Genomic DNA, 142,320 nt, shown 5'->3' with positions numbered 1-142,320 from the left:
CCGAGCCTCTCCGCCGCCCCGCTCGGCTTCGCTCCGCCGCCCCCGGGTGCCGGTAGCGGCAGAGAGTGCTCCTCCGTAATGCCCCGACAACAAAATTTTTTCCCAGTCGGGCTGGTGGGGCCGGGCGCTTCCAGCCGTGTGAGAAACGTTTGGTTCCCCCCAGCGCTGGGAACTGTGCGCACCTAAGTAAACACATTAGTACCTGCCAGAAGGAATTGTATAGAGGACAGCTGAAGAAGGCATTGGCCTCCGCTGGCTCCCGGGGACTCCCAGGAGAGATCAAAGGGACACGAAGGGGATTTTAGCAGCCTTGGGACTGGGAAAAGTTGCTAGTTCCTGCTATTTGAGGAACGTCCCAGCCAGCACATGGTTCAATAATTCAGCCTCCTCCCTCCCTGCCCCCTACACCCATCCGTAGTTCGTCCTCCACAAAAAAGACGGAAACTGTGGAAAAATCGTACGGGGTCCCCAAAGCAACATTGGTCCACGCAGGAATTTTCCAGTGGATGTAGTTGCTGTGTCGCCGCTTGACAGCCTTGACTTCGCGAGCTCAGAGAATGAACTAAGCTTACTGCTGGCTGTCCGCTTCCCTCCCTGGATTGCGGGCGATTTCACCAAGGAAAATAAAGATGTGCAATATAAAAGCCAAAACCAACCAATCGTCACTCCGCCCCACCCCGCCCCCCCAAAAAATCACCAAAACTATCAAGCTAAAAACAAGACTTTAAACGCTCGGTCGCGTCAATTCAGAGGAAAGCGGAGTCAACGCGGCAGCACTACAGACAGACACCCCATTTCCCCCTTCCCCCGCCTTCTCCTCAACGTTCCCGGCCCCGCAGGCACCTCGGGCGGGCGGGGGAGCTTTGCCACGCTGGGCCGGGCACCCCGCACCGCGGGCCAGCGGAGCCCCGCATCCCTGCGCTCCTGAGGGAGCGAGCAGGTGGTTGGTGGCTCCCAGGGGAGCGGAGCAGGTAGACGCGTGGGAGGCTGTGTTGAAAGTGGGATATCCAGCCCGCAGAGGGGAGGAGGGAGAGGCAGGGGCACTTGTATTTGCGTAAAAACTTCGATGACTTTGTGCGTGGTTCTTCCGGAAAAAGATTTCATTAAATCACAAGCCTCTCGTCTTCACCCAGTTATTGCCGTTTGATTTTGTGATTCCAGGGCCCTGTTTGCTTTGGCTGGGGACCTAATTAAAGATTATCGTTATTAATATCTAACACAAACATTTTAATTGCAAACACACTGACGACCTTCACTGGGAAGCCCGGCATGTCAGCTGCAGCCGCGGGGGTCACGGAGAGTCTCTTCGGGAGGTATTTTCACTCTCCTATAGGCAAACTTACTCCAAACAATCGCTCAAGTTACCCTGCTGCTGGAGGAGACGCTGCCCTGGGGGTCCTGCCGGGCAGACCGGCGGCTTTTTGAGGCGAATGCCCGACTGCGGATAAATGTGACAGTCGGCTGCCCGGTGTGGGCACGACACTGAGGCTTTGAGGGGTGGCTCAGCACGGCTCCTGCCCTGATGCAGGCAGCGGGGCCCCGCGAGGCACGAATCGCCGTGTGAACTGTGTGCAGCCCTTCCCGCGAATGCGGCTGGGTTTGAAACAAATTAGGAGGGAAGGCGACGAGCTGCTAGCCCGATCTGAAATCTCTTGCTGGGCAAGTGCCTTTGCTATGGAAGCGAGCTGCGCGGTCTCCCCTCTCGGGAGAGGTCGCAGAGGCGACACGCAGTGCCCCGCGCTCCCCGACGTGCCGCTTTCTAAAGAGTCCGAGGGTTCCCCGGGGCAGCGGGGTTTAATTTGAAAGGAGAAAGAAATGGGGAAACTGTTATATCACTGTGCCCACCACACTGTCCCTCTGCAATTACTCCTTGCCAGGGAGTATCTCACTAGAGAGCAATTAGAGCTAGCACAGAGCAGCGGCATAGAAAGGATGGTAGGAAGGCACGGCCGATTGGAGAACTCTCAGGGCAGGCTCTACCCACAGCTTTCATTTCAGACGGGTACACTAGTGCCCCAGATGGCCAGGAAGGGGGACACCGTCCCGAAACGCTACTGTGACCTTTCAAAAACCAGAAACAAAGAATAAATCAAGGGCTAAAGTTGACGAGGAGACAGCAAGCGGGTAGAGTTGAAGTGTCCTCTGTTTACTTGTGCAGGCTGTCCGGAGAGCCCTGTGTGTGTGCCAGGGGCAGAATGAGCTGTTCCGTGGTGGTCGCCCCTTCTGGGGGTACAATATATTACAAACTGTAACGCTCTGACTGTGAGCAGCTCTGTTCCACTACCCTCAGAGAGGCTGTGTTTTTTTGCATCACTGAGTGAAAGGTTTCATATGCTGTTACCCCCCCCACCCACCCACCTCCAAACACTTTTGGTCCCTTAACTCTTTCCTCCCTGAAGGACCCCATTCCCTTCTCCCTCAGGCTCAAGGAAGTCAAGGGGAGTTAGCTTTCCTGGGAAGAAACTACAGCTCCCTCCAGCCCCAGAAGGAGCGGGCTTCTGTCACAGCCGGTTGCTGCACCATTACTGCAGCAGGCCCGTCATTTTTGCCGCAGACCAGCCCTGCGTTCAAGTCCTCGGTGTTGAGAGGAGAAGGTGAGATGCACCAAACCTCTCCCAGCTCAAGGACCGGGGCAGGAGGTCGGGGGGAGGACAACGGGCGGGGGTATCTTCTTTCATGCCCCGTTTCTAACCTCATCTTCCACGTGCAGGGCAAGGCTGGCGAAACATCTTTGCCTGGCAAGCCACTTGAGCGGCACGGTTGGACATCTTAGGGGAGCAATATTCGCTTTCCAGGGCAACGTGCGTTCTGCAATCAGGGTGAGAAACTGGGCCGCGGAGCGCTGTGGGTGGCCAGAGAGGCAGCGGGTCCTGTCCGTACACCCACCCGTGCTAGCCCGGCTTCCCCGGGAGCCCACGGGAGACAGGTGATTGACACCGCGGGTGCGGCCCTAAAGGGGGAGAGATGCTTCTTAAAAGAGTAAATGAAGGAAAAATCTGTCCCGTGTCCTGCCTCCAGTCACACGGGTCTGCTTCTGCTACATGGTCTGACTCTTCGGGCCTTCATCTTGCTGAAGTCAGTGGCGGGTTTTGACTCCGGGATCGGGTAATTTTATGAAATTAACTATGAAAAAAACACTGTAACACAAAGAGCTTTATTTTACAATCCAAGAAATCCATCTGTTCTTATATACAATATCACATTCCACCATTTAAATATATATGTTTACAAAAGAAAAGACAGTACTGAAATTATTTACAGGAACAAAATGAGGCAGGAACTCTTTAAATATGACTCACACGCAATGCAACCAAGAGCTTCACTCAGACAGGAATGAACTTCCCGGTGAGTCTCAGACAAAGCGGATCACCGGTACACAGGTAAGTATCTTAAATTAAAATTAAAAAAAAAAAAAGGGAAAAAAAAAGAAAAGAAAAGAAAAGGTGGTTTATGCAACACAATTTAAAGAAAACAAAACTCGGGAAAAAAAAATAAGGCAAAGGGGAAGTCTGTCTGGCTCGAGTCAGTGGGAGCCATTTTCTTTGGGGTAGGTGTACCTTGATTCGATCTTAAAAAGGCCCCTGCTTGGGCTTTCCACTGTGTGAATTTGCTTCGTTACTTAGTTTAGAGGAGAGAGGGTGGAGGCTCCATCTCCGTTACATACACTACCACAAAACGAGGTTTATTTCTCCACCGCTTCCTCCGCGCCGGGCAGTTTGGGATCGTCGGAAGAAATACTGTCCACTATTGAAGAGAGGCAGCGAAGGCTGCTGGAGGCCGACGACTCTACAGCGGAGACTCCTGCTCAACGAGAGAAAAGGCATTACAGAGCAGGCCGCTCCTCCTCGCCGGGCCTGCGGCTGGCGGCTCCCGGCTGCCCGAGAGGCCCGGGAAAGGAGGGAGCGTGAGGGCCGGAGCTCTGGGAACGCGGCCGTCGGGGCGAGGGAAGGGGAGGGCGGGCGAGCAAGGCCGGCAGGGCGGGGGAGCGGGGCCCACGGGGTGAGTTACCTTCTTTGGGGCTGATTCCTAGGGCTCGGGAATGGTCAGAAACGCTTTGCCAGTCGGAGCTGCAGGTGCTCAGGAAGTCCGAACTGGGGATCTGCGGCACATAGGCGGGGGCGGGACCGGGGAGACACGGGGAGAGGACGGGTGTTAGCGGAGGGGCCGCGGCTGCCCGGGCCGGGTCGGGCCGGACTGGCGGACTTCTGGAGGCCCGAGGACGGGCAGGATCCCCCAGGAGCGTCTTCCGCGCCCGCCAGCCCTCCCGGCCCCGGCAGAGGCGCCGCCGAAGAGGAGGAGGAGGAGGGAGGGGACGGGCGCTGTCGTGGCGGCGGAGGGGCCAAGCGGCAGTGCTTACATTTCCCTGCTTCGGGCTGAAGCTGAAGGAGTCCCCCCCGATCTCCTGCATTTTCTCCTGCTGATCCAGCCTGTGCAAGAGGTCCTGCAGCCTCTCGATGTAGCTGATGGCGCTCCTCAGGATCTCCACCTTGGGCAGCCTCTGGTTGGGGTTCGCCACAGTCCGCCTTTTCAGAGCCTCGAAGGCTTCGTTGATCTTCTTCAGCCTTCTCCTCTCCCGCAGAGTGGCCGCTTTCCGTCTGTCCGTGGGAGCCGACTTTCTCTTGCAGGTTTTACAAGCCCAGATCAAACACTGGCCAGGGAAGTGAGGGGGTTGTAGTCCCGGGGGTGCCAGCACATGCTCCTCTCCGCTGCTGTCACTGCCGGCCTCTGGCTGCATTTGGTCCCGACATGGAGACAAAGTGCCATCGCTGCCTGGGTATAGCGGGGATCCCTCGGCCATCTCCAGCTGCTGCAGGGCTCCATTCTCCCCGTCCAAGTAGAAGAAATAGGAGCCAGTTTCAAAAAGGTCCATCATGCTGTCCTTGGGCCTCTCTGCCTGCCTGAGTTGGGTGGCAATCTCAAAAACACCCCGAGGAACAACCCAGATGGAATTTAATTAGTGCAGTGACATAAGTACCCCCTGCTTTATATAGGAGCTGCTGAAACCCTATCCTACTTTTAGCTGTCGCGGTGTCTCACCCTCCAAAACTGATTCCAGCCAGTCACCCGCGCGCTGTCCTGCGAACATCTTCCATTTAGAAGGGGAGAGGGGACACGAGAAGTGGGACACAAATTAAAAAAAAACAAAAAACAAACAGACAAAAAAACCCACCCCCAACTTTGCACCCTCCCCCGAAATGCCGTGAGTTCGCGGCGCAGCGAAGGGACGCGCGGCGGGGGACCGGGAGCTGCGTCCCGGCGCGGGGGGCGGCCCCCGCCCCACTTCCGAGCGCTCGGGGGCACGGCCGGAGGACAAAGGCGCGGGGCCGGGCAGGGAGCCCTCCCGCAGCCCACCCCTCACACCCCGGGCGTACGCTCCCTGCCTGGGGCTAAGTATGGGTGTACAGGGGAAGATTTCAAAGGCAGCTATCGTTTTCAAATAGACGGGTTAATATTTTTAGTAGAAGCCCCCGCTATTTCTACCTCCCCCCCTCCCCCCCTCCCCACCCCCGCTGCCTTCCCATTGCAGCATGCCATTCCTGCTGTGACCCAAGCCACTCGGGCCAGCCCAAGGTTGGGAACCAAGCTCGCTGTTCCTCCTCACACGTGGGGAAGGTTGCCAAGGCAGAGCTGCGTTGCGATGATGAGGCACCCACAGATAGTGCACCTCGGCTTAGCCTTTCAGTGTGAACTTTCCCACGTTGCCCATGAGGTGACAAGAATGATTCCAGGTGACTGGGTTACAGTGTGATGGGGCCCTCTGGACAGCCCTTGTCCTTGATGCTGTTTAGGGCAGGCAAAGCCCAGGCATATGGTGTAACTGGAGTTTAATCCCTCGGGCCTGGCAGGATATAGAAAGCCTCCTAGACACAGAGACAGAAATGGAGCTTGTGACCACTCTCTGTTAGCTTATACTGCAGTGTCAATAATGTGTGGACCTGTGTCACATAAAGAAAGAGTATTGGGAAAATGGCCTCTTTGCCTCTTTTCCTGAACTGCCTTGTGTTCTTTAAATACCATGTAATGTAGTTATGCTTATGTAAATACATATATGTGTATATGCATATGTGACCACATCTATATGCCCCCACATGTGCATATGTATGTATATTTCTGTGGATAAATAAGTATATTCCTGTGTGTTTGTGTATATATATATGTGTAAGGTTTTTACAGAAACAAGAATACATGAAGATGCACCTGCAATGGTCTCATAGTTCTCAAACTTAGCTTCAAACTTCGGCTTTTTGAAGACAAGTGTGGTGGTATTGTTCATTTCTCTAAAGCTACAAAGCTACAATGAAATTAATCATTGACTCCACTGTTTCTCCAAAACTGCAAACCCATTGTTTTGAGTACAAAAATCTTTAACACTAGGAGTAGTTGTAGATTTGTTTTCACCACATCGTTGTTGGAGTGGATGTCATTTCTTCTTTAATGAGGCAGAACAATATCCAGTTTTGGATGAGACAGAGAAATTCAGACTGTTCTCAGTGAAACTGATTTTGATACTATTCCACCACTGAGGTTTTTTCCCTTTCAGAAAGGGCAGTCTTGCAGTTAAGGCACTGAACATAAGAAACAGTTTCTCAGTTTGCATGTTTTGCAACTTGCTTTCTGTTTGACCTTTGACCAGTCACTTACTTTTCCTGTGATTTAATTTTCCACCTTTAAAGAGGGATATAATGTTGACCTTTACCCATCCCTTGTGTCTCTGATTTAATTTGCTGACTATCCATGGAAAAGCTACCCCTTTACACGCTTTCGGGTATTACAGGGGTCTTTGTCCCGTACCATTAGTAATGGTAGTAATAAAAAAATACCATTAGCAATGGTAGTAATAAAAAAAAACCCCAAAGCAGCAACAACAAAACCAACCAAACAAAAACAAACAACCCCCCCAAGAAACAAAAAAACCCCCTCAAACTCCAAAGGCCAAAAGTGCTCTGATTGTTTAAATTTTTTTTTTTTCACATTAACTATATTCATTTTTTTTCTTTTATTTGTTTCTTCAATATTACCCTAGGAATGTTTGGAACAAGACAGACAAGATCAGTCTACTTGTAAGGTGCACAAATGAAAATTTAGTTTAAGGGAGAGAGATAATTACCAAATTTTTGTTGTCCTTTCAAGAGCTTTAAGTGGACTCAGCGAGCTGGGAAACCATAAGTATAGGAGCCAGATGCTTCTGCTGCTTTCAACAGATTTTTTTTTTTTTTTTTAACAGGAAACAAAATATATTCTTTCTTTCCAGCACTTAATGACAGAGTAAACAGATTCAGTTCCTCACAGTGATGTGGGCACAGCATAATTAGTCCTTTGTAGGACTAACCGATAGGAGCAAAGATCCTAACAACTGTAAATTAAAAAAAAGAATGAAAATTATCAGTTTACCCATATAAGAAACTTGAATTTTGCTGCATCTCCCACTCCAGCTCCTTGGTTTATGTAACACAGCTAGCAAACAGCCCTAGCACATTGTCATGGGTTGGCACAGTTTTGTTTCTAGTTATAGAGTTTTGTTCCTAGTTATAGAGAAATTTAGAATGTATTTTTGGGTTAGGACCTGGGAAATTGCTTTAGAAAGGACAGGGACCTATCAGAAAGTTAGTTAGAATATTGGCATCTAGTTTGACCACTTAAAATGTCAGTTGTGACTTTGGGAGTACACACATAAAATGCCTTGATTTCCTTTGGCCAGAGAAAAAGAACAAACCTAAGACCACTACATTAAATTTGGCAACTAGAATTTGGCAAATGTAAAACCACTACATTAATTGGTGTTTCTGCCCTGTTTTTAATTTCAAAATTAAAACCATTACACACTTATGAATAAAATATCCTCAGAGATGTTCTCCCTTACAAAACTGAATCAAGTGGAGGATTCAGAGGTTGGTACCGGTCTTTTTCCCCTTCATGCTTTGTATTCCTGATCATGTTAGATATAAGCACAAAAGCATAAAAGGAAATAGCATGTGAATAAGAACAACTGGACATAGAATTGAAAGAAGGATCACTACTGAAATCTGCTTGTAATTTTGGTTGGCTTGGTAGAACCTCACAGGAAAACTTACTCTGAAGCCAGTTCTTTATTCAATTGTTCATGCTTCCATGCTCTACTGAAAATATACTTTCAGCATATTTATACAAGTAAAACTCTGATGTGTTGTATTTGGTCTACAAGGTCTATTATCCTTACCAAAGAAGTATTTCAAAAGTCAGTGAGTTGTAAATTCAGTGAGTGGTCAGGATGACCAAATACAAGATAAATGCACTGCATTTTAAGTCACAGCTGGCCTTCAGGAGTCTGATCTCTCCAAATACACTTTGCCACATACAATTTTTCTGGATAACTGTGGTTGAATAATAAGCCTGAAACTGCCTAGGTTTAAGAGTTTAACCTCTTAAGGTTTAAGCAGAAATTTCGTCCATAACTATTAAAAAGTATTTTGTCAGCTAGGATTCACTTAACACTTTATACCATTCCAAATATCTCTGTTCTCAAGATTCTTCCAGGCACAGGCGCAGTGCATTTTAAATCTTTGATCTCTTCGACACTTCATTGCAGTGGCTGTGGTAATCAGTGAGGATCCATCGTACCCATCCAGGCCACCTGGGTGAAGGCGAAATCTTCAGGCCTAGTTATAGTCCTAACTCATACAGTAACTGATTTGAGAGATAGGTAGATACGTTGGCTATGAGGGTAATGATTCTTATATTGCTTCTTGCCTATTTATGAAGTGCAGGTTACCAGTGTTGGTTCAGCTGTGGGCATACTGGGGCTCTCAGAATTTTTCTGCCCTTTAGAAATGAAAATCTTTCTATTCACACTCTCACTCTCATCTTCTTCCTTTTACACTCATGTTCAAGAGCACCTTTCTTAGCAGAAACTTTCAGTATTTTATTGTTAATACAAGATGTTGCTCTTCTGCCTTTGCCTTTTCAAACAGTTTATATTCTTCTAAACTTGTTTCTGAAATCCCTCTAGCATTTGACTTTATATCTTCTACTGATTGCTATTTCCAACATCCTTTTTATTTTCCCCACAGGGAAAATAACACCTTTTAAAATTGTAGCATTTCTCATCTAATTTCTCAACAGAAAAAAAAAAGAAAAGAAAATGCTCTCCTCATTACTATCTCTAGGCAACCCCTTAGAGTACTGAAAACCTCTTTGCTACTGAAAACCTCTAGGCTCTTGCTCTTGTGTTCTTTGTCAGCTCCAGTTCACACAGGCAGCCTTGCCCAAGTCTGGTAGGTTGTTTAGGTAAGGGTAGGTGACATGTCTAGAAATATGTGTTACTGCCCATGTTTTGTTGTCATATGTAGCCTGTGTAGTAACATAGTTAGGACACCGGTCTAAGCTGTTACAGGGTTAGTTGTCTGTCACTCCTCATGATGTGTGGTAGGGATACTCAGATACTCACCCAGGATGCGTTTACATTCTCATTTCACTTTGTCAGGAATGCCTTTGTCAAGGAAATCTCTGACTAAGCCTGACTTACTGCACTTTCCATTCTCCTTACTGGGTGCTCTCAAGGGTGTGTCATCTGGGTTCTGTTCATGAGAAACTAAGCTGGAAGGCACCCTGAAATGTTAAGGGGATGCTGGGTCTTCAGCACTGCCAGGTTTGACAGATCTGTACCTGGCTCACCTAAATGATCCACTGACATCTGTAGTCACTGTTCTTAGGGTACAACTAGAGAAGTGTGATTTGCTGCTGAAAAAGAATATTACGCCAAGGATTGCAAATAGAGGATTAGAAACTTCATCCCTCCTTTCCCTTCAGAAGGATATTTCAAGCATCTACTTTGTAGGATGTTTGAAATGGCTGACAGATGTGTAAGGGGAGACTTGGCACACCAAAGATTGGTAGTATGTTAAAAAGGATGTATTCCTGAATCTACAAATTACAGATATGTTTGGTAGATGGAGATTAGAGATTTTCCATGAGTTTTTTTCAATGTCTGGGCAGTGGAGGCTCTACGAGGGACTAGCATTTTTTATGCTGACAATTACCTATGGGAAATTTAAGCAAAAAGAACCTTTCTGAAATTCATGGAAGTAATAATTCTAGCAGTAATACCTACTACTGGAACAAAGTGTATGGAGCTTCATGGCTTGTGGCATGTGGCAGCACTTCTTAGCTAAATTTTATTATCTCTTGTTGCCTTAAAATGAATTTCACAAGGGTCTGTAGGGTCTGACCAGCTTTATTTCTTGATTTTAATTTATATATGATGTTAGACTTACCTGACTTTTGTTTACCTAGATTTTTTTTGTTTACTTGGCCCTATTCAAATTCTGCTTGTCCAAGGATTTGATATTATTTGCATATCCAGAATGTCACATGCATTCTCACTGGAGATTTAGGAACTGACTAGAGGAAGTGTATGTACTGTACATGCCAGTGCTTGTACATAAATATGTGACACTAAAGAATTTAAAAGCACATGGTAGCAACCATCCCTCAAATGTGAGTTTTACAAATAGAGTCGTGAACAGTGTGCTCTGGAGCTGGGGACCCAGAAAGGCAGAGACCTGGAAAAGAAAACTTTGTATAAATTTACGGTCTTTGTAGGGGAAGATTTAAAAATTCTTATTCACAGAGGTCTTGACTGTATAGCTGTTCCAAATTATTGCTGTTTGCCTTTGATTGGATATGGACTTTGTGTTCATATCAGTTACAGTCCTGTTAGTATCTGAGCGGTGCAACCTTGCTAACTAAACAGACCTCTTCAGTTCAATATGGTAAGATAGGGTTTCACTGCAGCTCTCATGTTGGCCAGTTATGAGACACAGTTCTAAATGGCAGATGCTTTAATGACTGTGTCAGGGTCTGCAGTGACAGATAGTCACCACTGCACAAACACATTTATTTTACTACAAGATGTTTTCCTGGGGAGGAGGGAGTGCCTATCAGAAACTGGAGGCCCATTGCACTGTTGCTGGTTGGGACAAGCATTTTCCATAGTTCTATCCACAAGCAGGGATTTCTTGAAGGAAGAAAGGGAGTAATAATGACAGATGTCTTCTACTTGTGATTAGGCAAAACTCAGGGAACACGAAATGTGGCATAAGTAAACAACACATCACCTGTTGTGCAATCACTTGTTATCACGTTTTTGTGGTTGTGTGCAAGGCTATTTTTACAGTATATGCTGATTGGTCTGTTTACACTACAGACTGTTGGAAGTGTAAAATGCATTTTCGCACCATGTTGTTTCCAAACATGATGACTGTGACATCTAAACGTAATCTCAGCCCAAAGGGCAATAGTCAAACCATAATTTTGCAAGTGCAAGGAAGAAAAGTGTATGTGAAGAGCAAGTTTCTGCATCCAGCACAGGCTGATCACATCCCTTATGTCTATGTACAGACTGTGGAAAAATGACAGCTTACTGTTCTAGGCCTCTCTCAGGGGATTTTTGCAGAGCCACAGACCTTCATGAAAACTGGTATGACAGTGGCTTGGAAGTAGAAGCTGTGGAAATGAACTGAGGGGAATGAATGCAGAAAACTCCCTCCTTAGCAATTACAGGGATTGTTTAAACCAGCAAATCACAAAACCATTAAATGATTATGCCAAATTATTCACTTTCAAAAAGAAAATAGCTGCTGTTTTTGGAAAATATAAGCTACTGGGATGAAGTTATCTGGAAAGAAATTTGCACTGTATTAAATAGCAGTAATGACCTTGAATATTGTATCCTGTTGTTAAAGAAACTTGTTGCACAGCTGCAAAACTGTTTTAGGCTGTGAAGGTCACTCAGTTATTCATCTGTGTGACATGCTTATATACAAGGTTGGTTACCTGTGGTCTGCCCCTTCAAGAAATACAGAGCTCTGTACTGTACTCTTTTGCCTCTGTATTCTGTTTGTCTCATAATTTCACTTAATAATTTCTGCATGTTTATTTACTAAGATTTCATTTGCTTTGGTATTCCTGAAGGCTCAAACACATGTTATTTAAAGTACACTGGAATCTAGATGTTTTAACGTAGTTTCTTGAATGTGCCATGGGTATGTGACACAAAGGAAAATCTGCAAATTTATTTTTTTGAGATTTTTGAAATGAGTAAATGGCTCTGATGATTACTTCTGTACCATGTTAAAACACCCTGCTAATGTTCCAAAATCCAAAGCAATCAAATGGTCCCTCCTAAAAGAGAACGTGACATTTCTCAAGGTATGGAAAGAACCTTGGCTGAGCTGATACCCTTTCTTCCCCATGCAGTTCATCTGGCACGCATAAAGACAAATGAAAGTGGGATAGTATTCAGTGATTCTATATGACAAAATGGGTCTTATCCTTCTCAATCTAGTCAGATTAAAAAAAAAAAAATTGCTAAAAACTTGAATTTATTTTTCCCTGGACTGCTCTGGACAACATTTCAGAGATACTGCATAGACTAAAAGATTGCCAGATGCCCTCTTGGCCTGCAAAAAATCATACAAAATAAGGCTTCACCTGAATTGATGTAAGCATGTGGATCTTTAGAGAAAGTGTGTTGATTGTGGTTTTTGGGGAATTTATTTGAAAATTAAACACTGAAGAAAAGTTTAGAACAAGAAAGATAATCTATTCTGATTAGATAAACAACCCTTGAAAAAGTTATCTTAGATCTGTGTTTTGAAACTGGTAATTGACAACTTATGTCTATGCTTAGACTCAGAGAAAATAGTGAGAAAAAAAAAATTTGTGAAGTTTAAACCAGCTGGCTTATAACAGAATCTGTCAACATATAGTGTTATTATTTGTGAACAACAATCCTGTATTAGAGCAACTTGATAGAGGTGTTTGCCTGGAAGTGTCGGCTTTACAGTTATTACTTTGAAGTACTATTGGCTACTCTAATAACTAAGAAATAGAATCTGCTTAAATTATTGTGCACTAGCATTTCCTAAATAAACTCCACATGACCATTAATAAAATAAGTCTATTTTAATAGGTCCATACATAGTTACCTAGTCATGCTCTGTTCAATGGGAGCTGCTGAGTGCTTTGGACTTCTAAGAAGCCCACAGTATAAATGAGATGAGATTCTATCTTTTATCTCTTTTAATCTGTGAAATCCATCCTGCACAATATACAACCCTCAAGGACATTGTGGCAAAGAAACTGACATTATGAGGGGCCTTAGAGACACTTTTTCTACAGTTTTGTTCAAGGAAATAACTTTTTATTAGTACAAGAGAATTAGAAATCAGTATCCAAGGTTTCAATGTCATTAATGAAGAATTACCAAGAAAGTCTGCAAATGAATTAATAAATAGTTAATTAATTAAAATTTTTTTGGAGAAGCGAGCCCCCCTGAAGGTTCTAGATCTCTAGGATTGCTCCATTTAGATCCAAAAGCTGTGTCAATTTACAGAAAGACTTTATATATATATATATATATATATATATAGTCTTTATCCAGGCGATTCTAGGCCTGAGTATTTCATGGAATAAGGAGTTATTAAATGATCACACAAATGACCATCTTTACAAAGTGTATTATTCCTATACTGGCTGAAAAGTAGTATGTGAGCACACTCAAGCAGCATCAATGCCTCATGGCTGTTGATATTTAGCTGTCTTTCCAGGCAGAGGATGTATCTTTGCTGAAGTTGATTTTATACAGGCAACTGCAAGAGTTTATAAACAATAAAGAATCTGCAGAGGCTTGGATTATCACCTCTCACTGTGGAGCTTTCTCAGTCAAGCATCTCAAATTTGACAAGTCCATGGTCCCAGGAATTTTGTGACACTTCACATAAAGTATTTTCCAGATTTCCAGCTGTTTTGTACTGTATTTATGTCCTGATTTAGTGTATAGTGAACTTGCTTAGCCTTTTTTTTTTTTTTTTTTTTTTTTTTTTGGAAGGTCTAAGCTGTTTGTGAAATCATGTATCTGAAGTAAGAGGAGAAAATACGAGACTAGAAAAAACAGTGTCACTTTCTTGAGACATATGGTATTCTCTGACAGAAGATAAATATGTGCTCACAATGTCCCTGAATAGAAAGTCAGACAAGAATTTTACAATCAGTAGAGAAACTGCTTGATGTGATCAGATAATTCTCTTTTTCCTGACCAACGTGAACTATGTTTTTATTAGAAATAAAAAAGAAATTATAGCTGAATTTTTATTTCTGAAAAAAGTCACTGAGTCATCTTAGTTATAGCACATTCAAGAACTGTGCGCATGCACAGAACAGCAGTCATGTCTGTGACTCAAACTGATGCATATAGAGAGTTGTAAGTGAGACTAATGTTAGTCAAACTTCTTGATGTGATTTTTCCAATTCCCCAAAAATTCTAAGTCATGATCTAGAATGGTCTTACCAACTGTACCAGGTTCTTGGAAGGAATTAGCTTTCTGATTGTGAGAACTCTTGGTTTTAAGTTATTTCAATCAAAAATACCTGGAGCAGAAATGTGAATTCTTTGTGATTTGTTTGCAACTGATAACAGAATTTATTTTTATTTGAAGAGTCCAAGTTAGACCAACAGCTTTTGCACTTGAGCTATCAGGGCACACTGCTGATCCCAGCAAACAGTCGTGTTGAACTATGGTGAAGACAAGAAATGCATAACAGATATTTCAGAAAGAGATTGCATGATAAGACTTGTCAAGTTCTCATCGCATATCACTTCTTGACCAGCTTACTACCATTGGTTCAGCAAGGTGGCAATCCTAGGTCAGATCTTCATGAACTTAACTCTGCTGTACCTGAGGAAATGCAGTACTAGGAAGAACAGATTGGATTAATCTCAGCCATCCTTACATTCCTTTTTGCCATGAGAATACAAGATAGCAACTATTGACCTGAACAACACACCAGCCACGTATAGTCTGTGTTCATCATCCACATACTTGCTAATGGACACAGTGAGCCTACAGAAATAATTAATGGATAAGTGTGACTCTTCCAACTTTCTGTGTTAAAGAGCACATATTTGCCTACTTCTGTTAGTATCTGTTTACAGGCATGTTGCCCATCAATTTATCTAATCCCTTTCTGAACATCCCAAAAGTGTCTCACCTCCCAAAGTATTTTTTGCAATTACTTACATCTGATAGGGCTTGCAGGATCAAGTCCCAAAGGACAAGCCAGTGACAGGAAATCTAGATAGATAATCCTTCTTGGACTAACCATGAGAAGGGTCTCAGAGCTGCCAAGAGACATGAGGGAGTGCATAGGTTAGCACATGCCAATTAGCACTAATGCCGTCAAGGGCCTGAAAACACATGGGATTTATGTGCCTGTGCCCCAATCTGAGTGCCTAAATTCACGTGCATTTTCAGGCCTTGCTGCTGCAAGACCTTACAGATGTCTGGAAAGGTATATGTGCTGCATTTTTCATCAGTAAATTTCCAGAGATATCTAAACATAATCTGGATGTATGCAGAAATCACTCACTGCTGGCCAGGCAGAGCAGCTAGAGGCATTATTTTTCATGTGCTGACATATTGACAGGACCTAGAACAGATGGAGTCGGAACACACTTTCTAGATTGAACCGCAAACACAGCTTAGCCAAGGGCATTTTATGTGGCGGTTCAGGACTTGTCATTCTATATGAGACTGTAACTGCCTCTTAGTGAAGCCACAAGATAAATGGCCATCTTGACATACCAAGGCCCTGAGTAACCTGATCAAACTTTGAAGTTGGACCTGGGTTAGATGACCTCCACAGGTCCTTTCCAGTCTAAATTACTCTAATGTTCTGTTCTAAAGTTGAGGAAGAGCAGTTGTAAACAACACAGGAAAAAAAAGTTGGGAAAGAAAGGATAGCATGTTACAAGAGACTCAGAAAGCAAGGGACAAATCAAGAAATCAATATCAAAACTCATAAAAATTAAAAAGAAATTTCTGTTATGGTTTGCAATACCAAGAGAAGAAAGTGGACCTAAACAAAGAGAAAGCCATTAACAGATGATGCTGTGTTTAATGTCTCTGTCAATTCAAAATGCAATTAAAAAATGAAATGCAATTTTCAGGTTAACAAAATTATTAGCATTAATAACAAAAGTAGAAAAAGTCAGGTCAGGACAAAAAAACCAAGAGGTAAAATTATTAGATTAACTTACATGGAAAAACTGATTTGGCCTCAGTGTAATTAGAGAATTGCCTGAAATTACCTTTGCCATTTTCTGATGTCTTTGAGAACAACTGGTGAATGAGTGAGCTTGCAGAGGAGTAGAGATGGGCAAATGTGAAGCAGAAACAGAAGGAATGGGACTTGTAGATGAGGAGTTCAACCTAAGTTTCTGTGAAAATACTGGAAAAATATACAATATTTGTGTACACCTGTAAGAATACAAAGGGGTGAATAATGCCGACATGGAGTAGTTTTGTTCCTGTTAAAAAATCCTCAAGACTAAGCTGTGACAAATCAATTTTTTTTCCCTGCCATGATAGGTGCTATGGAATAAGCAGAAATACGGAAGAATATAAGGAGAATAAGCAGAAAACCATTTACTTGTTTTAAATTAAGTTTTTTCTACATTTTCACATGCCATTTTCATATGAACACTATGGAAATGAAGATTATAAAATGAAACTCATATGTTTTTTCAGCTCCTTGCAAACTCATCAAAGCAGAACTCTTAAATGAGGGATTTCCCAGAGTTCTGCTCTAGGAATTTTGGTTTTAATTAATAACTCATCTGGTTGAATTGAAAATATGCTCATCAAGTTTGCAGATATCACAGATACATCTTGAATTATCACCTTTTGGAGGACTTGTGTAGATTTCAGATTGTTAATGACCTCAATTTAATGAGGACAAGAACACAAATGAGCACTTCAGGGAGGCAGATCACTGCAGAAAAAGAAGCTGAGTACCTAGCTAGGTGGTAATTCAACAGAAGAAGGAAACTGATAGTTACAGTAAGATGAACATATATCATGCTGTTCAGAAAAGAACCCCACACATCCCACTAGGACATATAAACAGGTCAGAGGCACAGGAGCTAGTCCTTTCCTCCTGTTCCAGGCTGGGAAGACTTAGGTGCAATTCCAGGTCCATTTTCAGGGTCTGCATTGCATCTCAAAACTGATACAGCTGGTACAACTATCGAAAGCACAGAATGGGAAGACAAAATTCTAACAAGAATGATGAGGTGCTTGGAAACGTTGTGTAAATGTTGAACGAATGTGGTGATAAATGGAATAGAAAAGTCAAGGGAAAGTACTGGCAGTGATCAAGAAAACAGTAAATACTGCTGCAAAAAGGAGCAGAGTAAACTGATGCTGGTGTTTATGTGGATGGAAACAAATAAATGCAATTAGTTATAGCAAGGCAAATTTATGTCAGTGTCCTGATAGAAAGAAAAACCCAGATAGCTTGGCTGCAGAGAAGCAGCAAACCAACTTCTGCTAGAAGTGATGTTGCCTTCAAACAAAATATGCAGACTATGCGACAATGAGTTTCCTTCCCCCCACCCTGCCCCCCTTCCCCCAACATGAGATATGTTATGGTTGTTCCTTATTATGAAGAATTCTACTTTTGGGGGGGATTACTGAGGAGCATTAAAGGTAGAAGAAGAAAAGCGGTCAAAGTATCAATGCTCTTGCAAGGAGGGAGAAGATCCAGCCAAGATCTGTAATTTTTTTAATTAATGTGCTTCAGGTTTTGAAAAGCTGCCTTCCACATTTTATGTAAGAGCCTGCCCCCCTCAGAGTACATCCCTTTCTGAAGGAATAGCTGAATATTGTTGAAAATGGCACTGCTGGGATAAGACAGATAATGCATGTGTGATTCCCTGGTGTGACGGACGCTTCCCTGAGATGTGATAAACAAGAATAAACAGTTCCCTGTTATGAATCAAGAAGGAGATGAAAGTAAAACAGTGTATTATTTGAGTGCTTAAAATAAAAGCCTAGTGGTTTACTTCTGAATATTTTTTAGAAGGGGAAATCAGAAGTGGCAATTCCAGTTGAATTAGCTAACAATTTTTACCTACATCATCAGTCCTTGTTTTTTTCCGAAGTCTTGTTCATAATTTCTGAGAACACCTTTCTTAGGTTGCTAGTTTTCTATGTGCTTTGAGAGTGAGCACTTACCTGTCAGCTAAGGATTCTGCCCAAGAGTTAAGCACTGTAACATTTAAATTAAATTCTCTAACACAGCCCAACTCCTTTTTTATGTAATTGCTCCTTTCTTAATACTTTTCTTTTTGACCTTCAGACAAAACAAACAAACAAACAAACAAACCAACAAAAAACACAAAAAACAAAACCAAAAACAAACAAACCAACAAACCAACAAACCAACCAACCAAAAAACCCACAAAACACACACACACACACACAAAAAAACCCCAAAACAAACAAACAAACAAAAACAAACAAAAAAACCAAACCAAAACAAAAAAACCCCACCAAACCAAAAAAACCTCCATGGAATATGAAGCAGATTGTAATCTACTTGGTCTGTATTCTGAAAACTTCCTGTTCCCAAGAGCCACCAGTGTTTCTGGTACACAAAGAAGCAGGAAAAAAGCACTCATTTGGAAAGGCTGGAATGTAGGAGGTTGCTTTGGTTGTCCTGTGAGCTCACTGCTTCATTGTAGAACATGACTGGGCTGAGTGCCTGGGCTATTCTGATGCTGTTGGCCTCAACAGCTTCCCCTGACTCACTTCCTCCCAAAGGCAGGGTTTGGATTACCCAGCAATACCAGCAGACCCTGACTGCCAGTCATATGCTATGTCTTTGGCATGGAACTCTGTTTGAATTGTGTGTGACCTAGGTGCAGCACAAGGGAAGCCTCTGCTGAAATACAGAGCCTAAAATTATTCTTGCCGTCCTTCTCCAGAAAGAACTGTACATAATTCTTCTACAGTATGTACTGAATTGATTTCCTAAATGTGATTGAAAATATCCTGTACAGATTACAAAGACTTGTTTTAAAATAGAAATTGTAATAGAAAACCTCATTTAATTTGATTTGTATTCTCTTAGAAATGACACCATAAAGTCATGCTCACAGATTTACATATTTGAAAGATTAACTATTTAGCCAAGTTCATCAAAACCTTGAACTCTGACTTTTATTTGGAATTTCTTTCTCAGGAAAAAGCAAAACACATCATATGATGCTGGATATAAATGGAATCTAGTATTTCTGTATTTAATTAATACAGTATTCTTTTCTCCTAAGCATTTTAGTACACATATTTCAAGCACATCATTCAATGTACTTTTGCTAAGTACAAGGTTCTTTTCATACGGATATTGGCTCAATTAACATGGTTTTTTTCAAGCTCATGTCTAAGTTTTAAATCCTTCTGGAACTGACATCAGCTGTCCATTTTGACACTTTTTGTTAGTTTTACCTCAATGGAAACTTTCTCCCTCTTTCAGCTGTTGGAGAAATTTTGTTTCATAAAGTCTACTTAAAGACGCTGCTGAATATTCTTCCTGGGTTTGGATAACCAGATGATATGACAGCCCAAAATTTATTTTTAAAATCAGAAACAATTTCTTCTGTAGATCCAAGACTTAATGGTCACAAAACAAGCTAGTCACACCTGACATGACTGATTTACATGTGCTTTTAGTTTCAAGAGCTTGAGTAGCTGCTTGTGCATGCATACATAATAAAGGATGTGTGGATGTGATATATTGTAACAATGATCACAGGCTAGAAAAAGTGATCTTCAGTTAATTCTTGTAATTTTTGTCATTTTTCTAGTATTCCAGACACAGAGCTGGGAGACTTTTTCCCAAAGACTGAAAGAAGATGCCTTGGTTGACAACTACCTGCTGTACTCCTGAAGTGCTGATTTGGAATCTTTCCAGAAAGATGAAGTCAGTTCTATGCAAAATCTCTTAGCTAATGCCTTTCATCTTGAGAGCCACTGCCTATCACAGGCAAGACAAGAGACCTGAAGGGATGATGAAAGCTAAGCGAAGCACAAACACTGTTGCAGTGATGCCATCCATAGTGACTCTTGACAATCTTCTGGCCATTGTTTTGGTTTGGGATGCAGAAGGAATTTATTACTTTAACGGTGTTTTTAGATGTGACAAAAGGTGTACAAAGACATTTTGGGAGAAAATGGTTTGCCTCAGAGCTTTCAAATACAAATACACAGGACACATAAGTGTTAGGAAAAAGTTTTGATGGGTATTTTTTATACAGAAATTAAGGGATCTTTTTCAGACTTGCAAAGTCTATGAAAACTTAGAACTAAGAAAATATTTTCTCCCACATTAGCAGGGGACCATCTTCCTCTGACTGCCAGCTGGCACTGGAAGTGATGCCAGGGATCCCTTTTGGTTTCAGAGAGGGTACACCAGTATGCAGGAGGGGAATGTTTGTCTCGTTAATTTTTGACAGAATTAATATAGCTGATGCATTAATCATCATTAACCAGCAACCTGGATATGTTCCCAAAACCTGCTTAGGAGTGCCTGGATAGGATAATAGAAACTGGAAGGGCAAAAAGAATGGGAAAATCAAGAAGTGATTAATGTATCTGCTTTCATGAGCATTCAGTCACACTCTTGGTGTACAGGATGTTTAGTAGATAGTGTTCTTACAATACTGGCCACATCACAGGCTGTAGGTGTATTTTTAAAGAATTAATCTGGCCATTATTATAGAACACTTTTTATCAAAAAATATTCCTAGTGGCTGTTTTATCAGGACAGCTCACTATTTTCCTAAGAAAACATGTAACTATTTAAAAGTCATATCTCCAAATCCCCACTTTGAAAGAGAACATATACATATATATAAAGGGTAGAAAAGTGTCAAAATGTAAATGCACTTTAATTGCAAACCATGAAGAAGACAGTAAGTCTTTATAAATTAAAAGCACTATTAACACCTGTTAAACAAGAGGTTTGCTTCTTGGTGTCCTAAGCAGCCAAGATGGGTTGCTGACAATGATGACAATGACCTGAATTTTCCTGTTTATCCTTAGCAGAGAAAGGTTGAGATTAAATTCCTACATGTAAACGTCAAGCAGCTTTGAGAACATTTTCTGGACTCCCTAAATGGGACTGTGCATTGTCAGATCTTGCTCTCAAAGGGAGTAGGATTACATGCTGGGCAGCCACACTCCTTGACCAGGCCTGGAGTGCAGTATTGTGAAAGTGCAGATCAGTAAAGAATTCTGTCCACAATATGCAAGCCCAGATTCACACTGTGTATATTGTCTCTGTAATACTGACTGAGAATTAGGAGAATTCTGTGAGAAAAATAGTTAGATGGAGCTATTTTGAATCCAAACAGAAGGCATATGAAAAGGCACAGTTCTGTAACAGCTTTATGCTGGACTCTGAGAAAGGGATTACAAATACAGGAATCAAATTAAAAGTGAATGAATGTTATTTTGTGAATGAATATTATTCCCAACTGGTGAGCACATGCAGATAGCAGACTGAGGGGCAGAGAGGGACTTACAGGTTTAATCAGTTTTATGCTTGTGCCTCCATGAGTGGAAGAAAATCTTCCTTGTCTATATATTGTCAGTCCATGTTCTACACTTGTGGTGTCAAAATATTTGTTTCGGTAGTTACAATTACTGAAAGAATTGACTAAAAGGAGTCTTTTGGTTCTTAGCACTAAGTTGAATCACAAAGGATGTTACCAGCTGTCATAATAGGTGTTACCTGCATATGTGTTTTCCAGGTAAACCAGGGATACTTTATGGCAAAGCTTATTTAAGTTCATTCCTGCATGGATGGCAGGAGCTCCCTGCACCACGCATTACTCAGCTCAAAGGTTGTTATATTATCCCAAGTATGCTCTATGTGTTCCAGGACACACCTCCTTCTCAGCAGGCTTCACAGAATGCAACTGTGAATGCTACAGCTTTAGCTGCATATTAGGTTTCTAGTATCCAAGTATTCTTTTTATATCATTCAGAACTTCAACTCCTCCAAAATATTTTGGGAACATCCTTGTAGAACTTCCCCCAGCTCTCACAGTATTGACTGTAAAGTGTACTAGAATGGTTTGTTCATGATCACAGCGGATAGCTGGGTGCAGCTGTCATCCTACAAAAAGATCACCCTGGTAACACAAATCAACAAGCACAGTAAGATGATCCAAATATATCTGAAACCTTCTAAATGTTGTCTTTCAACTGAAATCCAGACTCGCAAGCTGCCTGATTATGTGGGATCTATGAAATGTGTCATACACTGTTACTCGGTGAAAAGCCATTGATTTTCAGTTTTGTTTACGCAGAATCTGGGAAAGGACCTACATGATAAGGGAGCTGTGAGAAGAAACAATTAAAATAAGTAAATAGTTCAGCATTGTTTGGGAAAACTTATTGAGAAAAGAAAATCTCCATGTTAAATATCAAACACTATTCTGCTTTATTCAGTTCACACTGAACAATGACCAACACTAAAATTTATACCAGAATTTATTATAGCAATAAGGGGAACTTCTGGATAGGAAGTCAGCTTACCCTTACAATTCTCTACAGAGCTGATGCTGCAAAGCTGCAGCTACTAGTAACATAGCTGAACTCTGGGACCACAGAAATAGCTTTGCACTTGCCTGGTAATCATAGCCACAGGGAGGACAGAGCAGAAAATGTATTGAACGGGAGTCAGAGCAAAAATGCGGCTGATATCCCATGATGTCATCTGGAAATCAACTCATAGGAAAGAGGCAGAGAGAAGGTTTGCAGTAAGACCTCTACACATCTGCAGATCATGCCTACAGTATTGGAATTCAGATGACCTATATTACTGTTTGCAATTCCTTCTAATACAGTCACATACAGATAAGATGCACAACATTAGAAGAGAACATGGAGTGCCATGTTGGGAGGACTTGGTTGTTTTTGACACCATACATAAAGTGGTGACACAACAGTCACAGAGAAATGGTTGAAACAGGGCATCACCTTTCAGCGCATTTTCTCTGACTCATTTCCTTAAAATCAAAACCAGCAGACATGTTCAGTGCTATGTGTCAATGGTTTCCAGCTACAGTTTACTGTATTCAGTGCATTGCAGATTTTGCAGCACTGAATGGGCACATAACTTAGTTATAAAACAACCCTGAATTCATTATTACCATGTGAATATCCTCTAAACCAGGGCCTGATTAAATATTTTTTGTATGTCTTAAAAGAAAAAAATATTTTGTATTTATTTTTCCTGTATATTTCTACAGACAGACAATGAACTTGTGTTATGCTTAACACATATGTAACTCCCTGAAAGAGGTATACTTCTCAAATTTTATTTTAACCTGCTGTCAAAACATTTTCAGTTCACAGACTTCATAGGTCTTTGTATCCTGAATCTCAGCAATTTCATATCCACATCTAGGTCCTTTTCAATTTCTGTATGCAACCAAGAAAGCTCCCTGTTGTGCTACCTTAGTATGAAATATGATCGACTCATTCTTCTTTGCTGCTTTTTCTTAGCAACTGCTTACAATCATACTCTGTATTGCAGCAATATATAGATGGTCCTACACAGATTAATTCACATCATTAAAATTTCACATAATGTTAAGAAATTTAATTATTGAATAGTTCTATATATCCCATAAAATCACAATTGAACTCACAAGTATTTTTATCAATTCTTTTAACAGCATAAGAAGTGCCTTAAACTCAACACGAACTTAATGTTCTGCTGTCTTTCTGTTACCTTTGTGAACAGAACAAGTCAGTATTTAAGTGTACCGACAGTAGTCTCTCAAAAGGATGTCCAGCAGTACTGGCTATAAATATATATATATAAATACTGCTTCTTCTTTGTGTGGAGATATATCAATCTCTAGAAATTTCCCAGATAATTTAATACAATGTGACCTAATTTCAATAATCCTGTAGAATTTCTGAATTTTTATCCAATTTTTATTCATTCAATTTCTAATTTTGGCAGAGTGCTCTCTTGCTATATTAGTAGTGGCAAGAATTTGTAGAAAATTGAGTGGTGACATTAAACATTAATGGATGGGTCGCTTCAGACATATAAATATATTCTTAAAATACCAGTTGGATAAATTCTGCTTGACTCTAGCTCTGCAGTGCTGTCAGAAGCACCACCATAGGTGTAATTTCATAACGGAAGGAGGGATGGAAGACAAGAGATTATGTGTAAAGTCCTCCTTCATCACAAAATTGAGGTCTGGAGGAATTTCTTGATACATGAATGCTCCCCTATCCCTCTAAAGCATTGGCAGACACACAGGAAAGTTCAAACTATTGCTGTGTTCGTACTGAAAACCAGTACTTGGAGAGAACTGCTTGGAGGTATTCTTTCCCTGATCACATACCTTATGAGTTGTGGCCAGTTTATGCTTAATATTGTCTTTTACCCTGGAGACAATACAAAATGTGTCAAGGTGACATATATCAGATTGCTTATGTCAAACTGTATAGTAAAATACTTGAATTACTTTTCATAGAGAAAAGGGAGTCACATTTTCTGGTCTCTTACTAAGTTACCAGGCAAGCAGGTTACTGACTGCAGTGTAACCTGCAGTGTAACCATAAGCAGGTTCCCTAAAGGATTGTATAGAATCTTCACCATGGAGTATTTTATAAAAGCCAGAGAACACTTAAGCATGTTTAGAACTTCTGGAATTCATCTCTAAATCACATAAGGCTTAGCTTTTTCCTCCAGATATTCTACCATTGTGGATACAGGACTATACAAGATTATGACTCTGTAATGTCAATTTATCACAGTGCTCCCTGTACTGCTACCAAGTACAACTACAAGAAAAACAACAACAACAACAACAACAACAAACCACACCAAAAAAAACGCCACCTCTAAGTCCCTATAAGCAATTTGTCAGAATATTTTAAATTGCATTTATAATAAATGAAGAACACATGCTTCATAGGAACCAAATGAAACTAGAGCTGTACTGAATGCTTTGCAAGAAACTTGAACAGCTGTGGACATCACCTCTCTCTCCCCCTACCAAGCTTTAAAAGGCATTGTTTTCTTTTTAGCCTAACAGGTGATGTTTACAATACCATTGATCTTCCTAAAAGACAGATTGCCCAAATATCTCTGTAGACCACTTCTACCTCCTTAAATGTTGTCTTTTGATTTTCATTTTAAGTATTTGGCACTTTCTACAAAATTACAAAGGGTCTTCAATGTACCATCCTTGCCAGTTCCTAAAACCACCATCATTTAGTTCTGTTACCTTTGGCATAGCATTTTCTGTCTGGAAGCTACAGTGAAGAAATGGAAATTTTTGTTCATTGGTTATTCTGTTCAAAATGTGCACACACAAACACATACTTCAAGGTTCTAAAGAGTTTTGTCTGACTTTCCTTGATAGCTCAACAAGACAGCTTGTATTTCTTCTGTCTAAACACAATATAAGATGGCAGTTCAAAAGTCTCTTTGCTATTATGTTCTGCATCTAGATTAAGGCCACAGCTTCACTGTTATTCAGAATGATGATAGATTTCTTTACCTGAGAAAAGCTTAGCAACCCCTCGACCCAGTAGTATTAATTGAATACTGTCACTTCCATGTAAGACCAGGGCACACAGTTTCATTATCTCTCTAGTCTTCCTACTCTACTAATTCTTGCTTTTCTTCTCAGATACAAACTTCCTGCTTCTCTCATTCCTGTTTCAGAGCTATTTCCAATAATCATCATCATCATCATCATCAATGTCATCATCAGGAGTGGAAGACGTTTTCTTTTATTAAACCTTTAGATGTTAGCTCCCATAATTTTCAGTGTCTGCAGTGATTTGTCAAACCTCAGGAAGATGCAAAAACTTTTTAACTTGAGAAGTGTGTTATAAAATACACTGGTATTAAATTTTGAGCAACCTTTCAAAATGCTGAAGAATGTTATATTCAAGAAAGGTAAATGAATCCTAAACATTATATTACATAAGTAAATCTAGCATTTATTATAAAAGATAATAGATTTATAGTTTTACTTCACTTACTTTACTTACTGCTTGAAAAAGTAGCGGGAATGTAAAACACTTTTTTCTGCACAGAACATATGGAATCATCATTATGTATTTAAAAAAATCCCAACCTGCTGATTATAAAATAGTTTAAATAGCCCCAAGCGTCCCTGAAGAGCTACTGTGTGCCGTGTAAAAGCTGAATAATCCTCCCCATGTCAGAAGGTGACTGTTCAGCTGTTCAGGATCATGAGCTGATGTACTACCACTTGTTAAAAAAATATTCAAAACATAGGAACATACACTTAGGTGAAGATCATTGTGATGGTCTTGGAATTAATCTGCAAGAACTGACAACATTGAAGCCAATCTATCAAGAATGAGTAAAGAAAGCTTTGCTTTTACTTAAAACCAAAACACGCAGAACACAGCAAATTCACACCAAAATGCGTTCAATGGAAATATGACTTTTTTACCTCCTATTTGGCTCATTTTTCTTTTACAAAGACAGTTTGGAAAAAAGGAATGCATTCATGTACACTTTAAATACATTCTGAATGCGCTATTTATATAACACCAGAAGTGCAGTCCGTGCAAAAGTACTCCAAACCATTATTGCACGGTGTTCTGAATAAAATACTTTGACTTCTTCATGAAGGCACATTGATAGAAGAAAAGATGTCTCAACCATCTGTGTTTCCTTTAATCAGCAAAGTAGGGGAATTCACTTTGGCCCCTGTGCTTAGAAAAATATGGTATTGATTTTCAAAATCGTCTTTTCTGTAATATTTACTCCTAGTATTTACATTGTTGTTTCTTCCCATTCAAGCTCCACATCACCTGCAGAAGAAACAGATACATTAAATTAACTTGCCTAGTAAACAAATAGTAACTAATGGCAGATAACTGCTTTTCACTGAATTTAAAAAATCTTGCATGGAAAAAAGTGGGGAAAGCTTGAGCAATGACCATTACTGTGAGGGGGAATAAAGAGCAGTAAAAGGCTAGATACTTATATTTTTTGAAGCAAAACATGCATGTCAAAAGACATTTGTTTTTCTGCTTCTTATTCTGGACAAGTTATTGCACCTGCTGTGAAAAAATAATTTTGACACAGTCTGTATCCCTTACCTTCCATGGTATCCAGGGAGTCCATCTTTTGCAGTGCTGAATAATTTACAAAACATAAAGGCTGACTACTTCCCTTGGCTGTCAACAGATCCAATACGCATTGATGTAAAAATATATATTGTGCCTGTAAGGTGTGAATTTAAAGATGCTTGATTAGAAGAAAAATGTAATACCAAAAACCCCTTTTCCTTTTACTATAATACCTAGAAAATCTCAAAGTAACTGCAGTTTAACTCAACAATCTCAGTACTTTGGTGACCAAATCATATATGCCTGATCTGATTTCAATTATTATGAAATATAATGCTTTAAATTTGTCAGAACATAATAATCCTTATGAACAGTAAGATATATGAAATTAGAATAACCATTACTGAGACTAATAGGCTACTCCACAATTTTGTTTGTTTGTTCTATGAAAATGAATGTTTGTTCTATGAAAAAACATTTTGCCATGAGATGCAGACTGAAGAAACTGAACCACATGAATGTCATATCTAGGTAAGAAAACTTTTCTCTTTCTATCATAGAGAAAACCAGTAGGGTGCACTCAAATGCAGAAGTTCAAATAAATCTAAACCTATATGTTCTAGGAGCTACATCAGTGCTAGGAGCAAATTAACCCAGTATTTTGAGAGATATTTCTCTAGCTGTAGCCTCAATGATAGCAGAATGATAGCAGCAATGATAGCAGAAACAGTGGGCAGCTAAAGTTAATTTGACACTTTCAAGGACATCAAGTCTGAAAAGAGGAAAACAAAATAAGGCAATGTAAGAATGAAATAAAGGAATTAAAACAGATAGAAATATAATAAATGAATCAAGCATATATTTACATAGGAAAGATATTGAATATGCAGATGCAGAAAATAAACCAGGTACATTCTGATTGGAAGAGACCTCATGAGACCAGCTGGTGGGTCAGCTAGAACATGTTGCCCAGGATGTTTTTGAGATGGATTTGGAATATCTACACCAAAATCATACTCTCACCCTTGATTTTTGCACAGGTAAAAATATTTATGTAATTTTTTGGCTCAATAATTGCTCTGAGCTGTGTATCAAGTGTTTCAGATGTATGAGAGAAATTTTCTTACATGGATAAATTTTACTGTCACAGCTCCAGAACTCCAGGTAATTAAAGCAGCTTTTTATAGGCCCTCTAAAGCCTGCAGGTCTAAGAACAATCAGCTTTTATTTATTTTACTCATAGATCTTACAGACGATTTGCCTGAGGACTTTCTATACTGAGTTCTGGAAAGGAATTGATCCTCTCTTTTATATCTTCTGTGCTAATCACATAAAATCTGATTAATAGGCAACTCAACAGTATTTTATAACAGAACTCTCAGAATAGCTTGACTTTTGAATCCACCATAAAACTTTACAAGATTGATGATCCAACTTTTAGTCTTGCAAATATGATCTAGAAATGACCTGGATGAAGAACAGGCTATCTCAGAATTTTGCAGCTAGCATACAGATGGATACTTGATTTGTTAGGAAATCTGAACTCTGACACCAACATCTTGTATTGCATTTTGGCACAGCTTTTCCCAACCCCTGCCAAAACATTCAAATTAAGAGATACATAAAAATTATGCATATTTTAAAAACATACAGTGATATTATCAAATGTCTCACTGTTTTGAAGATTTTATTTTAGGAGTACTCCCATTAAATTGCCTTCCAGTTTTTGATTTATTTCTAGATGATTCTTCTTCTAATCAAAAATGTAAAAACAAGAAAAAAAGTATTCCCAGAATTCATCATCACAAGAAAGTACTGGTGATTATTTAGCTGCATCAAGACTTTAAAAGGAAAAAATTAGAGCACATGGTATCCAGACTGCACCTTACAAGGTCCATCATGTCAGAACATCACCAGAAAGTCCCATAAAACCTTCTGAAGAAGGGTTAAGTGCTTTGTGACACACTTTTTACATATTCTGATGTGATACGGAATAGCAGAATTTCATTCCAAATGGAGCAAGTCTCCTTACATTAAAATCAATTTAAATCCATCAGTCATGTGGAAGTTCATCCTGAAACTACTTGTCCATATTGAGAAGTTGCTAAGTCATGCTGTAGACTCAAAGGCTTCAGGCTGCCCTGGGTTAGACATGGGTTAGATATGGCCTGCAGGAGACTTAGGCCAAAAGCCTTATCCAAATAAAGCTGATTTCCATTGCACTGGGCATTTAGGATCAGCTTTAAATTCTTCTATTATTCCTTTGCATATACTAAGAATTCCAGATAGAGCAAAAGGAAGTCTTCCTCACCAGGAGGTCATCACTGATTTATATCCACACAAAATAAGTCTGCAAGAAATGTACTTTTTTAGACCCAAAACCCACTATTGATTTTGAACAGTTTGAAATCTGTGATTAAATCCATCCATATGTACTATTTTATTGGAAGCAACTGAAAAAGAATCAAGGAATCAATAATGAGTTCAAAGGTAAATGAGGATTTTAAAGTTTGGTGCACTATGCCACATATGCATACACACACACACACACAAAAATACACTTAAATAGTAAATAAAGTCAAATAAAGTAGTGAATGAGTAAATCCATTTTTATTCTTACAATTTTTCTGCACCCAAAACTTGAAATAAAGTTTCTTAAAGACTAAGAAATTATTATTTAAGTTTAAAAATAAATAGCACTCTTTTCAGCACTTGTCAAGGCTTTTCTGGCTAAGTGTACTTAAGTGGAAACAGACAACATATTTCCACAATGCTTGAAATAAATAAAAGCAGGGTTTAGTAGAAAATGTGTTATACAGCTGATTGTTAGGAGCTTTCTAGCCTTGTTTGGTAGATCACATGAAGAGATGACTAATTTTTCAACAAGAAGGGAACAGAATAGATAAATCTTACCAGATTTTGTACCATACACATTCTTTCACTTCTTAGCTCAGCTACAAGTCCATAGATATCCACAAAATCATGGTCATTTACATGCTGCGTTAAATGGTCAAGTGCAATATAAACACCTGTTCTTCCAACACCAGCACTGCAAACATGATAAACAAGATAAAATAAAGCTTTTATGTTAATAATATCAGCATTTTCTTAGAATATTCTGGATAAATTGTCTAATGTGAAAAGAAAAACCTTTGAAGCAAAACCTAAATCTTTTTTTCAGTATTAACGTCTTGTGAATACCTTTCTGAATTGAATCAAGTGGAATCTGGCTTTGAGCCATTTTCTAATTTTGATTTTACATTTTCGGTTTTTGATTTCTCATTTTCTCAGATAAATGAGATATTACTCATTTATATGTTCATATGACCCAAACCTGTTTGAGTGGAAAAAAAGATCCTATAGCTTTTCTGTGAGCTTCCTAAAGCTCATTAATTGAGAGGAAAACAAATCAAAAGATTTTGTGAAAATTCACTGGGATTCCATGATACTTTTAGTATTTGAGACAAAACAACATGGCATCTAGCAAAAAAATATATGGAAATACTTTTAAAAGGAGGAAGAGTGTGCAAGATGTGCTGGTAGGTAGTGGTTTATTTCAAGGTATTAAAATGAGTAGGATAATTTCCAAATGACTATCAGACTTCTCTGCATTTGGTGTAAAAAATGCAGGGTATATCACTGCAGATAATCAAGTGATATGTAGCAGAACTCTTGAGCTTGCAATATCTAACGAGCAATAAGTAATGAATGAGTTTTCTGGATATGAGAATACACAGTAATGCTTTATAACCATCAGGAATTTGAGCACAGGTGGAGTATTAGGCCCACACTGCCCCCTTTACACATCTTGCTTCTGAAAAAATATTGGGTTCCTTGCAGAGTCCCCACAGAATAGGTGTCCTGAAAACATGAAGACCATGGTGTTCTCTCCTATCATAGTCTCTCTGGCCCTTGCAGTAGAGGGAAATGTTCGTCACAGACAACAATATAAAATAAGGTTTTACTACCCTTTGTGGGTGGCACTGATAGGATGCTGAGGACTAATGAAAAGAACTCCTATGCATGATAAAGTGATTTGGGAAAAGCTTTGTAGCATCAAAGCCATCTTTTGTTGCCACTTATTTCCAGACTCACACCAAGTGAGAATGAGGCAAAGACTCAGTAGAAGATCTATGAGTTCAGATCCCTTTTATGAAGCAAGCCCACTCATTCAGTGGGAGCATTGACCTGCACAAAAAATGCAAACACACTCATTGGTTTCCTTAAGACTTAGGCCTTCCCACACACTTACTCTTTGAAATAGAAGTTTAAAGGTATTAATGAAATCAGTGGAAACTATGACAGCTGAACACCTCTAACCACCAGACCCTGTATTTAAGAGCCTAAATATAGGTTTTAGTTGTTTACAGGCATTCAAGTTTGAAATTTGGCCTATGCAAGCCCTTATTTCCATTTGTCATTCTCTGTGGCTTCAAACAGTTTCTTCTTTATAGTATGTGACATGTACATTTTAAATACATTTTTTAATACTTGCTTCTTAAGAAGAGCTATAATTATAATAGAAGTAATTTAAACCAACACATGTCATTTGCTATTCAACTTCCTATGATTAGGGAGAAAAATGGAGAAAAAATCCAGCAGTACTTTATGGTAATTGCTGGAGCAATTATTTCCCTGACATCACCTCAATGGATTTCTATAAATGGAAGAACAGTCATTGGCATTTTACCTTCTAGAAAGAAGAAGGACTTCTAGAGAAACCTTCATCACGGTCCATACTAGAACCATATCTGTGCATTCAGTCTTCGTGGTTGTTCTTCTGGTAACTTCCCTGTGCATTACTATGATGGTTTGGTGAATATGCCTACCTGCAATGAACCACCACTGGTGTGTTATCATGTACTCGACTTGCACGGATAAGTTTTACAAAATGGATAATTGGTGCAGTAGTTTCAGGGACTCCATGTTCTGGCCAAGAAGTAAAGTTACACTGCCGCACCATCATGCAGTCTCCATGCTGAAAAAATACATAATAATGCAGTTTTTATAGAAGAGATGCTACAGAAGATTCAGTAAGGTACATGTAACCTTCTCTGTAATTTCTTGTAAAAAATAAATTTATACTAGCATAATAATTATAAGATTACTGGCATGAAGGGATAATTTGTTGTGCAAAGAAATTCTGGCAAGTTTTTTGAGGGATGGCATCAAGTCCATTTTTCAGGAAATATTAATGACGTCAGTGGTCACTCTTCATTTGACTTTAGTCATTATATCTGTAATTGCTAGATTGCAGGCTGAAGGTTCTATGGCTCATTTGGAGGTTTAGTGAGCTGGGATGACATTTTTTTTTTTCAGGAAAAGGTTACCACTCTAAGACTGATCCAACGTAGTAAAAGCAAACACATATACACTGCCAAACACAGATGTATTTTCTTTCATGCTCTCTCAATCAGAGCAGCAGCAACAGTTACCTCAAAAAAGAGGTTTTGATCTGATACCCATATTACTTTTGAAGGATGTAAAAATGAAAGAACAGGATCATGCCAAAAGCCTGTCTACATCAATATGCTGTTTCCAACAGTGCTCAAGAAAAAAAATGTTAGGGAACATTATAAAACATGACAACAATGAATCTCTAGTTCCCTACAATATCCTTTCCATTCTTAATGGTTTGTGGCTTGTGAACTGTCTCAGTGAGACACAGTAAATAGAAATATAACAGCACTCATCAGTATTTTCTTCTACTAATTTATGCAGGTTTTTTGAATCCCTGTAAGTTTTTAGCATTCATGATATCCTTTAGCAAGGAGTACCAGAGTTTAATAAGCTGTTGTGTGATGAACTAGTTTCTATTTTTTTAAATCTCTTTTGAACCAATCACTTAGTTTTTTCATATTGCAAGAAATATTGAACAAGGGTGAACAATTATGTGTAGCAACTACTTTGTAGTTGTATGATTTTTTTAAAACAGATAAACATACAAATGGAAGAGAAATTACTTTATATGCAGAATGGCAATGATTTTGAGTTATTTGCTTCACATATGCTTTTTAATCTTCACTGGAAGATCATCAAGCATCCACCCACTTGTGAATGTACTTACAATCTTAAAACCAGCAATACAGCACATTTAATGACATGCTTATAAAGGGCATAGCTTCTTGTGCAGGGTAGTTCAGCTACAGTAAATGGCTCATCCAGTCAATTAAGATTATCTTCTTTTCAGCCTCGCCCTCATTAACACAAGTGACTTGGCATTTTGCTGGCAGTCATTTTTATTCTAAATAGTCCTTTTCCCAGTCTTGTTTCTCTGTGTCCTATTTTTAGCTGAAAAAAAGGTCTATCTTCTCTCAGTCATTTTTAAATGTTCAGTTTCTCTCCACTGTGTGCACAACATATCCCTATGGAGTGACAACTGAGAGCAGCTCCTACCTGCTGTCTGCCCTTTGTCACATGCCACTCAGGATGGTAATACCTGCATTAGGACAACCAAGTTCAGCTCCTAAGGTGTGGCTGCACTACATACAACACAGATCAATGCTGGGAGTGCAAAAGAAAGCTGACTTAATTTCGGGTCTTTTTTCCCAGATTGCTTTTTGAGCACATGACACTATACTGGGTTATAATTTTTCCAAAGCATTGGAAAGTAGTTGTGGGTCATAACAAAGGTGAAGATGTCTGCTACATCGCTACTCCCCCTTCCCAGCATAAAGAGTAGGAGTAATACTGATGATTTTCATTTATGTTGGGTGAATCTCCTGGGGGTGGAGGCCAATGGCTGGTGGTACAATGCAAAACAGCTGCACCAGAGAATCTTGCCCTTTAATCTGAGAGGGATACATTCAAAGGGATTTGTCTGATCCCAGAATGGTTAGGATTACTTCTTCCTAGAACAGACACCAAGGTGCCCAACTAGAAACCTCATCTCCCACCAGACCAGAAGTTCAGTAACCTTAGTAAGCTTTTCATAGCATGTTGCACAAATATCTGAGCTCATTGTGAGAGAAATTCTCAGGACATAAAACATGAGTGAAAATAAAACACAAGACAACCAGGCAGTATGACGCATATGCACTAAAAGTTTAAAAGAATAATATCGAGGGAGTAGTTGGGTGGGATACAGCATATCTGATGTTCTTTGGGGTGTTAGATAATTCTTTTTTATCAACCTCCAACACTGACTTACCCTTTCAATTTTTAGATCTCTGATGGTCCAGTCTATTTGAGTATCTTCCATCAATTTAGTAATCACTATATCCCCAAACACAGTCACTGGTTTATTATCTTCTGGCCAGTACTGATGACATCTTATCTGCAGGGAGATGATTACTAATTAGTTAACAATTATCATGTTATAATCTTGACAGAAACTACATACAAAATTTCCAGTTATATCAAATGCTTTCAGTTGGTTCACTGGTAACTTACACGTCCTTTTTCAAAACATTGTGTGAGCATCACAAGTGTTTTAGTTCTTGTCTCCCACACCATTCTCCAGAAATCACCCACTGTTCCTGGTAATGGTCCCTGAGTTGCAATAAACTCGTTTGGACATAAATAACCCTAGGAAAGAGAAAATGTTTAATATATAATGGTTGGCAAGGAAACAAAAGAGTTTTCCTGTGACTCATAGTTGTGCATGCATCTGCCATGCCTAAGGCTAAAACTTGGTCAGGCATACTAAGCGAATTGGCATATGCCTGGATAGTCACTGCATGGCAGGCTGCCTTGGAAAACTAGGAAAGAAATGTTTTATTTTTTGTAGTACAGTTATGAACCAATACTCTACTAATGGGAAGTGCCATGGTAATGGAAACGCATTTAGCAGAGATATTACAGGGGTATCAGGTCATCAATTCCCATTTAAAAGTATCCAAGCCTTAGTATTATACTTACTGCAGACCCAGCCAGAGGCCACCAAGAACTAATCAAGAGCTGGCCAACAAAGTAGAATTAAATAATGCTAAGGAGCAGTGGAGCCAGGGAAACAACTAAAGAGCAGTCTGAGAGCCAGTGCAAGCAATACACACACTAATGACCTTGTTCTTTGGCAATTGTCTGGGATCTGTTGTAACATGGAGCTGAAGCTTACTGAAATAAATGGTCTCTGATGAAAGGTCTTCAAGAAAGCTACTGAATGTGTTGACTTATATTTTAGTGTTGGCTTCTGCTCTTTGGTTAATTTATAAATTGGTTTAAAACTTCGGAAGAAGGAAGTTTATTGAAAAAATCTACAGATGCTGAGGGCATGGTTTCACATGGATCTGGTTCCTCCTAGAAAAGAAGTATACCTACAGGAACTATTATGTACTACAGAAAGTCTAAAATAACAATAGCAATAATAGCAATAAATTTATGCCATAGAACTAGTGGTTTATAATATCACAGTGTTGTGCTTATTGCTCAGGACAACTGACACAGTGGTTTATAGCAGTACCAAACCTTCTTGTTGGAATTATAGCCCTATAATTCACAGCTGCCTGTGTACTTACTCCATCTATAATATAAAGAACAGGTGGCAGTGAGAAACCATGTTAATCCTCCTTAGTTTAAGAGTGAGGTGAGAAACTATAATTCAGGGATTCAAAGCTCACAGTCCAGTTACTGACTTGGTTTAACCAATGAAAGTCAAAGTATCAGCAGAGTTCCCATTTGTTAAAACTGTGCACAAGTCTTCTCTTTTCCTTTCTCTACAAGTGTGCATATGTGAATAGGCCTAGGTAATTAGGTATGTGAATACACATACATATTGTATGTTTACAGCTATATGCATTTATGTATTGATACATCAACAAACATGGAAAGTGAGAGCATGTAAAGGGCAAAACTTTAGCCTTGAGAAACTATAACACTGGAATTGTCTATTCACGGATGAATGATCATCCAAAATGTATGCACACAAGCGAAATCTCAGCAGGGAACACTCCCTAGCTGGCTTTTGCTGCAGCTTTGTTGAAGTTGCTCCCTGCCTAAGACCTGGCCTGTCAGTAACAGGAAAGGTAAAGGACAGACCATGTTCCAAGATGCCTCTGCTTTTCTTCTCAATCATTCTGTGTATAGTTCCAGCATCAGGTGGCATGGTTCTTCCTATCTGCTAACTCTCAGAACAAAGACATAATGGCCTGCCTAAGACCTGGCCTGTCAGTAACAGGAAAGGTAAAGGACAGACCATGTTCCAAGATGCCTCTGCTTTTCTTCTCAATCATTCTGTGTATAGTTCCAGCATCAGGTGGCATGGTTCTTCCTATCTGCTAACTCTCAGAACAAAGACATAATGGCCTGCCTAAGACCTGGCCTGTCAGTAACAGGAAAGGTAAAGGACAGACCATGTTCCAAGATGCCTCTGCTTTTCTTCTCAATCATTCTGTGTATAGTTCCAGCATCAGGTGGCATGGTTCTTCCTATCTGCTAACTCTCAGAACAAAGACATAATGGGAATAAATACCATATGCTAATAAGAAAGGAAGATCCTCTCAGCTCTACTGCTTATTCTCTGTAATGTCTCTTAGATACCTGCAAATACCTATTTCTACTTTCCTTTGTGTCATCTCTTTTGACTACACTCTCCATATATTGCTGCGTTCGAAAAGTATTCAATGTTAATCAACCCTTGACCCCACGTAAGATCACCAGCCACTGATAGAAGAGATTAGATGCATAACTATAATTTATACTTTGAGCTTCAACAGGACAAAAATGAGATTAAAATATAGATGAAGAATTTACTGAGCACACAATAAGAAAATGGGAGAGTCTGTGAAGAAAGATGAGGATGAAAAATAAAGCATTACTTTCTTCTTCAAGAAGCCTACTTTCATTTTTCTCCATCATAACTTTCAAAAAATAATAAGGAGCATGTCAAAACTATTGGCCATTTCTATGAAAGTTTTTGGTTCAGTTATCTTTGCATTGTCCTTGCAAAGGACATATACAACAACTTTAAATCCTGAATCAAATAACCCCTGTCTAAACAACTGACCTCAGTGGGAGTTCCACTATTGCCTTTTATGATAATGGTATGAGATAATTTATAAAAAGCAACTTGCTGGACACAGTTTTGATTATTACTGGAAATCATTGCTTAGCAATGAAAATGGGATATGTATATTTTTAACATGTCATGTTTAGTGCCACAGGGGTCACTTGAACAATATCATGGCAATAGTGGCTGTAGTGAATGAAAGAAAAATTAGAACCCTGTTTTTGTTGCGAGTTATCTTTTTACTCTCTTACCAAAAAACAAATACGGTAAAAATTTGAGAGACTTTCTACTTACAGACACATAGCTGGCATTAATGTAGTCAGATCCAGGAATACCAGCATCAGGCATCAGCTTTACTCTGTTGTTATTATCTATCACGGAAGTAAAGTCTAGTTAACGAAAAGATTCGTTCAAAAACCATAAAACATGTAAAAAGTGTTCCTGGAGTGCTAAGAAATCAAAAATACTGTTATTAACAGTAACAATATTTGACAGAGTAGAACAATAATTACAAAGGTAATTTAACCTTTTTTCAATTACTGTGTGGTCTTTCTTCAATGTTCCAGACATGCAATGACAATACATAATACTTTTTCATTTAAATGGTGAATGAGCTGAAACCTCCAATTTGATGTATATGTGGCAGTATTCTGTATCTAAAAGGAGCCTGCATACTACAAGCCATGCTGCTCTAGCACAAAAACTTCTTTGTGAATCAGAGGGCAGGGATCTGATAGTTTTTTCTACATACTTGCTGCCCAGGTCATTGAGCCAGATTCTGGCACTTTTCTATAGTTTTACTTTTTTTACATAAGGTTAAGTCATTATTTAAAAAAAAAAAAAAAAAAAAAAAAAAAAGTTTGGGTTTCAGATTTGGTCCCATAGTACATATGCAGAGATTACAAAAACCAAGAAACATATCTTGTGTGTAATACCAGAATTTTGGTGTTTGGTCCTCAGCTTTGTAAAGAACATTAGAATAAAAAGTTAAATATTTATGAATGTTTTATTGTCTGTCATGAAGATAAATTTTTAGTGATCCTAACTTAGAATATGTCTTGAACAAGGCAGTAGATTGCAGGAACAGCTGCTCTAAAAAGTTAATAGCACAGACTGTAGCATTATTAACCAAGGAATGCCATGCACTCCATCTCACATCACAGCTAATGCCTAAAATAATAATGACATTTCTTGTCTTATTAACTGAAAAATGAAGCAGTGTTGAGTATAGAGAGACAGACTCCTGTCTCCTGTGATAATATCTAGCCTGGGCTTATAAGTTATCATACAGTTGTTCTGATCTTCTGTGGAACCTTTGTAGCACATATACACATACAAGAAAGCATATCCAGACTCCTGACATAGCTGAATGCACAAACATGTGGATTTTATATGTTTAAAATTTGCTTCTTACTAGAAAGGGGGGGGGGGGGGGGGGGGGGGGAAACAATGAGGAAGAATTTTAAAGAGTTTGCTACATGGCTTGAATTACAAAGCTAAGAAACTATTGAGGCTACGGTTTCTTGCACCTGCATCTTAAAGCTTGTGAGAGCAAGTTGAAAGCTACTTGCAAATAAAACTGGGTCTTTAAAAAAAGCCACAAACTGAAGACGGATTACTTGACAGAAAATTATTTCATAATGTGGACATGATTGTACTGCTATTTCAAAGACAGAACAAACAAAAATACACTTGCATTCCAAATATTTGTTACACTATTGAAAGTAAAGAGCAAAATGGAGGACTTAGTCAGTAAACACACATACACGGCTTTATGTTTGGGAAACGATTCTTAGACCTGTTCCAAGGCAGATCAGCATCCGTTGAAGCAAGGTCTTCAAGAAACTTGGGAAGTTCCTGCAGAGGAATAAATGTTTATTGGAAAAGTTTTCCACTTGAATTTAAAATATGACACAATCATCCAGCAGGAGAAAAAATTCTACAGTTCTGCCACAGTGCATTTCTAAGAACAGCTGGAAGTATTACAGAGCTTCCCACCTCACTGTCAACCCCAGTTTCACCAGCAGTGTCAGATGCAGCACTGCAGACAATGCTGTCAACTAGAACAATTTAACTTAACTTGAACTTTCACCTTTAAAAGCCTGGATAAAGTCAGTCTATCACCTTTTGTAGTTTTCTGTTTTATTTCATTAAGTCACATGCTTGGTTACCATGCCCTACTGACTCAGATTTAGTCTTGAATAATGCCTTTTCCTGACTCCTGTAGCTTGGGAGAGTTTGTGGTACTGCATGAGAACTGAAGAGAATTTAACTCAGTTGAGACAACTGGCAATTAGTTATTGTTCATGGGACTGATTGTGAAAGGGGTGGGAAAAGTTATTTTGGGTTGTACTGCAGTTTCATAACTGGCCATTAGTTCTGTTACTGGAGGACAGAGATGGATAAATCATTCACGCTGAAAAACTTATATGATGGGGATGTTCATGTGCATAAACAGGTATATTTTACAAAGTTGATTAAAATAGTGGAAACAACTTCAGGACTTGTTAATGGAGAAAATGTGTTAAAGTGATGACCTTGCTGTGAAGAGAATAAAAGACAAAGAATATCCAGAATTCTAAACACATTGTTAAATTCAACAGAATTTTGCTTCATTTGACAAACGTTATACACAAGTCTGGTTTTTATACCTATCTATCTAGGATAACAGTTAGGAGGTCTACCTATTGCTTAGAATGAGCAGGATACAAAATTTTGCTGTTTGTGCAGAGTAATCCCTTCAAATTTGTCTTTTAATGTTAGCAGTTACTGTCTGCATGGGCTACTTCCTAAAGTTGGGCAGATAGCCTTACTATCAGGCTCAATATTAATTATGCCCTTTTACCCAGGTATTTGAGACCGTCTGTCTTTTATTAATAAAATTTAATGGGAATCTCCTAGGAAATAAATAAATAAAAAAAAAAAAAAATTTTTAATAAATAAATAAATAAATGAGAGGGGTAATGAAAAATGGAAAAATAGGACTATTTTATTACAGTGATCTTCTTTCATTGTTAATTCAAATATTTTGTCAGCCTTGTGTGTAGAACAGTGTTAAAGGTGGAGATGTTAAAATTCCTCTCATTCAGAAAGTTGAAACTCCCACAAAGTTTCTGTCATTAAATATTTTCATGAAGGAAGGACATACACAAAATATCTATTTTGAATTTGGCAAGTGTTTTGGGCCACAGAATCCCATATCACGTGGACTTTAGCTTGCCTCATTTGCCTCACTCTCCTCTGAGTTTTAGCTTGCCAGTTAACTACTGTAGAAGAAGCACCACTATACAGCACTTTGTAGTAGTGGAGAAATAGAGAAACAGACCTTGTTATTTTCATAAAGGTGCTTCCATAGCTGAACAAGTGCTCAAGAGCCCCAGAACAATTCTCTGCATTAGTAGGGACTTCAGTCTTATCTATTATTTTCAGTTTTGGGGAAAGACTATTTGGGTTCCCAGACTCAATAACAACTTGTCACAGAAACCATGTTTCTTTGAAAATTCATAAAAATTTGGAATAAAAAATTTGCATTTTGTTTACTGTAGTACTTTTGTGACAATGGTGACACTTTGAAGGATTTTTTTTATTCATGAGCAGAGCTTATCATAAAACAAGTATTATACATGTATTTCTGTTTCAGTAATTTGCCAGTTACTAGAAAATCAGAAGTTCTCAAAAGGATTGAGAGATGCAGGAATCAGCTGGAAAGCTGTAAGTTTGAATAGCGGTGAGGTGACTTTGGCTCCCTGAGGTTTCTTTAGACTCATCTTTTCTGCCAGGAAATGGATCCAGGTCCATTCTGAGGTCCAGATTCCCTTCTTATCACATATACACAGAGGCCATGTTCGTATGTGAACCGAGATTGACTCTTTTAGATGTCCTGGCACTGCAGTTTGGTCAGCCAAGCAAATTAGATGGAACCAGGAATGTCCATGGATTACAAAAGTGAAATGGAAAGACTCACATTTATGCTGGAAAACTCCAAATCATATTTGTTGTCAACAAACTGCCTATTGTAAATTATCCCCAGACTACTTTTCCAATCAAAGCATATCTTGCAATTGTCCAGGAAGATTGCTAGTCCAAATCCAACACAAGGAATATACTAGCTGTTTTTTAGTGTAAATTATCATATTCTCACATTCTGTTCCCAGTAAACTTGAATTTACTCATCCAGAGACAGACTGAGAGCCCAAGCAAACTCAGCACTATGTTTTTCATAGAACCACAGAACTATTTGAGTTGGAAGGGACATCGGCATTATCTAGTCCAACCCCATGTTGCCATGGGCAGGGACACCTTCCACCCTCAAAGCCCCATCCAAGCTGGCCTTGGACACTTCTAGGGATAGGGCATTTACAGCTTCTATGGGCAACCTGTTCCAGTATTTCACCACTTAGTTATGTGCTTCAGATATGGGCTTACATCATGTTCAAGAGTTTATATCTTGAGCTGATCTTTCCTACACATGTTGCAGGACCCTCAAGTAATTTATGTAAGTTAGAATTATGCATGTGGATAAAAACAATGCAGATCGTGAGGTCTGCTTGCTTATTGGGTGCATTGCCTGTTCCCAAGCATTGTCATTACCAATGTAATTTCAAGTGCACTGTCAATCCTATTGTTTATCTGTTAAGACATGCTGCAAATAATACAGATACACTTGGATTGAGGGACTGATCTTACCTTGAAATTCTGCCTGCCCTTGAACAAGTAATCTGGAAAGATATCACTACACTCTGAAACATGGAAGTTGAAGCTCATAGAGAAAAAAGACTGAAAACCTAAATGACACAAAAATCTGTCTATTACAGTCTGACTATATAAATGATTAAAAGGAGACTTCAGCTTCTTGTATTTCTCTAAATTTTAAGTAGTTTGCAAAGATTTTGGTTTGATAAAACACTGTTAAGATTCAAGACATTACAATGCTTTAAGGCTTGGCCAGTCTGGGCTACACTTAAAGAAAGTAGTACTAGAGACTTTCTACTAATGAATGTTAATATGTGAATTTGCTAGTAAAACTTTTCATCCGTTCAGTCGTGCATAATTTAACTATAATTATTCTTGCTCAAGTGAAATAACTCTTCTGGTTTTAGGAAAAATTATTCTTGCTTTATTGCTCTGAGAATTTTGTGGTGCTTCTTATTATTAATTCCAGGCCAATTTTACCTAATTAGCATAACAAAAAAACCTGTAGGAAATACCATTAATCTTTATACACTTTTGTTAGTGTTCCCTTGGAAGCTGAAATATTATAATCTAGCAGAAGGAAAGCCAGTTGTAAAGTCTTCCTTTTTGTTAATCTAGCTGTAAATTATTCATGGTAAATTTATAAATCCAAAGTAATAAAATCACTGGACAGTGACAAATTATTTTTGGCAAATGACTTTATGTGTTAAGAAAGATAATGATGATAAAGATTCTGAAATAACAAGAAGTTATTGTTGAGAAAAAAATATGATAGCCATAAAATATTACTTAATGAAAATAGTGAAAACTTTGAGATTTAAATTTGAAACTATACATCCATTATATTATCTGTAATGTATATTTTGAGAATTAGGCTCTTTTCAGAAAGAAAGACAGGCTTGTTGGGTTCATGTGCTCGTGTAAGGAAATGGAAGCTATTCACATGGAAGCTATTCTCAAGAGCATGAGAAATATGACTTATTACTTGTAGAGGAACAAAATCCAAAGTACTATGTGCAAACCTTTGATTTTCTGCACCAAAATCTATGAAAGAAAAACATTTCTGAGTTTCACAGCAGTATGACTGAGGACTGAAAATTTTACAGAATGAACATTAACTCTGCTTTTGTAGTCATTATCAGGAAAATAAACATCAGGAAAACAAACATATTTATAGTAGTTAAATATACCTGTGTATATGTTAGAAACTGAATAACTTGTTCTTAGGTAATCTACATATGCAACACTAGATATATAAAAACATAAATATGGTGGTCTTGAAAGGTTGGAGACTAAAGAAGGTCATCTTTGGTTGACACTAAGGTGAATAATTCTGACCAGGTTGAAGTATAGGGTGCAGAATCCAAATCAGTGTACTGTTACTTTTTAAACAATCAACCTGGTAATTGGGTATTGATTATCAAGGCCAGAGTCTGTCATGGCCTTGCCTACTTAAAATGGACATGAAATATGACACACGAAACGACTGAAGGTCTTGTGATGTTGTGACAACTGCTAGCAACATACTGAAAATTCTTCCTGAAACTTTAGGTTGTTGTTTGTGCAAAGCTCTTCAACATGTTGTAGAAAGGATTTCTTGCTTATTGGCCTGAAAGTAAAGACATAAGAATTAGAAACCCATAGGGAATATCTTTGCCATTCTTGTTATTTTCCTGTAGTTTATTAATAAACAGTATTTTCCAGTTCAATGGAAACATACTTATAGACAGAAAATTATAAGTTGTTTACAGCATGCTTATTTGATTTCTTTTCAATCACTTAAAATAGAAACGTTTTACTCCTTTGTTGTTCCCCCTCACAAAATTTTAAATGTTGCTAGTGTTAGCAGTGCTGTAGGCTATGATTTTTATAGACAACAGCATTTCAAGGCAAAGTTTTGACATTAAAGTAAATTTGTAAACTTATTATTGCATTACTATTAAGGTACATAATACTTCTTTGTCAGACAGAAAACATTTTACACATTGCAAGGTTTTAGACGTATAGAATATTGCAGTGACCTCATTCTCATAATGACATGGTTTTTAAATCCTGAGGAGTTTAAATAACCCTGTATTACTTCCCAAGCTAAAACACAGACATGCAGGCTTCACCCCAGAGAGACAGAAAGCATTTCTCCAGTTACCATGCAATTCGTCATGCTTTTATGATTTATACGCAGCTTGAAGTTTTTTCTAATAAACATAGAGTAGGGAACCACACATTGAGACTCAGTGATGAACACAACATAAAAATCTTTAATAAACTTACTTGATGGATTTTCTATAACTAAGTAACCTGAAATAGAGATTTTTGTTAAATGTAGCAAGCTGAGAGTTAACCAATATTGTCCATTTTAATAGGGTCTAGATTAAATACCATGTACCTAAAAATTGTTTTCCCTTATGGATTCAAATTCAGATACCTTGGGTTATTGTCTTTATTAGTTTTTATCTCAGGTATCGGCAGATATGAAAAATATAGTTACAGTTTCTATAATTTTCTTTAGAACTCCTTACAGCGCTCTGGGCTCACATGGCCCTGGGAAGCCCATACTTGCTGCACACCGCTGCGTACACACTGACAGGCTTCATTTTGCATTCTTTACACAACATCATTCTTCTAAATGCCATTTCAGAGGATCAGAGGATATGATAAACCTGACTGAATACAGACACCTATTTCTTAGTCACTCTAGATTTTTTTTATAATCAATGAGAAGTAGGTGTAAGTTAATCTCATTTGAAGCAGATATCTAAAATGAGTCACAGATGAATCACGATACTGGTGTGCCTCCACAGAAACCAAAGCTGTGGTTGTTTTTCTAAAGATTTTAAAAATTAGTGTCCTGGTTTTATCTTCTTTTTTCACATGTTCATGGCTGTTTCTATATATGTCAATTTTAAAAACTGTGATACATATTAAATTTTTAACTGGATCTCACAGCAGGTTTCATGAAGTTAGTACATGAGCATCTATACTCAGGTGACTTTCAGAAAGTCTTGAAACTTGGTCACAATTGCCTCTGAATGGATTTAGAAACCAAATTTTGAGCACTCAGACTCAGAAAGCTTATCTAAAGGACCAAGTAAAGAATTTGTAATAATTTGGTTTAAAAGATAACCTGCTCCTTCAAAAAACTTTTAAGTACTTCTTTTATGTGTCTATTCCTCCAAATATACATTCTTACAGAAAATATTACAAAAAGTATTCTATAATACAAATTTCTACTCTATTGCTGTCATAATTTTAGTAGAAAAGGAAAAATTGCCTTAAAATAGTTGCCTTAATAAATTATTCTTAATTATTTAAATTTGAGATAAAATGTGAGATTAATACAGCTGTTGAATAATTCATTATGAAGCATCAGAGAAGTTAATTTCAAAGCTACTAAGGATGCCTTTGTGGTACATACTTTTCAGAACAGTTATCCTAAAACAAAGCAAGCTAGCTATGAAAGCCTCACTGGATCAGTCTCACTGGAATTAAAAGTACTCACAGAAATAAAGGTGCTTACTAAGGACAAGTGAAGGACAGCTTCAGAGTGAGAAAGAAGGCAATAAGATAAGAAAGCATGCCACTCTATTTATCCAGAATGTTTAGACATGTAGCTTATACTTATTCTGTCTCATAAGTTGTTTCCACTATGTGGCAGATGAAACTACCTTCTAGTAATTGGCAACATTATAGAACTAAAGTTTCCTAACAAAAAAGGATTAATAGCTGTACCAAAGTACTGCATACAAATATATATTTGTCTTTGACTAGAACAGAAACTTTTTTGTAGGCTTTTTTCTTTTTTTTTTCAGGTCAAAATTATAAAGCAGACTTTGAATGGAAGTTACATTTATTTTATTGAATTCATCTATCTTCACCATAGGACAACAGAAAAAAGTTATGTCCCAGTTGACATTTCAGTAATTTTTCAAATACTCTCCTCTCAAATTTTTTAGCAATGAGGAGCTTACTGCACATAATTTGTAGTAAGAAAATGCAATTTGATCATTAGGGAATAAAAATTAATTCTGTGCTGTACATAAGCAATCCAGGTAGGCCATTTAATGTTTCAGTGCTGAAGATACATGGATCCAATAGTATAAGGTTTTTCTTAACAAGCAAGGCATCTGTGGTTTGACACTATAACCTATCTATAGGAATTTAAGTGATTTTTAGAACTGAACTGTCACACTTTTGTTAGCAGCAAGTGCACATAGCAGTGGCTTGGCAGCTCAGAAAATAAAATGATTTACTTTAAAGTGCTTATTAAAAAGTTAATGACTAACTTGTCTAACTGTGGCAAAGGTTTTGGCTTTGTTGTGAAAGGATCTTCAGAAGGGATGAATTTTTTTTCTCAATAAAGACTTCCAGCAATTCTCAGTTTCAGTGTCCTTAGGCTTAAAAAATAGGTTTTTTCTATGTCTCTTGACTTGGAATGCATAGTAATATCTTACAGTATTTTGTCAATGAACAAATACTCATCTATCTGTAATCTTGTCCCACACATTTCCCAGTGTTTTGTATATAACTTCAAAATATAAATAGCACTAGATCTTGATAAGCACAATTTAAAAGCAAGCCATGGAGTCGAAAAATTCCCTATTTCAGCTGGACCATTTCAGATTCCCACTTGTCTGACTTTCAAATGAGGAAAGAAAAACATTCTTTAAGATAAAGAATGCCTTATAGCCTTAAATCTGATTTTCTTTTAAAACAGTGTATTGTTTCATGTGTGGGTTTTTTTTGAAGACTATCAAAAATCTGGATCCCACTCAGATTACTTACGATAGAGCTAGAAAGAAGCCATTTATTTGTGTTGGCAGTGATAACTGAAGACATATTGTCACAGAGACTCAGCTTTCTCTCTGGGTCAATCATCTGAAATCCACAGGGAATTAAAACTTTGTCCAACCAGAAAACTACAGAAATTACTACATAGGCAAAAGGCTTAACTCATAAGCACCACTGACACTTCCTAGAACCAACAGAGGAACTAATTTTTAACAAGTTAATTGAGAGCAATATTGAGCTTAAGCCTTCCTACATATTAAAGGCCTAAGGAAAGAGAACACATAGTAATTTCTTCCATTTTAGCAGGATATATACATTCATAAACCTTTTTCTCCAGAATACAAACTTCAGGAAGTCTATTTTTGACAGCTGATTACTAAAGGGAAATTTGTTGAAGAAAAAGGCAAGGCCTCTCTCTACTCGAAGGAAGACAGGTCTGTCTACACAAAGAAAATATCAGGCTGATCTATAGAAATAAATGTGTGTGCAAAATTGTTACCTCAAATACAGACACCCACTCAATGCATAGTGTATAGGAAAGATAAGATCAGACTTTCTTGACAAGTTGTCTCAGAGTGAAACAAAGGGCTCAAACAATCAACCACAAGGTTCAGCTTCTCAAGGAAAGACTGGAAACAAGACAGGGATCTAAATGGCTTTTCTATTCTTGCTGTGGAAATCACTGCAAAAATAGGGTGGCAGAGAAGTTACTTCCTAAGTAATCACCTGGAACAGGGAAGAGTTACTAGTATCTCACCAAACCTGGTGCACACTGAAAATTTAGGGACAGAATCTATTCACAGAAGATTAATGTCTGCTTTGAAGAGTGACTTGGCAAACTGTGGACCTGTTGTAAATAAGGCAAGTAATGAGAGCATCCAGTATATGTATATTGTGTGCTTAAAGAAACAATGTTTAATCCAATTTTGATTGGTGGACTATATATGTTTTGAACAAGGTTGTTTTCTACTGCTCACACCATCTCCACCATCATGGAATGCAGTGTATGTCCCAAACATTCAAAATTAGCATTTTGTTTTCATAAATAAGATCTAATTTTCCCCTAAATTCAGCAGGACTTAATTCCCAGCATGCCCTCTGAAGTGACATTCAATGCTTATAAAGACTTGTTGAGAGTGTGTATATGTACTAGCTAGTATTAGCAATTTTAGCCACTAAAGTTATTAATAGGGTTTTTTTTAATGATTTTTATTATGTTAAAAGTCTACTACTGGAAATGGAAAAATTTCCCTTTAATTTCCTGGTTTAAAAAAAAAAAAAAAAAAAAAAAAAGAGTGTTACCCACTAAAAAGGTTTCAAAATTGTCAAAATGGAATGCTTGGTGTTTTTAAATCTCTCTTTTTTTACTCAAACTGACTTTTGTAGGGCAAAACACTTAATATTAAAGAAGTTTTAAAATGTGTGAAATATAATGTTTTGATTAACCTATACTGAACGTTTGCTGAGTTTCAAGTTGTTGAATTTTTGATCTCAGAATGATGAAAAGTATTTCCAGTCATATTCATATGTTAGAGTCCAGGGCATGCCTTTGGTTGCCCTGGAGAGTCAGAAACCTGGGCAGGGGTGTCTGGGACCCCAGCCCAGAGCTCAGAGAGACACTGGCTTTGATCTCAGTCCATGGGAAAAACTTCCTTCACTGCGAGAGGGTTTACAGGCCACAAGAGTGTGAAAAATAGTCGTTTAGCTTATCACAGGGTGAAAAAACAGTATATTTAGGTTTCTAGCATTGAAGTGAATGGGGGCAAGATGGAGAATTTGGGGCATTGTCTCCTCCTTCTTCCCTCACTCCATTTCAGCAGTGACATGGGCACAAAGTAATTCAAGAAGATTGGGTCAGAATAGAGACCTGTTTAGTATTAGGGATAGACATTGGTAAGAAATGGTAAATAAGAAATACGTAGCAATTAGTATAAAAGATAAGAACAGCCCTGGGACAGGAGGAGTCATGAGAAGTCCAGGCAGCTGCAAAGATCTATTTGGACTGAGAAAACTGTAAGATAAGAAACAATAAACAAAGTATGCAACCTTGAAAAATCTAAACGTGAAGACTCCGTCTCTTTCATCGGTTTGGCACAGAGCTGTGCAAGAGGGCAAAGGACTCTAAAACCACCTGAATCTCGGGGAAAAGCCCTGACATTCATACAGAATAGAAATTTTTTTCTAATTTATTGTTTTTCTCATGAGATATCAGCTGCAAAAATTTTCTGGGAACATGAGCCAAGATCATAAGCTGCAATCCACTAAGTATGAGAGAATGTCTGAAGTGACAATGGATGAGAGACAGGCAAGAAGGATCTCATGGAGCAGGCTAGAGCGTTTTGTTTCTGTGGATGAACTCTGTCAGCTGCAAGCGTGTGCCTTTATTGATTTATAGTAGCTAAATAATATAATGTTAGAGTAGTGACAAAACCCCCTGTTTTTCAAAATACCCCCTTCAAATGAGTGCTGAATGGGATGATTAGTAGGTAGAGGGAATAAATCTATATTGTTCTGTTTTCACCTAGGATTTTCACACAAACTCCCCACTGCCCTTTCAGGGTAGGAAACTGGACAAGATTTCAGTTGATTTACTGCTATCCAAACAGTACAAATATGCCAGTCTGTTAAAGGAATCTGCCCATCTCTGCCCTCTAACATACACTTGGAAGATGCCACAAACTCAACACAGCAAGCATTGCAAACACAGCTGAGATAGCTGCCTAAATGCAGCCAATATAGGTTGTGCAGATGCAGTGATGCCCATTCTGAATGCATGGGAAATTTGTGAAGGTTAGACTGTAGTCATCAACATTAAATACTATAATAAAACACGCTAATATGTCACTTCTTTAGCCACAGATCATGAGAATTATAGGGTCAACACAAGAACTGGGACTGTGATTGACTTCAGCATAGCTGCTCCCCAGTGGCAACAGGTACAAAAGTTCTTTCATGGTGCAACTGTGGAAGTCTTAAAACAGGAAACAAAAACATTTTAGTCATTAGGTTTTGCTCTAAGCTGCCTTGATACACATTGCCATGCTTCTGCCAGCTCCCTGGTATAACTCATCATTACCAGGAAGGATTAACTGTATTAAAGACAGCACTGGAGACACCTAAAATGTCCCTTTTGGCCATTGACTTTACCAGAACAGAATATTACACATAATGAATGACTCTTTGAGGCTCAAAAAAAAAAAAAAAAAAGTCTAAATAAACTAAAAAATTCTGAACAGATAAAGGACATCCTGCCCCTCATTACTATATGTGTGTTATCTAGGAGAGTACCTCAGGACATTTTCTATCTTCCAGATGAAAAGATGTAATGAATCCTGTCCTGAGGAGCTCTCAATTAGTGTCTGCACTTCAACAGTTTGTCATAACATTCAACAAAGCACCTGGGCAAGGGGCCTGCTGTAGTTTCAGTGCCACTACGGTTTGAAAAATAATAATCCAAAATTTTAAATGCTGCGTCCTGTACCTTACAATGACAGAAGCAGAAAGTCTTTGCTTTTGGCCATTAAAGATCAGTTGGAAGGAGGGAAGAGAAAAATACAGATGGAAGGACATGAAAATTGCAAACCAAAACATGAGACTGACTCATTAAAACAACAATGATGTAACTTAAACTGCTGAAGCACTTTTCAGTAAAGGTCTTGCTGTGCATAAATAACATAAAGTGTACATAAGTATGAAATAGTATAGTTTTCAATTGCCCTTTAGAGTTTGAGACTGTAAAAATTAAAATACACACGATTTAGACAGAAAAGCGGCAGAATGATACCTATAAACCAACAAAGGATTTGACTGTACAGATATGTTGCTGAGATTGTAGGGGCAAAGTATGAAACAGTGAAAATACAAGACAGTTGAGGAAAAAAAATTAAATATATGTATATATCCTAACTTCCAAAGGAAAGAAACAGCATGTTTCTTATGTCACATTTGCACTACCTTTGTTTCAAGGATAGGTTGTATATATCAGGGCTATATTGCCATAATGTGTTATAATTCCCATTTAAAAATGACTCTGATTTATTTCAAAATAGCTGTGGAACTTCTTTAACTCAACATTAGGGACTAAAATATACATAATTTCATGATGAAAAATACCATTGTTTATCATTAGAATATCAGCAAGGATTGACATTTCATTTTGATTAACTATGTCATTCAATATATTATGATAACACACAGGTTAAGAGAACAAAATGGAAAACACACCATGTTGCATCAATAATACAAAAAAACTTACTGGATGACAAAAATCTCCTTGCGTCTAAAGAAAAATGAAGAGTATCTGGAAGTAAAATCCATTAACACTTTAGTACATAAACAATATTAGTACTATTCTTATTCAGCTAACAATGTGGAAACTAGGTAATTTTGAAAATCCATCAAGATCATTTGTCTGAGGCACAGTTACCATAGTGCATTGGCAATGGTTCTGCCTTCAGAGGATGCTTTGCACTGTTATTAGCAGGTATTAAATTTGGCTATCCGAACAAGTGCCCACACAGCACATACCCCAGCCATTACCTCAATGAGTTCCAGATGATTCCCAGTATGTTTTCTCATCTGTTACCAGCAGCCATTCTTGTGTGCTCTATTTTGAACAGGTTTGTACATGCAATCAACTTACTCTGTACCACACACAGACATACACAAAAACCCCAGGTCAACAACTACAACCTTTCATCTTCCAGCTATTCCTCGTCTACAACAGTAGGATATTTGGCTACTAGGGCAAGACTATTTTAGACTTTTCATCTTTAAGGAGCCTGCCTACCACAGTGTTTCATCTATGACATAGCAGGGAAAATACAGGCAGGTGAAGAATGTTCACCAAATATTTCTAACACAACTGGATGTCACATATTATTGATAATCACCATTATATTTATTTGTTGAATAATATCAATATTTCTGGCAGTCAAAAATCAGTTCTTCTTCTGATAAATATATATGACAAGATTTCTTGTCAGATACAAGATATTAATTGCTGCATGCACCTTAAATGAGTAGATGTTTGGATAGCCAGTGTGATGAGCTCCACAGAAATCCAGATATTATGCCAATCCCTTAAAAAAAAAAAAAAGCTTTCAAAATGTCAATTGAACAATGACAGATTTGTACTTGAGCTAGTTGATTTCTTCTTGAATTAGTTGGGACTTTGAGGAGTCTGGATTTTTCAGAAAGCTTGCGTAAGTTTGCAGCCTACACAAAATATTGGGCCATTAAGAAACTTCAGAAATTCTGCATGTTTAAAATAGGTAGCCCTTCTTTGGCTAATACAATTAAACAGTAATTTGCACTTAGATTTCTATCTTGTTGTAAAAAGAGTTAAGATTAAGTGATTTTCTAAAAGCTAGTGAGAAGTGTCTTGGGGATGGAGGTCATTCTTTGAAAAAGGCTGTCAGTGACCTGTGTAAATAAGAACAGCACAAACACTTCCAAACAAGCAAAGGTCAGAAAGGGGTCATGGCTACAGACCCTTTGGACTACTGTTTTGCCTAAGGAGTTCGCTTACCGTGTAAATCTCTCATCCTTCAACTCCAGGTCTGCCACTGTGACCAGCTGATCCAGTTTGAATTTTGTGTCAATAATTTCAGCATCTCGTGGGGAGTATGTGCCTCCCTCCTTTTGCTTTTGCCGAATTCTAAATGGAAAATAATAGTGAAAGATACACATGCAAAAGATTTAAGGACACATATGTCAATACTTTGATCTGACATGCTGAAACTGAAAAATGGTTGCCAGGAATCCTTCCTTGGCCTTTATCCTTGTCTCCCTTCTAACAGTGTAATTTAGTGTTGGGGATTAGATTCCTTCCTTTTTGTCTTAAAGAATTTTTCCCCATAAGTTAGTAGGAAACAAAGCGCTGATACTCAGAGGGTACTTGACTAACACAAAAAGACATGGCCAGGAGGGAGACCATCACACGAAGTTTGGGGGAGGGAAAAGGACAGGGCTGGGGGGAGCTGGGTTTTATTTTTCCTGCTCTGGGCATTAGAGAGGCATGGTTGGGCTGCTGCTTGCTCCGTGAGGAGTCCACTGTTAACGGAGGGTTCAGTCCTGGGAATTCTACCACCATCCATCATCTGTTCGTGTGCCCAGGAATTTGGAGCTCCTCGCCTGCCCTGCTGGAGCTGGGCCAGCCCTGCCCAGCCGTCACAGCTTCTTCAGCACTGCTCACTTTGACGAGACACCCCCCTGCCTGCTGGGGACCCTCGCTGTTCCAGCCATCAGCCCGGGAGTTTTCTACCGTTCCAGGCTGGTGCTCTCGGGGTCCCAAGGGATCAGACTGCCACGGGCTCTGTAAAACAAAGCCCCTCAAGGTTCCTGGTTCTGTTTATTATTAATGCTGTAGTTGTTGTTGTTTGTTTGTCTTGTTATACTTACTAGTAAAGAACTGTCATTCCTTTCCCCATAGCTCTGACTGAAAAGCCTCTTTAATCTTCTAAATTATAATAACTTGGAGGGAAGGGATTGGAATTCCCCATTCCTAGAGAGGCCCCACCCCTCCCTAGCAGATACCTATCTTTCAAACCAAGACAGTCAAATACTGAATTTATGTTGTCTAAAATTCAGAAGGAAGGATCTACATGCTGTATTCTTCTAGTTTTCCTACAAAAATTCTTTGGTAATGCCTGAATAATGCAGCTGAGTAAGAGCAGAACTGATTAACGAGCCGACGACCATCATGTGCACAGTACACAGCCTGATTCTTTACATGGATGTTTTGTTCACTATTTGAATTAAAACTCTATCTGTGTTCCCCATGTGAGACCTCAATGTATTTAACTAATACATTTATTAGGAAGAGAGAAAATAGAATTGAGAGTATTTACTTCATACCCACCTGTAGATAGCATTAGCCATCATGATAACTACAACCACCTGACACTCTGATCTGTCAATAGAGAAGTGGCTCTGAAAGGTTAAGAAAGGCTATTCCTCTAATTTACCCTCTGGAGAAGTTGGGTTTTCTTCATCTATGGAGGTTACACTCACTAGACTAAATTCTTTGTGAGTTTCTCCCTAAAGTTCTACTTTAAAAAAAAAAAAAAAAAAAAAACACCGAAAATCAAGACATTTTGAAATTACAGATTAGTTACATTTATAGGACTATTTCAACTTTTCTTAAACATGCTATGGCTAGGATATATAAATCTCACCTCGCAAAAGCATATACTGCAGCCACCAAAAGAACAACTGAAAGTATACACACAGTAACGGCAGGGACAACTTCCACAGATCTTCCTGTCAGTCCTGCAACAGAAAGTGGAAAGCTAATATAACATAGATTTTTCAGAATTTTTAGATTTCTGACAGCATGAAAGTAGGGAATAATGAAAGACAGATCCTTTTAGACTTTGTGTAACTGCACCCATTTCATGTTTGTTGAGGAGCTTCAGTGATAAAATATAACAAAACCAGAAACAGTGTATGCAAGGGCTCTTAAGCATTGATCATCTGTCCAGTACATAATTATAATACAGCTATATGTCCAGGTGTCACCTGGTGTTTCTCAGTTTTACCTGCTAAACAGATTAAGGTCAATCTATACTGCAGTAACATCAGTCTGAACACTCACCTTTGTTCAGCTTCTGCTTCAGTCTCTGTGCGGGACTGCCTGAGTTCCTCAGGTAGAAAAGGAAGAGCACAACTCTAAAGCAATGAGACTTGCAGCTGCCACTCACAGACACAAAGTAAAACACACTATTTTAAAGGTATTCTAAGGTTGCTGAAAGAACTGAACTAGTGATAAGATCTGAACTTTCTGGATTAATCTGCCTCACTGACCATTAACTCATGCTCCTGGTTTATGTGAGAATTGGTGACATTGTTAGGAATAACCACCAGTATGTCAAAAGTAATCATAAAGGCCTCTATGGTAGAAAAGTAAAGGTGTTGGTATTTTAATCAGTCCTTCCAGGTGAGAATAAAAGCTCAGTCTGAAACTGAAACTATTTAGGTTAGTCGTTTCTAGGCCTCTTTTTGAACTTGTATAATGCTAAATTTCTGGGAGTAATTTAAAGTATTTCCCACCCTTCCTGTAATCCTGTACCTAAAACAAAACTCACCCTCTTTTTCCTCTTAGGCAACAGTGAAAATAAGTAAAACAAGTGAATACTACTGCTGGTATTGTTCCCTTTTGTTGATATTCACTTGCTGATCCACTGTAGAAAAACTTAGCTCCTGTTTAGCCTCAAGGAGATGGAGAAAATGTACTGCTTCCTGCCATATGAAACTATTCCCCAGACAAGGGACAATATCATCTCAAGGACACACTGGGAAACATCATTGCCTAGGCTTTGTGATTTTCAGATTTGAGAGTACACTGCAGATGATCTGGACTGACATCCACAGTCCAGATGTGATTAAAATTCAAAATGATCCTGATTTACCTGAAATCACCTTAAAACAGTGGAGTGAAATTTTGTAAGAACAAGTACATGGTTCTGCATGTAGACAGAAATAATCACCTACAATAATACAGCACAGGAAACAGTAGGCTAGATAGAAATTTATCAGAAGAAAGCGTGAAATTATTGTAGACTGACATCAACATGAATAGGCAATATCAGGCCTGTATGAAGTGACAGACAACAGAATTCAGTATAGTTTGAAAAACCACCTGAAACAATCCTTCCACTCCATTACTAAAATTTTAGATGAAACACTGGACATTACAAGGTAAGAAAAAACTTAATCTTAGGTAAAGAAAATAGAATAGAATAGCAAGTACAGACAAAAATGTTTTGATGAGAAAATGAATGAAAAAGTTCCTGCCACTCACTTTTCACTGTGATAGGGCAAAAGTATTAGCAATGTGAAAGAACAGAAGAATACCCAAAGAAACCTCTACAAAAGTTCTATCTATTTTGCACTGAACAGTGAAGTGAGTTAAAATGCACCATTACTGTTAATCCAAAAGATGCAGATATTATTAAACAAAACAGTGCTGGTAGAATGCCCATCAAGAATTAAAAAAAAAAAAAAAAAAAAAACACCACACCAAAAACAAAAACAAAAAAAAAAAAAAACACAACACAACAACAACAACAACAAACACACAACATTTTCTCATGCTTCTTTACAACGGGGCAGGACTAAACGTATCTCTGTAGACATGTCTATAGAGATAATCATGGGCATGGGAAAGGAGACAAAATAGAGAATAACATGATGTATAATTCTGAAGTGCTGCTCTCAGTACATGATGATTACAGACTGCAATAATAAAATACCATAAGGACCATTTCTATTGAAAAACAGTGTCAGGAAACCCCATTTTGATTATTTCCTGTCTCATCAGCTTTATATTTAACATGGAAAAGGTATAGTTACACAGGACTACCAGTTGCCCCACGGTGATTTATGGAACTAGCCATCTGAGTTCACAAAAAGGTTACAAGTTGCCTGTCTTGGTTTTGAAAGAGTTGTCTGCCAAGGAAAGCTAGAGCCTCCCTTGAAATAGAGAGTGTAAACACCTTTCCCTCCAAATTATTATAATTTTGCAATTAGGGGCTTTCAGGCAAAGATATGGGAATAGGAGTAACAGTTCTTTACTAGGAATATTTAAAGAAAAAAAATTACAAATGTTCTAGTAAAAAAAAAAAACAACACAACAAAACAAAAAACAAACAAACAACCCCAAACCAAACAAACAAAACAACAACAAGAAGCAAGTTCCTGATGCTCAGGGCAGCGATTACAATGACATCACACATGATCATTTGTGCGGTGAAGGTGATTTATCTAGTGTGAATGAGCAAATTCAGTTGTTATCCAAGTCAGTTTTAGATAAGATCTGTAATGCTGCAGAAAAGACTTTTTATCAGATTCCATCACCTGAGATAAAGACCAGTGATGTTAACATTAAACAGTTTCCTTCAGAGAATTTCTTGCAGTTTGTGGACTGTCTGAGAAGTCAAGTGGAAAGACAAGTGCAAGACCCCATGGTACAGGCAGAATTGATTAAGGAGATGGCTCAGAGGAATGCTAATGAGACTTGTCGTAGAATCATTCTTAGCCTTCCCCTTGACCCATCGCCTAGTCTCGCACAGATGATAGAAGCCTGTTCCAGGAGAGCAGAACTTTTCAGTGCACCTGAAAGGAATCCAGGACTGACACACCCAAAGCCTGTGGCAGATGCAGCACCAGGAGCAAGGAGGCAACCGATGTCATCAGACCAGCTGCAGCACATCATCTGCCACCGCTGCAAAAGGCCAGGACACTTCACCAAGGCCTGCCCAGAAAACCAGAAACGCAAGTCAAAAAATCAAAAAAACTGAATTCACAGCGCGGCCCAGATTTTATCCCCTTGACGCGCCAAGAAAGAAATTTACAAGGCCATACCGTGGCAAATGTGTCTCTCTTAACAAAAAAGGTGGAGGGCAGGTCGCAGGGTGTGGGGGTACAGAAAAATAAAAATGTCAAATGTTCAACTAACAAGGTATGCCAGCCACGAGGCCGATACAGGCTTGTAACTACCAAAGGTTTTCATTTCAGATCTACTGATTGGACAGTAATTACAGTGGACCTGCAAAACATTTTACAGGACATGAAGGTTAACCACATGGAACCGAACAGTGAGTATTTTGTTATTGGAGACACAGCACACACACCCTTGGAGGTTGAGGTAGCTCCCATGACCGTTAAGGGAAAGATAACAGGCCTCATGCTGTTGGCACGCTGCATACACCCACCATTCTACCTGGTAGAGGGTCAAGTTCTTGCCCAGGCCATTCCTGTTCCGGCTGAGGTCCTAGCGGATGGAAAATCACCAGAAGTCTACTGGGCGGAGGTGGTGGGGGAGAACAAACCTTCTCTGGCATGTAATTTAGCCCGTGGGTCAGACCACCTCCATGTGGAGGGGGTGCTCGACTCTGATGCAGACGTTACCTTTATACCTGAGAGCATGTGGCCATCACATTGGGAGTTGCAACCTGTGGCAGGCAAACTTCAGGGCATAGGAGGAATCACAATGGCAAAAATCTCAAAAAACAGTGCAAATTGAGGGACCTGATGAGAAATTGGCAAATGTCTGTCCATTCGTTGCTGAATATAAGGCTCCCTTATGGGGGAGAGACACCATGTCACAGTGGGGAGTCCAACTGGTCATTCCTAAGACACCCCAGGATTTTTGAAAATAGCCACTGTGGAGCACCCTACCCACAAACTAAAGTGGTTGGACAATAACCCAAGATGGGTAGCACAGTGGCCATTGAGTAAAGAGAAGCTCAAGGCGCTTGAGGAGCTTGTGGACGAGCAGGAGGCTCAAGGTCACCTAGAAGAGACAACAAGCGCCTGGAATTTCCCAGTCTTTGTAATAAAGAAACCGGGAAAGGACAAGTGGAGGTTACTCCATGACCTCCGAGAAATAAACAAAATTATAGAGGACATGGGACCATTCCAACCAGGGATGCCTTCTCCAACAATGCTCCCTCGAGAATGGCAATTGGCTGTTTTAGATATCAAAGATTGTTTCTTCCAAATTCCTCTACACCCAGAAGATGCCCCATGGTTTGCACTCTCGGTTCCTACCATTAATCGAGAAGCCCCAATGAAGAGATATCGCTGGAAAGTACTTCCCCAAGGTCTGAAATCTAGTCCTTTCATATGCCCACAGTACGTAGCCTCATTACTGTCATCGGTACGTGCCAAGAGAAAGGATGCCATCATCCTTCACTACATAGATGATCTACTCGTGTGTGCCCCCAATGACTCTATACTCCAACACACGCTTGACCTAGCGGTTAAGGTTTTAACCTCTGCTGGATTTCAATTGCAGGAAGATAAAGTTCAAAGGATGCCACCTGGGAAGTACCTGGGTCTACAAATAGCTGCAAGGACCATTGTTCCGCAGAAATTGGAAATTGAGTGTAATCCCAAAACCTTAACAGATCTCCACTCCTTGTGTGGGTCTTTGAATTGGGTAAGACCTTGGCTAGGCCTCACAAATGAAGATTTAGACCCTCTCTTCAATTTATTGAAGGGGGAGAAGGAGCTGGTTTCTCCCAGGGAACTCACCCCAGAGGCAAAGACATCAATCGAGAAGGTACAGAAAGCCTTATCAGAAAGGCAGGCTCATCAATGTGAGCCAAACATACCTTTCCAATTCATTGTTCTAGGAAAACTGCCACATTTGCATGGTTTGATTTTTCAATGGATCGAGGGGCAGAGAGATTCACTCTTGATCATAGAGTGGGTCTTCCTCTCTCACCAAAGATCCAAGATCATCACTGAGCCACAAGAGTTGATAGCTCAACTGATTCGGAAGGCAAGGGTGAGATTGTGTGAACTGGCTGGTTGTGACTTTACATGTATTCATGTAAATGGATGGTCAAACTTTCTAAGGAGGGAAGGAACTCTCCCAAGAGATTGACCAAAGAGATGTTTGAGCATTTGCTCCAGAGCAATGCTGGTCTCCAATTGTCTCTGGACAGCTACAGGGGACAAATATCAGTCCATGCCCCGTCTCACAAGTTGCTCAATGAGGAATTCCACCTCATTCCTCTTGAGTAGAGGAGTCGGAGACCACTCAAGGCTCTCACAGTGTTCACGGACACATCTGGGGCTTCCCACAAGTCGGTGATGACTTGGAGAAATCCTCAGACAGCGTTGGGAAGCTGATGTGGAGTTTGTGGAGGGATCCCCCTAAGTGGCTGAACTAGCTGCAGTGGTAAGAGCCTTTGAGAAGTTCTTGGAACCAATTAATTTGGTAACAGACTCTGCTTACGTGGCAGGGGTAGTGTCCAGAGTGGAGCAGGCTGTGCTCAAAGAAATTGACAATGAACATCTCTTCAGATTGCTTTCAAAGCTAATTTATTTAATTTCTCATCGAGAACATCCGTTCTATGTGATGCATGTAAGATCACACACTGATTTGCCAGGTGAAATTGCAGAGGGGAATCATCAGGCAAATTCCCTTGCTGCACCTGTTGAAAATGCATGTCTCCCTGATATCTTCCAACAGGCAAAGCTGAGTCACCAACAATACCATCAGAATGTACCAGGCCTGATCCGTCAGTTCCAGCTAACACGGAGCCAGGCTCGAGCCATTGTGGCCACCTGTCCCAACTGCCAGGTCCAAGCGAAGCCATCGATGGGTATGGGAGTTAACCCCCAGGGCCTTGGCAGTTGTGAGGTATGGCAGACAGACATCACGCACATTCCTAGTTCTGGACGCCTCAAATATGTTCATGTAAGCATTGTCACACATTCAGGTGCAGTGTACGCCTCTGCCCATGCAGGGGAAAAGACTGAACATGCCAAGAAACACCTAGTGCAAGCTTTTTCAGTGTTGGGGATTCCAAAAGAAATCAAAACTGGTAACGGCCCAGCGTACACGTCCAAGGGATTTCTGGAGTTTGTCCAGCAGTGGGGAGTGGAACATAAAACTGGCATCCCTCACTCCCCCACAGGTCAAGCTGTGGTTGAGCGAGCACATCAGACGCTCAAACAGGTCCTGGCTAGACAGAGTAGTACAACTGTGTGGATGTCTCCACATGAGAAACTCTGCAAAGCCATGTTTACCATCAATTTTCTGAACTGTTCATTTGAAAACATGAGTCCACCAGTGGTACGCCATTTTAACAGGGGCAATCAGTTCAAATTGTCTCAGCGTCCACCAGTCATGATTAGGGATCCAGAAACTTGGGAAACCAAAGGTCCCTGTGAGCTCGTGACCTGGGGTCGTGGCTATGTGTGCATGGCCACTCCCTCAGGCCCTCAGTGGATTCCCCAGAAGTGGGTGAAACCTTTTGTCCCTAAAAATCCAGCTCCAGCCGAAGGGGGTAAGAGGCAAGTAGCCGTTGCCTCCAAAAGAAGACACCGCCGGTTGGAGGAGAAAGAATCTTCCTAGATGTGGACTCCTTCCGGCAGAAACAGAAACTTTTAACATGTTTTAAAAATGTTTGTTTTTCCTTTTAGAGAAAGCCTACCTCACACTCAACCCTGTGATGAACCCCATACAAGTTGTCATCTTGTTGTTGCTGAACAGTCTGGCAGCTGCATGGATCATCCCTCAGCCATGTCAAAATGTCTGGGTGACACTGGCACAGACACTTCCGCAGGAAAACATATATTTGTCCACTGCATCAACAGAGAATCCTATGTCCACCTGTCTGGTAGGAATTCCATTATGGGCAGGAATTCTGTCTTGGCTTTTAGGAGGGCCATGTACCATAGGGCAGTTGTCCGTATTGACACACAACCAAACTTTAATTGGTGAATGGACTCACAAAAACAAATCGGCAAACAAAATTCAAAAGAGAAGTGCTGACCAATTGGATCCAAATTGTAATTCAGAAATTTTTCATTGGGCCAAGTCAAAAAGAGTCGCTGTGTCCCCGTTCCTTCCGTGGGTCGCAGCAGCCAAAGCTCTAGGTGAATTGGGCCATCTAGAGTGCTGAGTAGTCAAACAGGCAAATTTAACATCTACCACCATCAGCTCTCTCCTAGAAGATGAGGAAATTACCAGACAGGCCACTCTCCAGAACCGTGCTGCTATAGATTATCTCTTGTTACATCATGGACATGAATGCCAGGAATTTGAGGGACTATGTTGCCTAAACTTGACCTCGAAAGCTCCAAACATCCATGCTGCCCTTCGAAGCATGAACAGCTTGATCGGACAAGTGAAGCAAGAATCTGAGGATTGGATCAAAGAACTGTTCAAAGGCTGGGGACTTATAGGGTGGTGGACTTCTATAGTTAAAACCATTTTGTTATTTCTTGTTATTCTTTTCCTTGTAACAATAGCGTTTGGGATCCTACGCTGTTTGATTTTCAAGGCTATCAATAGTCTCATACCTTCTACCTCAGAAGTCAACCACATAGAGTTGGCAAACCTAAAGCAGGTTGACTCCCCCACCAATTGTAATTGGTGGGAAAACCCACATTCCGTGTAACCTAATGTTCTTCTTCTAATGTTCTTAAACAAAAAAGGGGGAGATGTTGTGTTCCTCTGAGGAATGGTTTTTCCCCTCATAATCCCCCTGAAGCCTGTGCTATGTAGTTTAACCCTTTTTCCCTATCATACCTACTCCTGACCCTGCTCAGGGCCAATACCTTTCCTTGGCCCAAAACTTGATATACCCCTGTTTCTTCCTGGTTCGCTCTCTCTGTCCTTGGCCTCCTGGAGCATCACATAGAGAATAAAGCTTGGACGGAAGCTGGGGGTGAGAGCCACTCTTTTGAAATCTTTATTCTGTCTCTCTGGAAATGTATTTCCCTAAACCCCCTGAATAACTGAGCTAGTGAGAGCCGGGGGGTGGCTAGAGGGAAGTATAGTTTCAAGACCAGACAAAAGTATACTGTAGTCTAGCCTTAAAAAGCCAAGCTTGATGTTAAAGTTTAGCACAGAAGGCATTGGATGGGGTGAGGAGACATGGATGTCTGAGGAATTTATCCCTGTTTTGTATTTTCTGTATTACATTTTATTCAGCATACAAGCAGATCTTGCTTATTTACTGTGTACAAGGTAGAAAATATCACAAGCTTTCAGTAACAATACATAAAGAAATTAATTACATTACCTGCCTGCCACTAATTAATGCAGATTTTTCTGTTAGAAAAGAGAAAGAGAAAGGAGAAAATTCCAGAGGCCTAGATACAGTTGGATTAATTTCCAGTATTTTTTTCCCTGATTAGACCCACTATATTTCCCTTACCGGGGAAAATATTTGCTTCATTTGCTAAAACCTTTAAAAGTCAGAACATATAAAGACAACTTTTACGTTGCACATTCCATAGCATTTTGGGCTGGAGAAATAGTACCAGATCCTTTCAGAATATTCAGGTAGTGAATTAGCATTTCAGGGTCTTCAGTATCAGATCATGTAACACATTCCTAAAATGGATTAGATAAATAAGGGAGCTCATATCACAGAAGACGAATGCCACATGAAAAATATGTGCCCACTAAAATTCTTCTGGGTACTCATCCAGTTGTCTTGATATCCATTTTCAGAAAGTCAGGGCTAACACTTAGCTGAGTAAGTTTTTGACTTACAAATATATTAAAAGAACTTACAGATCTTATTACAATCTGCTACAAGAGATGTTATTTCCAATTTCGGGGGTATATCAACATGGCCATGAAGGATTTATGTTTGATTTCAGACCAAATAATTGCTGGCCTATTGGCCAGTGACTTTAGAACCAGATGGATTCTATTAGGCAGTATTAATTTATTAATTCGTATGGAGCTTTTTCTATAACTAAAGGATGAAGGGGCTAAAGGGTCATGCCCTCAGATGACCTGCCATTAAGCTCACTGGAACAGAATGATTTAGGTTAGGAAAGGCTTCTAAGATCACCAAGTCCTACTGCTAACCCAGCACTGCCAAGGCCACCACTAAATCCTGTCCCTAAGTGCCACATCTTTTAAGTGCCACCCCTACATATCTACACATCTTTTAAATACCTCTAGGGATGGTGACTACCACTTTCCTGGTCAGCCTGTTCAAATGCTTAACACTTTTTCTGTGAAGAAATGTTTCCTTATATCTGGCCTAAACCTCCCCTGTCACCACATTTCCCCTTGTCCTATTGATTGCTACCTGGGAGAAGAGACTGACACCTATCTTGCCACAACCCTCTTTCAGGTAGAGAGTGATAAGATCTTTCCTGAGCTTCCTTTTCTCTAGCCTAAATGACCCCCGCCTCCTCAGTTGCTCCTCACAGGAGTTGTGCTCCAGATCCTTCATAAGCTCCATTGCCTTTCCCTGAACACCCTCCAGCACCTCAATGTTTTTGTACTGAGGGACTCAGAACTAGACTCAGCACTCAAGGTGTGGCCTCACCAGTGCCAAGTACAAGGGAGCAATCCCTGTCCTGATCCTCCTGGCCACACTATTGCTGATCCAGGCCAGGATGCCACTGGCCTTTTTGGCCACCTGGGCACACGCTGGCTCATGTTCGACTGCTGTTGACAAGGACCCACAGATCCTTTATCCCTTGGGCATCATTCCAGCCACTATGTCCCCAGCACTGCCTGGGGTTGTTGCGACCGAAGTGCAGGACCCAGCACTTGGCCTTACTGAACCTCATCCAGTTGGCCTCAGCCCATTGATCCAGCCTGCCCAGATCCCTCTGCAGAGGCTTCCTGCCCTCCAGCAGATCAGCACTCCTGCTGAACTTGGTGTTATCTGCAAACTGCCTGGGCTTGTCCTAGATCCTCTCAGCCAGGTCATCAACAGGGGCATTAAACAAGACTGGCCAAATACTGAGCCCTGGGGAACTCTACTAGGGACCAGCTGCCAGCTGGATGGAACTCCATCTGGCCACCACTCTTTGGGCCCAGCTCCCCAGCCAATTTGTCATGCAGCCAAGAGTGTCCAGTATTAGTTCTACATCCAACACAAAAGGAAATGGCACAAACAGAATAGCTACTGGCAGTTTGCCAAACAAGATGAACTATCCTGGCAACATTTTGACTGGTATAATTAAATCTCTGCTAACAAACTTTATCAATACCACTTCTTCATTTAACAGTCCAGGCTGACATAGAATCTCTTGACAACCTCAGAAGGACATACATGACAGTGGATATATTTCTTCAGCCATTCTAGTTAAGCTACATCCAACAAACAGGGATTATTGACTTCATGAAAACCACTGAACTGAAAAGAAACATTGGATTGTGTAGACTCTTTAGAAATTGAGAAATACTTTAGTAAATTACAGTCTTACCCAATGTTTCAATGGGGTCGGAATAGTCAGAATCTGTAAACTGTCCTTTAATGTTAGTTGCTCTGAACTTAAATCTGTGAAAGAAAACCAGGAAAACTAATGAAATAAAGTTTATGTACATTTTCTTAAATATGGTTTCACTTACAAACTAAAAATGTTTAGTATAACATAATTTAAAATCATTATTCACCTGTAAAAGTGACATTATGACAGACATCAGGAACTCAGCATCAAATCTTAAAATGTATAGAAAACCCTGAAGTGAATTACTTATCTTGAATTTGGATTTATTTAATTCAAGAACTCAATAAGCATCTTTTTCTTGAAAAATATTGTAAAAAAATTATCTCCCATATCTATGCTCAGCCAAAATAAAAAATTACATACATATGATGGCCAGTTCAATCTCCTCCTTTTCTAATTCAACTATATGTTTTGAGTGTTTGCATAATTCCATATCGCACTTTAATCTTTCTCTTGGATAAACATGGAGACAAATGTACTTACAGGTACTGCTTTCTTGGTCTCAGTGGGCCATTACATATCTTGTCTTGACTGCCTGGTATCAGACATGTAGTATCAGCACCTATGACATATGTCTCCTCTTTCCCACTCAGATCTTCTTTTCCTTCTATGCATGGTGGGTTTGGAAAGCCTTCATTTGTAAAATATGGCCTTGGTCTGTTGAAGTAGGCATCATACCACTTGGTAACATTCCCATCATGCTGAGCTATTGTCAAGAAAGTAATATATATATTTTACATACTAACAAGACTGCAATTAAAGAAGATACCTAGAATTTTTATTTTTTTTTAAGAGCTTAGCATGCTATTGGTGCAATTTACACAAATAAGTCTGTAACTGAATTTGCACTTAAACCTAAATTTCCTTACTATGCGCACTATCCATGTTTTATTAACTCTGAGTAAGCCATCTAAATCACATCTAGAAAATGTGTGGGGCAATTTCACACAGCAGTTCTGCCTGTAGAATATATTACTTGCACAAGACACTTGACTTCAAAACTGAGCATGGCTAGCTAGCAAATCCAGTAAAAATGCTTTAGTCTGAATGCAATAAGAATTGTTTCATAAATTAAATTACTAGATTTCCATATGTGCATGGTACCCAGCAGCTCATGAGAAAAATCTTCACAATGTTACTCAGCATGGTATGTACATTTCAGTTCAAGAGAATCATCACAGCAATAGCTATGAAATAAATGTCGTTAGGATTGGTGCTAAAATGCAAAATTCGGCAAAAGGTGAGACACTTAAGGTGAGTTCACTTAATGTGCATACTTTACTTCTATACTTTTAAACCAAGTAAAATAAGGTATTTAAATACCTGGAGTTTGTCCTTCTTAGATAAAGTAAGCCTGAACAGATGATGTCTTATCATAAAACTCCCACTCACACTGGTAAGCAATTACTCAAAAGGTTTCACAGAGCTGTTCATATGAGTAAATATTCATCAGCCCATACAAGAGGTCTCATTCTTACCCAGAGTCTACAGAAGGGATTTATATAACTCCTGCTGCCCCCGTAATGAAATTGAAATATCAACTGCACGTGGCTGCATTCTTTTATGGGCAACACTAAATGCCTTGCCAAACCCCCAAAGTTTCTTTATTTTTACTCACAAGTGTCAAATGTTGGAGAGTTTTCCAAGGAAACAGAAAATAAAGATCTATAGTGATAAAATTAGGGATGGAATAATATTGGTGGCTTCAAGCAGCATGGAGGACACTTCACTAGAAAGCATTCCCAGAATCCAGTACTCAGCCCACAGGTATTGTGTGCCCTTAGGGCTGTTGCTACAGCAGAAGTGACTTTGATGTCTGTCTTCTAAAATTAAATTACCAAAACCCAAGAAAACCAAAATGAAAAAGACAAACAGCCTGAACCTGAAAACAGTTTTCAAGGGAACTTGTTAAATTCTACCTCCAGCTTCCACAACAAGAACTTGTATCTTCTTGATAGGGCCATGATCATCACTGTAATAACATATTGGCATTCTGATTGTAATTGTTGTAGCTGTGACGAGTAATGCTCCATTGGCATCATAAACTGGTGCTGGTTTCTTTTTGGGCCTTGGCGGTTCTGTTTTTAAGCAAAGATACACCACAGAGTTCTGTTTTACAATATTTTCACTGCAGATACATTGTTCCGGGACAACTTAATTTTTTACTTATTGTCTTAAGCCTCCAAAAACTATATTCTGATAAATGCCTATGTATATAATTTTCAATTAAAAGAAAAAAAACAAAACAAAACAATTAAAAGAGTGAGTTTTAATTTTTCAATTAATATCAATTGATGACTTTGTTTATTACAACAACTGTGATACTGCAAACTTAGCTATTCCTACGTCATATTTGAAGCTGTTTGCTAATGGTGACTAAAACAGTGAACTTGATTTGATTATTTCAGTGAGTTTGCATATGCTTTACAGTATTATTTTGACACAAATAGCAAATGATCAGCAAAATGAAACACTACAATTCAAGAATAATAATATAATATAATATAATATAATATAATATAATATAATATAATATAATATAATATAATATAATATAATATAATATAATATAATATAATATTATATTATATTATATTATATTATATTATATTATATTATATATATTATATATGATATTATATTATATTTATATTATATTATATTATATTATGCAGCCTCTAAATAGTAGCTCAAGGCACACAGCTGTGTACTCACAGGTGGAACAGCAATTTCTTCAGAATTTATAGACATTTCAGATACAGTGTATTTTACGGGACATACCTTTAATATCCATGGTTATTTTCAATTGAATTTTTGGCCCTGCACCAGCACCATTAATTGCATATACCTTAAAAAAAACCAAAGATTTCTTTTAATGAGTATTGTAATAGCTTCATATTGGCCAGTTCTGGATATGTCTGCAGCAACAATGAATGCCAAAACTCTCCTTCTGTCATTCACAGCAGGCCAGAACTTACTTTATATTGCTTTGAAATCCCAGGTGTGGTAACATTTCATTGCTTACAATGTAGGTCTTAAAAAAGGAGTAAGCAAACTCACTTAAAGAATGATCTTTCCTCCTCTCATGTCCCAGTCCCTGACTATTTGAAAGTACTTCATGTACATACTTTTAGGAAGCTCCCCTTGCAGAACTGGACCTTTCATGTCCAGTGAGCAATGCCAGTACTGGAATTAAGAGAGAAATTTAGTCTTGTGCTTGTGACTATGTGTCACAAACTGCTTTACTAAGCACATGAACTGGTCATCCAGACTAGTGATACATTCTGCTACCACTCATTCTATCCTGTTCATTGATCCCCTTGTTCCTCAGACTTGCCTTTCTTTGCACCCCAGCTAACATTCTTGGCATGAAAATCTCATATTCAGCCAAAGTTTCAAACTAATCTCACACTTATATCAATGAAAAAAAGTACCCTCCCCCCCTCCAAAATCTATCAGTTCTTACGCTGACATTATAGGTATGTCCGCCTTTTAGTCCTTCTATCATGGCAGTGACTGACTGATCTTTTTTTTCAATGACACTCAGGTTGTGGATCTGGATGGCAGCAGGGTCATCCTCCTTGTAAACCATAGCTTGATACACTTGAATATTTCCGTTTGGTTCAGATGGTGGCACAAATGTTACTTGGAATTTTGTTACTTCATCTGGTATCTTCTGAAAAGTTATGTTGTTAGGCGGGTCTTCAGGCACTGAAATAAATGTTTCAATGACCCACTTAATCAGTTTACTACTGCTACTACTAAAGTAAATCCTGAAAAATTAAAATCATATTTTTTGTACCTTGGTATTTTTTCACTGATATTTTCTGGTTTTTATTAAAAATTCTCAAATACTTATTGCATATGCTAATAGTCATGAACACAATAAAAAGGCAATTATCTACTGAAATCCTTTTCTTAATGATGGGACTGAATGCTACAAACTTTTAAAACAATGATTGGATAACACTCAGTAGTCTCTACTCAGAATTTTTTTTCTGTTTATCTATTCAAAAAGCCTAAAAGCATCATTATATCTATACACATCTGGGGTAGACAAATCCTTGCACAGGTTGACAAGCAAGAAGCAAGAGCCAGTGAATATTCCTTTCTGAAAACAGCAGAGTATTCCTCTGTTAACAGCAAGCTCCCTCCCAACATATAAACCAGCCACTGTGCTCCTAAGAGTCTCTGTTTATCACAACTAAATCTTCAAGAAAATTTTTCCACTAGCTGATGCCCAGACACAAGCACAATATGCATTTTTCCTGGAGGCAGTTTCTTGTCAAACACTGATTCCAGTAGCTTATTCTCAAGACAGCAAAGGTATAAATCATTTTCCCAATGCCCCTATCTGAAAGAAAAGGCTGTGACATTCTTTCCAGGCAGCTAAATATTTATTGCTCTACCCGAGCAGACAAGTGTATATCATGACCTCTAAACAGTGAAATAAAATGACGGAAGGTTAAACACATTCCCTTAGCCAAGGATTTAGATGCAGTTGTCCTATTTTCTGGGGTTTTTTAATACCATACCATAACAAATGCTTACTGAGGCTTCTCTGTAGTAAGTCTGTGTCAACTGGTCCTAACTAAGCTGTAAGCTAAGCTGTACATACCAGATGAAACAAGATGAGATGGAAAAAAATAACTGTTCCTCTCTAAAACTGGTGCACCTCCCAATATATCACATATTCACATAAGGAAAAGGGCTACCAGAAAAGGCACCATGGGATGCTGTCTGTCTCAGAATAGACCCAGCTACTATATAGTTTAATCTTTTTCCACAGCAAAAGAGCATATCATCTTCCAGGGATAGAAATAAGTAATGAAATCCTTAGAATTTAACATATTTAAAGAATTGAAGATAGATATATAGATATATATTTATATAGATATATAGATACATAGATATATATATCATATCAGTAGGAACCTTGGATTTTCATACATCAAAGGAAAGATAAATGATAAATAAAGCCACTGTGTAGTACATTTGAATCTGACATTAACCTGAGTATGTAACTAAAAAAGCTGTTCTGCAGCAGACCTCACTAGAGATAAGGTAATTATGCTTTATACATAGGTGATAATTAGTTTGAATGAAAAAGAACTTTAATACCCCTTAAGAAAATATTCTTAATGTTTTGCTTGTTTGTTTAAACAATGGGAAACAATTCAAACCCAGCAAAGACAGTAGACAGAGCATAACCATGATCTATGTATGTAAAGTTAGGACTGTATCTTCCCCATGTACATATTTATATTTTTGTACTGTTTATAGTTTTCTAAGCAAATGTGAATCCTATCTACTTTTCTGTAATGTCTCATCTACTTTTGTCACCTTACTATCTAGCTCATTCTCCAGGTGGAACTGCTGACTCAAGCGGTTTCCTATGGGCCTTCACTAGCAACTTCCTCCCACTGAGAATAGATAGATAATGTCTTTAAGTCTGCACAGATACTATTTATAAAGCTAGAATTCACTTCACTTAAATTTTTAAGTTTAAATTTTGCACCAAAACCAAGGATGTTCTTTAGAGTTTTCAGTAGTCTCTTAACAGGTTCCTCCGCAAGGGAGTCATACCTGCCTAAGACAGATATCTCATATATACATGATAATATATTGATAGATCCTCTCTCTTCATTGGCTATAGAAGTAATCTAGTTGACTGTGTTCCACATATCCAAATTTTATATGGACCAAGGAAGCATCCCAGCATAACTAAAGATAAGTCTTAGTATTTATAACCATCCCTTTTTTGTTGTTTGACACCTTTTTAATTATTAAAGAAAAAGCATTGTGAGGACAAATCTGTATTAAAAGCCCAGTTTGTGTTCAAAGTCCTCATGTATTTGTCAAATTAAAGAAAAACTATGAATTTTGATCTGTATAAAGTAGAAAAAAATTACAAACCTGCTTCAAAAGTGGAGACAATTACTGGGGAACTAGCCTTGCCTTCTAGCAGTGCAGCATTAACATCCCCCGTGAAGACAATGATCACTACAGAATACCTCGTAAATGCTTTCAAACAAGAAATTTCTAAGACCTTAACCTCCTCATTTGTCTTCAAAAACTGAGCTTTATAGTTGTCATTATCCACCTGTAAAAAAATAGTAAAATAAAAAGAAGTTGTTACAAGGCTTGAAACAGTAAAAGCAGGAAATTGTTATTTGGACACCTTATTTGACTTTTATTCTTCCACTCTCCTAATGAGTTTTATAGAAGGATTCACAAGAAGCCTCTGGGTTCCAAGAGTATAAAACTGTGCTGGAGAATACACTCCCATCTAACCCATGTGTTGCCTTCTGGCACTTCTTGTAGTATGTGGACAAGGAAATGGGCTCTTTGGAGGGTGCTGTCTCACACCAAGCAAATGTGAAACAATTTGGAGACACTGGGCCAGGGCAATGATAGTGACCTGAAATAGGCATCAAACTAGGCAAAGATCCAGAAGATGAACAGCTATATAGTGGAAGATCATTTGGAATACAATTAGGAAGTTGGGCAGCAATATATAATGTTGATACAACAGCAGAAAGTTCAATTCTTCTTTGGATATATTAATAGAAGCACTTTTTTTTCTCAGAGAGTTGGGAAGGATTAAATCTCCTACCAAGAAAGCTGGAAAGCTTTAAGGTTCAGTTGAAAAAAGGGAGGATTATAGGAGACCTAGTAATAACTTTAAAATATGAAAAAGGATGTTAATAAATTGAAAATAACCCACTGTTTATGGTGTTCACAAAAATACAAATAGAAATTTTACTTATGAAAAATCAGCTAGAATTAAAAATTGTACAATCTGCAATGATATATCTAAAAATGTAACTAAAACCATGACTAATGATTTAGTAATAAACTAAAATAATCTTTTGAGGGTTGCTGAGCAATTTTTAGCATTGGATATTATATGAAAAAGATCATGAATAATTTTGGAGTAATACTTTAGGTACACCTGTTTCTGTGTTAGAGCAGGCTGTGGGTTAGATTACATTGTGGATACCTCTCATCCTTACATCTCAAATAATCTGTAGTTCCGTAGACTAGTGTTAGACTTTATATCCAGTTGATAACTTCTAATGGTAGCTTCAAAAGCAAGATAAAGGAAAAAATGGGTGCTTTTCCAGTGTTTCATCAAGTATTTACAAAATTGAATGCAGGTATATTCCCACTTCTTCAGTTAATAATGTTTTTATTATTGTTTCTTCAGTGTGTAATTTGAAAAGAAAATTAGGTAGCTGTACAGTAGTTTTCCTACTGAACAAAATCTGTATTAAATGCAGCTGATAAAACATTAGAATAGCTCAAGCATACCATTTACTTGACAGATAGGCATATATCCACATGGAGAATTAAGCTGAACTAAACTTTCTGATGAATTAAACAGACATTCATTTCCTGGGATGACCATTAAGAACTGAAACATTTTCTTTTTTCTGACTATCAACAATCTTGCATATAAATATTTATTCAACAGCTCAAGTAAAATCCCAGCTCTACATTATTAAATGTATTTCTATTCTTCATGAAGTTTAATGGTTAAGTTCCATTTTCCTTACCCATTTCCAGAAATATTTTATTCAGAAGTACTTCTAATTATAGTAGACAGTAAGATTAATTAAAACATGACTTGGAGGAAAAATAATGGAGTAATTTTTAGCTTTTCTGATCCTTAAAACTGCTAGGCACATCTGAGTAATTTCAAGCAGAGTCCTGATACATTCAGTTATGAACACTAATTATTAACTTTTAGTATATAATAGAGGAGAAACCTGAATTATTGTGCTCCATGATGCTATTTTTATAAATATTTAAAGATACTCAGTTGAGAATAAAAATGAGTAAAGTTATACATACTGGAAGTTTGTGGAATTTGGAGTCTTCATAAAAATTCCCCACTGGGACAATAAAATATATACTAAAAATGTCACTGAAAAAGATTGTGACCTCTATTGGTTTTTAAGAAGGAATAGGTTTGTCTACTAAAGTTCTACAGAACTGGCACCTGTAGTTACTGATCATTAGACAGACAACTTCTAATTACAAGGAATCCATAAACAGAAGGCTTGTTATCTGAAATATACTTGGAAAAACAAACCTAAGCAAAACAAAACAAACAAAACAACAAAACAAAACAAAAAACACTCACTGTAAAAACAAAACTGGTCCTCCAAACTGAAGATTTGAAACAATTTTTTTAAGTTCCTTTCAAATACTGGCAAGTTCACCTGGAACATTCCATAGATCATCTTCCTTCAGGAGTTTTATTATAACTTATATTGATATTATTGATATAATATTTTCAAAGTGTAGATTAAGATTACATAATTTATAATTTTGAAATTATCAGACAGAGAGGAAATTGTTTCAATGAAAATTGATAAAATATTAAACCCCAAAAAATCAAGCTTTGAAAACTGAATTTCTAAGTTTTATATAAACCATGAAATATTTTCCTGCTGATGCACTAAAATGCTGTTTAGTCAAAAATGACAGGATGTTTTCACAAGGAATAAGTCTTCTTTAATTTTATTAGAGAGAAAATAAGACTTGCTGTGTAGCTTTTAGTGACCTACTCATTGGTCCAAGCAATCAACCCTGTAAATCCTGCCCTTCTCGTACATCCTTCATCCTGCCATCCTACTGCTGCAGTAAGCATATTCAGAACTGAGCAGATTTCACTCTACGTGTTGTTCAGTGAACTTAGGGAAAGAGAAAATTAAAGGACTACACATTATTCTCTCTTGTAACTTTTCTGAGCAGCCTAAAAATACTTGGAATTTTTTTACTGATCTCAATAGACATTTTGATTGCAGAAATAGCATTAATATATTATGTAATTATTATGACAGATTCAGAAAAATTAAATATGCACACTTACTTTCTTCTCAGAAAACTTTCTGTTTAAAGGCCTCAAGTAGTTTGAAGCAGACTTTGATTTTTTTCCTACTATCTACCAGACTGATTCAAAATTTTTGAAACTGCAAACAGCAACTTTTCCTAGGTAGCATCTAGTAAAGTACTTCCTATTTTCAATTATAGCCCTATCTGTATAATTCCTGGCAGAACATGGAACCTATATCCTACTTCTCATGCTCTTGAACTCAGAAAGATGCCTATATTGCCACAATAATGGAGTTTATTAGTGATGGTTTTAAGGAGTTTTGTAAGTGCAATAGAGGATGAAAAGAGAAAAGCCACTAGAGTTTTTCTCTTATGTCAGCTTTTTTGGTTATAAAGATCAAGGAGAAAGCAGTGTTATTACTGTGCTACCAAAATACAGCTAATCTGATGGACAGAGCGCCAAGTGCAAAGAGGGAAACCTAGTTTTACTTTAAAGTTTGCCCTCTGGTGCCATGTAACTTTGTACAAGTCATTTCCTTTTGCTAGGTTTTCCACTTTAGTTTGTAAAATCACTGTGATGAACTTTCCCTTCCTTTGAAGAAGAAAAAATCATTATGGTTAAAAAGAGGTCCACTTCTACAAAGCTCAATTACTGTTTTCCTGAGTACATTTGTAGATACTTTTTTTTTTTCCCTCCAAGACCTCTTATTAGTACATGCTTTTTAATATGAAGCAATTAATTTATCTGCCATTGATAAACTAGTAAATGCTCAATTAAACATTACGTGGAATTTATGTGGAAATAGACACAATTATATGGTTTTCAATCCAGCTATGTCTGTCCTACAATTTCTATAAGAATATCTGCTGTGGTATTGATATCCCCAAGCATCTGTATAACCACTAGGAGTAAAACAGAGTTGCCTTACCGAGGTGACATCTATGAGGTAGCTCATTGGTCCTGTAATGATGGTAGGTTCACTCCAGCTGACATTAATACTGTGAGGAGATGTAGCCAACACAGTCACATTTTCTGGAGGACCATCTGGAGCTGTAGAAAAAAAAATGTGTATGTAAATCATGGTGAAGGAACTGCACAAAAAATAAACCAGGATAATTTTAATGGCCAGTAGAGATTTGAAAATAAAACTTTGTCACACAATTAAGATTACATGCTGCTTGAATAACTATATATATATATATATTTTTTCATATGTAAGTCACTCCATGTGATTTAGATATACACCTTTCATTGCAACCACAATTTTTCAAGAGTATGGACTGCCTACAACTTCATCTTAAATTGATTATAGGATTATTTAATTACAAGTTCTTTATGACATGACACAAGCAAAATATATGCAAATATTTATGCAAATAGACAAGCATAATATATTTGTTTATTCCAAATAAATCATTCAAAGAACAAGAAATTGTGAAAAGACATATTCTGCCTTCTAGAAAAAATTTCCAGCAGTATCAGAAAATACAAGTAGAAATAATTTTATACATTTCCTTTCAATTTATTCGTTACATGTTGAGAAACTACAGAAAACCCAAACAAAAGAACTGGTAGGAATTGAAAGAGGGCAAGAACGTTCATGTTAAGAAATGAGATTTCCCTAAAATTTCCATTTGCTGAGGTGATATGTGAATTTACCTTGTTACTTCCTTTTAATGAATAAGAAATTAATGAAATCATAATAATAAATCATCAATTCTCAGTAAATGGTATTATTTTTTTCATAATAAGCATTTAAATTTTGGGAAAATAAAATTTGGAGTAGAATGACAACAGATTTGTAGATAATCACAGAACTTGGCTCCAGGGTGCCACTACTACTACAAAACAACTGTAGTAAGTATCACTGAACAGCCTGTTAAAAAACAACATATTTGTACGTATTTCCAGAACATGACTTCATGATGCCTTCTTTTCAATCTACCACAAAAAATATACAAATCAGTTAACAATGTATTATAAAAAATTACTAAGTCTACCTATGATAATCAGGAGATGCAGTCTCTTTTCTCAAACAAGATTAACACATGAATATGTAGTTTGCCACCAATAATCATTAAGTAAGAGGGCTAAATGAGGAAAAAATTGGAGGGTATACAAGGCTACTTAGTTCTTCAGGAAGAACACAGGGTAGGAAAAGAAGTATGTAGCTGCTGCAGTTATGCATTAAAAATTAATGAGGAAAATAATAAAATTTTGCACTATGGAGGTGAAAATTTGGCAGCATCATTGCAGAATAAAACAGAAATGATTGGGATTATATAAGGTGCTATGATGAGTTTAGGGTGTTTGATACAGGAATTAGATTCCTGTGCTGGTATTAGCAGGAATATGCAAGACTTTATAGGCAGGATCAAATTCAACCATTGGAAGCAGTCCCCAAAAATATTGAATAGCATGGAACAACTGAGGAGTGTAACTGAATGAACTCTGAGTGCACAAGGGCTGATAAAAGAGGAGAGCACTCAGAGAAAGCTGGCTGTCAAGTGGGAAGCTACAACAGATAAAATACAAAGGCAACAAAGTTCCCTGAAAATTAGAATAGGCACAAATTTTATTTTTCAGGTAATGCATGTCAGGCTTGTTACAAAACAGTATATTTCAGTGTAAACAAGGTTTCCAGTAACTGTGGCAGTGATATTTACTGACTTTACTGCAAAGTGAAATTTCTGAAGAACAGTATAAAATTATATATGTATAGCTTCTTGAGCCTTTGTTTTCAAGCCAACTAAGTTTCCAAAGACCAATTTTCCTTTTTTTTTTCTTTTTTTTTTTTTTTTAATAGAAATAATGGACTCTTCAGTTATGCATTAGATGGTGTGAAATAATTTTAAAGCATAATCTAATATACAAATTATCCAGTCTGCAGTTACTCACACAGTTAATTTCTACATGCAGTTTAAACTTGATGTATTTGTAGATATTTGCAAGAAAATTCTGATTGAGTATGCTATATTTAAGTTACTTATCTAAAGTATGTCTAAACATTAATACCTGGTTTATTTTAATCACGAAAAGTAAAATTTCAGACATTAACCAAATCATACTGAAATGTAGGAATATTTTCTGAAATAACATGTATAATTGGAGACAAAACCACAAAATGAAAGTTATTTGATGTCTCATGTCTTACAAAAAACCATCTCTTTTAAAACTGTGTTTGATTCAGCGGATAGCTGCGGCATTCTGATTTAGGTTTGTGAAATGAATCTGGTGAATATGAAGCTATGATATCACTACCCTCTTTCTCTTATAAATCACAGCAATTTACTCTGGAGAAACGACCTAGTCTTATTCTCTCATTCCCCCATAATCCAATCACTTCCTCTCATAGGCACTTTTCTCCTGTTTTTCACTATAATGCATTTTCTGTAACTAATAACCATCATTTCCTGATTATCATGCTTCTATCCTTGCACAGGAATGTGGGTCTTATGGAGGTCAGGGTCATCTTTCCCATCCATTTGCGTCCTGATGCTAAGGCAGCAGTTAAGTGAGTTAGTTTGAAGATAAGTCAGGGTAGCCCATCATTTAGCATAATCCTGAAAAATAAGACTGAATACTCCAGTTTTCTAACAGAAATTCATGCTTGCCAGTTTGGTTAGGATCAGCTTCTTTTTCCCTTTCCCAGCAAAAATTAAGTGTGTGCTTCACACACACTTAATTTAAATTTTTAATCATCTAGGTAATCTTTATGTAATTTTAAACAGTTACATCTTATATTAGCCCATCATTATTTTCATGTATTTACTTTTGGAAACTTCACAAACAAAGAAAAACAAGTTCTCCCAGACAAAGCTTTACAGAAAAAAGAACACATAACTAGACATGAAATCTCATTACTTTTCATCACACAGAAACGTTTCTTTACTAGTACCAAGAAACTGGGTATCAGCAGGGATTGGGAAAGAAGGCACTGAAAAGAGAAGCATAACCCTCTGCCCCATGCTTCTATGTCTTACCATTCATGGGACATTAGAACATCTGGGATTTTTCTTTGTACCCCAGTATATCCTGGCATTAGGAGACTTGGCAGTTTACCGAAATGCACTACATTGTGTAACTATATGAGATCCAAAGTGAGGTCAGTGATCTCACTGTCATTCATTTTCCAACTAATACTGACCCTCCACGATTATTTTTCTGTCAGAAAACCTAGTTCAGAAGTCTCAGCCAATCTTATTCTCCTCATAAATTTAATAGTGAAACTTGTGGTAAGTGCAGGTGTGAGGGAACAAAGTTTCCATAGCTATGTAAAACATTTCTTGCCCTTTCCCTTATTGTGACACAACACTGTGATCTGTGCTGGTAACTTTATAAATCTAAGTATTGATGAAAGTATTTAATTTTGTAGAATAGATGTGGCTCTTGGGCAATCAATTAGCTAAGTAATAATGGTGCCATCACACTACTTTATGAGAGAGTAAGACAATTCCTGTGAGAATAATCTGCAAGAGAAGGCTGAATAGTTACCTGTGTGATGTGAGAACTGGGCTGTACTAACAATCCATATTATTTTCACGGAGTAACTCTATAATCACTCTCAGTACAGAATACTGCCACAATTTTTGTTTGAAACTTGCAAATGAGTTAAAGAATCTTGAAAATAATTCCTATAGCCTTACATTTGTCTTCATAATGAACAACTGAAATAAACAGCTAAGATCCTCACCTTGTTCACTGGATAGTCAGAATTGTTAGGTATTTCTACTTTAGCACAACAATCAAAGCCTCAGAACTTGTGAAAAACATTTAGGATTTCTTTTTGTGTCATTTTGCTGCTCTTGAAGTTTCTTCTCTTTATATTCTGGGCAATGAGTCTAACAGTTTTCACTTTAAATGCTCCTCCTGAATATGATAATAAATAACCTCCTGAATATAATATTTTAATACTTTCTTTAGGCTTGAGGGAAACACAAATTTCTGAGAATCCAATGAATTATAAATAAAAAAGATCCTTTGACTATTATTTTGCAACAAAGGTTACTTAAACTTGGGTAGAAGCAATGTCTTAGAGAGGCCATTCTTGAAAATCAAGTGAAATAGCACCTAACGTCTTCCCTCAAATGCGTAAACGCAGTTCCCATTGATTTTATGGGTTAAGTACTCTGGGTATTTTACATAGCAGCTAAGCACTCTTAAGCCCTAACAGACCATGTATATTGGCTGTGTATCAGCAGGCTAATCCAGAGGATGCCTAGCCCTGTCCATGGGGGCAAGGAGAGGGAGATCAACACCTGCTTCCTGCACATACTTTGCAAGGCTGGTCAGAGTACCGAATCTGCTTGGAGCATTCTGAATTTCTCTTTCCTTATACAGGCTGTAGCCTTTGCAAAAGAAAGACCAGAACTGAGGGGGGTTTAACAATAATTCTAAAAACTAGGCTTTAAAAAGTATGAGGTACCTAGAAACCTGGCCTTGCTAAAGATCAGCCTCTGCACATGGAGGCTTCCAGCACTGCTGAAGCATGACAGAGCTGCCAGCTGGCTACCCAGATGCATCTGTCACCTTTCTCTTTTTATTCCTCCTCAGCTGATTGCCATTACCCCAGGAAAAAGATCAGTGTTCAGACATGACATTTGGAATAATGCCCATTCTTCCTCGACTCCACAGCAGTGTGTTTTATAGGCAGCTTGTCTCCTGATGTGTCACCGGTTTAAGTCACAGATACAGGTCAGCAAACCTCAGCCCTTGGCTGGAAGAACTGGTGGAACTTTCATAACTTCACACCGCACCACGTTTAAACTATCCAATAGAACACACAGAGGAAGGACCTGCCTGCTGAGAATGACACTGAATTGGCATAGAAAGGGCTTGTGCAGTCTATTGAGATATTTGTACTTTTAACTACCATCTTCTCAGTGGGTTTGGATAGTAAACTAGTTCTCTCTTAATCCAAATCATCACTGTCCAAAGAGGACATTGCATCCTAACTGTATGCAATTATATGTGTTTTCATTATCTGCTTCCCCATCCATTAAATCCTAACTATTTTAAACTCAGCAACATTTTTTTGAAAAGTATTTGCATACATCAGCAACTGAGTTCTATCAATTTAATAGTAAGAAATCTCCCCAAAGTTTCTGTCTCAAGAGTTACAAAACTTCTGTTGTTTATTTTCTGCTCCATCTGCATTTTTTTTTTCTTCTCTTTAATTTAAAAAGTTGCATTGATTTACAGGCAAAACTTCCCCATAAGAGTCACTGCACAAAGAAAGTAAGTGCACATGAGAATGACTCTGCAGTTGGTTCCAGCACTTCTCAATCCAAAGGACTACTTCTGAGCTTTATAAAAAATCAGGCTGTTATGATGTTTACTACCACAGTCTCCAAACCTCCTGTGTTCACATCATTCACATCATGATTATAAAAACATGAGTGGGACTAGGTGAACATCTGGACTATTGAGTAGTCCTTGGTACACAGCTGTTTAAGTAATTGGTAGCGCTATTGTTATTACTCTGTAAGGGGAAATGATTAAAAGAGCTGTGATTAAGTCAGGCAACTCATGGTGATTCTCAGTTGTTCTACAGAAGCTATTGGCGAGATCTCAGATATTCTCTATCCTAGGATGGCTGCAAACTGATAGGGAAGGCCATATATCCCCATGACAACTGCCTAAATAATTTATGTTTCATGTTCCCTTCTCTCAAATATTTAGTGGTGACTTATTATTTATGACAACTACCTCTTCTCTTACTTGGAAACTTAAGTCCTTGGCTGAGGCATGTGGGTTCTATATGTCATGGCAATCCTCTACATGTTACATGGCTACTCTGATTAGTAAACTCTGCAGGTGGATATGGCTTTGGAAAGAAATCTTAATTCCTCTGAAACAATTGCTTAAATTCCATTGCCAAAAACATATAACAGAATTTCAGGAAAGTTTTACAGTGTTAATGAACAAATTTTTAATCAAAGAATTAAAAAAAAAACTTTCTTCATTGGCACACCCCAAAGGTGAAACTGTATTGAAAAATGGCAGACCAACTCACACAAGCAAAACTTCAGACTTACCAAGTCTACACATGTAGTATGGCTGAGGATTGAAATCGTTATTGGGTAACCAGTAAATATAAAAGAGTATACAAAATACATTGAAATATCAATCAGTGTTAGGTATGTATACCTACCACACAATTTGTATAATATTACATATATATCTATCTATATCTATATCTATATCTATATCTATATCTATAAATAAAAAATAGGTCAAGAGTTGCTATAAATCCTTATTGACTTCATCAGTATTGTAGGTCTATGAAGAAATAATTTCTACCAAGAGTTCTTGCTTGTTTAGATGAACATCATATTGTTATAGCATTATGAGACACGGCAGACATCCTTACTTACAGCCAGGAAGGGTTTGAGTTGAAATCCAAGGTGAAGAACTGCCATAACCAATATTCGTACTGGCAGCAATGGCAAATCTGTACCATCTGTATTTTTTCAGTCCATACACTGTGTCTTCTATCCAGTCATCCATGAAATTTGCATATAAATACTGATTCATCTCATATTCAATACATTCCATAGCTTCCCAGTCATTGCAGTGGATGGATTGTAGCTGTGTGGTAATCTTGTAGTTTTGAAAGTAGCCAAAGATAGATTTTGGTGATCTCCAATGTAAGGTCACACTTGTTGATTGCACATTGGAAAAAACAATATCCCTGGGAGCACTAGGAACTACAGATAAAAATACTTGTAAGATACCTTAATTTGAATGAAAAGTGATTGCAACAATATTACTTTTATCCACTGTCAAAAAAATACTTTAATAAGCATATCTAAAGACCAAGATTCAACTTCATGTGTTTAATAAGCAATATTTCCAATGACCTAAAAAACACTGTACATATTTAGGTGGCATATACTTACTATAGTTTTTGAAATTAAGAAAAATTCTTTCAGATATGGCATGTAGGACCAGCTTTGAGAGGTGTGATGTTTCTATTGCTACCTTTTGGGGCTATATCTCAACTAATGGAGGGACTATTACAATAAGTTATTTTTGGCCTACCCATGGTATCTTTTACTGTGGGTTCTAACTGGGATTATTCACCTCTCATTTAGAAATATTCATGTGTCTCCCTCTTTCTTTCTTATATGAAATCCTCAAACAAGACATCGAGGTAAGTTTTGTAAGTCTCCTGTTTCACCTTCTGAATGAAAACTATCAATACACACACTATGTTTGCCCAGCGTTATAGAAGAACATTTAGAGAATTTAGCTTTACAAGAACATTTAGAGAAAGAGCTGAATAAAATATAAAAAATAAACTTCCCAAAAACTTTGCTTCCATTTACTTATATGCAGGTTATATTCATGTCCATGAGACAGAAGCAGTGCTATATGTACATATATATAGATGTACACACATTTACTCTGTCTATATTGAGTCAGCAGTGTACTCCCAGATTTCACAGACTAGTTGCAACATATGGTTTTGTGCTATATTATATAATCATAGAGAAAGCTAATATTATCTCTAAGACTCTGTAAGATAATACTAATACTCTCTATGGCAAAAACTGTGCAGAAAAATCAGCTCAGAAATCGTTGTGTGCACATAGCTTTAATTAATGCTTTGGAGTCTTTGGGGGAAGAGGTATCACTGGTAAAAGAAAAACACATGATACATCCTCAAACTGAAACTGAAGAAGTCCCAAGGCGTACATAAAGAAGAAAAGGATCCCAGACCAATGTTACTGGGGAAGAAAGAGAAAACACTGCTTTCTCTTTTCTTTCAGCCTCATGGGAATATCTGATCTTTGCTTTCGTCTGCAACAATTTGTTTATTAAAAACATCACAATAAAATAAGCTGAAACTTCTCCACTCCTCCATGGATGTTTAACAAGAAATACAAATTCTGAATCAGACAAAGCTGTGTTGATGGAAAGGTTGAGAAATTAAAATTCTTTCAAATGAACCCAAAGCATGTGGAGTCTGCAGGAGAGAAGAAGAACCACAGGCCTTCCCCTGTTCTTCCACTGAGCTCTCACGCACAAGTACACAACATCACGGTATGGAAGAGCCCCAAAGGCTTCCATCTTGCTACACTCTAACCAGACACAGAACAAGAGCAAACTATATTAAAAAAAAAAAACCATTTCTAAAGACAGCTTTCATCATTATACTCCAAGCTATCACAATTAAGGTTGTTTTTCTCTGTTGCTATTAGGATGAAAATAAGTACAGAAAGTAGTAAAGAACCTCAAAACACACAGTACCATTCTTGATTGCTCAGATTTGGAGACATAATACTTAGTTTATCCACTTACAGAACTGCAATATTTTCATAAAAACTCTATAAACTCTATTAACTATTTGTGTAAATTACAAGAAATGTCCTAGTTTGACTACTAGCTTATGGGAAATACAGGCAAAGAAATGCCACATGGTTAGTAGAAAATACCTGAATTTTTCCTCCATAAATCTTCTACTCTGTTAATATCTGTTAATATACTGCAAAGTATGAATTCTTACAAACTCAAATATGATAATGATAAAATGTGAGCTAGAATAGAACACTAACTAGTGTGCTATAGTCCAATACAGAAACTAGGGTTTGCCATAAAGCAGATAGCAACTGGTTAGATGCTGGCTGTTAGTAGGAAGGTAGAAATATATACCTTCACTTGCTCAAAAGTGCAGCTGGTTGAGCCCTGGCTGGCACAACTGCAGTCTGTGCACCTAAAACAAGGCAAGAGGCTGGTCACAGAGAGAGGAAGAGCAGTGCCCGTGGTCTAGACACCATGATTGCCTTTCTTTCTTAAGCAGAGTACCTTGTTGCCTTATTTTCAACATGTATGATGACATCAAAAATAATTGAGAGTTGGCAACTTTGCACTAAAGAAGAAGAAGACACTTGGCTTTCATAGAACTAGAAATTATTTCAGGCAAAATGATGGCAAACCTGATTTGTGTACCCTCCCACAGACTTATAAAATTCTAATAAATCCAGCTTCCATGAGCTTTCTATTGTATTTGGACAGACAAACTCACTGCAAGTGGGGGAAGAATGGAAGGTGGCAAAATGATGTTTCTCTTTCTGTCCTTTTTCCCACTGACTGCTGAGGGAGCCCATACACATTATCTTCATAAGGCTGAAGGTAACATCTGTGATTAGCCCAGTGAGTAACACTACATGAAAACCACCATTTTTAAAGATAAACTTGTAGATATCCTGATAGCAGACAATCAGACCAGCATTTCTTCTTTCATACAAAAGCTTTGATAACTATTTTTGTTGTCATTTTTCCAGTTTATGAAGATCCATATAAACAAAATATTTTGAACCTAGAAAATCAAGGGTCAGTCAGGAGAATTCACAGTAAAATTTTCTCTGTCATTGCCTAGACTTTTAAATTGAGTCAGGGCCTTGAACGTTAGTCACTTTAAAATCAAGCTAATTTTGTCTCCTTCCTTACATAGAAAAATCAGATATAAATGTAATCATTTATTAGAACAAATGAAAAGATGTGTCCTGAAACTGGAGTAGATCAAAGAGGTTTGGTCCTAGAGCCACGGTGAAGAGCAGTGACACCCAGTGGCACAGTATCTCTTGGACTTGGTGATTGTGTTCAGAGACTATTTCAAGAGGGCTATGCTATTGGGTTACAGATACAAAGCATGGAGAATCAGATTTCCATTCCTCAGGAATGACTAAAATTCCCCCAACTTTTTCTGTCCACAGATGGTACTGATTTGAACAAATCATTCCATGCTTCCTAAAGTAATAATGCAGCTTGTCTAAATTTTCTAAACTTGATTTAACTATGATGAAGTGATCACTGTTCACACTAAAAATTATGGAAGCCAGAAACTCTATATTTTTCAATTATTATTTCAGGTTACATTGGAACTGTATAAAGACTTGTTATCGAGTTTTATACACTGACAATTTGATATGTACCTAATGAGAATTGTATTATTAATCCAAATTTCAAGAAAGGTGAAAGAAAGAAAGGCCTGAAAGGAAGGCCTGAAAAACGTCATGATTGTGGTATTGTAAGACACTAATTGCAGAGGACTGTGCTCTGATTAGTTAGTGGGAATTCTCGTCCTAATCCCAAGTTTAAATTTCCCAAGAATCATACGTACAGTCCCTTAAGTCTCATCACATATCTCACAGTCGTTCCCTATTGTGTTATGTTTGCTTTAATTTAACTATCTCTGGGAGTAGAGAGTTCTTCTAAGTCTGAAACATTTGGTGCAATGCACTCTACCTATTTTTCCATTTAATAGCTTCTAATTCAACTTCTGAAATCCAGTCAGGGAACTGGCAGAGAGGCTAACCATGAAATGCTCTTGAATTCAGTTTCTGAACTGGAAGAGGAATGAGATATTTTCAGGTTCACCTATCATTCTTTATATGATGCCTAAATTTCAATGAAAAGTAACTGTTATCAGATCACATAGGATTTTAAGCTCCTAAAACCTATTTAAATGGCTGAGCTCTCACTGAAGTTGACAGAAAGTTAAACACCTAAATAGAAGTTAGTCTGGCAGATCTTGGCCCTATGCTTGTTTGGCTACAATGCTAATCAGCCCTTCCAAAGCTGGATAACATAAATAAAAGAAAATTCTCGGTAGAAAAAGGACTAATACAGTGCAAAGACTTGTATCAAGCTGAAATTGGCCTGTAGAACTGGTTTATACTACCAAAAACACTCGTTAGGAAAAACCTTATTCACAATGCAAAGATAACCTAAGGGCAACAAAGGACACACAAAATTACAGAGAAAAGAGAAATTATGGCTTTCTGTGGAGACTTTTGTGGAAAGCAACAACTACAGCTGCACAGGCCGTGAACAGAAGATGGTAATATGATATGGCATAGTTCCTAACAAAGTTAATAAAAAAAAGTCTTCCTACAGAACAGCTGCTTGTAGCTGGAGTTTGGATTAAAAGAACCGCGGCAGCCTAGAAGTCTGTTGGGTGGTATTAAGAGCATCAGTAGGAGGAAAGTGGAGAACAAAGTAGAACCGATAGCAGTGGGCACACACCAAAAAAAGTCTTCAGAAAATAGAAATAACTGAAAAGAAAATAAATATTCTGTATTGATTATCTCTATTAAATTTTGAAAGCCTAGTTACGCAAATGAGTTCCATGGGTTAAGCTGATAACCATGGTCATGTTAGTTGAGTATAGAAAGCTAACTTCAGGAGGACTCAACATGATATAAAGTCCTGCCCAGTATGAATAAGTACATCATGAATAGGACCAAAATTATTTTGCTAACATAAAAATGTAAAAAACTGTAGACTATTTTTCCCATGACTTGAGACTGACATTATCAGACATGCTTTAAAGGAAATTGCACAATTGAGAGCATGTCTTAAAAGAGCCTCTCAGTCCTAGCACATTAGAAAACTCAGTCTCTAACGGTGGGATCTAAGTACTGAAAAATCAAATCATGCAAATCTAGAGAAATGCACTTCTTTAAGCTAAAAACAGAAGTAGTGAAAAGCTGTCTGTACTCAAGTCTTAAATGTTCAGCTCTCCATTAAATTAAAACACTATCTGCTTTTCAGTAAATACTGTATTTGACCTGTAGATGCCATCCATGTCAGATTTGTACATGTATGTTGCCACCATTTCTTATATAATGCAGAGTTGACCTAGTCTCTACGAAAAAGATAAAAATTTCTTTTTCCTATACTTTATGAATCTATTTTTATCAACTTTCTTGTAAAAAATAACACCAGTACGATTTCATTGGCAGCAATAAAGTGATACTGCATTTTCCTAGTGAAGATTTGCCATCAACCTCAAAGCCATTTACTTAAATTTGGACCAAACAACTAATCAGAAGATGTAAAGAAATCCATATTACATAAAGAAAATTAGATCTGGGAAAAATATTAGTCATCTTGAAAAGAAGTGTTTCAAATATTCTTATTCCTAACTCAGCAGGCAATTTTTGGATGATTTTACTTTAATGCAGTTTTGAAATAAGAACTTGCAGCAGGGATTGAACATGTGAAACACACAGCCCTTTTCTGCACAGGGGACACTGAAGCTCTGCCATTTCCAATACAGTGGCTCTGCAACAAGCTGATTCCTCAGGATAACTAAGGCAGCACATCTGCATTACACATCTTACTTGAAGCCCTAAGAACCACTTGGGGGCATGGGTTTAAATATTCTTCCAGTGCATCATGGTCATCTGTCATTTTTGTCACTACTTAATGAGGAAAACCATGTAACTCCAGCTCAGAGCTGTCATGAACTGCCAGTTCCTGAGAAAAGGATTTATGTTGAAGGAAACAGTATTTCCTTGGATGTGAAGATGGCTTTAAACTCTTGCTATGTTTTGTGTTTCTCAAAGGTCTTGATTAAAAAAAAGCCCACATTTTCCAGTGGAAGCCTCCATACTGGAGATACAAATTCAGAACCTTAAAAGTGTTCCTTGTGCAGAGAGTAACAACGTTTTGTGCACAGGTAACAAAAGATGATTCTAATTTGCCACCTCCACACCAAAAGAGCTGAGAAACCTTCCCATTACCAATTCCTTGAGGCATTATTCTTTATTCACAAGTAATACTTTTATGCATGGCTACAAGCTATTAATGGCCTGGAAAATGAAGCCCAGATAAAAAGTAAAAATGTTTCTTGGACAAATTTCTAGCCATATTTCTTTTAAATGTACGATATGAATGAATCTCTGTTTAGCAGAAAATAAATGATAAGGACTGTCACCAGAGCGCAGTGGGGGCCTCAGCCTCTTCTAAGACTGTGTTCAGGCATATCAGGTACGACTAGCAGTAATGAGGAGAAGTAGGGGAATTACTCTGTGTGTCTTAATACTGCAATCAATATGATTAATATTCTCAGAAAACAATGAAAAATCTATTAAAAAATCTAAATAAAAAAATAAAACAGAAGCAGTTTTCTTTTTATTATTCATGCTTTGGATACCCCCAAGTGGCCTTTTAATTATTCTATTTTTATTGCAAACTGAATGACTGTTACACTTGTGCCAGATTTGTGAGTTAACTGAATATTCACAGCTTTAGTGTGACTTTTGGGGAAGTTTCCTACTATTTCATGGCTGTCTCTTGCTTCTAAAAATTCACTTAATCTTAATGAAATTTCATTTTAGTATGTTAATTATCTTGAAAATAATCCAAAGATATCTATTTGGTCATAAAATCCTATTTACGCATGTGTATGTATACTATATTATCTTTCATATCCTTATAATGTATTTAATCACCAACTAATACTACCCGCTACAAGCTGACAGATTTTATAACACACCGCAGCCTGGCAGAGGTGGTTTACCATGACAATGGAGCTAGATTAGACACAAAACACTACTAATCTCCTCATAAATTTAAGCTTCATGATTCATGTTTAATTGTACCCAGATAGGAACAAATTTACCTCAAAAAAGGCAAATAATCTTGCCAAGAATTTAAAGGTCAAATGCTATGCAGTGAGATACTGAGCCAAATTCGATTTCACTTTATGTCAGAAATAAATGCTTTGCAAGTGACTCAGTGCTGGCTACATATTCTGTGACTAATCTTAGACCACCATAAATAAGAAGCTGAGAAAAGCTATAAAACTGTTTCCATTCCCATCCATGAATCTCCAATTCCCAGTATCCAGTCACTGCAAAACAATTCATGCAAACATACAGCTAAGGAAATGTCCTAATAATAACTAGTTTGTTGTAAATATGACTAAGCAACGACGAAACAAGAAAGGGTCAATGCAGAGTTTGTGGCAAAAAAAGTAATTGTGTTGTAGTATAAATCCTTAACTTAGGGAAACTCCCAGTGATAAGACACATAGAGCAAATGTTAGAAAACAAAGACTGGTTTGGGGTTTTCTTCCCTGCTAGCACAACACTTTATAACATGGACCATAAGACACTACCAGTCACTCCCTAGGGCCAGGCTCAATCCACAGCTAAGCCTTTCCTCAAGGACTAACTAATAGCCAATCTCAAATTTCTCAGAAATCCCAACAATTAACTTTCCTCAGGTGTCACCCTTCTTTAACATTTCTAGAAACCTTTCCCCCATCCTCCAAGATGAGAAGCACCTGGGAAGTCTGCTGTTCTCTGTTACCAGAGGGTAACATGCCTCCAATGCAACTATCTCCAAGTTTGAACTCCATCCCCAGGTTCAGTCTTGCTCTAGCTCTGAGGCTTGGCTGTTCTGCAGCCATGATGTAAAAGAAAGCTTTGAGTATTCTGACTGCATTTGAGAAATGTCTGGAAATGCAGGAGCACATTCATCTATGTTGAGCACAGCAGCTCAGCTCACTACATTATTGCCAGCCGACACTGTAAAGTGTTGTGTATGCTTGTGTCTAATACTTAAACAATGCCTTTGCCTTTTCAAAATTGGATTTTGAGCCCCACTGATGAAGAGAAGTTTCTGAGCAAACAAGAGGACAGACGACAGTCTTAAATTGCCATGGTTCTGGACAGAAGGAGACCAGCAGGGATCACAGGCAGCATTTGTAAGGGAACTGTTGATGAGGAAGCTAATTTAGACAGAAAATTTTCATCAGAAAGATGTGTGAATGTGCCACATCATAGTTTAAATAACAGATGTGACCAGGCTTTAGTGGGATAGACTGTATCATGAGGAGGGGCAGTCATCAAAGTACAACCCTGGCTATTTCCACAGTGTCGGCCAAAATACACCAGCAAGGGGCTTGTCCTTTGGGAGCTCATCCTTTTGATCTGGAACCACAGCAGCAGTACTTCAGCTGGCAACACAGACGTGGTCTAGATCCATCCAGACATGCACATCCACAAATCTAATTTTAAGAAGTGTGGAAATCAAAGCTTGTAGTGGGAGATCAAGGCTTTATGGCCAGGAGTGATCCAGTGGAGGTCCATGTCACACAGGAAGCTAGTAACAGGAAGTCTAAGAGTAAGGGTAAATCTAATCTCTTCCAAGCTCAAGTCTGCATAGCCGAGCTGCTCCCCTCCATTTGTCATTCTGAAACAAAACCTTGCTGCTGACACAGATTCTTGTGTTTATTATTTGACAGATCTGAGAAAATTCACTCTTTTCGTTGAAGTATATATGAGAATGAACACTGCAACTCATCTTTTAAGTTATTAAAAACCTTAGTAATAAAGAATTACAAAAGCTAGGTTTGATTTCTAAGCCTCATGGGGTACAGTTGTGCTCCTGAATCCCAGCCCTGTGTTTTCTAATTATTCAGCTTTTCTGAAATAGAGACCTCCTCAACTCCAGTGCATAAGTTGATGTCACTTAACAGAACACAAAACAAAGAGCTAAATGCTGTAATTTCTCATGTAATTTAGTAGAAAAGTGGAATTTTATGTGGATGTTTCTTGCTTAGCATAATTTTTTTATTTTTATATTTAACTATCACCAAAGAAAAAAGTCCTAAGAAATAGTTGCAAGAGTAAAAATCATCCCTGACTGGAGGACTGAAATAGGTCTTTGCTTCCTGGATTCAGATATGAGCTCCTCTCCACTTTCAATTTAGAAGATAGGTACATAGCTATTCACATAGAACTAACTCTATTTATACAGAATATCATCTCCATGTTTCATATGTCAAGTGAAAGCACTGTGAAGACTAGGTGAAGTGTGAAGTGTGTGTGTGGAGAGAAAATGGAAGACAGACTTTGGGTAACAATTTTTCATTTCAGTGCCAGAAAACCTGACTCTGTTTTTCTTTGGATTTAGCTCACGATTTTCTTTCTTTTTTAAAAAAATCCTATTCATGAAAAGTTACTACAAGTTTGCTTGTAGAGGCTAAATTCTTCTCAAATTGCTGAATTCTGAACAGCTTTACTGTCAATGAACTCATACCACTTTCAGTTATTAAAACCAAAACAACAAAAATTTTGCTCTCATAATTTTTTTCAGTCTCAAATATGCTAAATACACTAGGAACAAGACAGATATTATAAGACAAAAAAAATAGGTGATCATAAATTAATAAAATAACTATTCAAACTCACATAGAAAAATGTGTTCTCGCTGTGCTTTTAAAAATGGCAATTTATTCTCATCACTAGGTGTGTTCTAAAACAGGAGAAAGAGGAAGCCCTGTTTCTCTTCATTCACTATTAGCAAGTAATTTAAACAACAGAATTATTTAACTGCCTGTATTGAAGCAATTTTTTCATGTCTGCTTGTTTCATAGTCATAATTTAAATTACACAAAAAAAAATTAACTTGATAATTATTTACCTTTTTCTGGAAGGGTAGTGGCATTGCATATCTGTTCTTCACCATCACCAGCAGATGTTGCAGCTTTTATTTTAATTTGGTAAGTAACATTGGAAAGCAGATTTCTAAAAGTATGCAGTGTATCATAAGATGAAAAATTTGTACAATTTCCTTCAACTGCTATGACATAATGTGTAATTACACCATTGGCTGAAGCAGGAGGGTCCCACTGCACTAGGATTGATTGCCAACTCGTTGCAATACAACGAATGTTCTGTACAGCATCTGGCACTTAAAGGATACACAAGAACCAAAGATTAACATGCACACACAATTAAAATAGTAATCACAAAACAGTATCACTAGAAAAACAGACCCAATGTTCATAGAAATAGTCAAACACTGCAGTGTCAAATTAATAAAATAAAAATATTGAATGAACAAAAATATAATTTAATAATTAGATTGTTAATTTCCAACTACTATGAATGTGACTGATGTTAGTACTTGAGAGAGAGAAGGCCATCTGTCCGACTTCTTCCTAATTGTGTGCTTCAGTTTTGTTTTCCCAAAAAACTCTTTTGCTTGCACTTTCCCCATGTTTTTTTTAAACACAGTGTACCATAACATATACAATATACATTACCCATATACCTACTCCGTACACACAGCAAAAACACTAACAGTAGAAGTTCCTTATTTATCTGTTTCCTTATTTATCTGTCAGCCTTATTTCTTTCAGACACAATATCACATTTATCTGTACAGAAATCACTGGGCAGGTTTCAGAGCTGTCATATCAATTCTTTTAACTTACTGTTCCCCTTTTATTTGCTGGTCACAGCAGAAGAAATTTTTTAAATTTTTTAAATCATAAAATATTAATGAAGGTAGAAAATATAATCATGTTGAAAATAGAGCAATTGTTTATGAACAATTGGTTAAAGAGAACTGAAGAAAGTACCACAAGTAGCTCTTGAGGAGGACCACCTTCAGCTGCAGGGGTCCAACAGCCAAACTGAACCAGCCCAGTGATGATCCAGATTTCTGACGGTGTTGTAACCCTTTGGTACAATAAACAGCAAAACTTTTTCCCAGAACCTCTGTCTTACAGGTTCTGGAAAGAATCTTTCACTGGAAATGTGATCTTAGCAAACCTATGGTCATCATATGGGATCTTTATATTTTGGGATCTGCTCTCCCTTGCTAGCCTGGGAGCACCCTAACCCATGTTTGTCACCTGGCACTGGCAGCTCTTACAGAGCCTGGGGCTTGCTCTGACCTGGCAAAGGAGCTACAGTTGTGCACAAGAGACAGTTTCACAAACCCACAGGCTCTCTTTAGTGAATGTTAAATATCTCACTTTTAGTGCCTAACTTACTTTCTAAAATGAAGTATTAAAAAAGAAGTTAAAATTTTCTATTTGTCTAATATAATTTTCAGTTCATTTACCAATCTTTTGTCCAGCTGCTTTTGATACTGCTAATGTTTCAGTTATTTTCACAGGGATCTGAATTACTGCTTTGATCTGCAAAGACTGATACCTAACTAATTTTCCTCCCTTTATCTGTGTTGCTATTAAAAGATTTATAGTAGCCATATAAGCCTCTCATTTCAGATGAGGACATTTTTAATTGTACATTTCGGAAATCAGACTTCAAACCCAGTCTACAGCAGGAATGTGAATCGGTGCTACACAGGCAAGAGACAATGCGATAGTGTTAGGGTATGTTTTCTTTGGAGAGAAGAGGAAGACTTTTGTTCAGTCATACAAGGAAAATAAATATAAATATATTTAAAACTGTCAGAACTGAAGCTTAGAAAAAGTCATATCTAACCTGATTCCATTGTTGTAAATTGGACAGCATTACTGAATTGATTGCCATTCCCAAGTTTGGTAAATGCAGAGACACTGATCAAATAGGGGCTGTATGGTTCTAATCCAACAAGGTTTGTCTCATGGTTTGAACCTGAAATGTTCTTAAGGAAGGAAATATTATTAGTACACAATTAATCTCGAGAAGCATTGAGGCCTTCCCCTCAATTACTGAAATGAACAGAAGATTTACAGCCATAGTTTTGCCTCTTCCACTCTGAGTAGCTTTCAGTCAAATACTGAAAACTATTTCCAGCTTCACATCCACCCCCTCACCTTCTACTTCCTTACACACCTCTGCAGTGGAAGAGGTCAGGGCTTCTACATAGATAGAGAAGGAGTTTAAAGGAAAGAAAAACAAAACAAAACAAAACAAAACAAAAAGCCACCCTCAGCTCAATTCCTTGGATCTGTTTTTCCCAGACCATGCGAGGCAAAGTTGTTTAAATGCTGAGAAGATTATAATAACAGCAGGGAAAGAACTGAATCTCAGAAAAAAATTCTGGTAAACATCTTGTGGGATCCAAGTTATCAGAGAATTATGGTACCTAGATACAGTATTCCTATATACATTTCTTTCTCTGCCTTGCTGACACAACCTAAATCTAATTTCTTGCACATAAAACACTACAAAACATGAAGAAATGTAGGGCATAGCTGCTACATTCAGGTGCTTCAGCCAGTTTCTGTATTCCGATTTAGTTTGAGACTGCCTCAGATGGACAGATCTTTGGTGGCTTCTAATTATACCCAAGGAACGTGTTTCCAAAGGTAGCTGGCTGTAGAATTCACAGTTCATCTTCCATATGTGCATTGTGGCTTTTCAAGTATTATGGAAGAAACTGGGATGATGCCAGCACTTCCTTCCACAATGGGGAATAACAGCAGACCTCACTGCAGCAATGTCTTTTCCTGTAGCTTTTACAAGCATCTCAGATGAACAGGGTTCACCCTATAGTTTCTAAGCTTGAGATGCAATCCTGATATCAGCTTGCTGCCTTCACAGTTCATGGAGAATTCCTTGAGGCCACCCAAGCAATCAGATTTAAGCCTTGATCAAATTTTGTATATCATAAAATTAGATTCATAGAATGGTTTGGGTTGGAAGGGACCTTGAAGATCATCCAGTTCCAACCCCCATACTGTGAGCAGAGAATTTTCCATCAGACCAGGTTACTCAGAGCTCCACCCAATCTGGCCCTGAACATTTATACAGCATCTATTTCAGTTACAATTTACTCAGTTCTTATTCTGCTTTTCTTTGGTTTTGTTTTTTTTTTTTGTTTGTTTTTTTTGTTTGTTTGTTTGTTTTTTTTAAACAAAGACCATTAAACTCTGAATATTTTTTATTATTATTTTTTCAGACAATTAGGAAATGCTGCCTTTTTGAATCTTTAAAGTCCATGGGTACTAAATAAATAAACAAAGGTAGCCACAAAGCAAGTAACTTTTGTCATTTTCTGACATCAAACTTACACTAAAATACAAATTAAGATTAATAAATCTCACAGTTAATGAAACATTAGAAACACAAAGCAAATTAAAATCTATAATTTTTTCCTGTTTAATTTGAAAAATTGAATTACAGGTGTGGTGGGAAGGAAAATAAACTGTCTTAGCAAATAGGAGCTTATAGGAGCTTCTAAACTCTAGGAGCATAATAGACATTTAAAATACTTGCCCTTTTTTTTTTTTTTTTTTTTTTTTTTTTCCCCTAAAGCATGGAAAAGATTTTGAAAGATTATACACTCTTAATTATAAACATACCCAAAAAAATAGCTTTTCAGTGTTGTTTTGATAAATCTTAAAATTATATCTCATAATAACACCATTTGACTGGGGACTTGGATTCCATTTCAGCCACACAGAATCTGCGGTGTAGTTGATAATGGTCAAATCCTGGGGTGGAGCTAATGGCACTGCAAAAGAGAAATGCTATTGAGGTCCAAATCACAAATAATCCAGGCAATACAATACACTTCAGACATGCAGGAGAACATAGGTGCTTCTGTTAACATTTGTGTCTGAACTCAAGCTAATAGTACTTCATTGCTATTTCAATCTTGTTTCTTTTTCTTTGACATGAAACAAATTCCATTAATCCAGAATACATGTTTAGTCAGCAAGGGATCTTCTTGGAGATCTAACAAATCTATTAATCACTTAAATATCCCTCCTGTCAGAACTAAAACATTTAACAGAAGTCATATTACATATATAGCTGGAATGTGATATATTTTGCTTCCTACACCATACATGGAGCACAAGTCATCATATATTTAGAAGATGTGTAATTTACCATGCAGGGAGAGGAGGTCCATGTAAAATTGAACTGTGTGAATATGTCAGAAATATTTCCATGTTTTATTATTTTCCAATTACGTGTGGGGATGAAGAGAAAGGTACTGTTGCTTGCTTCAAAATCCCTGACACTTTGCAAACCATAACACATTCCAAAGGCAAAAGATATTTTTTCATGGAATTCTTTTTGTAATCCTGTGCAGAATGTGACCTCCTCTTGCACACTGTGGCAGGAGGAGGAGCATTCAGGAAACACTTGCCTTGCAATGCTTCCTTTTGCTGAAAGCTCTTCACTCACAGACAAATGGAAAATAAATCCTTCATATCAACAGGTCTGATGCTCAGATCTAAGATGGATGCAGTAACACAGGGGTGATATTTTGAAGTTGGTTACAACTGAATTTGCTCACCTGACTCATCTGTGTAGAACTGAAGCACAGCAGATGGACCGGGTCCTTTTGTTGTTCTGGCAGCTATATAAATGCTGTACAATGTGAATGGCAGAAGGTCTTCCAAAATGATAAAATTATTGGTGGTAGAGAATGAGTTATTCATTTCTGGCCCAAATAGATTTAAATCATAAAGTATTATAATACCATTTGGCTTAACAGGAGGGTCCCATGAAAGCATAACTGAGGTAGTTGAGAGATTTGAAAATGTTTTGATTACAGGTGCTGATTCTGGGACTATATGAAGAAATAAGAAAGAGAAAAACAAGGATAATCTCAGAAAAATATGAGTTACAATGAAAAAATATATTTTGCGGTCTTTGAAATGTGTAGCAGTTGTTTGTGTAACTGTGTAACAAAAACACTTTAAGTGAAACAAGAAAAATAAACACTTTTTTTTTTTTCTTTAAGAAAGTTATTTGGGATTTTTTTATACATTTCCTTGGGAATTAATAAAATATCTTGATCTTACCATCTTCATCAGTTCTTATATGAAGACTTAGAGCATGATGTTCAGAAGATCCTTTATCAGTGGCTGGTGTGATTTTCAGAAGGTAATCAGTATATTTTTCCAGATCGTCAAAAATTATGCTTGTGTTGTAAGTAAGGAAAGATAATATCTTACTGGTTCCCAGTTGCATTAAACTTAGAGAAACATGAAAGAAGACTAAGCCATTTGGCTGTGATGGTGGAAGCCAGCTTACATTTACAGAAGATGAGGAAATGTTTTGATAGACCACATTTTCAACAAAACCTTCTGGGACTATGAGAGATAATAAGAAAAAAATTAAATGCATGGGTTACAGTAATAAAACATCCAAACCCCAACCAGAAATAACTGTTCAAAATACTATAAGTCTGAAAATGTCAGTTGTATTAATTTTTACAACTTTTAAAAATAATTTGTGTTTCAATATCAAAAGCAAAATAGTTGAGGGCATATATAAATAATTATTTTTGTTAAATTTGTTTAGGAAAAGAGTCTTAATGAAAGCTTAAGACAGTAATTTTATTGCTTGTATCCACAGAGGCTTGTGCTCTATGTTCTTAGTACTTCAAAAACTCAGATCAAAATGCCTTCCTTGCAAAGATAAATATTGCAGCTTTGTAAACCACACTTAATGGTATTTTTTAACTTTGCCATCATAACAGTAAAATAATTTTTAAGTTAGAGAATATTAAATAAATATTTAATAAAAGCACTGATATACAATGAGCACCAAAAAAGTTATTAACTTACTATCCTGATCTGTATACACCTCTATTTTTTCACTGGTTTTGTTTCCATCTCCAAATGCCGTGCTTGCAGTTATCCACAAAGTATAATGGCTGTATTTTGCCAAGTCATCCAGCACTATAAACGGAGACACACTGACGTTGCTGTCATTACCATAATTTGTGAAATTCTAAAGAGAGAGAAAAAAGAAAAGGTTACCACTTAAAATGTTTTTTATTCATTGATTTCTCTTTCTAGTTCCCCATCTAGCCATCACCACCACCACCAGCAGACATGATTTTTGTACTCAGATGCCATAAATTTATACTTTTACTCCTAATGAGTACCGAATTTTTCTAAAATACTCAATTGTATGATGCCTGTTGTTACTCCTTGTAAGTACTACAGAGTACATAAATGGCTTCTTCTGTTGTTTGTAATTGTTGAATGACAATTCAGGGATTAAAACTGTAATATTGTAGTGTGTTTATCTATGCTTCATCAAGAAAATGACAAAAAAGCGCAACATCTGCTACTTGCTCATAGATTACATGAATCACACACGACTTGGCCCATTATTGTTAACTAAATCAAAGGACTTCTCTCTCTTTAATCTGTTTTTATGAGACTGGATTTTGAACTTAAAACTTTCAGTGGTGGAGATCTCACTGCCCCACTTGATAAACTGTTCCTTTTGCTAGTTGTCCCTTGCAACAACACCATGCCATTATCTCTAAGAAAGTGTCTGTAGTGAGTGGACCGTGTTAAACTGAAGGCATCAACTGAACTTTTTTCCTTTTTGAGGTTACTTGCTAATGAAAGGATAGCAGCAGAACCTAGTCCCACTGTCTTTTGAACTATATTTAAAAAGTCATTAATACTGTGACTACAGCAATAAGTTAGTGCTTCAGATCAGCACCTCTAAGGAGGCTATTCCTGTTTAGAATCAACCATTTTGGAAGATGAAAAGAAAAACTATAAAGCATATTATTTATGTAAGTTCAGCTATACCACATAAGTGAATGTGTTGCATCATCCGCAGCTTTACAGGAACCTGACTTAGATGATCCAAAACAGTTTGGTTCATGGTTTGAAAATTGTTGAGACATTATTTAGCCCATAAGTATATCAACTCAAGCATTGGGTAGGAACTCAAATCTTCACGGCTGATTCAAAGAGACAGTAGCATTTCTCTCTGGCAGCCACATTGCCCCAGTGAGCGGATGGCATGGGCACCATTTCTAAGGACCAAAGAAGTCCTAATTTTTCTACATAGCAATATTTTCAGGATGATCTGGATTTTGCCCAACTCTCTGATGAATTCCAGCTATTTGGCCTGTGCCCTATTTTTGATGTTAGATCAAATCCACATCCTTCACTTCTTTAAAATCCAAGTTAGCTTTCAAGGAAGTGTTTTTCTGAAAAAGAGAGGCTGTGAGAGCAAACTTATTAAAGCAGGAGAAAGGCAGCAGAAATATTTGGGTATTAAAATTTAGAAATACCACATATTAGCACAGGCATACTGAAAAATGGATTATATTTCTCATGAGGAAAGTTCCTACTGAAGAAGTCACATATCACTGAAGTGGTATTCTCTATCACACAGTTGAGTCAGTACTGTTAAAATGGATAGTTCAGTATCTAGATGCCTGTCACCAATACATATCAATTTATATACCTAATGCAACAGTTCACCAATTTTTTTGTCTCAGCAAAATATTTTTATTTTTGCAGAAAAAACAATAGGTGACACGCTCATTCATTTCCCTAAGATTTTTATACTTGTATCTGAAGACCTAGTTTTGCCTGCAATCACCTGGTACTGACATAAATAAGTAAACAGGTTTTTTGGCAATGAAAACTTAAGCCTTCGTTTTGAATGCAGAAAAGAAGCTGCACAAATTGTGAGAATAATTTTTTTATATCCACTCTTATTAACTGACTAGAAGCACACTGTTAGTTTTGCCCAATAGAATAGGTTAAGTCAACATCAGTCAAAATATAAAAAAATTCCACCTTAATATATTACTATCTTCTAGAAATAGTTTGGATTTCATACTAGATTCATACTTAACTTAAAAAGGGCTGGAAAGAGCTTTGTGTTACATTTGGTAAGTTGACTAAATTCAAAGGTTTTTAATTAAATTTTCTGATACTTAAGTAGAGTGTGACATAAAATGTCATTTGGTCCAGAAGAAGCATTCTAATACCCTATTGCTGTTACTTTTATTGTTAGCAATAATTTATAACATCTAATAATCAGATTTTGTTTTAAATAAGACCTTAAATAATTACCTGAATTTTCAAGGTAAAAATGTCAAGGCTACCACATCAAATTTTGATCCTAGATTTAATGGGAGCTTATTGGTATGAACAGCTGAAAATTCTACTCTTAGTTTAAAAAGACCTTTACAATTTTGCCAGCTGTCTGGCAGTTAAGGACTCAGTGAACCAACATGAATATTATTAACAGGGTTTTGGTAGGTCAACAAAAGCTATTTAAGAGGTTGTTCCTTTACTAGGAACTAGTAGAAGAAGGAGCCCAAGGAGTGAAGATACCTGAAACTACGGATATGACAAAGTATTAGGAAAAAAAAAAAGAAACACATAATTAGGAGTAACAGTGAGGAAGAAGAACTGTGTGGGTACAAACTGAGAAAAGTTGAAACTTGTACTAATTGTACCCTGGGGATAGGAAAGTATAGGAAGTTTTACAATTAACTGTGACTGCGGATGGAAGCAAACAGCTTAGGATCTTTGGCTACAGCTGAAGAAATTCTTACTTCTATCCCTTTCTTCATCCAAACATGAAAGAAGTTTTGACATAGCAAAGTATCAGATTATTAAAAGCAGCTAAGTGTAAGCAATACACTCAAGCCATGAAAGTGTCAGCAGAAACTAGTATCTTCTTCAGTTCAGGAAGTAGCAGATACATCCAGTGGCATAAAGCTGTAATTAGCTGTATATGGAAAACACAGTGGTGCTCTTCTTCATTGTTAACCTCTTACCCCTGTTGTGTTTTCTTCTTTAGGTTCATTGTATTGTATTCTTGTTTTGAGTCAGACGATCACATACTTGACTCTGGGATTCCGGTGAGAATGGTGACACAGTGAGGGCTAATCCAAACCATCCTTCAAGGAGCGTAACATTCACTGTTCCAGTGAAAACCTAAGTGATTTCCTTTTTGTCTCCTGTATCATTCTGAGACCACCTTTTAAAAATTTGCAGTGTATTGTAAGGACTAGAGCTACTTTGGTCATACTGCTGAAAGAAAATATTTGATTATTAAGTAACACAGCACATTGTTTGCATCCCTTGTCTGGATCCCAAGGGTGGACCAAGTTGAATTTCAGTCTGAACTGTGTCCAGTCAAATTCATTTTGCGTGGTTTGAGGTAGAGGTTGGATGATTTGGGGTTGGCTATTCAGAAGGATCATAGGCATTTTTTCAGTCCTTGCTGCTGGTTCCCCTGTCTGGTTTGTCAGAGCAGGACAGTTTTAATCTGTACTGAAATTCCTACACTGGGGAAATTTATTGAAGCATATATTTATGTTTGTAATTTGGACCTTTCCCACTTTCTTGCTAACCAAAACACAAGTATATAGAGACTGAATAACAGAGTTCATTCAAGTCAATGATATCTATCATAGATTAATATTTAGCCATGAGACAATTACTTCAATAGAGACTTTGATTTATTTCCTTGATAGGACTGAGAATATGGGCAGTATGATTGCTTCAACACCAGACAAGGCATCGTGGAGCAAAACTTGCAAAGTTGATATTGCAGACAGTGAAAGCTTGAATTGTAGGAGCCCAGCAGTGCCATAGAGAAGTGATGGAAAGAAGAAGTACAGTGTCATGTTATCTGTGAAGGAAGAACTGTTTGTCAGCATACATGTCATATTTTTACTGCACTGGGACAGGGTATATACACGAAGAAATAGCATTTTCCCTAGACCTATGACAGCACCTAGACTATTGCAGGTGATGGTTTCTTCTAGTTAGCTACCAGTCATTCCTCCCTCTCTGACACATTTTCTTTTACAACTGTCAGCATCCCCATAGAGACAGCCCACTCATCTACCAAAATCCTTAAATCTAATCCCCATCACTAAATATTTCCTTCTGCTATTCTGGTCTTGAACCTTAGGTCTGAGCATCCCAGGCCTTCTGACTGGACAGCTGCAGTGTTATTTTTCATGTAGACCAGTAAAGCAAAGAAACTATACATTATTTTTCTGACTGATGAGGGTACATAAATTTTCCGTTTTTGACGGAAAATTCAAGTTTCTGCATCATGTCAAGGAGTAAACCGTATCATTTATCTCAGGTCTTTTTTAATTTTTGGGCATTTTTTTCCCTAAACAAAATTCTTCACTCCATAGCTACTAACTTCCTAGTTTTAACATATTAATAGTCAGTGGTTTATATTAATTAGTTTTTAATATGCCTGAGCATTTTGAGAATGTGTAAGAAGTGAGAAATTGAGACAACAGTATAGCACCAGTTTTAGTATGACTTTCGTATCTATTTCAGATCATGAGAGTCGTGGGAGATGTTAATTTGCTTGCTATTCTTCAGTAGTGGTGTTTATTCAGGCATCTAGAAGACATGCTTTAAGGTTGAACCTCTGGCATGGTGTCCTGACAAAGAAGCAGAGGAAAGACTGATATAGACTGTGTTGGCCACAACATGAAAATGTGAAATGTAAAAAGATCACCCACTTTTTCAATTCTCCTGTACAATTTCTCACACTGAAAATACAGTTTGGTTAAACATAACCGGAATAGTGACCTCAACGCAGAGTATTTTAACTGAGAATTCTTTCTTTTCATACATATCTAATACAAAGCTAGCAACAGACCCTACAATTACATGGTTATACTTCTAAGTTACAGATAGTTGTAAGCTATATGTATGCATACTCATGCAGCTTACAACTGTCTGCATATATCATATATATATATATATATATATACATAGTCATATATCAGGCTGACTTTCACACATTAATTTCTCTGTTGTAAAAAGAGTAATATAAAATATCTGACATAAATGAGTTGGCTTTTTTTCATGTGTTTGAAATCTGTCTTACATCCACAGGAATGCCGAGGTACAGAATGGGAGTGCATTGTAGATATGGTAGTTGCCATGCTACACAGTGAGCAGACAGGATGTGAAGGGCAGAAGGAGTTAAAGGGAGCAGACAGATTAAGATTTGGCCATGATTTGAGAGATTAATGTTCATATCCCATGGGCAGGAAGAGACAGATGCAACAGCAGCTGAAACCTATCTCAGCGGAGGGATGGGATAAAAATCAAAGTCAAAAGGATGAAAATAATAGTTTCTACACACAGAGGTAGAAGTACTGTCAGGACTTTTCTCCTGACAACACATAATATGCAAAAGCAGCATTAACTTCCACTTATGCAACCATCCTTTCCTGGCCTGACTATATCACACGATAATAAAACTGGACCCTCACCTTGCTGGGCCAATGCTACTGTGCTCCATCTTCCCTATCTTCCTCCTTTATTTCCAGAATACTGGACACATCCTGGGTGGATTTTATCTCTCAGTGTGTCAGCTTCATCTTACTCATTCATCTCAGAGTTCCACCTTCCTAAAGGCCGGAATAGTCCAAGTCCATAGTTCTCTAAAATTGATGTCCTTCATAGGATGGGCTAGTTCAGGTGATGTGCTGATGTAAAGGTTTGTCCAGAGATTTAAGATTTAAGAAAAAAGCTGTTGCTGTAGCAGTGTGTGCAAACAGAGTCTATGTTCTGAACTGTAGCCCTGATTTTAGTCTCATCAGAATGTGAATTCATGGCATAGTCCTGCTTGCACCTGAAACTATGCAGAGCCCAGCAACTAGTACCTTCACAGAAGTCAGAGAAGTGTATACACTGAAGTATGTCACTCACATATATTTGTAACTTTTGTAAATATTTTTTCTAGTTATCCTCAAAAATGTGCATACCTCACCCTAGATATATCTCGATCATAAATTTATGCAAATTTTTTTTCCATACATGATTTTCTAAATGAATTTATATTTCATGTTTTTCTTCCTTATGTATAAATCTTGTGACCAAAAACCTGTAAAGGAAGCTTATTTCTCTTATTATATTTCTGTACCATAAGATATTCACAGAAAGTATAACAGAAAGACTATATACAATCAATAAGTGTAGTGCATATTTAAGAATGAAAGCAGCAACAGCAAAAAAAAAACCTTAATGAAAATGTATCACCATTTTTTAAATAAGATTTTATGTCTTTTAAGCTTTAACTGCAGAATATGAATATCTTTGCTTCCATATATTAAACAGTAATTTCCTTTCAAGAATAAGAAAAATATTAAAAGAAAGCGCATTCCCTACTTTCAGATTACTTTCATATTTTCAATATGGTACAAATGTGTATTAAAAAGTAAAACCAGAACCAGAAATTTATTCACATTGATAGATTAGATTAAAAGAAACAGACTTGAGGGTGTGCCATTCATAGTGGGTCTTGAGTCTATCTACTACATATGTTAAGTGCGTGTATATATGTATATGTATATGTGTGTGTATATATATATAAGGTGTATGTGTGTATGAATATATATATATATATGCATGTACATATAAATCTTGCATAATGGAATATTAAACAAAATCCATTGGCTTTAATGCTTAATTATATGAATGCTCAGTGAGATGCACAACGTAACATACATGATTACAAGACGTGCTTCTGTCTTTGTAAGTTTAAAAACTACATCATGATAAAAGAAATATGAAAAACCAATAAGTAATGATAACTATAAAACTGATTTAATCTTCAAGTAAGTATTAGAACATTTCTACAAAAGAATATAAAAATAAACTTACCTGTATGAATATTCCTGAATTGTTTTTGAAGTAAACGGAGTAGTACAGTATATTTCCATTAGGCTTTTGAGGAGGAGACCAGAATAGCATTATTGATGTGGAAGTGAGGTTTCTGTATGTAACATCTTTCGGTGGATCACTTGGTGCTGGAAAAATGTTAAGTTATAGCATATCTAAAGTTTCTGTACCTCAAGGTTTTGTACTTTTTCATACCCAAGGAACATCCACTGTAGTATATTTTGCAACACCTTATGGCAAGTTAAATGTATTTCTGATTATGGCATAGAAAATGCTTCACAAAATAATGAAATAAAACTGTATATGTAAAAATTAATTTTTAAAACACTTTTTAAACCATATTTGTAATTAGCTGCATTTACCTGCAAATAGTTTTTTTACAGAATTTGTTCTCTACTTACTGCTTTGTGCACATAGAAAATCTAATTTGCTGAAATGGAAGTTGACTGATTTAGGTGTCTATACTCCAAATATAGTTAGTAGGGGAAAAAAACCATTTGTTTCACAAAAACTAAATGTAAAGCCTTTTTCTCTCTGATTATAAACAGAATTTAGGCTCCCAACTCATGTAGGTAAACCAGATACTTAATCTTAGACAATGATAATTTCTCTTTTTACCTCATTTATATTAAATGTGCAGGAAGACCTCTGTAAGGCTCCTTCCATTAGTCTAACCTTCTATTTTATAAAGAATAGCAGCATATAGTTTTTCCCAGAAGTAAAGTGATGTAGGAGAGTTAAATTCCAATTCCTTAAGTTAGCTTAGGAGAATTTAAATCCATATTTCTCACCATCCAAGGAAGTGCTCTACAGAGCATTCAGTAGAGTACTGAACACTGTGATTTATGTATCTCTCTTGCTTTGTGCTGCTCTAGCTTGTGTAAAACATTAAAATATTAACTGGAGGGGGAACCTCAGGACCAGATCCTTAAAGTCTGTCCCTCTAAAGTCAATTCATATCTCCATACCAGCTTCCATAGCAACTGTGAATGTCTACAACCTGATGATATAGACATACTTTGGAGGGATGGTTCAGATAGATGCTCCTCCTGCCAATGGGTGTGCATTGGGGAATTGTTTATATCTATGCACAGTGATTCTGAAGTATGTCTGCAACATATCTATTTTGGAATAGATTATAGCAATGGAAAACCAGGAAAAAAATTAAACTGAATATCTTTCAAAGCACGGTATATATAGTATGATCATATAAAAGTCACTTTCCATGTTGGAAGGATAAAATAATTAAAACAGAATAAACAAATAAATGTACACTTACACAGTTCATTTTTAAAATTAAAAATATTTCATACTTGAGAGGGATACTCTAAGAAGTATTTTCCTTATCAGAATTTGTGTCACAGATGCTTAAAATAAGGATCTATCAGAACATATTACAAAAATAATTTGTTCCAAAGTTTAGAATTAAATTACTTGTAACTTATCTGTCCTGAAGAGAAATTCATTTTTTTTCTCAGCAAATTAATAGAAATACCTATTATAATTTTATAGAACCATAGATACAGGTATACACAAAGATAGAGCCTCACAGACAGGTCGAATATCTCTTCTTTATAAGTCAAATGCCACTTCTGCTTCAGTGTCTTTATTAACTTAAATGAGGCTGACAAAATTTTAAGCCTGAATGACAATAAAGGTTCATACTGTATATAAGCTTACCTCCTTCAGAAGTTCTGAATGTTATAATATCACTTTTTATGTTGCCATCTCCAAATCTTGTACTTGCTGTTAGGTAAGCACTATACTCATAGTTAAATTCTAGGTCTGTGAATTCCAGTGATGTTTCTGTTACATTTACACACCTCTTTAACATTTCATTCCTAAAGAAAAAGCATTTTATTAATTCTATATACACACCATTTCTCTCTATATCTATAATTGTGGCATGTGTTGCAAAAATGAAAAATGCAATATCATGTTAAATACAAGTAGTTTAAAGGTTTTAAAAGAGGCTAGGATAACTTTTTGTCTTTTATGTTGAAAAGCTAACTTTTGTAGTGTGGCATTACAGTAGGGCTCTCCATTTTGTTTCTAAAAAAAAATAACAGCTCAAAACCCCACAGAAATATGCTTGCAAATTACATCAACAAAGACAATGGTTATATGAAATATTAAGGAGGAGTATTTCTATCCGTTAACGGCTTTCAAATGGTTATGTGGTACCCTTGGGAAGGACACAGTAGGGCATAACTAAACTGTCTCCCTGGACAGGAATAGCCAAATATAAAAATATTATGGCAGGGAGAATGCCCTACTGTGACTCTGTGAAATTGGTCAGAAGGCTGAAGTTATAAATGGAATAATAGAAGATGATATGGAACAGGAATTAACTGGTGCTGAGTTAATTCTGGTGGAATGTAGCAGAGGATCAGAATGGAACTCCAGTCAGGTCAAAACCCGCCTAGAAAGACTGTAAGATGTAACATTAATAAAATGCTGGTATTAGCATAGGTATGAAATGATTATCAGAAAGTAAAATAAGGTACAGAACTAACTAACTTGAATTCAAGAAGTCATATCTTTCTTGTAAAGTTAACATAATCTTTTAAGAAAAAATAGCAGGAAAATAAAAACCTAACATTCTATTCCTTCAGAGATTTTTGTATGAGTAGGTGTCCTGTGCCTCTTATAGGATTTCATATAGAGACAATAATTTCATAAGTAAACCCAAATATCTTGCTCCAGGAGTCACTGTGAAGCTCTTCACAAATGATAATGTGTTCTAATACTAATAAAAAAGAAAAAAGTAATTCAAAATTACTAGATCTTCATCCTTTCATAACTGAATGACTGTCCCATTAGCAAAGATCACCATCTAATATATCTGAAATAAGGTTACATTAACAAACAACTGGAATGAGAATATGTATGAGAGTGAAAAAAAAAAATCCTCCCTAACCCTCAGATTTTGAGTGGAATGTCACTTGACATGGGAAACACTCTTGGTAACACATAAAGTTAATATTTATATTTTTCCCAAACTTCTGACATTTTTAATAGTCAGTAAAATTTACAAGACATTGCAGCTGCAGTTATCAAACTCTATACAAAGAAAGACATTTTTTCCTGGATCTTTGCCCAAGGTATTCTTAGTATGGAAATACGTATCTGGTTATAATTTAAGTAAGAAGAAAACCCACAGCTTAGTGTTGTGAACATTTCTACTCTGTGTAACTACATTCTTACATCTAAGTTGCCAAAAAAACATTTCCACAACCGGGCACAGAAAGAAAGACAAAAGCGTGAGGTATTTCAAGGGAAGTTGATTTTCGGTTTAGAAACAAAAGAAATTGCAATAAAAATAAGAAAATACAGATCAAAGTGAGTGCAGCCTTCACAGACAGTGAGAAAGTACTTAGCAGAATAAGTTAAGCCAAGAAGCTTTACTGAAGAAAAATAATATAAGATTTTAAACACATTTTTCAAAAATGTAGACAACACAGATTCTAAGAAATCACATAATTCCACTTGACAAAGACAGGTGCTATATTTTCTTTAAAAATTGTACCTCAAAATAGACCTAGTCAAGCATTATCTCACTAAAAATTTGCAGATAATGCCAAAAAACAATAGCTACATACAAGTTCAGCAATTTTGTCAATTGCACATTTAATATGCTAAAATTACATTTAGAGAGTATAAGTTTTTAGACTTAAGGAAGGAAGGAAGTTGTTTTACTACCTGCTAGCACTCAAAACCACCTTATCCTTTGACAAATTCCATTAAATATAACTGAAAACATTACAAATATCATCCTTTCTATTCTATTGATTGTGGATTCTTGTTCGAAACCAGCTAAAGAAGGGTTACCAAATTCTCCCTAACTGTTGCAAAATATGTAAGTGAAGTGAAGTAACATTTATTTAACAACTGTGGTAACCTTCTTCTTTCTGCTTTATTGAGAAGCACTGGGATTAAGTCTCTTCCAAAATATACTGAATACCTCCCAAGAGCAGCAACTATATGGCACAACAATTTGCCTTTTCAAATAGATTTGATGAAACTGTATAGACAACTCTTTTAAATACTTAAAATTACTCTCCTTCCTGTACACCCCTCCCTCCCTGACAAGGAAGGATTGACCACTTTGAAGGCAAATGGAGTTTTTCTCCAATGTCCTTGCCTTAGCATGATACCTAAAGCCTCTCTAAATTTATGTATGGCACAGTAAGGACAGACAAGACAGGACCAAGAGAATATGGGGCAAGGTTTACAGCAAGAAGTTGTGTGGTTGCTTAATTGCAATATTTAGAAAGATGGATCATTTACAATTTTTTTTAAAAATAATTCTGGCTAAATCTTTTCTCACAATGACCAAAGCAGTAAGTTATAAAGAAATGCAAGGATGAAAATTTGCATAACCTCAAGTCTTTGAACACAGCGTGCGTCAAAACCATAGCCCTTATCATGAAGTAGCTCTTCCCTAGCTTGAGGACAGTCATTCCTAGTAGAGTAGACTAACAAGACAGATCCAGCTTTTCTAGAAAGAAGAACTTGCTCCTCTTCACTTTATCATCAACTTAGCTAGAAATTACAGTTTAAAAAAAAAAAAAATCAGTAGTGACTGTGGCCAAGCCTTACCCCCAAAATGTCAAATAACAATAAAATAATGTAAGCTAAAGAGTAATATGTCCATAACAACTGAGAATTTTCACAAGTGGTTCACAGCTTATGCACTTTAGTATTTGCTTCCTGCACTTTAGTAGTGGCAATAAAATGGCAAAGCATAAATGGAAATTAAAAGTGATCAATAGAAACTGTTTTCACTTCCAGCAGAAGTTATAGATCTTTGAAGAGATGCCACATCATTAGAGCAAATTATATTTGGCAAGGAATAGAACAGAATCTGCAAGTTTTAAAGTGACAAAACTCCTTTGTAAAGGTGAAAAAATATCACAGGAGGATGTCAGGGGGGAAAAAAACTAATAAAGGTTAGATAGAAAAAACTAGAACACAATAAACAAAAATATCTGCTAAAAATACTTGTTTGCTTTGAATGTAATAAATACAAAATATAACAGTAGACAACTCATAGCACATACAAAAACTGAATACAGCTCTTACACACTGTCTACAAAAGGAGGCAATATTTCTCTATTTTAAGCCTATTTCAAATCTCCTTGACAATTCAGCATGGGTTTGTGCCCTGCCTTGCAGCAGGCCTAATCAGCATATAATGAAAAGAGGCACCATGCTCTAGTTTAAATCTGAATTGACTTACTATAGCATAACCATTGGAAAAAATGTTGAAAATGCTTACAAAATATTGAAATTGTTCCCCTAATTTTTGACTACTCTGAGTTTGCATATAAAAAAGTCCAGTATTTTAAGTGCTGGATGAATATTTGTTTTCCCAAAAAATGTAATCAACATACTGTGTAACAAAAGCTAACATTCCTGATAGGTTACAGATTAACATTTATCCTCAGAACTACTTCCAGAAAAATCTTACCAGACGTAAACTGTGTAATAGAGGATAATTCCATTTGGCTCCAGCGGAGGTTTCCATGACAACTTCACAGTGACACCCAACAACTGTTTTACAGAGAGGGCTAGTGGGGGAGAACTTGGAGCTATAAAATGAGAGAACAGGACACAACATCTTGCTAAACAGCTAAGATCGGTGCGGTATGTAGCATCCTTAAATAGGCTTTGAATTATTTGTGATAGAAAGTTAACCTTGTACCACACTGGTACACTATTCATCAGCTAATGTTAAGACACAGCTTCTTTTCCTTTTTCTGACAGATGATAAAAGAAGATTTTGCACGGTGGTGTTAGAACATCTGTTTCTGTGATTCAATGGAAAAAATACTTCATGAGAAAACAGAGCAATGGGTAGGTCACAGTGATTCACCTACTGCCCAAGTACATTGCTATATTTTTTTTCCCCCTTTTAATAAAAGCAACAGCTTTATAGATAGGAACACATGTAAAATACAGCATAATCGTTCCCCTGAGGTAAAAAAAAGTGCTGTAAAAAATTATACAAAGCACCAAAAGGTGGAAAAGAGTATAAGCATGGCATTGAGATATGATAAAATTGTGGGATACTAGACAGCGGTAAAATCTATTTCCTCCATCAAATAAGGACCACGTTCACACATTTAACATGTCACAAGGGCAAATGAAAAGATAGATATTCACTGAGATCCTTAAAATTTATTTTAAGATAAACCCTAGATGACACCACATCCAGACTCTGTAGGGAAACATTGTAAATAAATGAAAATGTTATACCATGTTTGATTTTGTTCTATGGTTCTTATTAATTTTGCTGAGGAAAAATAACTAATGTATGCATAAATAGTAGTGCTTTATTATCAGCATGTTATTGAGAAATGAATCTTTATCTGCATCTTGATTCATGGACCTATGTATCACTATGAAACAATATTAGAATTAAATTTGTTTTTCTCAAATTAAACCAAAGAGCATCATGCACTAAAAATTCAGGTCATAGCTGTAGTCATGCATGAAAATTGAGCATAACTGTTAGCAAATTTATGAAACATTTGGTCTGAACCTTGGAACACTGTGTTCCTGTGGATATGGAACATATGGTATATTATAAATATTGTTGTCTTTCACTTCTTGTTCCTTTCAGTATCTTGAAAGTTGGCATAAAGGTTTTATAACTATTTATATTATAGAGAAAACGATTTTATATTTTTCATGAACAAAGGTTCACTGAACTCAGTGACTGTATTTACCAGTGAAAAATGTTCACAGCTGTATTTTGTGTTTTATTATCCGCAGTGGCTATACAATAAAAGATCTGTCATACAGTGAACGTTGTCTTTTTGATATATCTAGTTCATGCTACAATTCTTATTCAGAGAATGTTTAGGGTTTTTTGCTAAAGAATAGAAACTGTACTGCTCTAAATAAAAATACTCTCTGCTAAAAGATGGATTCATCCAATCTAGCTCTTTTCAGTCTGCTCCAGAAGCATAACTCTTGGGCAAAAATTTTTACTGACAGTGTGGGTAGTGAGATGGTTGTGTCAATGCCGCTTTAGATAGGTTCCCAGAGATTTCCTCCTGAAGCAAATGAGAGGAACAGACGCAGCTTTTTCCAAAATGTGACTCACAGTACCTAAGTTAAGATTTTTGCTGGTTTTTTTTTTTTTCCAGGATTCCCCTGCAGAATCTAGAGAAGTGACCAATGATAATTTTGCGCAACAACATTGTGTACTGAAAGGACAACTCTAATTGTTCTACCCTCAGGCTGCCCACACCCCAGCTGAATTTGGAAATCCAGTGCAACAGATAAGGGACTTTGGACATTTTCATAATATCAATAATTTCATGTCTGTCTATGTATACCTGTACATGCATCTGTTTAGAATAATACAAAAATCTCCCCCCAAGAAACCCCACAGAAATGTCCCTGGACCTTTCAAACTGCCTTTTTGTGGTTTTTCCTTTCTCCAGCTCTCACATGACTGAAAAACCAAATACAATATACAATTCTACCATGTCATGCTTTAGATTAAAATAATGTGAGTAAATTGAGATTCTTCATAGTAATAAGATATTGGTAAGATCAAAAGTCCATGCACAGCCATTGCAAAATTTCATACAGCTTGTATTGATAAATATATTGGTAGACAGATGGATAGATGGATAGATGGATAGAGGGATAGATGGATAGATGTATAGCTAGATAACTATCTTTGTGTGTAGGTATATAGATACAGATAGAAATGGAGAGACATAACTTCCAACAAAAGTGCATGAAACTTAAAAACATCTGACATGAAGTGTAAGAGTAAATTAAGAATGCAGGTAGAAAATGTTGCACTGAAACTTCTGTTCTGACTTACCATCTTCATCAGTCAGTATACGCAGAGGTGAACTACGAATGCCCTCCCCCATTGTCGTACTAGCAGACACTTCTACAGTATATTCTGTATATTTATTTAAATCTAAACAAACAAAAAAAAGAATAATTCAAGAAAACAACCATTAAATGGGACAAATTAGTTTTTTAATGGACTGTAAGTACTTTTGAAGTGGTGAATAAGCCTATCACACTGATATGTATCATTAGAGACTGAAATAAGCATTGGAAGAGCTTGAAACACAAAATATTTTGCAAAAGAAGGGGCAAAGCCCTTATTACCAGTTTATACTTCATATTCCTAGAATGATTTGCAGTTTGTCCTTGCCTGTACTCTGAAAACGTAGCAGTGAAGGTACTGAGCTCCCAGCATTAATTGCTGTGCCATGCCCCAGAAATAATGACAGAACTTAGGAAAAGGTGAAAAGATGAGTGGGAAAGGAAGTTTTTTATCTAGAATAAGATCAGAAAGATATCCAGGTGACTGGAGGGTTTACTTTGTTATGGTAGGTCTGCAAAGATAGGTTTTTATATCTATTGCAGTTCCTTGTACTTTGAACATCTAAAATACAGCGAGATACATGTTAGACTCTATACCATTCAATGCCCATTTCACCACATTACGACAGGGCACAAGTTATTTCCCAGGACAGGGAGCAAAAAACTTCCTGTAAGGGCAAGAAGGATCAGGTCCATCCAATGAACTAATATATCTCTGTCTGTGTGTTGCATGCTTCTCAGAAAAGCTTACAGTTGACGTAAGTTCCAGATCATTATATACTGGCCTGTAATACATAGTGTCAGAAGAGTAGTGTTTATAACTCTTTGCTTAGTCCCATTAGTCCTCGTGAGATATATTGTGTAGGTCTGTATGATTCCATTGGGGATGGATGGTGGAAAAAATGATAATACAATTTCCGTGGATGAGATGTTTCTATAGGTTATGTTTTCTGGTGCAGAATCAGGAACTAGAAGAAAAAAATTATAGAAGATTTCAGTCAGTTTCATTGATTTGGAAAGAACTTTTATAAACCAGTTTCAATGAAACACATTGTAGACATTTGGATTTGTATCCTGTTTTTTTTTATGAAATGCATTTTAAAAGAGGCTGAATTTAAAGATCAAAAACACTTAGACACACACAGTACCAACAGGGTCATTAAAAAAATAAATTGTAGAAATCATCTTTATTCAGCTTCATCGCTCTCATGGCTGTGCTTGGCCATGGACCCACTGATCCTGTCCCTGACTCGCATCCAGTCCCTGCCTGACATGGCAGCCTCGCCTCAGCTTTCCAAATAATTGAATCATAAACCTATTGGATCCTGGCATTGGATCCTAACTGTACCAAAAGGGCTACACTAATTTCCTCACTCTCCTTCTCAAAGCCTTACTACTTTTTACCTCAGTTCATTTTGGTATGTGTCTTTTCTACTCATAAAACTAGGCACTTTTTGCATTATGACACTAACTTTTCTGGAATTTCTTCTAAATCTCTCTGAAACTGCACTTATTAAGAAAAAAATTTCTTCTTTCTACCAGCCTCATGCTGGCTGACTGATCCTTCAAATCCTCTCATTGTCTTCCTCATATTCAGTTCTTTAAATTTGGATTAATGTCCTCTTACTGCTTTCTATGTAAATAACCACCCTTAGTTCTTCACTCAATCAACTATTGATCCAAGAAAGGGACTGTTTGCACAGTAACTAAATTCCTTTTAGTGAACCCAGTGTAAATCTTGCATACTCTGGTGTGAAGGTCATGCACAAAGCAAGTCCAGCTCCAGGGTGGTATGTGGCTAAATCTACTGGCAATGTATGAGTTTATATGACTCCAGTGAGCTAATAGGGCATGGAAGTGTTGAAGGATTGAGTGGGTTGCACTCATTAATAAAATCAGCTCTGAATGTCAACTTTGATTCCTCTGAAAGTTTCACCACTTCGCCCCGAAAATCTGTAAAATCAAGATAAAAATATGCTACCTACTCAAGATTATATGATTCAGTTTGTGTACAAATACCTACTTGCAGATGTTTCAGAATTCATCATGAATTTTTTTGCCTAAAAGGTCTCATGAATCACTTTCATTCCTAATTTCTGAGCACATGAAAGTGTTACTGTAACAGATCACTGCTCTCTGAATGACAAGACTACCCACATGGATATTTCCCATGTGAATAAGCTTAATTTCTAATTGAAATACATTTTGCCATTTATCTGGCATGGTAGAATATTTAAATGCAACAGCCTGGTTTCTTCTATCCTAATGCAAGTTATCTAAGACAGTTTTAGTGAATCTTTTATTTGGAAGTATCTCTCTTTTCAAGAGTCAAACAAATCTCTGTTCCTAGGTTGACTAAAATTAGGACACATGAATCTCAGCCTAAGTTACTTCAGGAAAGTTAAGCAACAAGAAGGATAGGATAAAAAATTATACACAGCCTTATAAAAAGGAAAGAATTCTCGGTGGGTTTCTCCCTAGTTTCCTCAAGCCTTGCATGGCTCTTTTATGAATGAATGAACAGTTGGCTGTTGGCTCAGTACAGAGAAACTACTCAGAAAAATTTCTTTAACACTCACAGGTAAGGGATCGTAAGCTTTCAGAGAAAAGGATATTTATACAAGTATTTTTCTGTTCTTGTGATATGCCTTTCCTCTGTAAAAAAAACCTAACAGCATAGAAGAATGTAAATTTTAAAAAGCTTTGCAACCATATTAAGTTTCACCACTTAATTTGATATGTTGCGTGGTTATTCAAATCACCTAAGCTTCATAAACACCCATGATTTTTAATCCTATAGTCCTTTTCTCTCCTTTATTGACACTCATTTTTCTTGTATGTAGTACAATTGAAAATGAGAGAGATAAACAACACTTGGGCAACCACCCTTAGCATTACTTCAGTAAACCTGGAAATATCTTTGCTGAAACCAGTGAAAATACAAACTTGATACAAGCATGAAAAGACTTAAATTCATGGCTCTGCAAATCAAATTCCCATGCTTTCTTTGCAGAAGCCAATGATAACTCCAGCTGTTGCCCCAATGCCTTAATGGGTTAAAACTGCCTTGCAAGTAAGAAAGTAAGAAAGTAAGATTCAAAAATCTTCATAATGTAGTATTACACCTGACATTAAAATTATTGATCAGTCTTAAAATTAATAAAACCTATACAAAAACAACTGCTTATTATATTCAGCAATAAAAAATCTTCACTTTATCAGCATCTTTGCCTACAAATAGAAATAAGGCCTCTGAATTGTTGAAATGTCCATATGCTTCAAAACCAACCTAATTAACACACGATAATGAAAAGAAAAAGAAGAAAAAATTGAGTCACAAAGATTATGATTTAGATGGGTGCTAGGGACATATTGTTTTGAGAGAGGGAGCCTCAGCTCTGCAGCTTTCCTTCCATTTGTCTATCACATTTGAAATTAGTTGATTGCAGGTCTTGCCGCAGCTTTCATTATTATTTTTTTAGCACTTACCTAAAAATGGTCTGAATGAAGTCACTGACTGATAGAAGACTAATAATTTCAACATTGGTTTTATTTATACACTCTGTTCTCCCTTTTTGTATGTGCCAGTCTTCTTTTTGAACAAACACAAACTTCAGTACAGAAAATAAATCATCATTTCAAAAAATGTATTACCATCCTCAGGGGTTCGTACAAAAACATCATTCTCTTCAGACAAAGCACTTTCTCCAACTGCGGTAGAGGCTGTGACTCTCATTTTATAATTTGCATACTTTTTTAAGCCTGAAAAGATTAATTTAAAAAATCTTGACTTTTAACTTCATAAACAAGACTGTTGACTTTTTTCTCATAGCTACTTATAAAACTGTAGTAATGGATACTGTTTTGAGAGGCTTTTATGCACTTTTGTCCCCTAAAAGAATATGTACAATACCATTTAATTGGGGACAGTCAAACAGGCATGCAGTTAAATCAGCAGATTTTGAAGTCAACTAGCTTCAATGCTGTAAATAGCTTAAAGGATTTGTCAAGGACATCAAAGGATGCATATATGAACATCCAAATATGGTGGTTTACTCTGTATGCATTATTCTGATTAACATCAATTAATAAGGGAAGCTCCATTAGGAATCTGTTTGCTTCAATTACTATAAAAATTACCACCTTAAATTAAGGAAATTGTTATTAATGTCAGACAAATACTGTGAAAAAAATTCAAATCTGAAAAAGACTTGACAATATAGGAATATTTTCTTATGGGGACACAGGAGACTGAGGCATATATTCCAAGGAGTAATCCACTTCACAAATTACTGCTTGTACTATTTCAAAAACTACTGTTTATCTTAACCAGCCCTCTTGTCCCATCTCACATACCCTACACATTCCTCCACAGTAGACAAGTCTGAGTAGTAAAAACAATCTTGTTTTTACATGCAGTTTTATTGTCTGTGTGTGGATGTGTGTGAATGTGTGAGATTTGATCCACACCCATTTCAAATGGCTATATTATATAAAATTTGAAAAAAATAAGTTTGTAAAATGTAAGTTTAAATTTTTACACTTTTTTAATCAAATGACACTGTACCTGTCATAATTAAGCTGTTGTTTGAAGTTGTTATGTGAAATGTTCTTTTTGTATCCAGTTCCATCGCATAAACAGTATAATGAAAGATTTTCCCATTGGGATTTGCTGGAGGATCCCAATACAGCAAGACAGAGGAGGAGCTAATATTCTTGTAAGATATATTTTGTACTGAGCTTGGGACTTAAACAAAAACATTAAAAAACCATAACAGTAAGTAAATAAATTACTAAAAGTTCAGTGAAATAAGTCATGTGTGTTGACTTTGATAATACTAGAGCTACAATTTACCTTGTTCATGTGTCCTGACTGTAAGAACTGATGGTGGTCCTTCTCCAACATCAGTGAAAGCAGACACACTAATTGTGTAATCTGTGAAAGGTGTGAGGCCCTTTATAACATATGACAGTTCTTCAGCCAAAATGTCAATGTTATATTGATTACCTGTAAGTAAATAAAGAGAAATAGCTACTTACTCATAAAGTCATTTTATTTCTTACTCATTCTAAACTCACTTTGGCAGGGCAACCTGGAACTATCTTGTTGTAAAGTAATTAATTTTCATGTCAATTAAAAAATATAAAGTCTACATTCCACCTCTTAACTCCCTAAAGGAGATTCTATTATAGGTCCATTTTCATGTGTACAATAGATAGATGGGCCTAGGTGAAAAAATGAATGAGCAACAAGTTGAATTGTGAGGTTTTGTGAGTAATTCCCTAGAAGCTAGGAAAGGGTACTTTTGTACAAGGCCTAGCCTCTCCAGTGATTTCAGAACAATGGCTCCTAGGCTGATGGAGATTTTGAGGGGGTTTAAATATTTTTAATTGAGAAATACAGATTCCCTCTTCCTTGCCCTCCCAATGGTGCAAGAACAATACTTTGAAAGGCTGCCTTTATGGATCCCTTCATGCAGGTATTTTTAGCAGAAGAGTTGTGGTCAGTAGAATGATGAAGCCATGCACACAAAGAGATTTTGGTGCACTTACAACAAAGTTCAAAGTCAGCCACAATCTAACTCTGCTAGCCAAAATCATCTGCTATAAAACAGTCATTATGCCAGTGCAACATGAAAAGGTGTGTGTGCTTCACATACCTGAATATCAGGCTCAGCGTTCAGTGAAAAGGTCATTAAAACGAAGGCATTGAAAAATCAGCAGACCCTATTGAAAATCTGGCATTAATTACTATAATATCTCCCATAAAATAATACTTGTATGGTAGATCACAACAGACACTGGCTGAAATAAATTTTCAGCAACACAGACATCTTTTAACAATCCAATACCTCAAACTGGATGAGCCATGAAAAGAAGATTTATATTTAAAACACTGTACATTTCCTGTGTATGACAAAAAAGATTCTCCAGGATTAACATAGCACAGAAAATATCCACTGTCATTTAAAATAATGGATTAAATTCTGGATTTAGATACTGGTGCAAATAGATGAATTCAGTGACTTATTTAAATTATTTTTTTAAAAAAAATCTTTATTTTCTCCCCACTGTTCAAAATATTGTAAAAATTTAGAGTGATATTTGAAATCCCTGCCTGTCAGCTGAGGGCTGCCTAATGATTTGTAAATATCCATACTTGGTAAAGAAACAGTGGTCCATTGATAATACAGAACAAGTGTACTCACTAATGACATCACCATGTCATTGGGTCATCTCCACCTGTTTGTAACCCATATAGCAAAGTTGTAACTTTTTGACCTATTTACCTTCACTGACATTTGAAAACCTATTAGTCAAAAGGCATAAGAGAAATCATGGTCCCTGAAGGGCTTGGAGATATGTTAATCCCTGACAATCACACCTGCTTTGGCAACTGTAATAACTGATTGTCTATGCAGCTTGGCTGATGGCTTTCGGGTGCTCCTTTCAGTAGAAGGAAGGTCAGCTGGGTGACAAGGCCCTAGTTCCTGCCTGTGTGGCATTCCCATTTGCTTCAGAAGGTTATTTGGTAGTAAAAAAATCTGACTCCAGCAAATGACCCATTTATAATTTGCTTGAACCATGTGCTAAAGATCATATCTGGGACAGTGATGGGGGTCCTTTGGAACAAAGAATCAGGTAGAAAAATACGCTAAAATATCTTACCCAAAGCAGAATGTAGTTCTGCAGCTCCATTTATATCAGGCAAATTATCACCAAATACACTTGTAAATATTACTGGGGAAGCTGTCTGAATGCTGGAAAACATTTCAGCTGAACCTTCATATAAATCATTGTCTGCTTCCATTGAATTCCAAGGTGGAGAAGAAGGTTTGATATTTTTACTTATTGTGTATGGTTCCAAAGACTCAATCAGATACTATAAATAAGAAACATAAAAAGGAATCACAAACCTAATCCTCACTAAATTATATAAAGTTCTATGTAATATAGAAATAATGCTTGTATGCTTGTGCATGCATATAGGCACTATATAAACGTTGGCATACAAACATTATTCGTCATTAGAATAATTTTAAAAACAATATTTATATACAACAATATTTGTATTTATAATATTTGCATTTATATAATTTTATATTTATATTTATAGCTATCATTATAATTTTAGTTTTATTTTTATAATTATATTTATTCTTTATATTTATATTTTATATTTGTATTTTTATATAAAAATAAAATGTATTTTATATTAGGGTGGTGATTTTAAAGTAAGGCCTTTCATTTTAAAGCCGTATCTTTGGAGCTATATTGAACAGATTCACATTTGAACTTGGGAGATTTTGTTTGTACTATGTCCTGAAAGAAAGCAGTAGGCATTGAAAAAAAGTGGACCTTCCAGTCCCTCAAGAAAAGGATCAGCAGGCTGACTAGATATCTGAGAGAGAATAAGAGGAGAGGGAGAAAATCAGAAGCTAATGAAATAAAGGGGAGAAAAAAAAAAGGGGATATATATGCGAAAATGGAGAGTAAATGGTGGTAAATGATATGGGGCCCGTAGGACAGAAGACGCAAAGAAAATGTTGGAAACAGATGGCAGCAGATATAAGTAGAGCAAGAACAACAAAGAAAGGAGAAACAAAAGCATAAAAGAGAGAAAGGCTAGAGCATAGGTACAAAATGGTGTGTTAGCACCAGATCGTCATGCCCCTTCAAAATCTGGGACCAAATCCAGAACTCGAGTATCTCTGAATTGTGTTGCTGTCATCTGGAACACTCCCCACTCACACATATGGCCCATCTCATTGCCAGAAAGAGATGATTTTACAGTGATGTAACTAATACACATTAGTTCTTTCCCCATGGACTCTGGGTAGAGAAAGGCTAAAGCCACTTTTTTACTCCTTTAACACAAGGTACATTAGCCACGGGCACAGATAGAGCATCAGTCTCACCTAAGTACCAAGAGGTAAAAACTGCATATGACACATCTTCACCAGCATTTTATAGCAAAATAGTAGGCCACATGGAAATACTTTTTGGTTATGAGGATTTTACACATATAAGACAATGGCTTTTTATTGCTATTGATTATTGAGTACCATTAGCACTGTGGGTATACCAGTTCAAGTCCTGTAGCTCCTCTAAGCTGTGGTCAATGTGACTCTAGATAAAGCAGGGGGTTTTATTATTTGCTTTGGTTTTTAATTAGAAAATTACATTCAATAAATTATAATAAAGCAGCAATGATAATACAGTAAGAACTCAAAAATTATGAAATTACATCACTAAAATATTTTTGTGCAGACTACTTTAATTTTTTATGTCCAGACTATGATACAATCTTTAATTACAGGTTTATACACTTTCCTTTTCCAAGCATGCCTGCCTAGTTTAATGAATGGATCCTTATCCTTTTTTTCTCCTTGCTCCTTATTTAACATTTGACTCCAGAGCTCTATTTAATGTGTGTCATTTAACTTGAAAGTGAACTGCTTCCTTGAGCTCTACATCAAAAACTTAGATTCCAATTCAGATCCAATGAAAGACATCACTGAAAAAATAAAAAAATTATGCAGACTTTTACACCTGTTTTCAAAATTCAGCCCAAAATTCAGAAAAAATTCAGTCCTGAGTTGAATGTTTGCTAGGAGTCTACAGTTCTATGCTCATACTTAGAGCTGCTCCTCTAAGCATGTAAATCACATCAGCACCCAAAATCCAGACACTAGAGTGATTGACAGTCGAAGTCCTCTTAGAGATATGATCCCACAGATGTGCAGAAATATCCTTAGTATGCAACCACAGCATGGAGTTAAGCATGTAGCATCACACATGTGAACTTAAGGATACAAAAGAAGGCAGAAAGTCTAAGCCTGTCTGCCTTGCTAGTAGAACACTTAAGCAGCCTTTGGACAATTCTGCTGAATTCACAGGGTTCGTACCCACATCTTCTAGAGGTTTGACAGAGTGGCTGTGTATAAATCTAGGCACCCAAACTTTTCTCAATAGTCTGGCCACCCTATTCTGCAAAGAACTCAAGGAGTCAGAAGTACAAGACTGTGGGCTGTGGCTTCCTCTTTTCAGCAGCTGGATCATTCTGCCAGAATGATTTATTTTTTTATGTTGTGGAAACAGCATTATTGGAATCTTTTTGAAAGCCAGTCAGAGAAAGAGTGTGGACTGAGGAGGTTGGCTTCTAAAAAAAATTGACAACTTATCTGCGGGAGCTAGTTCCACATTCTGTAAATGTCAGATAAGGCAGAGAGCAAATTTAATCTAACATAAAATCCATATTAAAAAAAAAAATACCTTATTTTTATCTCCAAGAATGGTGTTTTCCAGAGTGACAAGTGTTTCCTGCATGTGTACTTTAACTCTGTACTGGGTAATGATTCCATTTGGTTGTTGTGGCTTCCTCCAAATAATTTTTATATATGTGGCTTCCACTTCTGCTAGTTGTAGATCTGATACAGAACCTGGGACTAAATATTCGAGAAGAAATTTGAGTTCATTAAACAGTTGTGATTATTACAAGGTTTTTCAGCCCTGTATGCAAAGTGCAGTAGACAATAGAATTTCATCCTTATCTTTTGAGCTGACCCTGTGCAGGGTAGAGACTTGCTTCATATGTTTTCTTAGCAAACAAGTTACAGTTCTAAAAATATGCACACTTTTTTAAACATGTGTATGAGTATGGTAAGAGACTAAGATGATGTAAACCAGGATAGGTCTATTGAGGTCTACATGGTTGGAATCAAGCAGACCTTTGCTATTTTCATATAAGGAACCTTAAGCATACTTGAAAATGAAAGTTTAACTCTAAAGTCATCAAAGCCATACTAGAATGAAGTAAAAAGCTGGGGAAAACAATTACTGTGATATGGCTTGTTAGTTTCCCTTTTATAAAAGTTTTATATAATCTTATTTAGGTTTACATAATTTTATTTATATTGTATATTTGCCTATATGTGTGTAATTATATATAAAATATATATCTATATAAATTATAGATAGAAATTATATAGTTTGCATAATTCCTTCATTAAACATCCAGTCTTAATTATATTATCATTTCCACAGGACCAGAGATAAAATACATTTATATTTAATAGAATGATATTCAGATTTGATGCAAAAAGAATTTTTTTTCCTAATACTCTTCAGTAAAAGTCAATTTTGAAATTACTTTCATGAGGAGGATTTTTAGATTTGGCATTAAAATAAGACACTCTATGTTATGCAAAAAAAAAAACCCCAAACCCACCAAAATTCCCTTTTGCCTCTGACAGTGCATTTCACCACAAGATGAGGTTGACTGACTGTATTCAGGTAGGTCATCTCTGGAAATTGTCTCTGAGAGCTGCCAAAAGCAGATGATTAGGGAAATAATGCAATAAATAAAGATGTGTTTTCCTCCCAGTGTTACAACTTGACAACAAACATTGCTAGCAATCCCTGAGGCAGAGATTTTTAAAATTTGTTCGGCGCAAACATAACACCGAAATAACCATCTTGAAACTGCCTCTCTATTACACACCAAATCTCAATTTTTCCTCCTTGCATCTTGAAATGCTGACCAAGAATCCCGTGCAATCTCACACACATGTAAGATTAAACCTCATTTCCATGCAGCCAAGGGCTCTAACCTGGTGAGTTGGCTGTTTGGGACCACAATTGCCAGAGCACAGAACCGAGGGCTCAGAGGCAGAACCAAGCCCTTGACTGTACTGAGACAAGACTTGGATGCTGGGCGTGCCTCAGAGCCACGGTGGCTGGTGAGGCTGGCTCCATCAGAGACGGGGATGGGCCTTGGATTTGGTGGGAATGAGTCAAAGGAGAGGTTCCATAAGGAGCATGGGGGCTGAAGGAGCCAGCAGCGGCAATCTGCGCTGCTTTCTTTTCCTCTTGCTGCCATCTAATGGGGAAGAGGGGGCCCTGCGACTTGATTACTGTATCTGAGATTAACTACTTTCATTTGGAAAGAAACTACACTTCTTTCACAATCTCTGAAGGCCTATGATAGCAGATAAATGTACCGACAGACTATGAACATGACAAAAACAAAGAAATAAATGACATAATATTCAGCTGATTTATTTTCTTTAGTTTTTTGCAATCTTTTTTCATCTCTTGTAGCACTCTTATATCCATTCTCTCCTTTGCAAAGTACCTTAAAGGCTCTGAAGGGAAAGCTTAAACCCTTTATCACATTCAATCCATTTGTTTTGCCTCTCTATGCTTACTTACCATCTGCAGGAGTGAAAACTGTGAGGCTGGATTTTGGCCCCACCCCAGCACTTGTCTCAGCACCAACGTACACATCATATGTTGTAAACGGCACAAGGTTACTAAACACAAACTTATGGTCTTTTGTACTGTTATCCAGAACATGACCTGGAATTAAAAACAAAGAGATTTTATGTCTAAAACATGGAGTGTTTAGTCCATGGCTACTTTCCAGTATGATGAACAAATGAGAACACAAATTAGTTTGGGGAAAAGCTAACCAGGAATAAATTCCAGTGGAATAATGCTGAATATATGGAGAATAAAACAACAAACTGACCAACCAAACAAGCCACTGCAAGGAGGAGTGAGTTTTAAGAGGAAAAGACAAAAAAAAAAAAAAAAAAAAAAAAAAAAAAAAAAAAAAAACCAGTACCTTACTTTTCCTGTGTGGTCCCATAAAAACAACAGAATACAACTTATGTCTCACTTAACTACAGGCAGTTCTATAGTTTCTGTATATATATGCGTCTGAGCTCAAAAAAAATTGCAAAAAAATCAAAATAGACTTAAAGAGTTGATTGCATACTGCATGAGAATGAAAATTCTCTGGAAAACCTTGAGAAAGAGAGGAAAGTAAAGGCAAGGTACAGAACAATTTGGATATATAAGCACAGCAATTCAGCTGTGCTTAACCTGTCATCTCCTGAAAGACTGAGAAGTCGAGTTTCTCCATTCTTAGGAATATCTAATGTGAATTTAAACTTTATACTCTTCCTACTGATGGACTTTTCTCTTAAAATTAATCTAAAAACAATTAAAATACATTAATAGTAAAAAGGGATACATAACACTGTTTTTGATTTTCCATTTTCAATTGGCAGGCCTAGAAGAATGTGTAAGGAAGTAATCACAAAAGAAATCAAAAGAAATGGTAACATCAACTCTGTCTTACCAGATGGTCCATACAGCTCAACTCTGTAACTAAATTTCCCTGTTACAATGGTTGGTGGGTCCCACATTACTGAGAAAGACTTTGCTGTAATGTTGCTCTTGGCAAAATTCTGTGGTGGATCTTCTGGAACTTAAACAATATTGGAAAAAGTCTTTGAATATAAAACACTTTTTATTATCATGTCCAAGAACCCTACGTGAGACAATTCCTTGTAAACATAAACATGAAATATTCTGAAGGGAAGCCATAAAAGTGTATAATCAAAATTACTTAATTTCTGTTTTAAGGTAATTCTCAGGAAAGGTATCAAGAGCGCTGATAGTATGCAAATAATCTCTAAGATACAAAGGTGAAAAAATAAGATGGAAATTATCCCTGAAATCATTAGAAGAGAAACTGACCAAAATTTCATTTACACTAGACAGAGCAGCAAACTAGAGCTATTAAAATTCTATCAAAGCAATTCAACTGAGTGTTTCTAGGAGGGAATAAAATTTCTTTTTACCTGAACAGTGCTATCTATTTTGTATATATGAAAGGAAACCAAGTAACATCAAACCATGTCAAGCAAAAGAATGAAGCAAACAGAAAGTCAGAATAACAGTCAGAATAACTTTTTTGTATAGCTCTATTAACAGTGCTCCCACTACCCAAGCCACTATAAAAGTGCTGCTCATGGACCACTCTTTCCAATTCCAACTTCTTAGTACACTGCAAGTAATCAAAAATCAACTTCAAGTTTTCTTCAGCACTGAAGAAATTTCTGCAATAGGTGCAGACTGGCAACATAAGTATAGGAGTTTTCTTTATTATTGCTTATTTCTCTACTAAGGCAAAGCTTTAAGTGAATTTCTATGTACACAAAACACATACTTTTAGAATGCTATGCCTGACAGCTATCCCCTTCATCTCAATTTTCAATTCTTTTACTATTATTCTATTATTTGCAGTTCTTAAATTGTCCTACGTTTTTCAGAAAATTTGATCTGTCTTGAGCATAATTTTGGTGCCATTTGACTCCTAAAAGTAAGTGAACTCTTGCTCACTGGACCTTATTAGATACATAAATATATAAACATTTTTATTGATTTCATCAGGTAAAATTAAGTAATCACGAAAATGCAAAAGCATAATACAGCATAAAGACAGATTAGGAGAGAAGTATCTTACAGCAGAAAACCCAACCTATATTTTGAAGTTTTTCACATAAATATGAAAGCTTTGTTGCCATTTTAAAGCCATATGTATTTAATGCACCTGATTCTGGTGTCCGGACAATTGCACTGTCAATGTAGCCTGCTTCAGTGGTAACTGCAGAGACTTCAAAAAGATAGGTGGTGTATGGCCTGAGGTTAGTTACAACAAAGCTGATTGGTTCACTCCAAACAGAGCTCATTTGATTTGGTGCCTCTGTACTTGATACCACTGTAGTCTGTGAAAGAATTGTGGATTTCCCAGAAGTAGTTGAAGGAGTGGTAGTACTCCACAAAAAAGATTCACTCTTATCCTATAAATACAAAATATGAAACATAATAAGGTGTATCTAGAACCAATAATTGTAAATATATGTAGATATAAAAGGTAGACCATCTTTAAAAAAAATACCCTAAATTGGTTCTCCTTTTTGTACTTCAGTTTCCAAGTTTAGGCAGATTGTGGTAATGCATCCTGTTAGTGACAGTATTATATTTTCCTGCCTTATTCAAAAAGATCTCAGATCTGACTGAACAGAAACATCTCTCTAGGTTTCATTTAATTATTCCCAGTTTCCGTTTTCAGCATTCAGTCTCTCTCTTGAAAAGAAGTTCCCTAGTGATGTCCTTTTGCATCATGTATATGTTGTATGTGTGTATGTGAACACACGTGTATAACATATATATATCCATATATCACAGATAAAAGCAGATAGGAATTTCTTAATCCATCATGTCAGGAGACAATTCTGAAAAATTACTAGGCATTGTGGTGACCAATGCTTATGGTTCAGTAGGTGGCAGGCTGCCTCGTCAGTGCTGAATTAAATCAGCCTGGTGTCAGGAACCTTTGCAATGCCTGAGATGATCTTCCAAATAAAAACTGAAACCAGAGCTACGATAATTTATGTAATTTAAAATCACTTTTCATTAAAATACTAAGCATAGGAAATCGGGAAAAGAAAAAAAGAATAAAAGCAAAAAAAAAAGTTTGGTTACTTGACATTTTGACATATAAATAATTGCAAAACTGTGCTCAAAGTAAGAAGGAAAAAGAGAAAAAAAATTCTAGAAGGGAGAATTTTCTTCAGTAAATTCCAAAAGGATACAAGTGGTCCCATGTCTGAATTCAACAATAAGAACAATTCAGACTACAACCATATTTTTGAAAATCACTCTGCTAATCATGTTTGGGTTTTATTTTCAGATGAGAAGTATTAAAAAAAATATTGAAATGTGATACACAGGATAAAGCATACTTTTAAAATGCAAAAAGCATTATCATACTATATAGAAATAAGACATTAACAATATTGTATGAAAACCCCATAAGTTCTTGGTTTTTTCTAATTAAATATTATGTAAAGCAAAATAATAAAAATTTGAAAGCTGAAAAAACCAGAAATTTTCTGTTTTATGATTTTCTGTTAGAAGAATGCCAAACTTAACGTTTCATAACATTTTTACTTTGATTAAACTGAAATTTTCAAGCAAAAGCAGTCCATTTAAACTAGCTTGAACAGAAAGGTTTTTCTTCATCCATTTTATCCTGTCTTGAGACTAAGTTTGTAAGGTTTTTGGAATATTTCCTAAAAGCAACCCTCCACATTTTTGTGTCTTAAATTTTAAATGTAAAACTATATTCTGTAGGTTGAGTCTATTTCTAATTTAAAAGGTTTATAGCACTTACATTACATTCTGGTAACCTCCCAGACAGAAGGTCTTCTACTTTAACCAAGACATCTTTCACTACAATTCCACTTCTTGCATGTTTCACACTAATCTTGAAACTAGTTATCTTTCCATTTGGTTGCCGAGGGAGAAACCAGATCAGATTTATAGCTGAAGAATTTAATGCTTCAACTGTGAGATTCACTACCTTACCTGGAGCTTGAAAACAAAACAAAAAGTAGTGAGATAAACTTTTCTTCTCAGTGCTGATGAATAGCAAATTCTTCTTTTTTTTTTTTTTTTTAAATGCCATTTCTAGCTTCCAAATTCTGAAGCAAGCACATAAAAATCATTCACAAACACATGTAAAGTAATTGATATACAATCAATTTTTCAATCTGGTTTAACTGAGAAATATAATTATTTCAATCTCATAATATAGTAATTGGTTTGGTCAACTTAATAATATTCTTCTTAGAAACAAGTCATCTACTGTTTCAGAAGTAGAAAAATTTTGCCCATTTTTCTTTTCTGGTTAAGTGCATCTTATAACACTGTGTGCTTTATTTCACTTTACCTGTGTCATCTTTTCCGCTGCGCATAGATTTTTGGTAGCTTTAAGTAACTCAATTGAATTGGAATTTTCACTACTGCTCCATAAATGCTGCTCTTTGTATCAGTGACAGTTTCTGTGCCCTTTTGTCAGAGCATCAGTATTAATCACAGCACAAAGGAATGAGATGCAGCATCTAAATCAGATTTTACATGCTATTTTATATGAACTCTGCTGTGAATTTGAGCCCTGTGGCCCTGTCTTAGTGCTGCCTACATGTGCCAGTCAGCAGTAGGTCCTGCAATTGTTGCCTTAGTACTAAGGAGAAAAGGCTTTTCACACTCTTAAAAAAAAAATAAGACATTCCACAATTACAGACCTTCCACAGGTGAATGACTCATAACTCACCTAGAATTTGAGGAAACCTTCCAATTATATTTATAGTAAAGCATTTTAGGTTTAACAAAAATGTAGACAGAAATGTTTCCAAAAGAAAAAGCTAATGTTCTCATATGGAGAAATGCCAGCGCTGTCCTCTGTCAAACATGAGTAAATAATAGAGCTCACAGAAATAAGATTTTTTACCAGAAGTAATGCACAAAGAATGATGAATGATTTCACAAAGATCCATGTGGCAAGTTTACTACTCCTCCTTATTTTGGGTTCATAAATTATTGCATTATTTGTGCAGAGTGATAATTACTGCCATTAGTTAAGATATCTCACTCTGCAGTTTGCACAGAAAGAGAAAGCAGCCTAAACACAGATGGACAGTCACTGCCTTGGCAGCACGAATTCTGTATTCCATTGGGACTTGTTCACAAGTGGACTGGTGAGAGCTCATCAGCCAAGGCAAAACTGCTCCTGGAGCTCGAGTGAGATTACAAACACTAAACCAGTAAAGATTGTGCAAACTCAGACTATGTTTTTTAATCTTCAAAACCACCAACTCAGATTTTCATTTCGGACATTTTTTTAACCTTCAGAATGAATATATAAAATTTTAATGAAATACATTCTGTGCTGAGCTTCTTAGAACCCATCACTAAACAAATACAGGTTGACTTAAGCAGACAGTGGGAGAGATGACCCCACAACAAGGTCTGTCTCCTAGAACTGATGCAGGCAACAGCAAATGGATCCACTTGATAGGTAGCTCTACTCTGCTGCGACCTTGATTTCTGGAAGCTGACTACCTAGAAACTGGCATAGGAAGACTCCAAGAAAAACAGAATTTGTGTACAACACCCCTCTGGGCACACCCTGAACGCAGTTGTTAGCAAAGAGAACAAAATGAACCTTTGTCACTGAGTGATAGAATAAGGATAAGGATAAGGATAAGGATAAGGATAAGGATAAGGATAAGGATAAGGATAAGGATAAGGATAAGGATAAGGATAAGGATAAGGATTTTGTTCTAAATGCATTGGAATTTTTTCAAGTATTAAATTTATCATGAAAAATTATTTGAACAAATTAAAGCAGCTTTAATCAAAATAATTTACAGCTTTATTAAATTTACCACTTTCTGCAGTCTGAAAAAGGAAAGGATTGCTAAACACTCCCATACCAGCACTGTTTTCAGCAGCAACCTACAGGAAAAAAAACCAGAAGAATACACATTAGAAAATCTACAGAATGTACAGTTTCAGGGAATATGAAACTCCTAAGGATACACTGAGATACAGCTTTTAGCTTTTAAACTATAAACAAACAAATGAGCATGCCCTTTATAGTTGTGTTGTATAATTTATATTCAATGTTTAAATGTAAAAAAAGAAATAAAAGGGAAAAAGTATGTAACAGCATAAGAAATTGAGAAAACCACATGTGAATATCCACACATCAAAAGAGGATCCCTATTTTGAGAGTCCTTATTTTATGCAAAAATCAACAGCAAGAATAACATCAGTAATACTCCTTTCTCTTACCACAATACACTTAAACCAGATTCTGCATTCCTATTTTACTTACTATAACTTAAAAGGGTAAAAGGGAGAATAATTTCTCTCTCATTTCTCAGTCTTCTAAAGGCTAGCAAGTGCAGGTCAACCTTCCTCAAAGCAGAAACCCAAGGAACGTGTGTCTTTTTGCAGAAAGGCAATCGTCAGGGGGCTGTAGATGCATTTTATGATGGAGATGCTTCAGTGCTCACAATCATGGATGAGTCTTCCCACACAAGGGCAATATATCGAGACTTTGGTAGAATTTATGGAGATTAAAAAAACAACAATGCCATTTGCTCTGCAATATAGGGTTTGGTGACAATTCAACTTAGTGATGCCATGGTATCCAGTACTTACAAAGAAAGAGGAAGGAAGTCTAACTTCTTATTTTGAAAAGAAGTAAAAAAGACAACAAAAGGTAAACATGAGTAAAATTCCAGCAGTGATGGTGAGAGGTGTGGAATGAAGAAACAAAGTGAAAAGCTCTCCAGCAAGGTTAAAGCTGGCAATGTCAGCAACAAAGGTGTGGTCGTGGGGTTTAGGGAGCTGACAGTGCAGACTGTGGGGAACTCAGGGTGGGAAGGGATAAGTGTGCAAAACTAAGTGTGGATCACTGTAGAAGTGACAGACAGCACACAGAGGGTAACAAAGGGCAAAAGAAAAGAGAATACCTCAGGCCAGAAAGGGAAACTTGTTCTAATCACTTCTTGGCACTAAACAGTGTGCTTTTCAAAGGCTGTCAAGATTAAACAAAAAGACAAAGCTACAACAGACAAACACACTAAAAGAATACAAGGTAGCATCAAAGACTTAATCTAGGGTGTTGAGAAGAACCTGTGTCACTGGTTAGCTCCTTCCTAAGCCACACAAACACATGTACACCCACCTCATGACTACAGCCAGCCCTACCTACTTATGCTTCACATGGACAATGACTTGAAACATCCTTAGGAATTATTAATTCTACAGTAATTGCAATAGCTGAGGAAATTGACTGGAGATTTTCAGGGGCTTGACATACAGTGGGAAAATAGTATTTAAATTACACTATATAAATCTTAAGCTATGTCCTCACCTAAACATTGTTTTTATTACCTCATCTCAAGGTAGGTATTGTAGAAAGAGCTCAGAAACAAAGCTAGTATTAGGATAAACGTGGAAATTCCTACCTCATATGTGCAGCTTCAAGGCAACTGAATGGAATGAAGCAAATCAGCACATAATTTCATTTAATTTTTGGTATTGAAAACAAGTACTTCTACAAGGTTCTTATGAAAGAGTAAAGCAGGCAAAGAACTGCTTAGCAAATATTGCCAAGAGAGTAGCAGTTAATTTCTGTCCACCTGAAGTAATCTATAGTTGAAGAGTTCAAAGATGGATCAAGAGTTCCTAATCAAAATGCAAACAAGTTCCATATATGGAAGACATGCTTTTCTGGATCTGGCTGAGATGATCTAGTAATCTACATATAATGTACAAAGCACACCAGTCATTTGAAAGATTAAAACTCAGTGAAGATAAGGAAGGATTTAGATGTTTCCAAAAAGCCTACCCTTTGCTTTTTATGTTTTACCACATAATGCCATATGTTAATACGAATATCAGTAGAAGAAGGTACATTTCAGTGCAAGTTTGACTGGAACATTTTCAAGTAGATTTTAAAAACACTACTCATATAAACTCAACTCATATATATTCATATCTCGCTAATATGTTTTGTTATACAGCAACAGTAAATAACATGTTCCCTCAGAAAACTCCGCAGGAACCTACTATAAACTCACACAATTTACAAAAAATCAGAATTCAAAATGCTAAGAGGCACTTGTAAAGATTTTACCATAATTTCATAAGTTGTTCCAGGATTAAGACTGGTGAGAAGAACTTCCAGATTATCTGGCTTTGTTGTGACCTGTGTATAAGCTGTTTGCATCCATGGGCAGACTTCTTTATATTTAACAACATAGGAGAGAATTCTCCCATTTGGATAGAGTGGTGCATTCCATGACAGCAGAATCCCAGCAGAACCCACTCGTTCACCTGCAAGGAATACAGGTGGCCCAGGATCTAAAAAAATATATTTTTAAAAAATTATGAATGTATTTGCACACTTACATACACACACACAAATACACACACGTAAAAAAATTTCAACTAAGATTCATGAGTGTGGAGACATTCATCGATGCTCTAGAGGAATTAAACTATCTGCCAGCATAATCTCATAAAACTACTGAAAACGGATGTATTTCTGAATAAAAAGCTCTTTTTCTGGCTAGAGTCCTGTTAGAAAGTATTAGGTAATTTTGAAACACCAGAAACATTCTTTTATGAGAATGTAAAAAATGTATTGCTCAAGATCTTTGTTAAAAAAACAAAGTTTAAGCCAATGTGACATCTGACATATTCTAGCACTCAATTAAAGTGCACTCTCTTAAAAAGCACATCTTCTTTGGCAACATTGTTTTGGAAATAGCTCTGAATGTTTCTTTATGAACCACTATAGATATAAATCAGGGTCTGGATATTATTACATGACCCAACAGCAAATTTTTCAATAGCTTGTAAATTCTTAAGCTGTCATAGAACACTTCAGATTCAGTGTATTTTTAAATGGTTAAAGAAGATGAAAAATTTTTATTACTTTTCAAAACTGATTATAATTTCTTAGACATTACTGTGCACATAATAAACATAAGAAAGTACAGTTTAAAAAATTAACAAAATTTCATCAGTCATTTTTAACTCACTTGTCACATTTGTTGTCACAGTTTTACTTGCAGATGAACTATAGGCTGAAGAAGAAACTGCAGAAACTGAAACACTGTATGTCGTTCCAGGAACAGTATTGGAAAAATCAGCCTGAAATAAGACATAGGTATTTATTTAAGCCTTTACAAAGAATCACAAAAATGAAGACCCACCCCACAAAAACAAAAACAAAAACAAACAAACAAAACCCCACAAACAGAAAAAAACCCCTACAAAACAAAGCACAAAAAATCCCAGAAAAATTTGAGCAATTTATTACTAAAAATAATTGTTTACATCTGGTAGCTACAGTATTTTTCTGTCAAATACCCTTCATAAGATCTGCACAACAGTCAATAATAAAGAACAACAAAATTAACTATTAATTTTATCCCAAAGTCCCCTATCAAGGTATCTATAGAGGTTTTTCTGTATTATCATCATCAAAGTAAATATGAAGCATTATGAAACTCCTTTTTGAAAGAATCAACAAAAAAGCAACTGAAAAACAAGTTTTTGACCCTTAAACTAACCCATCCTTTTCAGAAAACATAATTATTGACTTTTTTAGCAAGAAATTATATAAAATACCTGTATCTTTGCAGTTCCAATGAAAAACAAAAGCAAAACATCCAGAACAACCATTATTTCTGTTTATATTATATGTTCCAGCAGAATCAAAAAGTGCTCCTATATCTTTTTGATGGCTAGGCAGTGAAATGTCACTTGCATTAATGATTCAAGCAGAGATCTTCCTGGCAAGTACACAATTAATGAGTCTGTACTATTCAATAGCTCTGCCCTTCCCTTGTTAAACTATTCATGAAACCTTGGATGACGGTCTCTGTCCTTGTAGTAGACTTTAAAAAAGGAGTAAGTTCACTAGCTGATATTAGGTAGCAAACTGTGGATGCTAAAATTTGCTCCCATCCCACCATTTTTTCATTAATACTTTCATGTTCATATATGCATTGAACAGCTAAGAAGGAAAGCTTGAATTCCTCATCAGCACAGCGCATAAGGAAAAGCCTGCCCTGCTAGTCCTGTAATGAAAGCACCTACTTGATACTCTCTAAGTCCAAGATCTAGGATAACAACAGAAGCATTATTAGGAACAAGATCCACAGGAAATCTATCTACAAGTCCATACGGTAGCCTCCAATACAGTGAAAAAAAAAAAAAAAAAAAAAGATGACACATTAAAGAATTTAAGACCTTCTGGCTTTGCAGGTTCTGAAAGAGAATTTTGGAATAAAAGACATTAGCTTAAATAACTCCATTTAAAATATATTAATAGCTACAATGAATAGAAAAGCATCCAAGAAGAGTTTACTTGCTATACAAGGGATTAGACTGCATATGGCAGCATGTGATACTACAGTTGTTATATTACATCTGGATTTGGTTGATGGCCTCCCAGCTATGCTGGGTTGCCTGTTCGCAGATAGCAAGCTCAAGTGTCTCTGCACAGTGTTCAGTTAGCAACAAAATCTCTGCACAGTCCTGGTGTTTCTGCTGTCCTCAACCTTGAAGTTAGCACTACTGCTGACCTAACTACTGCTACAGCTGAAATTCAAGGTATAGCTAGTGTCTGTTCTGCTATAGCCACAGGGTTGATAATTCTTTTATACATTTCATGCATTTGGAATCCCAGTAATTCCATGAACACTAGTCAGTTAAGATCCCACAATTTGTTTTATCTACTCCTTTTATTAAAGCCAAATTTCCACCTGCTCATATCACATCTCATTTTCTTCTCATTTAAAAGCACCTTTAAATGTGTATTATTCACTCTAAGCCTAATAATGAATCAGATTTTAAATTCTTCAGTAGGTCATTAAAATATTATCTACATGTAAGACTGTATAATTTGTTCACCTGTACAATCTCTAGCCATGTTCATCTGTTTTCTTTCTACTTTGGAACTCATGTACAACTATCAGCTTTCCCCATGCTCATCTCTCAGAGCAAGTTCAGTCAGTGATGGTCTTTGTCTCACTTCGGATTCACCCTTGCACTCAGTCCTCTGTCTGCCTAACATGGTTCCTCTGAATTCAGACTAACTCTTCTAGTAGTTTTTACAACAGTATCATAGTGTGCAGTCTGAACAATGTATAGCTTCAACTCTGAAAGATTTCCATTCCTTTCTTATTTGCTGTAAATCTGCTAAAATTATGTATCTTTGATAACTCTTTACACAGACTATACAAAGTTGCAGAATTTCAAACAGATTGCTCCAGTTCTGCCATCAAATAATCTGAAATATTAATATATCAAAATATTAACTTTAGATTTTACATTTCATCTGCAATTGTCTCATATGCATGATTTTTAACTCATGGTTTTATTTTGACACTAACGTAACAAAAATATATATCAATAATATATGTGCAAGTTTAACTGAGAGCATAGGTTCTTCCTTTTAGTATACTCTTACAGGTTTTGAGTCCTACTGCTCTCATTGGTCTTATTATTTGCATGGATCTCAACAGCCATTAAAGCTGGCTTTTATGTTTATAGAGGTCTTCTTGTACAGACCCACAATTAATTTCTGAGTGTAGCTTACAATCTAAAGCCTTAATTCTACAGATATTTCTAAACCTATTTTTAACTTCACTCACTGTAGAAAAAACTACTGAAATAATTATAAGGTAAAATTCAGCTTGTGCGTAACTCTTTGCAGGATAAGATCCGAAATATTGAAAACGGCCAAAAGAGATGCAGCACAGCTGAAGACATGTTTCCAACAGCTATTACTACATGCAGGTTGAATAGGATATAAGTAATATATGCCCACAATGACAGTAGACTATTACATGTAAGATCTCTTCAAATTTCATAATTATTCTATGAAGCTGGATAAACATGCACTCTTAGGCACAGCTACCATTCACCGGCAGAGGAAGCAGGAAACCACATAGACGTGTTACAAATGCAAAGAAAGCAGAAGCTCCTTCAATATTTCCTTTTAGTCTTTTCAGTGTGAAATTATAAATGCCCCTAGCAGTCATGTCTATAGCACTGAAGTCAGTCATTGTTCTTGGAATTCTGAATGTTTTTATAAAGGTGTTGTTTGATAAAGATGCTTTATAAGAAGTGAAGTTAGTCTTGGTTGGATTTCACATTAGAGATGCAGAGGAAGTATTTACCATTTTTAATGTCAGACCACATATCCCAGCAGGTTCTACAGTAAAAATTAATACAGAGATTAATAAAGAAAAAATTAATACCTAGCTCTTAAAACATAAAAACCCCCCAGCTTTTAAAATTAAATGGTTTTTACTTACATGAGTGTTTTGAGACTTCAAAACGTCATGAAATATGGATACAAATTTTAGAACTCTTGGTATGGATATACAGAAAACAGTGCCTTATGTTGCACAGAGTAAATAAAACCTGGGGATATACCTCCTGTGTGCATTATGAAATTTTTGGAAGAAAATTTCAATTTTATCAGGTCCTCTCTAAGAACAGTAACATTGCTCACTGGTACAACAGAATGAAAATAGAACATTTCATAAGCATAGCAGAGATTTTAGTCACTCCAAAGTTTCCTAAAATACATTATATGCCACAAAATTTTAGAAAACTGTATATCTGCTCACTTAGAGACACAGTAAATAGCACAGTTTCAGTGATTATCCCTTTTTTTTCCTTTCTAAATAGTATTTTTTATTATATTAAGATTCCTAAAATCACAGATAATTCACTAATAACCCTTCCATTAATCTGTGCTGCACAGCTGCTTGGGAAAGAAAAATGTTTCCGTTCCTCCTAAAAATTGAATCTCCCACATAATTGGTTTATCTTGCTTGAAGCTTTATGAAAAATACTAATTAACATAGGCCTATTATTACTTATCATGAAAAAATCCTAAGGTTTTACCATTAAAATTATAGAGTAAGCTTCCCATAATATAGGCATACTCAGGACCCATCCACAGTTCTCTTGAAAATATTTACCTGAGGAAAAAAGCATCTTCAGGACCATGATAATGAATATTCTGCTGCATGTTTCATTCACAGGAATCCGCAGGTCTTCTTCTGGTTTGTATTTTGGCTTTTTTTTTTTTTTTTTTTTTCCCAAAGATTCACTTATCTTTGAAAAACTAAGTGCAGTGCCTCCTCGATTATTAACTCAGTTAAGGAGTTATAGTGCAAACAAGCCACAGAATATCCATCAAAGAAGAGAGGAGGCCTATGACATGCATGCATATAAACCTGGGAGTTGATTAATTTTCTGATCACAACTAGCTGATCTTTATCTGCTTTGGAAGTCCAGAATTCAATATAAATATTCTTCAAATTTATGCCACAAATAAACTTCCCTCTTTTTTATGTTGTATCACAAGAGCATCAGAAAATATGTGTTTCCTCAGAGACAGAAAATGAGTGCAAGATATTGGTTTCTGGACCTTGTTAAGCACTCTGAAGCACAATTCCTCCTACTGTCTTAAACATTCTGTGTCCTTGCACAGGAGCAGTACTCCAGTCTGAGACCATGGGCTTGCAAGGACTAAGGAGATACAGAAACAATTGTAAACAAAATGCAAGGTAATTATGAAAGTATAGGAAGTTATTCTTGCAAGATCTTGCTTTTTTAGAGCTGGAAGCTTTTTTCAAAGAGCTATTTTCAGCCATGTCTAGACTCCTAAACCTAAATCCAGCGAGTTATGTACAAGGCTCCTATTTAAACAACAATGACAAGAAGAAGCACAACTTTCCTCCCAAAGCTGAAGTTTCATTTTGAGCTCTGTGGCCTTTTTGAGTTACTTACAAACAATGACTTAAATGTCTCTGAACATTTACTGGTTTTCAAAAAGACAATTTATAAGGTATTTCCTTACTTGTGATGACTTTTTCTCCACAGCCACAGAGGAATCCGAGCCTTTAATTGTCCTTAACTGAAAAATGTATTCTGTTCCAGGCATCAGATTTTTCACTACAGCTCTGCTGATCTCTGCTCTCATAAATAGTTCTGGTAAGCAGCTTTTCATTATTCATCAGACAATATAAAAGCCATCAAAGCAAAAGAATTCCTTATATTAGACTATTTAAGTTCATAAAAGTAATGCTCAGGGATTTTATACTACCTGTTAGTATACAAATATTTAGAAGGTTTTTGACATTTTAAATACAAAAAGAAACAAGGAGCTTTATATTATGTTCCACCAATGTGGAACTCCAGTATTCCTTAATAGCTCAGTAGTGAAAGCAATGACTTTAATATTAGAAAGTAAGATGGAGGAAGCAAAGTGAAGTCAAGGCTTACAGGTTTTTGCTCTTGAAGAATAACAAAGTGTACTCTGATTGCTCAGTCTCACAGCTATGCTGATGAGCTGTACAATTAAGTAACTCTGTACCTTTCTGGCAAAAAAAACCCTCAAAACAAAACAAAAAAGTAAAACATAGCAAAATAAAGGAAAAAAAAAAAACCCAAACAATACCTAAAACTATTCAACCAAAGAAATCCACCCATGCATTGTTCAGAGCTGAAATTCTGAAAAAACTCCCAAGGAATCAGTCACTCAGCTCTGCTCACTGCTATGCCTTGAAAATTCATCTGTTAAGAGCCACTGTAGAGAATAAAAGGGCTGGAGATATCAAGACATTGAAATCTGGGGGCTTAAGTCTTAGAGGCTGTGAGGATTCCCTCTGACTTTCCAGACAATTCTAAGGTGACAAAAAAAATAAATCCTGCACCAGTTCTTTCTTCAGATATAGAAAAGTGTCCCTGCAGACTGGTTCCTATCTGCAGCAGTGGGAGGCAAGATGCAGCCCATGCCTGCCCTGCAGAGGAGGCCACTGGACAAGCACCTCCAACAACACCCGCTTCTCAGGCATGTGTCTTAATACTGAGACCAAGTAGGGTTGTAGCTGTCTGTAGCGAGTCCTCTCCTTCTGCTAGTCATTTCCTTAAGCAGAAGGGGGATGTTGTACACATGGCAGTGACCTGACAGCACTGGAGTTAGCTGCTATTCATCTGGGGAGGGGTTTAGTTGCTATTCATCTGGGGAGGAATGATCCTTTTCCCCTATGTCTATTTTACCAGCACAGTGCCTGCTCATACAAACAAAATCTTGGAAACTGTCATCACCTTATTATAATTACAGCACTGCAAGATGCTAGAAGCAAAGATATAGATTAAAGATTTACATCTAGTATAAAGAAGTTTTGTGCACTCTTTCCTACTCTTTGCTTTAAAAACTACAATATATTGCATAGAAAGTTGGTGAGCAGGGAGGATTAATTTTAAATGATTAGTAAAATGATCCCTTTTATGCAGGTGCACCTTACTAAGCAACCAGTCTACGAAAGCCTTTCTCATTAAAGATTTAAGGATACGCTCTTTTTATACGGACAAAGCACTGTCTAATGTTGCTGCTCGCTCTATGAGATGCTGAACAATAATACTGTGACATAAAGATCAGTATTACAGATGACAATTATTTTCCGCAGGGTGGCAAAAGTAGCATTATCATATTCAAAAGTGTATCTCAACTGGTTCAAAATATGAACAAGATAATTAAATTTAATTTTAAAATTTGTAAATGTGCTCCAGGCTGCACTAGTAAATAGTGTGAGAGGTTGACTGCTCTTGTCCACCAAGATCATTGCAGCTTTACACTAATGAAGAAAGAAGAAATGTCAAGGAACTATTCTAAGGATATTCAGATTTCAGGTTTAGTTAAGGATATAGTTGAAGCCATGGGAGAACAAAAGGAAAATAATTGAGCGCTGTAATATTGAGGTAAAAACCATGTAAATCATTAAAACAAAGTCTTATGGTAATGCTATATAACAAAGCATATCCTGTTCAAGTAAGTTAACTGAAAGATTACACCTAGAAATCCATATGGGTTCAAGTGATGTGTTAAAACAACAGTATAGTAAGTTTTGTTGACCACATTTTGATACGGTGGCTATAAAATGCTTAAGATAATACAAGACAGACTGCAAAAGCCAGGATACAAAAGAGAGACTGGCTGTATGTCATAGTAAAACATGTTCTATGCTATTTAAATGCTATTGTGGATCATTTTTGACAGAGAACTGAAATAACAAATGATGAGAAATTGAAAAAATTGAAGTTTATAAAATCACAAAAGATACAGATATGGTAAACAGGGAAGTACTAGCTATTTCTAGTACATCAAGAACAGGTTTTAAATAATAAAGTGTCATTTTTTTAAACAGGGCATAACAAAATTGTGAAGTAAAAATAACCAAAAAAAATTTCATGAATAGCCCCTGTTTTTCTTTATATATATCTAACTCCACTCAGGAAATCCCTAAACTAATTACTGCCCAAGGAAGGGTATGGCAGGTATCCAAGGTTTGCAGTTTTGTCTAATAAATTGCTATATCTAAAAAAACACCTGACAATTATTCTGTAATTTTCTAAACAAAACATTTATATTCTTCTGTAAGGAAGGTATTTTTTATTTTTCACTTTGGTTAAATTAATTTGCATTACAAATTTGAAAATCTAAGAAAAAAAAAAATACATTGCACTTACATTCCACCCTTGACCTATGATCTTTCTTATTTCACACTAGCTGGAAAATTAATTTTTGAGAGCTATAAAAAGTATAATTTTAAAATATTTTTAATTGTTATGTAATAGGAAGTAAATATTTAGCTGACCTTTTCCAATAACAGTATACCTTCCAATACTTACATGAGTTATAAAAATATTTATTACTGAGTTTTCAGCACATACAGAATAATAATTTAATTGAGAAATTAAAAAAACCCAAAAACCTGCATTGGTTTCTTCCCATTCCCATCTCACCTGAAACATATCAAATCCTCCTCTTGGTAGTTTCCAAGAAAAATTGACTGTATTTTCTTCTTTTCCAAACACTTGTACATCTGATGGTGGATCACGATCTGAGGATGTAAAATTTAGATTAAAAATACTCTATATTTATTTTAAGGAAATTGACATCTACACAATACATTACATTACATCTACAGAATTCATTATTTCATAGTTCCATCTAGAAAGAGATTTCACTTTGTGCTTAAAAAGAATTCCAAAAAAATTAAAATCACCTCTAATATTAGAAAAAAAAATCAGAAATAAAGTCAACCTTTGTCAATTTTTTTGGAAATTTTTTATCATCCTAACACTACTGCTGATTCAGTCAGTGGCAAAATCCCACTTAATGCAGAGGAAACTTGACATTTAAAAAGCTTTTACATACTTAGCCACTTTCAAAGATGTTTGGATTGTAAAAAAAAACTTAAAAGCATTCATTTAGTCATTGTTAAGATGCATGGATTTAATAAGGAATAGCTTTTCTTGGGAAACACCTTAAAATATAAAAACCTTAATTATCTGAAACCATGAAAAGTCATTAATAAACTCAACCTACAGGTGCTGATCTTGAGGACAGTAGGTCGACTTCTTTTTAATCCATTGGTTGTCACAATATTGATTAAGAAATCAGTGCCTGGCAGAAGATACTCAAATTTGTGCATTCTACAAAGATTAAAAGAAGAGATTATGTTCTGTGTGGTTCTAAAAAAACATGTATGTTTATATGTTAATTCTTTATACTGTTATGGATAATATTTACACATGATGTGTGTACACATGTTTATATCTTGTGAGTCAAAAAATATTTTAGTATGATAAAATCTTAAATAGGGTGCAATACACTATGGTTCACAGCAAGTTCCAGTACTAGAAATTTTAAAGTATTGATTTAAATATCCAGAGTCACACACAGGTTCTTCTGGTGCTCACCCCAATCAAGTGGGTTTTTTGTTCTTCTTTGCATAAACACATCACATGAGAATTGCAATTTGATTAACAAATGCAGTTCTTAAAATACATGGGCAACTAAACCATCAAATACATATAACACATAAACAACAGCAAAGTATATTTATTTTAAATATCCAGGGAAAGAGCTGCTTTGAGTTCATGTGAGTTATTTTTAAAATGTAATCGTCATACCTCACACCAGAAAGCAGCATTTTCTTCCCATTGAGGACCTTACTGTTTATTGAAAGAACATCTCCATCAAACATATTTTGGGCAGGTGACCAGTTAACAGTTATTGATTCAGAGTCTCTGCTACTGTTCAGATGTTTGACTGCACTTGGCACTATGTGACAATAAAATGAAATGCATTGATTCAAAAATACATTTTGAACACATTTCTTTACGATACGACTCACATCATCAGAATGCAATAAAAACTCCACTCAAATGATGTCACATTCTTCCTTATCTCAAGGACATACAGACTACTACCACTGCAGAAACATATACTGTGGCTTTTTTCCTCCAGGAAATCCAGAGCCGAGCCATTTGTTCCTCTGTAATGTTGCAATAGCACAGTTCTGACATCACTGATGTGGAGTTCCTCCAAAATGGACAATTTCTCAGGAAAAGAAATGTCAGTATAAGAGGCAATATACTGTGCAAACACCTAAGTCCCAACTATCACATTATCTTTTATTCAACAAAAGGCCAAAAAGAAATATCTGCAGAAAAAGCAAGAATTGCATAGAATGATAATTCGTTTCAGTAGTCCCCCAAACTGCAATTTGAAGCCCAAGGATTTCATGAACCAAAGGTGATTTCTATTTTTATGTAGTAAATCTCATCAGATTTTTCTTTTATGAATGTATTTGGTCTCCACTTGAACCTATGATCACAATCATCGGACAAAATACCTTGTGGCAGAAATTTATCTACAAATTTAATAAACAATCATCTGCTTTTGCTTCTCTTATACTTTCCATTTTCTAATTTCAAATCCTTAGTTCTTGAGAAGGAAATGTCAGAGAATCATGATTTACTTGCTCCATAATTGCGCCTCCGTTATTTGTTCTCTCACAAATGATTTTACATTGTTCCTGTATCAGTTTTAACTCAGTGGTTCCTTAAATTCAAAACACTACATATCTTTCATCGCATATGCTGAACCTTTTCAATCACATCTACTATGCTTGATTTTTTCACATTAGTGACCTTTAGAGGAAACTATAACATGCCAGATCTAATAGGCTGAGGGGCCTTGTCAACCAGCTAGAAGTACTAGAATAGAGGAGAACTACACTGAGAGAGAGAGATTCTCTCTCAGTAGAGAATCAAATGTCCTAACCCAAAATAAAACTAAATGTAGTAAAGCCCAAATTTACTTGTGATGTAAGGGTAAATGTAAGGGTATCATGAGTAAACATGATAAAACTAATTTTGTTCCGGTCATTTAAGTGTGCTTAAAGTCATAAATTAAGAAAAAAAAATTAAAGCACTAAAGAGAAGTATAAGAAAATAATTGTTTTCTCTAATATTGGTAGCCAGATGCTATTCAAGTATCAGTTACTGGACTGTAAAACTGCTTGAATCAACCTGAAGTTAACCTTGGTATCTCATTGTACACAGGAGCTATATTGAGATTCTTAATGGTCCCTTGCAGTCAAAGAATAAGAAGGAAACTATAAAAGTGGTTGAATTATTCTTCTTTTTTGAGACAAAAAATAAAATTTAAGAAGAAAGTAAGAGATATGGATGGAGTAAAACAAACACTGAATTTGACATTGTGGTCTTACCTGTCTCTATGTCTTTTGTCACAAAAATACTGCCTCTGAAACCTTACTTCTCTGTTCTAATTGCAAAACTGTACAGCTTACCAGGACTAAGGTTGGAAAATGTTGCGGTTTCTTGCTAGACCTTCTGAACTTAGAAAACCAAGTACATCTTTCATAGAACTGCTTACAAAATTAATTTATTGTATATAAACCGCACATCCAACTATTTTAATGGGAATAAAGCTTTTCGTTCAGTCTCTGACTACTTAATAGAGGACTGAAAAAATAGCTGCAGTGTATATCCACAGGTGGTGCTCCACACAGCATACCTTGAAAGCACTTGCACAATTAGTGCAGGTAACCTCATACTGCTCGAAATCTCCACCAGCGCGGTCCCAAGAGACCTGTATTGAAGTGTCAGTGACATCACCCTCTTGTACCTTCCGGGGAGCTGCCAGACCTACAGATGAACACAAAACAGCTCTCTGTTCAATCCCAGGCACTGATCAGTCTAACACTTTTCATATCGCCTGGGGAGATATAAAAGTCTAGAGAATCACTAACAGACTAACAGAGGGCAAAATCTGATCTCAGGTGTGCAGACACACAGCAATTATAAAATAGAGAAGAAAAAAAATTAGAGGAAGAAAAAAGATATAGTAATGCCACTACTTAAGAAAAATTGCTTGCATTTTTATCTTAAAATTACAAGAGTTGAAATT

The 142,320-nt window shown here is 36.8% G+C and overlaps 2 protein-coding genes across 2 annotated transcripts; both read right to left on the bottom strand.

Moving 5' to 3' along the window:
- Positions 1-3,138: 3,138 nt before the first annotated feature.
- On the bottom strand, positions 3,139-5,025 carry MYF6 (myogenic factor 6). Its single transcript, XM_040062397.2, has 3 exons — positions 4,358-5,025; positions 4,009-4,099; positions 3,139-3,801 (listed from the first exon to the last, which is right to left on the bottom strand). Exons 1-3 carry the CDS (start codon positions 4,871-4,873, stop codon positions 3,683-3,685), a joined length of 726 nt encoding a protein of 241 aa, XP_039918331.1. The 5' UTR covers positions 4,874-5,025; the 3' UTR covers positions 3,139-3,682.
- Positions 5,026-26,585: 21,560 nt separating this feature from the next.
- PTPRQ (protein tyrosine phosphatase receptor type Q) lies at positions 26,586-131,693 on the bottom strand. Its single transcript, XM_058420365.1, has 45 exons — positions 131,640-131,693; positions 131,048-131,159; positions 130,138-130,364; positions 127,874-127,943; positions 125,818-126,017; positions 124,192-124,441; positions 122,935-123,063; positions 122,001-122,147; positions 120,056-120,235; positions 117,456-117,629; positions 115,642-115,794; positions 115,354-115,533; positions 114,441-114,548; positions 111,572-111,754; positions 110,770-110,871; positions 108,394-108,514; positions 104,601-104,761; positions 102,903-103,048; positions 96,045-96,210; positions 95,277-95,567; positions 94,766-95,041; positions 93,822-93,973; positions 92,017-92,158; positions 90,200-90,469; positions 80,350-80,682; positions 73,902-74,023; positions 70,045-70,231; positions 67,595-67,839; positions 66,910-66,976; positions 66,048-66,206; positions 64,612-64,834; positions 64,105-64,178; positions 55,896-55,901; positions 53,577-53,670; positions 51,929-52,057; positions 43,882-43,908; positions 43,138-43,219; positions 38,685-38,775; positions 37,213-37,289; positions 34,365-34,499; positions 34,123-34,248; positions 31,802-31,950; positions 29,886-30,021; positions 27,003-27,126; positions 26,586-26,711 (listed from the first exon to the last, which is right to left on the bottom strand). Exons 1-45 carry the CDS (start codon positions 131,691-131,693, stop codon positions 26,674-26,676), a joined length of 6,618 nt encoding a protein of 2,205 aa, XP_058276348.1. The 3' UTR covers positions 26,586-26,673.
- Between the last annotated feature and the right edge of the window lie 10,627 nt (positions 131,694-142,320).

Source organism: Hirundo rustica, chromosome 4, assembly GCF_015227805.2.
Source record: "Hirundo rustica isolate bHirRus1 chromosome 4, bHirRus1.pri.v3, whole genome shotgun sequence".
NCBI classification, from domain to species: domain Eukaryota; kingdom Metazoa; phylum Chordata; class Aves; order Passeriformes; family Hirundinidae; genus Hirundo; species Hirundo rustica.
The sequence above is the reverse complement of the archived record's forward strand: the minus strand, read 5'-3'. Positions and strand labels throughout refer to the sequence as shown.

Excerpts from the sequence above, each read along its gene's own strand:
- PTPRQ (XM_058420365.1), bottom strand. The coding sequence starts at position 131,693 with ATGGTTGTTCTGGATGTTTTGCTTTTGTTTTTCATTGGAACTGCAAAG. Across the intron at positions 126,018-127,873 it reads TTTTCAGACTGCAGAAAGTG|CTCCAGGTAAGGTAGTGAAT; the intron begins GTAAATTTAATA and ends TTTGTTTTCAAG. Across the intron at positions 66,977-67,594 it reads GACATACCTATAATGTCAGC|GTATATGCAATTAATGGTGC; the intron begins GTAAGAACTGAT and ends GTTTTTTTTAAG.
- MYF6 (XM_040062397.2), bottom strand. The coding sequence starts at position 4,873 with ATGATGGACCTTTTTGAAACTGGCTCCTATTTCTTCTACTTGGACGGG. Across the intron at positions 4,100-4,357 it reads TCAGCCCGAAGCAGGGAAAT|ATCCCCAGTTCGGACTTCCT; the intron begins GTAAGCACTGCC and ends TATGTGCCGCAG. Across the intron at positions 3,802-4,008 it reads AGGAATCAGCCCCAAAGAAG|GAGTCTCCGCTGTAGAGTCG; the intron begins GTAACTCACCCC and ends CTCGTTGAGCAG.